Here is a 139,265-nt window from a genome sequence, read left to right on the forward strand (position 1 = left end):
ATCCCTGGGAAATTAATGTTTTCAGCCTGGGAGTTAATTTGTTGTTAGCTTGGGGAGATGATATCATTGCTGCGTGGAGCTAAGGATCTCTTGAGAAAGATTTTGAGTTGAGTCTGATCTGGCCAATGTAATGTCTTTTGCTCTCACATCAGGAATGTTAAAAAATCAATAGTATTTAAAGCAGTGCAGACTTGTCTGAGGACAAGAGGAGAAGCTGAAACAAATGAGTGGAAACAACTTTTTGAAAGACATCCAGCTATAGTCTGCAGTGGTTCTAACAAGAGCCAAACTTATTCTGGAAAGCAAGTATTAGAATCAGAGAATCATATTGGACAGAGAAGGCCCTTCGATGCATCGCATTTGCGCCGGTCAAAAAAAAAACACCTAACCATTCTAATCCCATTTTCCAGCACTTGGCTCATAGTCTGTATATTACGGGATCGCAAGTGCACATCTATAATACTTCTAAATGTTATGAAGATCTCTGCTTCCACCACCCTTTCAGGCAGCGAGTTCCAAACTCCTACCACCCTCCGGGTAAAAAAGCTTTTCCTCACCTCCCTCTAAACCTCCTTTCTCTTATCTTAAATCTATGCCACCTGATCATGGCCTCTCCAGCAAGGGGAGACGTTTGTTCCTGTCTATTCTATTTATGCCCTTAATAATCATGTTCCCCCTCAGTCTCCTCAGCTCCAAGGAAAATAATCTAAATCTATCCAATCGCTCTTCATAACTAACACTCCACCCAGGCATCCTGGTAAATCTCCTATACACCCTTTCCAGTGCTATCTGTGGAAAGAAAGTGGATTACAGAACTGCACACAATACTCTAGCTGTGGCATAACCAACATTTTATACAGCTCCAGCATAACCACCCTGCTCCTAAACACTATGCCTGGGCTAATAAAGGCAAGCATACCAAATGCCTTCCTAACCACTGTATCCACCTGCTCTGCTACCTTAAGGGGTGGTTTACATGCACACCACGATCCCTCTGATACTCGGTGATTCCCAGGGTCCTGCTCTTTATCATGTATTCCCTTGCCTTGTTTGCCCTGTCCAAGTACATCATCTCACACGTAGCTGGATTGAATTCCATTTGCCATTAATCAGCCCATCGACTAGCCCGTCTACATCCTCCGATAATCGAAGGCTATCCCCCTCACTATTTACCACCTCAACAATTTTCTGATCATCCGCAAACTTACAGATCACCCTCCTACATTCAGGTCTTAAATCATTTATATAAAGCACAAATAACAAGGGCGCAAACACTGATCCCTGCGGGACCCCACTGGACACAGGTTTCCAGTCAGAAAAACACCCCTCGACCATCACTTTTTGCTTCCTGCCACTCAGGCAATTTTGGATCTAATTTGCCAAATTTCCCTTGGATGGCAGGTTAGGTGGATTGGCCATGCTAAATTGCCCCTAAATGTCCAAAAGGTCAGATTCGGGTTACTGGGTTTACAGGAATATGGTGGAGGGGTGGGCTTTCCAAGGTCCGGTGCCGACTCGATGGGTCAAATGGCCTCCTTCTGCACTGTAAATTTTATGATTCCATGATTCTTACCTTCGCTATCAGTCTCCATGTGGGACCTTATCAAAAGCCTTGCTGAAGTCCAAATTAATTTCCCTCATCTACACAACTGGTCATCTCTTTGAAAAACTCAATCAAGTTGGTGAGACATGATCTCCCCTTACAAAACCATGCTGATTGTTCTTGATTAATCCTTGCCTCTCCAAATGCAGATTAATTCTGACTCTCATATTACTTCCAATAGTTCCCGAGCTTTGACTGACTGGCTGCAGTTTCCTGGTTTATCCCTTCCTCCCTTCTTGAGTACTGGTACCACAATGGCTATCCTCCAGCACTCTCCTGTGGCCAGAAAGGAATTGAAAATTATTGCCAGTATCCCTGCTATTTCCTCCCCTGTCTCACTCAGCAACCTGGGATACATTTAATAATCTTTATAATTCTTTATTAGTGTCACAGGTAGGCTTAAATTAACACTGCAATGAAGTCTCTGTGAAATTCCCCTAGTCACCACACTACGCCGACTGTTCGGGTACACAGAAGGAGAATTCAGAATGTCCAATTCACCCAACAGCACGTCTTTCGGGACTTGTGGGAGGAACTGCAGCACCCGGAGGAAGCTCACGCAGAGATGGGGAGAATGTGCAGACTCCACAGACAGTGACCCAAGCTGAGAGTTGAACCCGGGTCCCTGGCACTGTAAAGCAACAGTTCTAACACTGTGCTACCATGCTGCCCATCTGGCTCTCGATATTTGTCCACCTATAAGCCTCCCAGACCGTTCAGAACCTCTTCTCTGTCTAACCACTCAGAATCTTCTCTCTATGTTAATCTAATTTTATTACAGTCCTTCGCCCTGATTTCTATACCCACACTGACCCTCTCACAGGTGAACACTGACACAAAGTATTCTTCAGAACACTACCTACATCCTGCAGCTCCAGACACAAATTACCACTATGGCCCTTCCCTATTTTCTTTCTGTATCTCTAATATATTTGTAAAACAACTTAGGATTTTCCTTATTTTACCTGCCAGTATCCTTTTATGTCCCCTTTTTGCTCCCCTAATTTCCTTTTTATGTTATCAATGTTCCTCATCTGTCACCTACAATGCTACAGACTAAGGGCTGGATTGCAAAATCAACCAGAGCATTTACTCCCTACAACACACGATCTGGGGGCAGGAGTAGGGCAATTTAGTCCCCCCCACCCCCGAGTCTAAACACCCTCATGGGCTGATCCCATCCTGGTCTCAACTCCACCATCCTGCCCATTCTCCATAACCCTTCAACCCCATGACCAATTATAAATCTGTCTAACTCCTTAAATTTACTCACTGTCGCTGCATCTGGGGTAGCAATTCCACAAATTCACAACCCTCTGGGAGAAATAGTTTCTTCCTCAAATCTGTTTTTAAATTTTCTTATTGAAGATTATGGCCTTTCATTTTAGAATGCCCCACAAGGGGAAGCATCTGTTCCACGTCTACTTTATCCATACCTTTTAGCATCTTGTATATCTCAATTTGATCTCCCCTCATTCTTCTAACCTCTAGAGTGTATAATTTGATTTGATTTATTCTTGTCACATGTATTAGAATACAGTAGTCCCCCGTTATACCGCGCTCCGCAATACCGCGGTTCGCGATATACCGCGGGGGGGCTGATGGACCCCAACTGTCAGTTGTGTCAATTTCAGCGGCCGGCTCCGGAGAAGGAAGCTGCTCTCACTGAAATAATCAGCCCGCCGCTGAAATTGACACTGCCCGCTGCTCTCTCCCTCCAATCCAACTTTTAAGTTTTAATGTTTCTGATTAGAGGGAGAGAGCAAGCCGGCAGTGTCAATTTCAGCGGCCAGCTGATTGTTTCAGTGAGAGCAGTTTCCCTCTCCGGATCAAAGTGAGCCGTCCGCTGAAATTGACACTGCCGGCTGCTCCTCCCTCAATCAGAAACATTAAAACTTAAAAGTTGGATTGGAGGAGAGAGCAGCGGGCAGTGCAATTTCAGCGGCCGGCTCACGTTGAGTCCAGAGAGGGAAGCTGCTCTCACTGAAACAATCAGCTGGCCGCTGAAATTGACACTGCCGAGGGGGGGGAGAAGGGAGGGGGCGGGTGTTGGGGGGGGGAGAAGGGAGGGGGCGGGTGTGGGGGGGGGGAGAAGAGGGGGGCGGGTGTTGGGGGGGAGAGGAGGGGAGGCTGGGTGTTGGGGGGAGGAGGAGGGGGGGCGGGTGTTGGGGGGGTCGGGTGTTGGGGGGGTGCTGGGGGGGGTCGGGTGTTGGGGGGGAGGGGGGGAGAGGAGGGGGGTCGGGTGTGGGGGGGACCCCCCTGCGGTGTGGGGGGAACCCCCCTGGGGTGTGGGGGGACCCCCCTGCGGGTGTGGGGGAGACCCCCCTGCGGGTTTGGGAGACCCCCCTGCGGGGGCGAGCCGGAGGGTGTTGGGGGTAGAGGGGGCGAGCCGGAGGGTGTGGGGGAGAGGGTCTAGTTGGAGGATGTGGGGGAGAGGGGGCAAGCGGAGGAAAAAAAGAACTTGACACTGCCGGCTGCTCTCTCCCTCCAATCAGAAACATTAAACTTAAAAGTTGGATCTGGAGGGAGAGATAGCAGCGGGCAGTGTCAATTTCAGCGGCCGGCTGATTCAGTGAGAGCAGCTTCTCTCCGGATCAAAGTGAGCCGGCCGCTGAAATTTTAATTGGATCCACGAGGGGGTTTAAATTATTTAAAATCTATGCTAGCGCTTCCCATTGTGAGTCTTCTGGGGTTTCTGACCTCTCCCCCAGGCCCCCCCCCCCCCCCCCCCCCCCCCCCCCCCCCCCCCACACCCCACCCCCCCACCCCCCCCCCCCCCCCCCCCCCCCCCCTGTAGACACTCAATGGGAAGCGCTAGCATAGATTTTTAAATAAATTTAAAACCCCCATCATGGATATCCGCGGCTCGGTTACAACGCGGGTGGGGGTCTTGGACCCCAACACCCGCGTTATAAAGGGGGACTACTGTACAATGAAAGTATTGTTTCTTGCATGCTATACTGACAACGCATACCATACATTAGGGAAGGAAGGAGAGACCTGCGGAATGTAATGTTACAGTCATAGCTATGGTACAGAGAAAAGATCAACTTAATACGAGGTAGGTCCATTCAAAAGTCGGATGGCCAGCGGGGAAGAAGCTGTTCTTGAGTCGGTTAGTACGTGACCTCAAACTTTACATCTCTTTGCTGACGGTAGAAGGTGGAAGAGAGCATGGAAGGATGCGTGGGGTCCTTAATTATGCTGGTTGCCTTTCCGAGGCAGCAGGAATTATAGACAGAGTCAATGGATGGGAGGCTGGTTCGCATGATGGACTGGGCTACATTCACAACCTTTTGTAGTTTCCTATGGTCTTGGGCAGAGCAGGATCCATACCAAGCTGTGATACAACCAGAAAGAATGCTTTCAAAGGTGCACCTGTAAAGGTTGGTGAGAGCTGTAGCTGACATGCCACATTTCCTTAGTCTTCTGAGAAAGTAGAGTAGTTGGTGGGCTTTCTTAACTATAGCGTCGGCATGGGGGGGACCAGGACAGGTTGTTGGTAATTTGGATACCTAAAAACTTGAAGCTCTCGACCCTTTCTGCTTTGTTCCCATTGATGTAGACAGGCGTATGCGCTCCTCTATGCTTCCTAAAGTCGACGACAATCTCCTTCGTTTTGTTGACATTGAGGGAGAGATTATTGTCATCGCACCAGTTCACCAGATTCTCTCTCATTCCTGTACACTGTCTTGTCATTGTTTGAAATCCGACCCACTACGGTGGTGCCATCAGCAAATTTGAAAATCGAGTTGGAGGGGAATTTAGCCACACAGTCAGATGTATAAGGAATATAGTAGCGGGCTGAGGACACAGCCTTGTGGGGCACCGGTGTTGAGGACGATCATGGAGGAGGTGTTGTTGCCTATCCTTACTGATTGTGGTCTGTGGGTTAGAAAGTTCAGGATCCAGTCGCAGAGGGAGGAGCCGAGGCCCAGGCCATGGAGTTTGGAGATGAGTTTCGTAGGAATAATGGTGTTGAAGGCTGAGATGTCTTGGGATTAGATTGTTTATTGTCACGTGTACCAAGGTATAGTGAAAAGTATTTTTCTGCAAGCAGCTCAACAAATCATTAAGTACATAGAACATAGAACATAGAACATTACAGCGCAGTACGGGCCCTTCGGCCCTCGATGTTGCGCCGACCTGTTGAAACTATCTGAAGCCTATCTGACCTACACTATTCCATTTTCATCAATATGTCTATCCGTGACCACTTAAATGCCCTTAAAGTTGGCGAGTCTACTACTGTTGCAGGCAGGGCGGTTTCCACCACCCCTACTACTCTCTGAGTAAAGAAACTGCCCTCTGACATCTGTTCCTATATCTATCACCCCTCAATTTAAAGCTATGTCCCCTCGTGTTGGTCATCACCATCCGAGGAAAAAGACTCTCAATGTTCACCCTATCTAACCGTCTGACTATCTATATGTCTCTATTAAGTCACCCCTCAGCCTTCTCCTCTCTAACGAAAACAACCTCAATTCCGAGCCTTTCCTCGTAAGACCTTCTCTCCATACCAGGCAACATCCTAGTAAATCTCCTCTGAACCCTTTCCAAAGCTTCCACATCCTTCCTATAATGTGGTGACCAGAACTGCACGCAGTACTCCAGGTGCGGTCCGCACCAGAGTTATGTACAGCTGCAGCATGAACCTTGTGGTTCCGAAACTCAATCCCCCTGCTTATAAGGGCTAGCACACCATATGCCTTCTTAACAGCCCTATTAACCTGGGTGGCAACTTTCAAGGATTTATGTACCTGGATGCCGAGATCTCTCTGTTCATCTACACTACCAGAATCTTGCCATTAGCCCAGTACTCTGCAGTCCTGTTACTCCTATTCCAAAGTGAACCACCTCACACTTTTCCGCATTAAACTCCATCTGCCACCTCTGAGCCCAGCTCTGCAGCTTATCTATGTCCCTCTGTATCCTATAACATCCTTCAGCACTATCCACAACTCCACCGACCTTCGTGTCATCTGCAAATTTACTAACCCATCCTTCTACAACCCTCTTCCCAGGTCATTTATAAAAATGACAACAGCAGTGGCCCCAAACAGATCCTTGCGGTACACCACTAGTAACTGAACTCCAGGATGAACATTTGCCATCAACCACCACCCTCTGTCTTCTTTCAGCTAGCCAATACTGATCCAAACCGCTAAATCACCTTCAATTCCATACTCCCTTCACTTCTTCTGCCAATAGACTACCGTGGGAACCTTATCAAACGCCCTTACTGAATCCATATACACCACATCAACAGCTTTACCCTCCTTCCACCTGTTTGGTCACCATCTCAAAAAACTCAATAAGGTTTGTGAGGCATGACCTACCCTTCACAAAACCGTGTTGAGTATCGCTAATCAACTTGTTCTTTTCAAGATGATTATAAACCCTATCTCTTATAACCTTTTCCAACATTTTACCCACAACCGAAGTAAGGCTCACAGGTCTATAATTACCAGGGTTGTCTCTACTCCCCTTCTTGAACAAGGGGACAACATTTGCTATCCTCCAGTCTTCCGGCACTATTCCTGTCGACAAAGACGACATAAAGATCAAGGACAAAGGCTCTGCAATCTCCTCCCTGGCTTCCCAGAGAATCCTAGGATAAATCCCATCTGGCCCAGGGGACTTATCTATTTTGACATTTTCTAAAATTGCTAACACCTCCTCCTTTTGAACCTCAATTCCATCTAGCCTGGTCGACTGAACCTGAGTGTTCTCCTCGACAACATCGTCTTTCTCCAGTGTAAACACTGACGAAAAATATCCATTTAATGCTTCCCCTATCTCCTCTGATTCCACACACAACTTTCCACTACTATCCTTGATTGGCCCTAATCTTACTCTAGTCATTCTTTTGTTCCTGATATACCTATAGAAAGCCTTAGGGTTTTCCTTGATCCTATCCACCAACGACTTTTCGTGTCCTCTCCTCGCTCTTCTTAACTCTCCCTTTAGGTCCTTCCTGGCTAACTTGTAACTCTCAAGTGCCCTAACTGAGCCTTCATGTCTCATCCTAACATAAGCCTTCTTCTTCCTCTTGACAAGTGCTTCAACTTCCTTAGTAAACCACGGTTCCCTGCTCGACAACTTCCTCCCTGCCTGACAGGTACATACTTATCAAGGACACGCAGTAGCTGTTCCTTGAAAAAGCTCCACATTCCGATTGTACCCATCCCCTGCAGTTCCTTCCCCATCCTATACATCCTAAATCTTGCCGAATAGCATCATAATTGCCTTTCCCCCAGCTATTATTCTTGCCTTGCGGTATATACCTGTCCCTGCCCATTGCTAATGTAAACATAACCGAGTTGTGATCACTATCACCAAAGTGCTCACCTACATCTAAATCGAACACCTGGCCGGGTTCATTACCCAGTACCAAATCCAATGTGGCCTCGCCCCTTGTTGGCCTGTCTACATACTGTGTCAGAAAACCCTCCTGCACACACTGCACAAAAACTGACCCATCTATAGTACTCGAACTATAGTATTTCCAGTCAATATTTGGAAAGCTAAAGTCCCCCATAACAACTACCCTGTTACTCTCGCTCCTGTCAAGAATGAAAAGAAAAGGAAATAAAAGTAAATACATAATAGGGCAACAGAAGGTACACTATGTAACTACATATCACCGACATCAGGTGAAGCATACAGGGGTGTAGTGTTAATGAAGACAGACCATAAGAGGGTCATTTAGGAGTCTGGTAACAGCGGGGAAGAAGCTGTATTTGAAGCTATAGCCAATAAGTAAGAGTCTGACATAGGTGTCTTTGTTATCTAGGTGTTCCATTGTTGAGTGCAGGACCAGGGATATGGCTGTGGACCTGTAGGCAAACTGTAGTGGATCAAGGCAATTCGGGAGACTGAGTTGATTCGTGCCATGACTAACCTTTCGAAGCACTTCATGATGATGGATGTCAGAGCCACTGGACGATGGTCATTAAGGCACGCTGCTTGGCTTTTCTTTGGTCCAGGGGTGATGGTCCTCCATCGTGAAGCAGATTGTCGTAAAGAGAGGTTGAAGATGTCTGAGAGTACCCCCGCCAGCTGATCTGCGCAAGACCTGAGTGTTCGTCTAGGTACCCATCCGGGCCAGTGGCCTTCTGTGGGTTAACCTTCGAGAAGGCTGCTCTGACATCTGCAATGGTGATCTCAGACACAGTTCATCCGAGGCTTCCAGGGTGGAGGGCTTGCTCTCACTGAACTCTTGCTCAAAGCGGGCATAGAATGCGTTGAGATCATCAGGTGCATTGAGCCGCCGATTTTACATGCGTCCATCTTGTAGCCCGTTATGTCTTGCAGACCTTACGTTGACAGCAGGGAATCGTGTGGCTAACCTGGGACCGAGCTTGGTCCGGTACTGTCTTTTGGCATCTTTGATAGATTTCCTAAGATCATATCTGGCTTTTTGTATAGGTCAGGGTCGCCTGACTTGAACGCCTAGACCTAGACTTCAGCAAGCAGTGGATATCCTGTTCATCCAGGGTTTCCGGTTGGGAAACAGACGGATTTGCTTCTTTGACACACAGTCTTCTACACACTTACTGATGAAGTCAGTTACTGTAGTGGCGTACTCGTTCAGGCTGGTCGCAGGGTTTTTAAATACTGACCAGTCCAGTGACTCTAGGAGATCATCAGATTCCTCAGACCAACAATGCACGACATTCTTTGAAGGATTCTCCCATTTCACTTTTTGCTTATAAGCAGGAGCACAGCCTTGTGGTCAGGTTTGCTAAAGTGTGGGCGGGCGATAGAGTGATACACATGTTTGATATTTGTGTACCAGTGGTCCAGGATGTTTGGGCCTCTGGTGGAACAGGTGACGCGTTGGTGGTAACTTGGTAGTACGCTCTTGAGCTTGGCCTGATTGAAGTCCCCAGCCAAGATGAACAGTCCTAAACTGCTCGATCTCTCTTCATACAACAAACCCCTCATCTCTGGAATCAATCTAGTGAACCTCCTCTGAACTGCCCCCAATGCCACTACATCTTTCCTCAAATAAGGGGGACCAAAACTGTGCACAATACTCCAGGTGCAGTCCTACCAATGCCTTGTATAGTTGCAACAACACTTTCTTATCTTTATATGCAATTCCTTTTTCTATAAATACCAACATTCCATTTGCTTTCCTTATTATCTGCTGCACTTGCATGTTCGTTTTGTGTGACTCGTGCACAAGGACACCCAGATGAAAAATGAAAATGAAATGAAATGAAAATCGCTTATTGTCACAAGTAGGCTTCAAATGAAGTTACTGTGAAAAGCCCTGAGTCGCCACATTCCGGTGCCTGTTCGGGGAGGCTGGTACGGATTTGAACCGTGCTGCTGGCCTGCCTTGGTCTGCTTTAAAAAGCCAGCGATTTAGCCCAGTGTGGTAAACCAGCCCCTGCAGATCCTTCTGCATCGGAGTTCCCCGAAGTCTCTCCCTATTTACATAATAATTGCTTTTTCATTTTTTAACCATAATGCATGACCTCACACTTATCCACGTTAAACTCCATCTGTCACATTTGGTCCCACTCTCTTAACCTTACTATATCCATTTGTACGGTTTGTATTTCCTCTAAATGAGTATTTTCGTCTGTATTCACACAGGAAAAAGACAAAGTTGTCGAGGAGAATACTGAGATACAGGCTACTAGACTAGAAGGGCTTGAGGTTCATAAGAGGAGGTGTTAGCGATTCTGGAAAGTGTGAAAATAGATAAGTCCCCTGGGCCGGATGGGATTTATCCTAGGATTCTCTGGGAAGCTAGGGAGGAGATTGCTGAGCCTTTGGCTTTGATCTGTAAGTCATCTTTGTCTACATGAATAGTGCCAGAAGACTGGAGGATAGCAAATGTTGTCCCCTTGTTCAAGAAGGGGAGTAGAGATAATTCCGGTAACTATAGGCCAGTGAGCCTTACTTCTGTTGTCGGCAAAGTCTTGGAAAGGTTTATAAGAGATAGAATGTATAATCATCTGGAAAGGAATAATTTGATTAGAGATAGTCAACATGGATTTGTGAAGGGTAGGTCGTGCCTCACAACCTCATTGAGTTCTTTGAGAAGGTGACCAAACAGGTGGATGAGGGTAAAGCAGTTGATGTGGTGTATGTGGATTCAGTAAAGCGTTTGATAAGATTCCCCACGGTAGGCTATTGCAGAAAATAGAGGCATGGGATTCAGGGTGATTTAGCAGTTTGGATCAGAAATTGGCTAGCTGATAGAAGACAAAGGGTGGTGGTTGATGGGAAATGTTTTGACTGGTGTCCAGTTACTAGTGGTGTACCACAAGGATCTGTTTTGGGGCCGCTACTGTTTGTCATTTTTATAAATGACTTGGAGGAGGGCGTAGAAGGATGGGTGAATAAATTTGCAGATGACACTAAGTCGATGGAGTGTGGACAGTGCAGAAGGATGTTACAAGTACAGAGGGACATAGATAAGCTGCAGAGCTGGGCTGACAGGTGGCAAATGGAGTTTAAAACAGAAGTGTGAGGTGATTCATTTGGAAGGAATAACAGGAGACAGAGTTTCTGGGCTAATGGTAAGATTCTTGGTAGTGTAGACGAGCCGAGAGATCTCAGTGTCCATGTCCATAGATCCCTGAAAGTTGCCACCCAAGTTGAGAGGGTTGTTAGGAAGGCGTACGGTGTGTTTGCTTTTATTGGTAGAGGAATGAGTTTCGGAGCCATGAGGTCATGTTGCAGTTGTACAAACGTCTGGTGCGGCCGCATTTGGAGTATTGCGTGCAGTTCTGGTCGCCACATTATAGGAAGGATGTGGAAGCATTGGAAGGGGTACAGGAGGAGATTTACAAGGATGTTGCCTGGTATGGGTGGAAGATCTTATGAGGAAAGGCTGAAGGACTGGAGGCTGTTTTCGTTAGAGAGAAGAAGGTTAAGAGGTGACTTAATTGAGGCATACAAGATGATCAGAGGATTAGATAGGGTGGACATTGAGAGCCTTTTTCCTCATATTGTGATGTCCAGCACGAGGGGACATAGCTTTAAATGAGGGGAGATAGATATAGGACAGATGTCAGAGGTAGGTTCTTTACTCAGAGAGTAGTAAGGGCCTGGATGCCCTGCCTGCAACATTAGTGGACTTGCCAACACTAAACGCATTCAAATGGTCATTGGATAGGCATAATGGACGATAAGGGAATAGTGTAGAGGGACTTTAGAGGGGTTTCACAGGGACGGTGCAACATCGAGGGCCGAAGGCTTGTACTGCGCTGTAATGTTCTATGTTCATTGCAACTTACTGTCCCACTATTTTGCGTCATCTGCAAATTTGGCTATCGAACCTTCCATTCCTTTATCCAAGTCGTTAATATAGACTGTATTTTATCGGCCCAAGGACCGATCTCTATGGCACCCCACTAGTTACATCTTGCCATCCAGAAAAGACCGATTTATCCCAACTCTGTCTCCTGTCCATCAGCCAGTCTTCTATCCAAGCTAATAAGTTACCCCTAATCCCATGTGATCTCACCTTGTGAATTAACCTTCTGTGCGGCACATTATATTATTAGTTTTAAAAAAGTAGTACTGGAGAAATTAATAGGACTGAAGGTTGGTAAATCCCAGTGGATGATCTATATCCCAAAGTGTTGAAAGAGATGGCTGTTGAGATAGTTTGGATGCTTCGGTGATCACCTTTAATATTCTGCAGATTTTGGAATGAAGCTCACAGACTGAAGGGTAAAATGTAACCCTACTATTTAAGAAATGAGAAATTGCAGACCTGTTAGCCTGACATCACTGTAGGGAAGATACCAGAATCTATTACAACTGGACACTGACTGGACAGATTCTGAAAGGGAAATTATGTTTTAACAAACCTGTTTCTTTAAAAGATGTTAATAGGATAAAGGGAAAACCAGCAGATGTGTTGTTTGTGGATTTTCTGAAGGCTTCCTCCCCCCATATCCTTTGATCCCTTTCACCCCCAGTTATATCAAGCTCCTTCTTGAAAACATACAATATTTTGGCCTCAACTACTTGGAGGTAGTGAATTCCACAGGCCGCCCTCCCTCTGGGTAAAGAGATTTCTCCTCATCTCATGCCTAAACGGTTTACCCCGTATCCTCAGACTGTGGAGTTTGCACGTTCTCCCCAAGAGTTGATGTTGTGAATCAAAATCTGACTCTTCTTCAGAACACAAGGAGTTCACTGAGATAGCTTTAGTTTTCATAATCTGTCCCTTCAGGTGAGAAGAAACAATTGTGGGGTGTTCGAGAGGCAATACAAAAAGACATGTGATCGTACACTCACCAAATTCAATGAAAGAGTAAGGACGAGAGACTGTCGGGACCTTCCTCCCATGCTGTTCGTCAAACTCTGCCTGCAGGTCCTCCAGATAAGCAAAAGACAATTTCTTTGGGTACGCTGCCTCGCACAAGACCAGATAGCAAACTCCCTTCTCTATGACATAGCTGCAAAACAGAGACATTCTGCTAAGGGATAGGTTTGTGGAAAGTGAAATTGCAACTCCTATTACAGGAACTCTTTGAACACACCAAAAATATACCCAGGAAATTTGCAACAGAGGAAGCTATTCTGGCCCATTATACGGGCAGTTCTGGCACTTGTGTTAAATGTTATATTTTTAAATATATATATTGTATTGTACATCTGCTGCAGAAATGCTATTAAAAGTCGACGTTCAGGTACATTTATTTTTTTAAAATTCTGGATTAACATACCAGTAGATTTGGTCTGCAACATGTGCAATTAAGATGTCATAAAGTAAGATAATTCATTCTAACCATGTATGTGTTTACCAATATACGGCCCTATGGAATTTTGTTATGATTCCTAGAGATTCCCTGGAGGGTGGATAATTGGAGACATTGTGCTTAGGTTTAGGTAGCAACTTAGGGGATACGAGTTGTATAAAGATGGTGTAATTAATGGGAGGAACCAGGTCTGCAGCAGACAGTTTAGTTTTAGTCTCCAAAAGATAGCAAGATTGGTTTACAGGCAGTGTCTGACACGACATAAACACTCACTGATGTACATCTAACTGGCCCCATCTACCTGGTTCCCACTGGAGCCTCTATACCATCGCCTATAAGACGGATTTATCTCTGCAAGCCGACGTCAGTGCGTGAAGTCAACATCACCGGAAAAGTGAATTATACAGCACCGATTTTCAAACTACTGCCCTCTGTGAAGGAAAAGCTCTTTGATTCACGACTGCGTAACCCATGTGAAACAATAATTCTTTCTCTGTGATCTTTGCCCCCTATGTCTTTCTTTTCTCTGTCTCTCTTTCACGGTATGTGTGCACAGGAACCATTGTTGCAACCCTCCTCTTGCGTTTTGAAAATGTGAAAATAAACTAACCCATTGACTTCCTCCTATCTAGAGTTTTCTGTGGGGTACTTAACGTGTGTCAGGTATGGGAATTTGAAAGGTGAGGCTTTAGCAGCCCTCAGCACAGAGAAACTGGAGACCAGTGTCTTCTCATTGCAATAATAGGTCATCTTATACCTGAGCACTGGAGATTGTGAGGGAAGCCTGCAGGTATAATATAGATCCATACGAGTAGTCCCCTGAAGGATGCCACCAATTGGTAATGCAGAAGAGCAGGGGAGACTCTGACTCTCACACCTACCCCTTAAAAGGGCAGAACACTAATTGTGTCTGAGCCAGAAAAACTCCCTCAGAGCTTCTGGAGTTTTGTCCTTACAGGAACAGTGCCCCCTACCTGTCCCAAAATGTGAACCTTGGGTGACTTGTCTGTGTGGAGTTTGTACTTTCTCCCAGTGTCTGCATGGGTTTCCTCCAGGTGCTCCAGTTTCCTCCCACAGTCTAAAGAAGCACAGATTAGGTGCATAGGGCATGCTAAAATTGCCCCCTTGTGTCCAAATATTCGACGGGGGTTAGATAGGGTGGGGGAGTGGGCCCAGGTCGGGTGCTCTTTCAGAAGGTCGGTGCAGACTCAATGGACCAAATGGGCTCCTTCTGCATTGTAGGGATTCTACGATTCGACTGCTCCGGGACAGGGGCCACTCAGTCTTCAACATTGGAGAAAGACCTAAACCTATCCAGAGTCCTCCCTGAAGGCTAAAACCTTGATCGGTAGAGTGGGAGGAGGATCTGTATTTGAACCCCTCCACAAGATCCACCTACAGTGTGACCTTATTTCAGGCCCTGTCATGGTAGGAATTGTCCCTGCACTACAAGACGCAGGAATCGATTTCCTCCTTGTGAATGATTAGGCTGGCATCAAGGGGCCAGTATCAACCAGCAAAAATCTTCAGATAAGCAGAATGCTGCAGAGGGTCCAGAGGCCCAAAAGAGTGAAATAACACCCTTGAACATTGAGTGAAGCTGCTCAAATGTAGCAAACCGAAACCCAGCCAGTAAAGTTAAAAAACGAAACATACTCACAGAATATCCCCAAGTTAACAAGGACCACAAAGGTCCTCAAGCAGGGAGATATTGTGCGCGTGATATCAGTGTCAGACACTGCCTGTGCATCAGTGATTATAGCATCAGATACTGTCTGTACATCAGTGTCAGACACTGCCTGTGTATCAGTGATTATTGTCAGATACTGTCTGTATATCAGTGTCAGACACTGCCTGTGTATCAGTGATTGCAGCATCAGATACTGTCTGTATATCAGTGTCAGACACTGCCTGTGTATCAGTGATTATATTCAGATACTGTCTGCTTGTGTATCAATGATTACAGTGTTAGATACTCCCTGTGTATCAGGGTCAGATCTCCCTGTGTATCAATGCCAGATACTGCTTGTGTATCAGTAATTACAGTGTTAGATACTCCCTGTGTATCAGTATCAGATACTGCCTGTATATCAATGTCAGATACTGCCTGTATATCAATGTCAGATACTGCCTGTATATCAGTGTCAGATGCTGCCTGTATACCAGTGTCAGATACTGCTTGTGTATCAATGATTACAGTGTTAGATACTCCCTGTGTATCAAGGTCAGATCTCCCTGTGCATCAACGTCAGATGCTACTTGTGAATCAGTAATTACAACTTCAGAAACTGCTTGTATAAGTGTCAGTCACTGCCTGTATATCAGGGAGTATTTATGCAGTGTCAGTCACGGCCTGTACACCAGGGAGTATCAATACAGTGCCAGTCACTGCCTGTACATCAGGGAGTATTCATACATTATCAGACACTGCCCGTATATCAGGGAGAATTTATACAGTGTCAGACACTGCCCATATATCAGGGAGTATTTATACATTATCAGACACTGCCCGTATATCAGGGAGAATTTATACAGTGTCAGACACTGCCCATATATCAGGGAGTATTTATACAGTGTCAGACACTGCCCATATATCAGGGAGTATTTATACAGTGTCAGACACTGGCCATATATCAGGGAGTATTTATACAGTGTGAGACACTGCCCGTACATCGGAGTATTTATACAGTGTCAGACACTGCCCATATATCAGGGAGTACTTATACAGTGTCAGACACTGCCCATATATCAGGGAGTATTTATAGTGTCAGACACTGCCCATATATCAGGGAGTATTTATACAGTGTCAGACACTGCCCATATATCAGGGAGTATTTATACAGTGTGAGACACTGCCCGTACATCAGAGTATTTATACAGTGTCAGACACTGCCCATATATCAGGGAGTATTTATACAGTGTGAGACACTGCCCGTACATCGGAGTATTTATACAGTGTCAGACACTGCCCATATATCAGGGAGTATTTATACAGTGCGAGACACTGCCCGTACATCAGGGAGTATTTATACAGTGTCAGACACTGCCCATATATCAGGGAGTATTTATACAGTGTGAGACACTGCCCGTACATCAGGGAGTATTTATACAGTGTCAGACACTGGCCATATATCAGGGAGTATTTATACAGTGTCAGACACTGCCCATATATCAGGGAGTATTCATACATTGTCAGACACTGCCCGTATATCAGGGAGTATTTATACAGTGTCAGACACTGCCCGTATATCAGGGAGTATTCATACATTGTCAGACACTGCCCGTATATCAGGGAGTATTTATACAGTGTCAGACACTGCCCGTATATCAGGGAGTATTTATACAGTGTCAGACACTGCCCGTATATCAGGGAGTATTTATACAGTGTCAGACACTGCCCATATATCAGGGAGTATTTATACAGTGTCAGACACTGCCCGTATATCAGGGAGTATTTATACAGTGTCAGACACTGCCCATATATCAGGGACACTGGGCTGTATTCTCCCATTTTGAGACTAAGTGCTGACGCCGGCGTGGGAACAGTGGTGTTTTACGTCCAAAAAAACAGAGCAAAACCTCCACCAATCCTCCGTCTGGTGGGGGGGCTAGCAGGCATGCAGCTTAAAGCCCCCGGCTTTTGCTGTGGATACGGCCGGAGAATTACTGAATCCGTGGCCTGCAGCGGCCGCAACATGGCGCCGGCCACGCACGGACTCCACCTGCCAAATAGTGTGCAGCTTTGGTCAGGTTCGCCATCCCCAGACCCCCCCCACCAGTGCCCCCAACCCCTGCCAAAGCCCCCCAGCCCGCAGATCGGCTCCCCCCACAACTGTGGGGGCGCTGGACTCAGTCTGCAGCCACCACGCTGGGTTCCTGAAAATAAATAGCATGTGTGGCCCATGCCATCGGGAACACAGCCCATCGGGGGCGGAGCATCGGGGGAAGTCCTCAGGTGACGTCCTGAGACCATCCATACGGCGTGCGGCGTCGAATACGCCGATTTGGAGGGGGTGGAGCATCGCGAAAGAGGCGCCACCCCCGATTTCAATGCCGTCAGAGATTCTCTGGCCGATCGCCAAACACGATTTCGGTGCCGGAGCCTCACAGCACAAAAGGAAACCATTCAGCTCACTGTATCTGTGTTGTACTCTGAAGAATCAATTCGCTAGGTGCAATCCCTCTCCACTGTACCGTTCCCCTGTGGCAATGAAAATGATTCCTTTTCAGATAATGATCTAATTCCCTGGTGAAATGCTCGATTGAACCGGTCTCAATCCACTCTCAAACAGTGCATTCAGATATGAACCACTCACTGCATGGAAAACGTTTATGTCATGTTGCTTTTGTTTCTTTTGCCAATTACCTTAAATCTCTGATGTCTGGTTCTCAATGCTTGTGATGGGAACAGTTCATTTTCTCCCTATCTGCTCCTGATCCATCATCATTTTGAACACCTCCATAAACCTCCTATCACTCCAAAGAAAAGTCACAAGTTCTCCAATCTATATACCTAACCAAAGTTCCTCATTGCTGGATCCAATCTTATGAATCTTTTCTGCATCCTTCCTTAACGTATGGGCGCACAGAACTGATCGCAATAGTCCAATTGAACCAGCGTTTTATATGCAGGTTTATCATAAGTTCCTCACCTTTCTACTTTATGTCTCTATCACCAAAGTCTCGGATACTGTTTGCATTATTAACCACACTCTCAGCGTGTCCTGCCACCTTCAATGACTTATGTACATATACACCCAGTGACCTCTGCTCCACCACCCCCTTTAAAATTGTACCTTTTATTTTACATTCACTCTGAATTCTTCCTACAAAATGAATCATTTCATACTTCTCTGCACTGAACTTCATCTGACTTTTGTGGTTGTATCTGGCAGATAATTTCAAGTGTGACACCTTCCAAAGGCGAATAGCTAACTGACATGTTGCCAACATTTATTCCGTGCCTGGATTTGAAAAATTTGGAATTATATTGCAGAAAGAGTGAATTTCAGGAGAGGATACACAGCTCACTGAACATCACAAAAGTGTAACACTTACTGGAAGGTCATGGCTCCTGCCTGCAGGGTGCAGCGTGTGGGAGACTGCTCGTTCAGTTTGCGGAACAACTGTTTGGCCTGGCTCTGGTAATGCTGCAGGTCACGTCCAGACTAAAAGAAGCAAAATACGTGTTGAGCGATGACGGACACAGGAGATGTGATTTGAAGATGACTATGTTCATCTCTTCAGATTAGTTGTTTGAAGCACCATACTTCCAACACACTACATTTTTCAATGTGCGAGCGCACAAATAAACTGAGCAAGAGAATTAGCTGGTGTGTGACATCTTCATATTCTTTCCCCTTTCATAGTATGAGATTTTTGGCAATGTCTGGACAGCTATACGAGTGAAGTTACAGGGAGGTGGAGCTCCATCACTGCGGCAAACATTGGTGGAAGGTCACCATTTCATTGAAGAGCATAGGCGGATGAGGTAGAGGAGAAGGAGACAGTGAAGTAGTCGATGGAGATGGGGGAGGAGTGAAGGAAATGGAAAAGATGAGGATGGAGTGAAGTGGAAGGAGGAAAGAGATAAAAGCCAGAATAGGAAAGAAGGGAAAAGGTAATTCAAGGAGAATGAGAGAATGGAGAGAGCTGGAGTTAAGGGCTGGAGAGGGGGACAATCTCAGAATGAAAGGGGAAGGGAAGAATGAAGATAATAAAGGGTGAGGGTAGGGGATGGGGTGAGGATGAAAGTGTAGACTCTATTGGTCAAATACTTCCCTCTGATACACTATTAATTATATATGTTTCTCTGATTCACTATTGATTATATATATTTCTCTGATTCACTATTGATTATATTTATTTCTCTGATTCACTATTGATTATATATGTTTCTCTGATTCACTATTGATTATATATATTTCTCTGATTCACTACTGATTATATATGTTCCTCTGATTCACTATTGATTATATATATTTCTCTGATTCACTACTGATTATATATGTTCCTCTGATTCACTATTGATTATATATATTTCTCTGATTCATTATTGACTCAAAGGCAAAGTAGGCACTTGGATGAGAAATTGGCTTAGTTACAGGAAACTGAGAGTAGTGACCAAAGGTTGATATTCAAATTGGAGGAAGATTTGTAGTAGAGTTCCCCAGTGGTCAGTGTTGGCACCCTTGCTCTTCCTGATATATATTAATGATATAGACTGTGGTAAGCAGGGCATAATTTCAAAAACTGCAAATGGATTGGATTGGATTTGTTTATTGTCACGTGTACCGAGGTACAGTGAAAAGTATTTTTCTGCAAGCAGCTCAATAGATCATTCAGTACATGGGAAGAAAAGGGAATTAAACAAACTTCAAGAAAATACATGAGAATACATAATAGGGCAACACAAGATAGACAATGTAACTACATAAGCATTGCATCGGTTGAAGCATACAGGGTGTAGTGTTAACGAGGTCAGTCAATAAGAGGGTCATTTAGGAGTCTGGTGACAGTGGGGAAGAAGCTTTTGAGTCTGTTCGATGATGATACAAAGATTGGAAGCATTGTCAAATGTGATGAGGATAGTCTTGAACTTCAAAAGGATACAGACATATTGGTGGATTGGGCATTAATTTTAATTAAGTTTAATGCAGGTGATTTATTTTGGAAGGAAGAATGTGAAGAGACATTATAAAATCAAGGGAGAAAGGCTAAAGGAGGTGCAGGAACAAAGGATCTCAGTTACATGTACATAATTCAGCAACGATGGCAGAGCGTATTGAGAGGGCAGTTAATAGAACACATGAAATCCTAGGTTTTATTATTAGAGGCATTGAGGACAAGATGTTGAACAAGACACTAGTTGGGCCTCATCTTGAGATTGCATCCAGTTCTGGGCACCATACTTTAGGAAGAATGTGAAGGCATTGGAGAGACTACAGACGAGATTCACAAATATTATTCCAGCGATAAAGGGATATAACTGAAGACAGATTGGAGAAGTTGGGTCTGTTTTCCTCGGACAAAAGGAGGCCGAGAGGAGATTTGATAGAGGTATTAAAGATCCTGAGGGGTATGGACAGGGTAAATAGTGAGAAACTGTTCCCACTCAAGAGAGGGCACAGATTCAAAATAATGGGCAAAAAGGAGTAGAAGTGATGCAAGGAGAAATGTTTTCACCCAGAGGGGGATTGGAGTCTGTAACAAACATCCTGAAAGGATGGTGGAGATAGGTTAGATTGAGGTATTCAAAAGGGAATTAGATTTCCATCTGAAAAGAGTGTGCAAGGTCACGGGGAGAAGGCAAGGGGAGTGGGACTGGATAGAACGCTCTTGCAAAGAGCTGGGAAAGACTTGATGGGCTGAATGGCCTCCTTCTGCACTGTAAAAAGTCTGATTCTATCATACAAATTTCTCAAATTCACGATTGGATGTACATCTTTCTGATTTTGTATTGATTAGATGTTTTCTCTTTTCACTAATGATTAAATTTGTTTCTGATTCAGAATTGATTGTATATGTTCCTCTCTGAATCACTAATGATTATGTGCGCAATTCTCCAGAAAAATTTCTAAGTTCATTTTCAGGGTGTGTTTTTCAGGGAGCTTCCCGCCGACTCTGCTGGCGAATTCTCCACTGCTATTCAATGATACTTAGTCATATTTTTGGGCCTTGGGGAGTTTTTCCACTGATGTAGCCCACAAGTAGAATTTTTTTCAGCATTGGGAAGCTGAAGGCAGGGATCGGGCAGCCATTTTGAAAGGGTGCCCTGATCTGCAAGTCAGCTTGTGGGTTCCCCATATCCCCCACCCTTGGGAAATGTAGGCACGACCCCACATGGGCATGACCCCACACCCCCAAGTGAGGGCATCCCGCTATGGGATCCCTGGTGGCCCTGACTTCAGCCCCCCCCCCCCCCCCGAAGTCCCCTTACAGCACTTTCTCCCTCCAGGACCCTCACCCGTCACCTCCCAACCTTTCGGAGGCGCTACGTACCTGCCTTGCATGCCTCTACCTTTCAAAACCCCCTCCACCCTCCTTTCATGGGCATAAGTTCATAAGATGTAGGAGCAAACGAGGCCATTCGCCCATCGGATCTGCTCCGCTATTCTATCATGGCTGATATGTTCCCCATCTGTTACCTACAGTGCTGCAGACCGAGAGCTGGATTGCAAAAGAGCCAGAGCATCTCTTCCCTAGACCACATGGCCTTGGAGGGTGAGTAGGCAATTTAGCCTCCCTAGCCTAAGCACCTTCAATGTAATCATGGTTGATCCTATCCTGGCCTCAGCTTTACTGTCCCACCCGTTCTCTGTAACCCTTCAACCCATTACCAATTAGAAAACTGTCTAATTCCTCAAATTTACTCACTGTTGCTGCATCCACCGCACTCTGGGGTAGCGAATTCCACAAATTCACAACCCTTTGGGAGAAGTAGTTTCTCCTCAAATCTGTTTTAAATTTACTACCTCTTATTCGAAGATCATGACCTCCGCTTTAGAATGCCCCACAAGAGGAAGCATTAGATCCACATCTACTTTATCCATACCTTTTAGCATCTTGTACACCTCAATTTGATCACCCCTCATTCTTCTAAACCCAAAAGTATAGGCCCAAACTGTTAAATCTCTCCTCCACAACAAACTCATCTCTGGAATCAATCTAGTGAACCTCCTCTGAACTGCCTCCAATGCTACTGCATCTTTCCTTAAATAAGGGGACCAAAACTGTGCACAATACTCCAGGTGCGGTCTTACCAATGTCTTGTATTGTTGCAACAACACTTCCTTACCTTCATACTCAATTCCTTTTGCTACAGATGGCAACATTCCATTTACATGGCCCCCCCTTGGCCCCTGACCCTTGACACCCTTTCACCCAGGCAGTGCTCCTGCCAGCTTGGCAGTACCACCAGGCACCTTGGCCGTGCCACCCTGCACTGCACTGACTGGCCAGGGGTATCACATTGCCCAGGAGGACCCTTGCCCGGGTGCTGTTCCGCCTAGTCCACATTTCTTGTGGGTCAGCATTGATCAGTGCCGGCTGCAACCTCGCTGAGGAGGCCGGTGAATCGAGGAAGCCGGAGTATCCCAGGTAAGTAGGTCTTAGTAAGTTTCTGATCTACTTTGTGAGCCACTATTTGGACCCGTCCCTTTTAGGCAGAGTTCCGATTCCGCCACCTCGTGGGACTTGGGTGAATCCCGCGAGGAACGGAGGCTGCCAGGAGGCCCCATGGGCGGCCTGTCCGGGATTTTCCGGCTGCATCTCGCTCAAACGCAACACAGATGTTTCTCTCCGATTCACTATTGATTATACGTTTCTCCCTGAATCACTAATGATTATTTATGTTTCTGAATCACTCACGATTATATATGCTTCTCTCTAATCTCTAACGATTATATATGCTTCTCTCTGAATCACTAATGATTATATATGTTTCTCTCTGAATCACTAACGATTATATGTTTAGAACATAGAACATAGAAACAGTACAGCACAGAACAGGCCCTTCGGCCCTCGATGTTGTGCCGAGCAATGATCACCCTACTTAAACCCACGTACCCATATACCCGTAACCCAACAATCCCCCCATTAACCTTACACTACGGGCAATTTAGCATGGCCATCCACCTAACCCGCACATCTTTGGACTGTGGGAGGGAAACCGGAGCACCCGGAGGGAAACCCACGCACACACAGGGAGGACGTGCAGACTCCACACAGACAGTGACCCAGCCGGGAATCGAACCTGGACCCTGGAGCTGTGAAGCATTGATGCTAACCACCATGCTACCGTGAGGCCCCTGTTCAGATTTCTCTCTGAATCTCTAACGATTATATATGCTTCTGTCTGAATCACTGATGACTATGTTCTGAATCACTAATAATTGTACATGTAAAGGCATTTGATACAATGTCACAACAGACTTGTGAGAAAAGTTATAGCTCTGGAAATAAAAGGGACACTAGCAATGGGTACAAAATTGGTTGACTAATGGGATGCAGTGAGTAATAGTCACTGGATATTTTTCGGGCCCAGAGAAAAGTTTGTAGTGGTATTGTATTGGGTCCCTTGCTTTCCTGATGTATTTTAATGGCTCCCCGCAGGTCCCAGTACTTAGAGCTTTTTGCCCTTTTTTCTGAGGAAATGTTCGGGCTTTAAACTAACAATCTGACAGGGTAAGCAGAGTTTTAACTCGGGTGATCATAGAATTTACAGTGCAGGAGGCTATTCGTCCCATCGAGTCTACACCAGCCCCTGTAAGTGCACCCTACCTAAGCCCACACCTCCACCCTATCCCTGTAATTTAGCAACCCCACCTAACGTTTGGACACTAAGGGGCACTTTCATTGACCAATCCACCCAAACCTGTACATCTTTGGGACTGTGGGAGGAAACCGGAGCACCCGGAGGAAACGTGCAGGACTTCGCACAGACAGACAGACGGACAAGCTGGGAATCGAACCCTCGTCCCCTGGCGCTGTGAAGCAACAGTGCTAACCACTGTGCTACCGTGGCCGCCCGCATGTCGAGGCCGACGTTGAAAAAAGGCGGAGGGAAATCTACAGATTGGCAAAGATGGCGGGGGAGGAACGGCCACGCCAATCACCCTGTGGGGAAATGGACAAGCGATTCAAGAGGCATGACCAAGAAATGAGGGGTGTCATTTAAAGCTATGGCGGAGAAGAAGTTGAAAGGCATGGAGGAGGCCTTGCCTCAGCACGAGACTGACTTGCGTTATGTGGAAGTTGAAATGGTGCTTGTCGGCGATAGAAATAAGGGCCTGAAGCAAAACTAGATGATATGGAGAACAGGCCCAGGCCATGACACTTGTACTGATGGGTCTGTTGGAGTCGAGGGCTCAAGGCCAACCGAGTACTTCTCTGTGAAGTTTTCTCAGCTGGTGGGCGGAGATGAGGTGTTTGCTGCGCCCAGCGCTGGCTCGGGCACACCGGCCATGAGGCAGAAGCCAAGACCAAATGAGCCATTGTGCGGTGATTATTCAGTTCCGCAGTTTCCAAGGAAGGAGCGGGCCTGTAGTGGGCCAAGAAATGCCGGAGTATTGATTGGGACAGAACATCGTCAGACTTTTATCAGGACATCGGAACTGATCTAGCAAGGCCAACAGGTGGCCTCTTAATAAGGTGAGACAGTCTGTACAACCAGGAGTGCAGTTTGGGATATGTGTACCCAGCAAAGAGTCACGTTTGACTCAAATGATTTTTACTTCGAAACTCCGGAACAGGCAAGAAATCCTCATCAGAGATCATGGACTGGGCACTGTTTGAGGGTGTGTAGGTGGATGTGTGGTGTTTTACTATTCATGTTCATTTGATTCAAGTTGGGTTGGTGGTAATGGTAGAGATAGTTAGATAGGGGGTATATCCACTGTTCTGTTTTCATGTTTATTCTCTTTTTTGGGCTCAGTAGTTATCGGGACAGTGGGGAATGTTTTTTCCTTCTCATGGGGTAGGCTTCTGATTAATATGGTTGGGGTTATGGATCGTGGGGGAGGGGTGAGCTGGGGCAGGAGCAAAGGCGTTGGTTAAGGAATAGGTGGGACCTGGGAGGGAAAAGAGCTTTGCTTGCACTTGGAAGTAGGCTAATCAACAGAAGTTAAAGTGGGGGATGGAGCTTGTTGGGTTAAGTTAGGCCTGATGGGTCTTGCTGAAGTTGTACAAGACATTAGTAAGGCCACACTTGGAATACTGTGTACAATTCTGGTCACCCTTTTTAAACAAGAAAGAGCGCAGAAAAGAATTACTAGGATGCTACTGACCTTGATGGTTTGAGATACAAGAGGCTGGATAGACTGGGACTTTTTTCCCTGGAGCGTAGGAGGCGTAGAGATGATCTTACAGAGGCTTATAAAATTATGAGGGGCGTAGATAAGGTCAACATTTTTTCCCAAAGGGAAAGAAGTCTAAAACTAGAGGGCATAGGTTGAAGGTGAGAGATACAAAAGGGTCCAGAGGGGCAACTGTTTCACACAAAGGGTGGTGAGTTTCTGGAACGAGCTGCCAGAGACAGTAGTAGAGGCGGGGTACAATTTTGTCTTTTAAAAGCATTTAGAGAGTTATATGGGTAAGATGGGTTTAGAAGGATATGGGCTAATACGGGTAATTGGACTACGGGTAATTGGACAGCTTAGTGGTTAAAACGGGGCATGGACAAATAACGCCGGTGGGCCTGTTTCATGCTGTAAATGTCTATGACTCGATGACTCTTAGGTGGACCTGTGGCCTGGGAATCTATAGTAATGGTAATAGCTGACAAGAGGTTGATGGGGCGGTGGGAGACCCCGGACAAAGGTGGTCACCTGGGACTGTGCAGGGCGTGGGGGGGGGGCAGTTAAAAGAATACAGGTCTTTGCTTATTTAAAGTCTGGGGGCTGACGTGATGTTTCTCCAGGAGACCCACGTGCCCGAACAGGATCAGGTGCGTCTTCGGAGGGCTTGGATGAGCCAAGTTGTCCACTCAGGGTTCGACAGCAGGGCCCCGAGGGATGACGATTCTTATTAACAAAAGGTTCCGGTTTTGTTGTTCAGAGAAGGTAACAGCAGACGCGGGCGGGCGCTATGTTATAGTAACAAAGAACAAAGACAAAGAACAAAGAAAATTACACCACAGGAACAGGCCCTTCGGCCCTCCCAGCCTGCGCCGATCCAGATCCTTTATCTAAATCCGTCTCCTATTTTCCAAGGTCTACTTCCCTCTGTTCCCGCCCGTTCATATACCCGTCTAGGTGCCTCTTAAATGATGCTATCGTGCCCGCCTCTACCACCTCCGCTGGTAAAGCGTTCCAGGCACCCACCACCCTCGGCGTAAAAAACTTTCTACGCACATCTCCCTTAAACTTTCCCCCTCTCACTTTGAAATCGTGGCCCCTTGTAACTGACACCCCCATTCTTGGAAAAAGCTTGTTGCTATCCACCCTGTCCATACCTCTCATAATTTTGTAGATCTCAATCAGGTTCCCCACAACCTCCGTCTTTCCAATGAAAACAATCCTAATCTGCTCAACCTTTCTTCATAGCTAGCCCCCTCCATACCAGGCAACATCCTGGTGAACCTCCTCTGCATCCTCTCCAAAGCATCCACATCCTTCTGGTGATGTGGCGACCAGAACTGCACGCAGTATTCCAAATGTGGCCTAACCAAAGTCCGATACAACTGTAACATGACCTGCCGACTCTTGTACTCAATACCCCATCCGATGAAGGCAAGTATGCTGTATGCCTTCTTGACCACTCTATCGAACTGCGTTGCCACCTTCAGGGTACAATGGACCTGAACTCCCAGATCTCTCTGTACATCAATTTTCCCCAGGACCCTTCCATTGACCATATAGTCCGCTCTTGAATTTGATCTTCCAAAATGCATCACCTCGCATTTGCCTGGATTGAACTCCATCTGCTATTTCTCTGCCCAACTCTCCAAGCTATCTATATTTTGTTGTCTTCTCTGACAGTCCTCCTTGCTATCTGCAACTCCACCAATCTTTGTATCATCTGCAAACTTGCTAATCAGATCACCTATACCTTCCTCCAGGTCATTTATGTAGATCACAAACAACAGTGCCATTTTCCCGTACCAGCCTCCCCGGACACCGGAATGTGGCGACTAGGGGCTTTTCACAATAACTTCATTGAAGCCTACTCGTGACAATAAGCGATTTTTCATTTTTTCATTTCAGTGGTTCCGAGCACGGATCCCTGTGGACCACCACTAGTCACCCTTCTTCATTTGAGACACTCCTTCCACCACTACTCTCTGTCTCCTGTTACCCAGCCAGTTCTTTATCCATCTAGCTAGTACACCCTGAACCCCATACGACTTCACTTTTTCCATCAACCTGCCATGGGAAACCTTATCAAACGCCAAATATCCATGTATATGACATCTACAGCCCTTCCCTCATCAATTAACTTTGTCACTTCCTCAAAGAATTCTATTAGGTTTGTAAGGCATGATCTTCCCTGCACAAAACCATGCTGCTTATCACTGATAAGTCTATTTTCTTCCAGATGTGAATAGACCCTATCCCTCAGTATCTTCTCAAACAGTTTGCCTACCACAGACGTCAAGCTCACAGGTCTATAATTCCCTGGATTTTCCCTGCTACCTTTCTTAAACAAAGGGACAACAATTCTCCAGTCCTCCGGGACCTCACTCATGCTCAAGGATGCTGTAAAGATATCTGTTAAGGCCCCAGCTATTTCGACCCTCGCTTCCCTCAGTAACCTGGGATAGATCCCATCTGGTCCTGGGCACTTGTCCACGTTAATGTCTTTTAGAATATCCAAAATTTCCCCCTTCCATATGACAACTTGACCTAGAGTATTTAAATATCCATCCCCAGCCTCAACATCCGTCTTGTCCCTCTCCTTTGTGAATACCGATGCAAAGTACTCATTAAGAATCTCACCCATTTCCTCTGAGTCCACGCATAAATTCCCTCTTTGTCTTTGAGTGGGGCTATTAAAAGGGAAAGAGGTGGTGTTGGTGAATGTATGTGCCCCAAACTGGGACGATACAATATTCATGAAGCAGTTGTTGGCAACAATACCAGATGGAGACACTCATCAACTTATTATGGGTGGGGATATGATCTGTGTGCTAGATCCGAGGGTGATCTCCTCTAAGCCAAGGTTGCTTGTCCCACGGATTTTAATTGCATTTTTGGAGAAAATAGTGCGGGGGGCGGGGGGGGGGGGGGGGGGGGGGGGGGGGGGGCGGCATCTGGGGGAGAAAAAGTTTTTGTTTTTCTCCTCAGTACATAATGTGTTCTCCAGGATTGACTACTTTGTCGTGAGCCAAGCGCTGTTGGCAAGGGTAAAGAAGTCGGAGTACTTGGTGGTTATTTCTGACCATGCCCCACATTGGGTGGATCTGGAGTTGGGGTTAGGTGGGGCATCGCGAGGGGTGGCGATTAGATGTAGGTCTACTGTAGACCTGGGGTCCTGTGTGAGGATCTCAAGGGCTATCCAGGATTATAACTTGAATAATAATAATGGGGAGGTCTAACCCTCGATACAATGGGAGGTGCTGAACGTTGTAATCGGGGAGATCTTATATCTTTTAAGGCACATGTTTACGTGGAGGCAAGGAGGGAGTGGGAATAAACTGGTGGATGATATCATCGAGGTAGATCGCAGATATGCGAGCAGTCCATCCCCAGAATTACTCGTGGATAGGAACCCACGCCGGCCAACCTTCACAATCCACGCTGTCCGACCTTCGCAACCCACGCCGTCCGACCTTCGCAACCCATGCCGACAGACATTCGCAACCCACGCCGTCCGATGTTCGCAACCTACGCTGTCCGACCTTCGCAACCCACGCCGTCCGATCTTCGCAACCCACGCCGGCGAGCATTTGTCCTCGAACTCACCATGCTTAGTCTCAATTGCCTTTGAAGCTTTGAGGGTTTTAAACTTTAACTTGCCATTATCTCCCTGCATATAACACACATGGGCTTTGCATTCTGATTTGCATTGGCAGAATTAATAAAGCTATTCCTCAAGAAATCATCTTTATACTAATTTCTTCCTGATATAAATTTCTTCTTAATGGGATGTTCACCAGAGACCCTGGAGCTCACACCGCCATTGCTTTGTCTGCTGTAGATTCTCCTGGCAGCTCTCTCCAGTAGATTTAGTTGTGAGATCCTGGCCTGTTTGTGTCTCTGGCCCTCACTTCCTTATTACCAAACGGTCCATTTTAAATTCTTCAGTCCTGTTGTTTGCTTGCTGCTAACAAAATGGAGGAATCTTTCATCAGTAATTTTGCACCCTGAGCACATGACATCAGTCTACAGGGCGTGTGACCTGCTCTCTGCCGCCGCTTCTGACGGGAAGACTCCATCGATCTTTAAAAATCGGCTCCTGGGGCAGCGTGTTGACGTCCGGAGGAGATGTGCCCCGCTAGGCTCTGGGCCTGCGCACTGCTACATCTGACTGAGGGGCATGCATCCGCGGAACGGCCAGCATTCTTGAAATCCGGTAGTGGCCCACATTTTTAAAAGCCGAATACGGTCATTGGGCACTTCTTCCCACGATTGGGAACGCCGCTACCAATTGCTCCACGACCCAGGTCACGATCCTGAATTTGAAAATGACACGCTTAGGGGGTTACCTTTCCGGTTAGCAGTTAATTTTTAGTATCTGAAGATCCAGATAGCAAGGGACTGGGAGAATCTCAGTCTATATACAAATCTGATGGGGAAGGTCAAGGTGGACCTACAAAGATGGGTCGGTCTCCCACTATCCCTGGTGGGCTGAATACAATTGGCTACGATAATACCTTGCCGAGATTTTTATTTTTATTTCAGTGCCTGCCAGTGTTCCTGCCCAAGACGTTTTTAGACAGAGTGATCGACTTGTGACTAGCTTTATATACCAGCGGATGGTGGGGGAGGAGGCATGCTCGGTTGAGGGAGTGAAGGCAAAGTGGGTAGAACTAGTGCCAATTTTGGAGGAGGAAGTTTGGAGTGAGATGTTGAGGAGAATAAATGTGACCTTGTCCTGTGCTAGGCTGAGTCTCATTCTGCTAAAAATAGTGCTTTGAGCACACCTGACGAATGCTAGAATGAGCCGCTGGATAAAGCAGTCGATGTTCAAGGGGGCCGGCATACCATGCGCACATGTTCCGATCGTGCTCAAAATTGGTGGGATTCTGGAGGTCCTTTTTGATGCCATGTCAGCAGTCTTAAACATTGGGTTGGAGCCTTGTCCACTGGTGGTGATTTTTGGGGTTTCGGATGTGCTGGAGCGCCAGGTGGAGGCGGGGGCAGACGTTCTGGCCTTTGCCTTGCATGTGGCAAGGAGATGGATCCTCTTAGGCTGGAGGTGAACTGCACTGCCAAGCGCCTCGCCGTGGCTGGGTGACCCTATAGAGCTTTTGCACCTTGGCAAGGTCATGTTCACCGTGAGAGGGTTGGTGTACGTAATTTAGAGTAGATGGCAGCCATTTATAACATACTTTAAAGATGTGGTCACTGTTAGCTGTTGGGAATAGGGTGGGTGGAAGGGGTTTAGTTTATATCGTTGCCGGTGGGGGGGGGGGGAGTTATTACTATCATTATGTGTTATTGCTTGGTTTTAGTAAACTTTGCATAAAAAGTTAAAATCTCAATAAAAATATTTCCTCCCAAAATATTAATGATCTAGATCACGGTTTTTCAAACTGCGGGTCACGGGCGGGTGGCAGAGCGATTGGCGCGATGTTCCCAATCACGGGAAGCACCCAAAATCCGCAACTGGCTTTTAAATTGAGAATGCCAGCTGCGGCCGGCTGTTAAACTCAAACGATGCAGTATTCCGGCCATAAGCAGCGGCAGAGAGCAGGGCACACGCCTGGCACGTACACTGGTGTCACGCAGCCTGTACTTCAGTGTCTGTGGTACGAAATAGAGGAGTGATTTCTCCACTTTCTAGCTGCCAGCAAGCATGACAACAAGGACAGAAGATCGATTGTTTTAAATGGATAAAAAACTGAAATCGGGAACAAATATATTATTGTTACAAGTAGGCTTCAATTAAGTTACTGTGAAAAGCCCCAAGGTAGTGTAATGGTGATTGTTTGAGATATGACTTTGTTAATCGTGCCAATGCAAATCATGATGCAAAGCTCATGTATGTTATGTGCAGGGACATACTGGCAATTCCAGCCTCGGAATATTGTCTGTGTGGAGTTTGCACTTCCTCCCCGTGACTGCGTGGGTTTCCTCCGGGTGCTCCGCGGAGTTCCCTCCCACAGTCCAAAGATGTGCACGTTAGGTGGACTGGCCACGCTAAATTACCCCTTAGTGTCCAAAAAGGTTAGGTGGGGTTACTGAGTTATGGGGATAGGGTGGAGGCATGGACTTAAGTGGAGTGCTTTTTCCAAACGGCAGTGCGTACTCGATGGGCCGAATGGCCTCCTTCTGCACTGTAAATTCTATGATAAAAGGAAGTTTAAAACCCTCAAAACCTCAAAGGCATTTGAAGATTAAGCATGATGAGTTTGAGAACAAACCTCTTGATGTTTTTTCAAAGGATGCAGCAAGAACTTACATCATCAGCTGAAGTCCTTAGCAGAAATGTAATACTGAATGACAAAGCAAGTGAGGTTGTGAGGACCAAGCAGGCTCACTTGCTGTATTAAAGGTCAGCCCCGGTGTGGGGTGCAAAGGTCGGCCCCCGGCACAGGGCGCAAAGGTTAGCCTCGGCACGGGGTGCAAAGGTCGATTCCTGGTGCAGGCCGCAAAGGTCTGGCCCCGGCACTGGGCGCAAATGTCGATTCCTGACGTGGGGCGCAAAGATCGGCAGTTTGATAAAAGTCAGTCCCGGGAAAAGAAAATTGTAAAAGTTTGATCTGGGGACAATTTCAAAGTTTTTGCAGATGATACAAAACTGTGAACAGACAATGTAGGACTTCAAAAGGACTGCCAAGTTGGTGGAGTGGGCAAATAGGTGGCAGCTGAAGTTCAATGGGGAGAATTGTAAGGTGATGCACTTTGGTAGGAAGAACATGATGAGAAAATTCTTAAAGGGGTGCACGAGCAGAGAGACCTGGGTGTATGTGTATACAGATAATTCAAGGTGGCACGACAGGTGGAGGGAGCAGTTAATAAACCAGATAGTAGTCTAGACTTTATTACTAGGGGCATAGAGTACAAGAGCAAGGAGGTTATGCTGAATTTATACAAGACAGCAGCTAGACTTCAGCTGGAGTATTGAATGCCTACTATAGGAAGGATATGAACGCACTGGAGAGAGTGCAGAAGAGGTTTCCAGGAATGGCTTCAGGGATGAGAAACCTCAGTAATGAAGAAAGGTTATAGAGGTTGGGACTGTTCCTCTTGGAGAGAAGGTTAAGAGGAGACTTGATAGAGATGTTCAAAACTTCGAGGGGGCTGTACAGAGTAGATAGGGAGAAACTGTTCACCCTCATAAAAGGATCGAGGGCACAGATTTAAGGTGATTTACAAAATCAGAAAATATGATATGATTAAAAACATTCACACAACGAGTGGTTGGAGTCTGGAATGCACAGCCTGAGAGTGTGGTGCAGGCAGGTTCAATCAGGGCATTCAAGAGGGCTTTAGGTGATTATTGAAATAGAAATGATGTGCAGGGGTACGGGAAAAAAGCAAGGGAATGGCACTAAGTCATGAAGCTTGATTGGACAGCGTAGTGCAGACATGATGGGCCAAATGGCCTCCTTATATACCGTAACAATTCTGTGATTCGGTGCTGTGATCTCTGATTCACTATCGATTACACACTGGCACTCCGACTCACTACCCGTTATACACTGGTACTCCGATTCACTACCCATCATGCACTGGCACTCCGACTCACTACCCATCATGCACTGGCACTCCGATTCACTACCCATCATGCACTGGCACTCCCATTCACTACCCATCATGCACTGGCTCTCCGACTCACTACCCATTATACACTGGCACTCTGACTCACTACCCATTATACACTGGCACTCCGACTCACTACCCATTATACACTGGCACTCCGATTCACTACCCATTATACACTGGCACTCCGATTCACTACCCATTATACACTGGGACTCCGGTTCACTACCCATTATACACTGTCACTCCGATTCACACCCATTATACACTGTCACTCCGATTCACAACCCATTATACACTGTCACTCCGATTCACACCCATTATACACTGGCACTCCGATTCACTACCCATCATGCACTGGCACTCCGATTCACTACCCATCATGCACTGGCTCTCCGACTCACTACCCATTATACACTGGCACTCCGATTCATTACCCATTATACACTGGCACTCCGATTCACTACCCATTATACACTGTCACTCCGATTCACACCCATTATACACTGGCACTCCGATTCACAACCCATTATACACTGGCACTCCGATTCACAACCCATTACACACTGGCACTCCGATTCACTACCCATTATACACTGGGACTCCGATTCACAACCCATTATACACTGGCATTCCGATTCACTACCCATTATACACTGGGACTCCGATTCACAACCCATTATACACTGGCATTCCGATTCACTACCCATTATACACTGGGACTCCGATTCACTACCCATTATACACTGGCATTCCGACTCACTACCCATTATACACTGGCATTCCGATTCACTACACATTATACACTGGGACTCCGGTTCACTACCCATTATACACTGGCACTCCGATTCACTACCCATTATACACTGGGACTCCGATTCACTACCCATTATACACTGGCACTCCGACTCACTACCCATTATACACTGGCACTCCGACTCACTACCCATTATACACTGGCATTCCGATTCACTACCCATTATACACTGGGACTCCGGTTCACTACCCATTATACACTGGCACTCCGACTCACTACCCATTATACACTGGCACTCCGACTCACTACCCATTATACACTGGCACTCCGACTCACTACCCATTAAACACTGGCACTCGATTCACACCCATTATACACTGGCATTCCGATTCACTACCCGTTATACACTGGCACTCCGATTCACTACCCGTTATGCACTGGCACTCCGATTCACTACCCATTATACACTGGCACTCCGATTCACTACCCATTATACACTGGGACTCCGGTTCACTACCCATTATACACTGTCACTCCGATTCACACCCATTATACACTGATCCTCCGATTCACAACCCATTATACACTGGCACTCCGATTCACTACCCATTATATACACTGGCACTCCGATTCACACCCATTATACACTGTCACTCCGATTCACACCCATTATACACTGATCCTCCGATTCACAACCCATTATACACTGGCACTCCGACTCACTACCCATTATACACTGGGACTCCGACTCACTACCCATTATACACTGGCATTGCGATTCACTACCCGTTATACACTGTCACTCCGATTCACTACCCGTTATACACTGGGACTCCGATTCACCACCCATTATACACTGGAATTCCGATTCACACCCATTATACACTGTCACTCCGATTCACAACCCTTTATACACTGGCACTCCGATTCACTACCCATTATACACTGGGACTCCAACTCACTACCCATTATACACTGGCACTCCGATTCACTACCCATTATACACTGGGACTCCGATTCAATACCCATTATACACTGGGACTCCGATTCACTACCCATTATACACTGGCACTCCGATTCACTACCCATTATACACTGGGACTCGGATTCACTACCCATTATACACTGGAATTCTGATTCACTACCCATTATACACTGGCATTCCGATTCACTACCCATTATACACTGGCATTCGATTCACACCCATTATACACTGGCACTCCGGTTCACTACCCATTATACACTGGCACTCCGGTTCACTACCCATCATGCACTGGCTCTCCGACTCACTACCCATTATACACTGGCTCTCCGACTCACTACCCATCATGCACTGGCACTCCGATTCACTACCCATCATGCACTGGCACTCCGATTCACTACACATCATGCACTGGCTCTCCGACTCACTACCCATTATACACTGGCACTCCGATTCACTACCCATTATACACTGGCACTCCGATTCACTACCCATTATACACTGTCACTCCGATTCACACCCATTATACACTGGCACTCCGATTCACAACCCATTATACACTGGCACTCCGACTCACTACCCATTATACACTGGCATTCCGATTCACTACCCATTATACACTGGGACTCCGGTTCACTACCCATTATACACTGTCACTCCGATTCACTACCCATTATACACTGTCACTCCGTTTAACACCCACTATACACTGTCACTCCGATTCACACCCATTATACACTGGCACTCCGATTCACACCCATTATACACTGGGACTCGGATTCACTACCCATTATACACTGGAATTCTGATTCACTACCCATTATACACTGGCATTCCGATTCACTACCCATTATACACTGGGACTCGGATTCACTACCCATTATACACTGGAATTCTGATTCACTACCCATTATACACTGGCATTTCGATTCACTACCCATTATACACTGGCATTCGATTCACACCCATTATACACTGGCACTCCGGTTCACTACCCATTACACACTGGCACTCCGATTCACTACCCATCATGCACTGGCACTCCGAATCACTACCCATCATGCACTGGCTCTCCGACTCACTACCCATTATACACTGGCACTCCGATTCACTACCCATTATACACTGGCTCTCCGACTCACTACCCATTATACACTGGCACTCCAATTCACTACCCATCATGCACTGGCACTCCGATTCACTACACATCATGCACTGGCTCTCCGACTCACTACCCATTATACACTGGCACTCCGATTCACTACCCATTATACACTGGCACTCCGATTCACTACCCATTATACACTGTCACTCCGATTCACACCCATTATGCACTGGCACTCCGATTCACAACCCATTATACACTGGCACTTCGACTCACTACCCATTATACACTGGCATTCCGATTCACTACCCATTATACACTGGCACTCCGGTTCACTACCCATTATACACTGGCACTCCGGTTCACTACCCATTACACACTGGCACTCCGATTCACTACCCATCATGCACTGGCACTCCGATTCACTACCCATCATGCACTGGCTCGCCGACTCACTACCCATTATACACTGGCACTCTGACTCACTACCCATTATACACTGGCACTCCGACTCACTACCCATTATACACTGGGACTCCGATTCACTACCCATTATACACTGGCTCTCCGACTCACTACCCATTATACACTGGCACTCCGATTCACTACCCATTATACACTGGCTCTCCGACTCACTACCCATTATACACTGGGACTCCGGTTCACTACCCATTATACACTGGCACTCCGATTCATTACCCATTATACACTGGCACTCCGATTCACTACCCATTATACACTGTCACTCCGATTCACACCCATTATACACTGGCACTCCGATTCACAACCCATTATACACTGGCACTCCGATTCACAACCCATTACACACTGGCACTCCGATTCACTACCCATTATACACTGGGACTCCGATTCACAACCCATTATACACTGGCATTCCGATTCACTACCCATTATACACTGGGACTCCGATTCACAACCCATTATACACTGGCATTCCGATTCACTACCCATTATACACTGGGACTCCGATTCACTACCCATTATACACTGGCATTCCGACTCACTACCCATTATACACTGGCATTCCGATTCACTACACATTATACACTGGGACTCCGGTTCACTACCCATTATACACTGGCACTCCGATTCACTACCCATTATACACTGGGACTCCGATTCACTACCCATTATACACTGGCACTCCGACTCACTACCCATTATACACTGGCACTCCGACTCACTACCCATTATACACTGGCATTCCGATTCACTACCCATTATACACTGGGACTCCGGTTCACTACCCATTATACACTGGCACTCCGACTCACTACCCATTATACACTGGCACTCCGACTCACTACCCATTATACACTGGCACTCCGACTCACTACCCATTAAACACTGGCACTCGATTCACACCCATTATACACTGGCATTCCGATTCACTACCCGTTATACACTGGCACTCCGATTCACTACCCGTTATGCACTGGCACTCCGATTCACTACCCATTATACACTGGCACTCCGATTCACTACCCATTATACACTGGGACTCCGGTTCACTACCCATTATACACTGTCACTCCGATTCACACCCATTATACACTGATCCTCCGATTCACAACCCATTATACACTGGCACTCCGATTCACTACCCATTATATACACTGGCACTCCGATTCACACCCATTATACACTGTCACTCCGATTCACACCCATTATACACTGATCCTCCGATTCACAACCCATTATACACTGGCACTCCGACTCACTACCCATTATACACTGGGACTCCGACTCACTACCCATTATACACTGGCATTGCGATTCACTACCCGTTATACACTGTCACTCCGATTCACTACCCGTTATACACTGGGACTCCGATTCACCACCCATTATACACTGGAATTCCGATTCACACCCATTATACACTGTCACTCCGATTCACAACCCTTTATACACTGGCACTCCGATTCACTACCCATTATACACTGGGACTCCAACTCACTACCCATTATACACTGGCACTCCGATTCACTACCCATTATACACTGGGACTCCGATTCAATACCCATTATACACTGGGACTCCGATTCACTACCCATTATACACTGGCACTCCGATTCACTACCCATTATACACTGGGACTCGGATTCACTACCCATTATACACTGGAATTCTGATTCACTACCCATTATACACTGGCATTCCGATTCACTACCCATTATACACTGGCATTCGATTCACACCCATTATACACTGGCACTCCGGTTCACTACCCATTATACACTGGCACTCCGGTTCACTACCCATCATGCACTGGCTCTCCGACTCACTACCCATTATACACTGGCTCTCCGACTCACTACCCATCATGCACTGGCACTCCGATTCACTACCCATCATGCACTGGCACTCCGATTCACTACACATCATGCACTGGCTCTCCGACTCACTACCCATTATACACTGGCACTCCGATTCACTACCCATTATACACTGGCACTCCGATTCACTACCCATTATACACTGTCACTCCGATTCACACCCATTATACACTGGCACTCCGATTCACAACCCATTATACACTGGCACTCCGACTCACTACCCATTATACACTGGCATTCCGATTCACTACCCATTATACACTGGGACTCCGGTTCACTACCCATTATACACTGTCACTCCGATTCACTACCCATTATACACTGTCACTCCGTTTAACACCCACTATACACTGTCACTCCGATTCACACCCATTATACACTGGCACTCCGATTCACACCCATTATACACTGGGACTCGGATTCACTACCCATTATACACTGGAATTCTGATTCACTACCCATTATACACTGGCATTCCGATTCACTACCCATTATACACTGGGACTCGGATTCACTACCCATTATACACTGGAATTCTGATTCACTACCCATTATACACTGGCATTTCGATTCACTACCCATTATACACTGGCATTCGATTCACACCCATTATACACTGGCACTCCGGTTCACTACCCATTACACACTGGCACTCCGATTCACTACCCATCATGCACTGGCACTCCGAATCACCACCCATCATGCACTGGCTCTCCGACTCACTACCCATTATACACTGGCACTCCGATTCACTACCCATTATACACTGGCTCTCCGACTCACTACCCATTATACACTGGCACTCCAATTCACTACCCATCATGCACTGGCACTCCGATTCACTACACATCATGCACTGGCTCTCCGACTCACTACCCATTATACACTGGCACTCCGATTCACTACCCATTATACACTGGCACTCCGATTCACTACCCATTATACACTGTCACTCCGATTCACACCCATTATGCACTGGCACTCCGATTCACAACCCATTATACACTGGCACTTCGACTCACTACCCATTATACACTGGCATTCCGATTCACTACCCATTATACACTGGCACTCCGGTTCACTACCCATTATACACTGGCACTCCGGTTCACTACCCATTACACACTGGCACTCCGATTCACTACCCATCATGCACTGGCACTCCGATTCACTACCCATCATGCACTGGCTCGCCGACTCACTACCCATTATACACTGGCACTCTGACTCACTACCCATTATACACTGGCACTCCGACTCACTACCCATTATACACTGGGACTCCGATTCACTACCCATTATACACTGGCTCTCCGACTCACTACCCATTATACACTGGCACTCCGATTCACTACCCATTATACACTGGCTCTCCGACTCACTACCCATTATACACTGGGACTCCGGTTCACTACCCATTATACACTGTCACTCCGATTCACACCCATTATACACTGATCCTCCGATTCACAACCCATTATACACTGGCACTCCGATTCACTACCCATTATATACACTGGCACTCCGATTCACACCCATTATACACTGTCACTCCGATTCACACCCATTATACACTGATCCTCCGATTCACAACCCATTATACACTGGCACTCCGACTCACTACCCATTATACACTGGGACTCCGACTCACTACCCATTATACACTGGCATTCCGATTCACTACCCATTATACACTGGGACTCCGGTTCACTACCCATTATACACTGGGACTCCGGTTCACTACCCATTATACACTGGCACTCCGACTCACTACCCATTATACACTGGCACTCCGACTCACTATCCATTATACACTGGCACTCGATTCACACCCATTATACACTGGCATTCCAATTCACTACCCGTTATACACTGGCATTCCGATTCACTACCCGTTATACACTGGCACTCCGATTCACTACCCGTTATACACTGGCACTCCGATTCACTACCCATTATACACTGGGACTCCGATTCACTACCCATTATACACTGGGACTCCGATTCACTACCCATTATACACTGGGACTCCGGTTCACTACCCATTATACACTGTCACTCCGATTCACACCCATTATACACTGTCACTCCGATTCACAACCCATTATACACTGGCACTCCGATTCACTACCCATTATACACTGGGACTCCGATTCACTACCCATTATACACTGGGACTCCGATTCACTACCCATTATACACTGGCACTCCGATTCACTACCCATTATACACTGGCACTCCGATTCACTACCCATTATACACTGGGACTCTGATTCACTACCCATTATACACTGGAATTCTGATTCACTACCCATTATACACTGGCATTCCGATTCACTACCCATTATACACTGGCATTCGATTCACACCCATTATACACTGGCACTCCGGTTCACTACCCATTATACACTGGCACTCTGGTTCACTACCCATTACACACTGGCACTCCGATTCACTACCCATCATGCACTGGCACTCCGATTCACTACACATCATGCACTGGCTCTCCGACTCACTACCCATTATACACTGGCATTCCGATTCACTACCCATTATACACTGGCACTCCGATTCACTACCCATTATACACTGTCACTCCGATTCACACCCATTATACACTGGCACTCCGATTCACAACCCATTATACACTGGCACTCCGACTCACTACCCATTATACACTGGCATTCCGATTCACTACCCATTATACACTGGGACTCCGGTTCACTACCCATTATACACTGTCACTCCGATTCACACCCATTATACACTGTCACTCCGATTCACAACCCATTATACACTGTCACTCCGATTCACTACCCATTATACACTGGCACTCCGATTCACTACCCATTATACACTGGCACTCCGATTCACTACCCATTACACACTGGCACTCCGATTCACTACCCATCATGCACTGGCACTCCGATTCACTACCCATCATGCACTGGCTCTCCGACTCACTACCCATTATACACTGGCACTCCGATTCACTACCCATCATGCACTGGCTCTCCGACTCACTACCCATTATACACTGGCACTCCGATTCACTACCCATTATACACTGGCTCTCCGACTCACTACCCATTATACACTGGCACTCCAATTCACTACCCATCATGCACTGGCACTCCGATTCACTACACATCATGCACTGGCTCTCCGACTCACTACCCATTATACACTGGCACTCCGATTCACTACCCATTATATACTGGCACTCCGATTCACTACCCATTATACACTGTCACTCCGATTCACACCCATTATGCACTGGCACTCCGATTCACAACCCATTATACACTGGCACTCCGACTCACTACCCATTATACACTGGCATTCCGATTCACTACCCATTATACACTGGGACTCCGGTTCACTACCCATTATACACTGTCACTCCGATTCACACCCATTATACACTGTCACTCCGATTCACAACCCATTATACACTGTCACTCCGATTCACTACCCATTATACACAGGCACTCCGATTCACTACCCATTATACACTGGGACTCCGATTCACTACCCATTATACACTGGGACTCCGATTCACTACCCATTATACACTGGCACTCCGACTCACTACCCATTATACACTGTCACTCCGAATCACTACCCATTATACACTGGGACTCCGATTCACTACCCATTATACACTGGCACTCCGATTCACTACCCATTATACACTGGCACTCCGATTCACTACCCATTATACACTGGAATTCCAATTCACTACCCATTATACACTGGCATTCCGATTCACTACCCATTATACACTGGCATTCGATTCACACCCATTATACACTGGCACTCCGGTTCACTACCCATTATACACTGGCACTCCGATTCACTACCCATTACACACTGGCACTCCGATTCACTACCCATTACACACTGGCACTCCGATTCACTACCCATTATACACTGGCATTCCGATTCACTACCCGTTATACACTGGCATTCCGATTCACTACCATTATACACTGGCATTCCAATTCATTGCCCATTGTACACTGGCACTCAAAGAACAAAGAAAATTACAGCACAGGAACAGGCCCTTCGGCCCTCCCAGCCTGCGCCGACCCACATCCTTTATCTAAACCTGTTGCCTATTTTCCAAGGTCTACTTCTCTCTGTTCCCCGCCCGTTCATATGTCTGTCCAGATGCATCTTAAATTATGTTATCGTGCCCACCTCTACCACCTCCGCTGGCAAAGCATTCCAGGCACCCGTAAAAAACCCTCTGCGTAAAAAACTTTCCACACACATCTCCCTTAAACTTTCCTCCTCTCACCTTGAAATCGCGACCCCTTGTAATTGACACCCCCACTCTTGGAAAAGCTTGTTGCTATCCACCCTGTCCATATCTCTCATAATTTTGTAGACCTCAATCAGGTCTCCCCTCAACCTTTGTCTTTCCAATGAAAACAATCCTAATCTACTCAACCTTTCTTCATAGCTAGTACCCTCCATACCAGGCAACATCCTGGTGAACCTCCTCTGCACCCTCTCTAAAGCATCCACATCCTTCTGGTAATGTGGCAACCAGAACTGCACGCAGTATTCCAAATGTGGCCTAACCAAAGTCCGATACAACTGTAACATGACCTGCCGACTCTTGTACTCAATACCCCATCTGATGAAGGCAAGCATGCTGTATGCCTTCTTGACCACTCTATCGACCTGCGTTGCCACCTTCAGAGTACAATGGACCTGAACTCCCAGATCTCTCTGTACATCAATTTTCCCCAAGACTCTTCCATTGACCATATAGTCTGCTCTTGAGTTAGATCTTCCAAAATGCATTACCTCGCATTTGCCTGGATTGAACTCCATCTGCCATTTCTCTGCCCAACTCTCCAATCTATCTATATTTTGCTGTATTCTCTGACAGTCCGCCTCGCTATCTGCAACTCCACCAATCTTAGTATCATCTGCAAGCTTGCTCATCAGACCACTTATACCTTCGTCCAGATCATTTATGTATATCACAAACAGTGGTCCGAGCACGGATCCCTGTGGAAAACCACTAGTCACCCTTTCTCCATTTTGAGACACTCCCTTCCACCACTACTCTCTGTCTCCTGTTGCCCAGCCAGTTCTTTATCCATCTAGCTAGTACACCCTGAACCCCAGACGACTTCACTTTTTCCATCAACCTGCCATGGGAAACTTTATCAAATGCTTGACTGAAGTCCATGTATATGACATCTACAGCCCTTCCCTCAGCAATTAACTTTGTCACTTTCTCAAAGAATTCTATTAGGTTTGTAAGACATGACCTTCCCTGCACAAAACCATGCTGCCTATCACTGATAAGTCTATTTTCTTCCAAATGTGAATAGATCCTATCCCTCAGTATCTTCTTCAACAGTTTGCCTACCACTGACGTCAAGCTCACAGTTCTATAATTCCCTGGATTATCCCTGCTACCCTTCTTAAACAAAGGGACAACGTTAGCAATTCTCCAGTCCTCCGGGACCTCACCCGTGCTTAAGGATGCTGCAAAGATATCTGTTAAGGCCCCAGCTATTTTGTCCCTCGATTCCCTCAGTAACCTGGAATACATCCCATCCAGTCCTGGGGACTTGTCCACCTTAATGCCTTTTAGAATACCCAAAACCTCCCCCTTCCTTATGCCGACATGACCTAGAGTATTTAAACATCCATCCCTAGCCTCAACATCCATCATGTCCCTCTCCTTGGTGAATACCGATGCAAAGTATTCATTAAGAAGCTCACTCATTTCCTCTGACTCCACACATCCCGGCAGGGGACTCGGCAGTCGGAGGGAGGGAGGTGACATACAGAAAGGTAACGGTCTCTCGAAAATAAGGAGTCACCGGACAGTGCTGGACGATGGACAGGTCAACTCCTAATGAAAAGAAACAGGGTAAGACCGGGTTATTGGATACTTTGGACACAGAGAGAAGTTCTCGTGATGACCTCCCTACTGGACAAGGAGATAATGAGGAAGGGCAGCTCCAGCCTTAGTCTCTGTGGCTCTATGCAAGCGGCAAGTTTAAGAATGGTATAGTGGGATTGGAGAATCAATGGCTGACCTGCTGTATCAATGCAGTGCTCCAGAGCTTCTACCTGACACCTGAGTTTACATCCATATTACAGAGGTTGGATCTGAAGAAAGTGGTGGTTGACCCAACAAACATCCCGTCTGCGATGCATCGACTGTTTGAGCAGATGCAGGCCTCAGGATGTCATGTGAAGAGGGCAGACATGTTTCTACGCTGCCTCGCTCAAAATGGTGTGAGAGTTAGAACATAGAACATTACAGCGCAATACGGGCCCTTCGGCCCTCGATGTTGCGCCGACCCTTGAAACCATCTGAAGCCTATCTGACCTACACTATTCCATTTTCATCCATATGTCTATCCAGTGACCACTTAAATACCCTTAAAGTTGGCGAGTCTACTACTGTTGCAGGCAGGGCGTTCCACACCCCTACTACTCTCTGAGTAAAGAAACTGCCTCTGACATCTGTCCTATATCTATCACCCCTCAATTTAAAGCTATGTCCCCTCGTGTTGGTCATCACCATCCGAGGAAAAAGACTCTCACTGTCCACCCTATCTAACCCTCTGACTATCTTATATGTCTCTATTACGCCACCTCTCAGCCTTCTCCTCTCTAACAAAAACAACCTCAAGTCCCTGAGCCTTTCCTCGTAAGACCTTCCCTCCATACCAGGCAACATCCTAGTAAATCTCCTCTAAACCCTTTCCAAAGCTTCCACATCCTTCCTATAATGTGGTGACCAGAACTGCACGCAGTACTCCAGGTGCGGCTGCACCAGAGTTTTGTACAGCTGCAGCATGACCTCGTGGCTCCGAAACTCAATCCCCCTACTGATAAAGGCTAGCACACCATATGCCTTCTTAACAGCCCTATTAACCTGGGTGGCAACTTTCAGGGATTTATGTACCTGGATGCCGAGATCTTTCTGTTCATCTACACTACCAAGAATCTTGCCATTAGCCCAGTACTCTGCATTCCTGTTACTCCTTCCAAAGTGAACCACCTCACACTTTTCCGCATTAAACTCCATCTGCCACCTCTCAGCCCATCTCTGCAGCTTATCTATGTCCCTCTGTAACCTATAACATCCTTCAGCACTATCCACAACTCCACCGACCTTCGTGTCATCTGCAAATTTACTAACCCATCCTTCTACACCCTCTTCCAGGTCATTTATAAAAATGACAAACAGCAGCGGCCCCAAAACAGATCCTTGTGGTGCACCACTAGTAACTGGACACCAATCAGAACATTTCCCATCAACCACCACCCTTTGTCTTCTATCAGCTAGCCAATTTCTGATCCAAACTGCTAAATCACCCTGAATCCCATGCCTCTGTATTTTCTGCAATAACCTACCGTGGGGAACCTTAACAAACGCCTTACTGAAATCCATATACACCACATCAACCGCTTTACCCTCATCCACCTGTTTGGTCACCTTCTCAAAAAACTCAATAAGGTTTGTGAGGCATGACCTACCCTTCACAAAACCGTGTTGAGTATCGCTAATCAACTTGTTCTTTTCAAGATGATTATAAACCCTATCTCTTATAACCTTTTCCAACATTTTACCCACAACCGAAGTAAGGCTCACAGGTCTATAATTACCAGGGTTGTCTCTACTCCCCTTCTTGAACAAGGGGACAACATTTGCTATCCTCCAGTCTTCCGGCACTATTCCTGTCGACAAAGACGACATAAAGATCAAGGACAAAGTCTCTGCAATCTCCTCCCTGGCTTCCCAGAGAATTCTAGGATAAATCCCATCTGGCCCAGGGGACTTATCTATTTTTACACTTTCCAAAATTGCTAACACCTCCTCCTTGTGAACCTCAATCCCATCTAGCCTGGTCGACTGTACCTGAGTATTCTCCTCGACAACATTGTCTTTCTCCAGTGTAAACACTGACGAAAAATATCCATTTAACGCTTCCCCAATCTCCTCTGATTCCACACACAACTTTCCATTACTATCCTTGATTGGCCCTAATCTTACTCTATTCATTCTTTTGTTCCTGATATACCTATAGAAAGCCTTAGGGTTTTCCTTGATCCTATCCACCAACGACTTTTCGTGTCCTCTCCTCGCTCTTCTTAACTCTCCCTTTAGGTCCTTCCTGGCTAACTTGTAACTCTCAAGTGCCCTAACTGAGCCTTCATGTCTCATCCTAACATAAGCCTTCTTCTTCCTCTTGACAAGTGCTTCAACTTCCTTAGTAAACCACGGTTCCCTTGCTCGGCAACTTCCTCCCTGTCTGACAGGTACATACTTATCAAGGACACGCAGTTTCCTTCCCCATCCTATACATCCTAAATCTTGCCGAATAGCATCATAATTGCCTTTCCCCCAGCTATAATTCTTGCCTTGCGGTATATACCTATCCCTGCCCATCGCTAAAGTAAACATAACGAGTTAACAGACAGTATGCTGCAGAGGAACTATTTCTCCTTATTTTAAACTTCTTAATGGATCAGTTACAAGCTCCAGAAAGGGCGAAGGAGTTGAGGAGTCTCTATGAGATCAAATTGAAGCAGTTTGTGAAGTGTGACTGTGGTAATGTGACTGTGAGAGACAGCAATTTCCTGAGCCTGCCTTTGCCACTGAAAAAGTCCATGTTTAATGGATATTTCCAGCTGGAAGAGATCCTGAGGCGGTTTTTCAAGCCCCAGGAACTGACCAGGGGTGACCAGAATCTGTGCCCTGGTTGTGAAAGGAGAAGGTCCGCAAAGCAGGGTTTCAACATTGTCACACTCCCTGAGATTCTCAATCTGCAACTGAATCGATTTCGTGGTGGACCCTCAACGAGCTGTTTCACCGAGAAAATCCACAGCACGGTGACATTTCCTGAAATCCTGAACCTCAACTGTCTTCCAATCACAGAAAAGATGCAGGAATGTGGAATTGGCCAGGAATGTTGGCACTATCAGCTTTACGCAGTCCTGGCCCATTATGGGTCCGCATTCTTTGGGCATTACACTGTGTATGTGAAGTCTTTCAAAGACTCTAAGTGGTACCACATGGATGATTCCAGGGCAGGGGTGGGCAAACTTTTTCATGCAAGGGCCACATTCAGAAATTCACAATTTTAAAGGGCCGCATAGTATATTAAGTAAAATAATTACTTCACCCGGTTATGATTCTGGGCGCCTCATATAGAACATAGAACAGTACAGCACAGAACAGGCCCTTCGGCCCTCGACGTTGTGCCGAGCAATGATCACCCTATTCAAGTCAACGTATCCACCCTATACCAGTAAGTAACCCAACAGCCCCCCCCATTAACCTTAAAAAAAAATTTTTTTTTTTTTTTTAAATTTAAAAATATTTTTTTATTTTTTTTTAATGACTTGGTGGGCCGCATAAAGACCTTTGGCGGGCCGCATGCGGCCCGCGGGCCGTAGTTTGCCCACCCCTGTTCCAGGGTGTGGCAGGTGGATTGGAACTGTGTCAAGAGTACTTTTGGCCGCTGGGACATGAGATGGGGTGAGACTGCATACGTGCTGTTGTACAAGAGAGTGAAGGAGGAGGAGACTAAAGCCCCGTCTGTTCGTGGGCAATAAAAGGCTGCGCCTTGCTCAAGCTGACCGATTGTGAAGAACACAATCAAGAGCAAAATCTGACATTTCTGTCGTCTGCTGTCAACAACGAGATACGTTTAATATAGACACAGGAGCTTCTTCAACAGATTGTCATCTGGGGGAGGGGGGGGGGGGGGTCACATGGTGGGTTGCATTTTCGCGAGCTCCGGCTCCATTTGTATTTTACATTCTATAATGACTATTTTTTGGGGATATATGTTTTGCACTTTATCCCTGGATACTCCTGGGTGGAGTTTGGCAGTGAAGAGCCCAGTTGAATCCTGGTTTGACTGGGGCAGTTAGCGGTGGCTGGGGTGCGGTGCAGCTGGCAGAAGCGGCTTTGTTGGTGAGCGGGGCCTACGCCTCAGCGGTGTTGCCGATATCGGGATGATGGCAGTCATTGTGGATGACGCACTGGCCGATGATCTTGGCTCCATGTCGCTGGCTTCTGCTGCCCACTTTGAGGAGCTGCGAGGTTTCCTGGATAGAATAGGGGAAGCACAGGAGAGAATCCTTCTGTTCGACAGAGCACTTTGCCTGGCGGGGGTTCTTGGTTGCCAGGGCAACTGTGTGGTGGGGGTGAAGGCGCTTTGTCTGTTGGAATTTTTGAGATCCTGAGGAGTGTTTGACGATCCTTTCATGACTTTGGCCTTTCGAGGCTACACAGACGGTGTTATTATCCTGCAGTTCCTCAATAATCCGAGATAAATCTTTTTTGGACACTAAGAGGCAATTTAGCATGACCAATCCACCTAACCCGCACATCTTTGGACTGTGGGAGGAAACCCGAGCACCCGGAGGAAACCCACTCATACACGGGGAGAACGTGCAGACTCCACACAGACAGTGACCCAGCCGGGAATCGAACCTGGAACCCTGGAGCTGTGAAGCAACTGTGCTAACCACTATGCTCCCCTGCTGCCCATATAACGGGTTCTCGCGGATTTTCTTTGAATATTTATTTTTAAGGGTGTGCACAGAATGTTGGTTTTTTTGAAGAGGGGTACAGGTGGCTCTGGTATCGAGGGGAGAAGTTGAGGGGATGTGTACTGGTACGAGCCCAAACATGGAGCAAAATATTTATCCTGAATTCTGGTGGTCATTGTGAGCATTCATTGTGTGAGAAGGTAATCATAGAATCCCTACAGTGCAGAACGAAGCCATTCAACCCTCGAAAGATTATTCCAGCCAAGTCTATTTCCTTGCCCTATCCCAATAACCCCTTAACCTAACGTACATATCCCTGGAAAGAAAGGGGCAATTGATCATGGCCGATCCACCTAACCTGTACATCTTTGGACAAGGTGTGAAACATTTTACCATGTTTTCATGGACTCCTCCTCCTTTCCCTTATTCTCTGGTGATGGGTATAGAGGCACCAGAATATGCCTAATTATTGTCTAAAGTCAATTATATTGCTGTTTTCCGGTCTCTCTCTGTATTCAAGTATATGGAGCCTTGTTTTATACTGAACTGTATCACTGCCTTGGTTTTGTTGCATTACTCATTAAAATGTAAAACTTCAATGAAAAAAAACTAATAGAATTCTTTGAGGAAGTGACAAAGTTAATTGATGAGGGAAGGGCTGTAGATGTCAAATACATGGACTTCAGTAAGGCGTTTGATAAAGTTTCCCATGGCAGGTTGATAGAAAAAGTGAAGTCGTATGGGGTTCAGGGTGTACTAGCCAGATGGATAAAGAACTGGCTGGGCATCAGGAGACAGAGAGTAGTGGTGGAAGGGAGTGTCTCAAAATGGAGACGGGTGACTAGTGGTGTTCCACAGGGATCCGTGCTCGGACCACTGATGTTTGTGATATACATAAATGATCTGGAGGAAGGTGTAGGTGGTCTGATTAGCAAGTTTGCAGATGACACTAAGATTGGTGGAGTAGCAGATAGTGAAGGGGACTGTCAGAGAATACAGCAAAATATAGATAGGTTGGAGAGTTGGGCAGAGAAATGGCAGATGGAGTTCAATCCAGGCAAATGCGAGGTGATGCATTTTGGAAGATTCAATTCAAGAGCGGACTACACAGTCAAAGGAAGAGTCCTGGGGAAAATTGATGTACAGAGAGTTCAGGTCCATTGTACCCTGAAGGTGGCAATGCAGGTCGATAGACAGGTCAAGAGGCATGCTGTCTTCATCGGACGGGGTATTGAGTACAAGAGTTGGCAGGTCACGTTACAGTTGTATAGGACTTTGGTTGGGCCACATTTGGAATACTGCGTGCAGTTCTGGTCGCCACATTACCAGAAGGATGTGGCTGCTTTAGAGAGGATGCAGAGGAGGTTCACCAGGATGTTGCCTGGTACGGAGGGTGCTAGCTATGAAGAAAGGTTGAATAGATTAGGGTTGTTTCCGTTGGAAAGACGGAGGTTGTGGGGAACCTGATTGAGGTATACAAAATTATGAGAGATACGGACAGGGTGGATAGCAACAAGCTTTTTCCAAGAGTGGGGGTGTCAATTACAAGGGGTCACGATTTCAAGGTGAGAGGGGGAAAGTTTAAGGGAGATGTGCGTGGGAAGTTTTTTTACGCAGAGGGTGGTGAGTGCCTGGAATGCTTTGCTAGCGGAGGTGGTTGAGGCGGGCACGATAGCATCATTTAAGATGCATCTAGACAGATATATGAACGGGCAAGGAACAGAGGGAAGTAGATCCTTGGAAAATAGGCGACAGGTTTAGATAAAGGATCTGGATTGGCGCAGGCTGGGATGGCCGAAGGGCCTGTTCCTGTGCTGTAATTTTCTTTGTTCTTTGTGCACTGGCACTCCGATTCACTGTCGATTGCACTGGCACTCCGATTCACTGTCGATTGCACTGGCACTCCGATTCACTGTCGATTGCACTGGCACTCCGATTCACTGTCGATTGCACTGGCACTCCGATTCACTGTCGATTGCACTGGCACTCCGATTCACTGTCGATTGCACTGGCACTCCGATTCACTGTCGATTGCACTGGCACTCCGATTCACTGTCGATTGCACTGGCACTCCGATTCACTGTCGATTGCACTGGCACTCCGATTCACTGTCGATTGCACTGGCACTCCGATTCACTGTCGATTGCACTGGCACTCCGATTCACTGTCGATTGCACTGGCACTCCGATTCACTGTCGATTGCACTGGCACTCAGATTCACTGTCGATTGCACTGGCACTCCGATTCACTGTCGATTGCACTGGCACTCCGATGCACTGTCGATTGCACTGGCACTCCGATGCACTGTCGATTGCACTGGCGCTCCGATGCACTATCGATTATACACTGGCACTCCGATTCACTGTCGATTACACTGGCTAGTCAGTTCACTGTCGATTACACTGGCACTCTGATTCACTGTCCATTATACACAAAAAACAAAGAATACAGGACAGGAACAGGCCCTTCGGCCCTCCAAGCCTGTGCCGACCAAAGTAAAACCGTAAGCGCTTATGGAGTCTGTAATCCTTCCATTCCCACCCTATTCATATATTATCTAGATTCCCGTTAATGCCGCTATTGCACCTGCTCCCACAACCTACCCAGGATGTGCCTTCCATATATTAACCGTGCACTATGTAAAGAAATCTGCCTCGCATATCTATTCTAAACTTTTCACCATGCACCTTAAATCTATATCCGCTAGTACTTCACTCTCCTACCCGAGGAAAGAGCATCTGACTAGCCACTCTGTCCATGCCACTCATCATTTTGTATCAGGTCACTTCTCAGCCTCCGTCGTTCCAGTGAGAACAGACCGAGTTTATCTAACCTCTCCTCATAGCTAATGCCCTCCATACCGGGCAACATTCTAGTAAACCGCTTCTGTCCCCTCTCCAAAGCATCCATATCCTTCTGGTAGTGTGGCGACCAGAATGGTACACAATATTACAAATGAGGCCTAAGGTCCTGTACAGCTGCAACATGACTTGCTAATTTTTATATTCAATGCCCTGACCGATGAAGGCCAGCATGCCGTATGCCTTTGTGACCACCTTATCCACCTGCATTACCGCTTTCGGTGATCGGTGGACATGCACGCCCAGATCTCTCTGCCTGTCAGTACTCACAACAGTTCTACCATTTATTATGTAATTCGTACATGCATTGGACCTTCCAAAGTGCATTAACTCACATTTGTCCAGATTAAACTCCTTCTGCCATTTCTCCATCCAGGACTCCAACCAGTTTATATCCTGCTATATCCTCTGACAGTCCTCTTCACAATCCGCACCTCCACCAATTTTTGTGTCATCTACAAATTTACTAGACCAGCTACATTTTCTTCCAAATCATTTATATGCACCATGAACAACTAAGGCCCCAAAACTGATCCCTGTGGAACACCGCTAGTCACAGTCTTACATTCAGAAAAGCACCCTTCCACTGCTACCCTCTGTCTTCTGTGCCCAAGCCAGTTCTGTATCCAACTTGCTAGCTCTCCTCTGATCCCATGTGACTTCATCTTTTGTACCAGTCTACTATGAGGAACCTTGTCAAAGGCTTTACTGAAGTCCATGTATACATCTACTGCCTTTCCCTCATCTATTACTTTTGTCACTTCCTTGAAAAACTCGATCAAATTAGTGAGACACAACCTGCCCTTCACAAAACCATGCTGTCCATCACTAATAAATCCATTTGTTTCCATAATGTGAGTAAATCTTATCTCCAAGAATCGTTTCTAATAATTTTCCTACCACTGACGGAAGTTTTATAATTTCCTGGATTATCCCTGCTGCCCTTAAACAATGGAACAACATTGGCTACTCTCTATTCCTCTGGACCTTCACCTGTAGCCAATGACGATATAAGGATTATTGTCAAGGGCCCAGCAATTTCCTCCCTTGCCTCCCTCAGTATTCTGGGGTAGATCCCATCAGACCTTTTAAGATGCCTAACACCTCCTCTTTATTACTATCAACATGACTCAGAATATCTACACACTCTACTCATACTCCTCATCCACCAAGTCCTTTCTTTAGTGAATACTGAGGCAAAGTATTCATTTAGTATCTCTCCCATTTCCTCTGGTTCCTCCAATATCCTTGAATAGACCAACCCTTTCTCTGGTTACCCTCTTGCTCATTACATTTGTATAAAACGCCTTAGGATTTTCCTTAATCCTGTTTGCCAATGACATTTCATGACCCCTTTTAGCCTTCCTAACTCCTACCTTAAGTTCCTTCCTACTTGCTTTATATTCAAGGGCTTCATCTATCCTAAGTCTTTTAGAGCTTATGAATGCTTCCTTTTTATTTTGACATGGTTCATAATATCCCTCGTTATCCAGGGTTCCTTATACTTGTCACCTTATCTTTCGTCCACACAGGTACATGCCGGTCCTGAATTCTAATCAACTGATATTTGAAAGTCTCCTACATGCTGAAAGTTGATTTTCCCTCAAGCAGTCTCGCCCAGTCAACACACTCCAGAACCTGCCTAATGCTGTTGTAATTAGCCATCCCCCAGTCTAACACTGGCTCTCCGAGTTCACTATCGATTATATCTATAACCCAGACTGACGATTATTAATATCTCTTGGTATAAATGAGATTTTTGTGACTAATTCAGGATTTCTCACCTGTTCATCCTCCTGCATCGACGCGGCCAACGGGAGGCCATCAGCCACCCGGGCAATCATCGTTAGGAGAACCATCCTCACCGACCTGGGAACGCGCACAGGCCTCTCTCTCCCGGGACCACGCACAGGCCTCTCTCTCCCCCGGGACCGCGTACAGACCCCTCTCCGCCCGGGACCGCGCACAGGCCTCTCTCTCCCCGGGACCGTGCACAGATCTCTCTCTCTCTCCCCGGGACCACACACAGACCCCTCTCACCCCGGGATCGCGCACAGACCCCTCTCACCCCGGGACCGCACACAGACCCCTCTCACCCCGGGACCGCGCACAGACCCCTCTCTCCCCGGGACCGCGCACAGGCCTCTCTCTCCCCGGGACCGCGCACAGACCTCTCTCACCCCGGGACCGCGCACAGACCTCTCTCTCCCCGGGACCGCGCACAGACCTCTCTCTCCCCGGGACCGCGCACAGGCCTCTCTCTCCCCGGGACCGCGCACAGACCTCTCTCTCCCCGGGACCGCGCACAGGCCTCTCTCACCCCGGGACCGCGCACAGGCCTCTCTCTCCCCGGGACCGCGCACAGACCTCTCTCTCCCCGGGACCGCGCACAGGCCTCTCTCACCCCGGGACCGCGCACAGGCCTCTCTCACCCCGGGACCGCGCACAGGCCTCTCTCACCCCGGGACCACGCACAAGCCTCTCTCCCTCGGGACCGCGCACAAGCCTCTCTCCCTCGGGACCGCGCACAAGCCCCTCTCTCTCTCCCCGGGACCGCGCACAAGCCCCTCTCTCTCTCCCCGGGACCGCGCACAAGCCCCTCTCTCTCTCCCCGGGACCGCGCACAGGCCTCTCTCCCTCGGGACCGCGCACAGGCCTCTCTCCCTCGGGACCGCGCACAGTCCTCTCTCTCTCGGGACCGCGCACAGACCTCTCTCTCCCCGGGACCGCGCACAGGCCTCTCTCTCCCCGGGACCGCGCACAGGCCTCTCTCTCCCCGGGACCGCGCACAGGCCTCTCTCTCCCCGGGACCGCGCACAGGCCTCTCTCCCTCGGGACCGCGCACAGGCCTCTCTCTCCCCGGGACCGCGCACAAACCTCTCTCGCCCCGGGATCGCGCACAGGCCTCTCTCTCCCCGGGACCGCGCACAGGCCTCTCTCTCTCCCCGGGATCGCGCACAGGCCTCTCTCTTTCTCCCCGGGATCGCGCACAGGCCTCTCTCTTTCTCCCCGGGGTCGCGCACAGGCCTCTCTCTCTCCCCGGGACCGCGCACAAGCCTCTCTCTCCCCGGGATCGCGCACAGGCCTCTCTCTCCCCGGGATCGCGCACAGGCCTCTCTCCGCCCCCTCCCTTTCCTACTTCCTCTCCCCGGTCCGTCACTCCTGGCCCCGGTGTTTCTGTGAATGATGTCCGGGTTCCAGTTTCCGGGCGGGGACAGTTTCACCAGGAGCGCCACTCGCTGTCTCTCAATGTCGGACTCAACAGCACCGACTGCCGCTCACTGGGAGCAATGTCCACACTGAGGAGACCAGTCAGCCCATCAAGGGCAGACTGTCCCCCTCCCCCAAAATCACCAACTACCCCCTTATAATCACCAACACCAGGGCAGCACGGTGGCGCAGTGGGTTAGCACTGCTGTCTAATGGTGCCGAGGTACCAGGTTTGATCCCCGCTCTGGGTCACTGTCCATGTGGAGTTTGCACATTCTCCCTTGTTTTAAAAAAATATTTTTATTCTCCTTTTTCACATTTTCTCCCAAATTTACACCCACAGACAATAAAAAATAAGCAGTAATGAATATAATATCAATCCCCATATCTACAACAATCCCATCCTCCCATCGACCCCCAAACAACTGTTGCCATATTAACGTAAATAACAAAAAGGAATCCAGAATCAGCTTTCATCACCATTAATACACACAATCCGCGTCCCCCCCCGCTAATGTTCGATGTTATCCAATTCTCAAAAGTGCATAATGAATAACATCCATGAATTGTAGAACCCCTCCATCCTTCCCCTCAGTTCAAACTTAACCTTTTCAAGACTCAAGAATTCCAACAGATCCACCCGCCATGCCAGAGCACAGGGTGGAGGAGTTGCTCTCCATCCCATCAGGATCGGCCTTCGGGCGATCAATGAGGCTAAGGCTACAACATCTGCCTCCGCACCCGCTGCCCGTGTTTGCGTGGGGTTGCCCAAAAATGTGCCCAAAAATGTGCAGGGTAGGTGGATTGGCCACGCTAAATTGCCCCATAATTGGAAAAAAATTAATTGGGTACTCTAAATTTAAAAAATAAATAACTAAATAATCACCAACACCTCTTTACAATCACCAAATCCCCCTTATAATCACCAACACCTCATGGGTAACACGGTAGCACAGTGGTTAGCACAATTGCTTCACAGCTCTAGTGTCCCATGTTCGATTCCCTGCTTGGGTCACTGTTTGTGCGAAGTCTGCACGTTCTCCCCGTGTCTGCATGGGTTCCTCTGGGGGCTCTGGTTTCCTCCCACAGTCCAATGATGTGCAGGTTAAGTGGATTGGCCATGCTAAATTGCCCTTCCTTTCCAAAAGGGTTGGGTGGGGTTACGGGAATGGGGTGGAGGATGGGCCTGGGTCGGTGCTCTTTCCAAGGGCCAGTGCAGACTCGATGGGCCGAATGGCCTCTTTCTGCACTGTAAAGTCTATGATTATAATCACCAATCCCCCTTACAATCCCCAATTCACATTTATAATCCAGTACCCCCTTATAATCACAAACACCTCTTATAATTACCAAATACCTACCCCCTTATAATCACCATCAACCCCGTATAATCACCAAATCCCCCTTATAATCACTAACTACCCCATTATCACCAACTACTCCTTATGATCATCAACTACCTTCCCAATAATCACCAATAATACCAATAATCCCCTTATAGTCACCAACTAACCCCCTTATAATCACCAAATCCCCTTTATAATCACCAATATCCCTCTTATAATCACCAATATCCCTCTTATAATCACCAATATCCCTCTTATAATCACCAATATCCCTCTTATAATCACCAATATCCCTCTTATAATCACCAATATCCCTCTTATAATCACCAATATCCCTCTTATAATCACCAATATCCCTCTTATAATCACCAACTATCCCCCTTATAATCACCAAATCCCCTTTATAATCACCAATATCCCTCTTATAATCACCAACTATCCCCCTTATAATCACCAAATCCCCTTTATAATCACCAATATCCCTCTTATAATCACCAATATCCCTCTTATAATCACCAACTATCCCCCTTATAATCACCAAATCCCCTTTATAATCACCAATATCCCTCTTATAATCACCAATATCCCTCTTATAATCACCAATAGCCCTCTTATAATCACCAACTATCCCCCTTATAATCACCAAATCCCCTTTATAATCACCAATATCCCTCTTATAATCACCAACACCCGCTTATAATCACTGAAGGGAACCACCTATTTCTCACTGGTAAAAGGATCATTGCTTTAGCCATTTTGATGTAAATAAATGCCCAGTTTGAAATCCATTTTAAAATGGATCTCAGCATAAGACTTCAAGCATACCTGGGCAGCATGGTAGCACAAGTGGCTAGCACTGTGGCTTCACAGCTGCCAGGGTCCCAGGTTCGATTCCCTACTGGGTCACTGTCTGTGCGGAGTCTGCATGTTCTCCCCATGTCTGCGTGGGTTTCCTCCGGGTGCTCCAGTTTCCTCCCACAGTCCAAAGACGTGCAGGTTAGGTGGATTGGCCATGCTAAATTACTCTTAGTGTCCAAAAAGGTTAGGAGGGGTTATTGGGTTACGGGGATAGGATGGAAGCGAGGGCTTAAGTGGGTTGGTGCAGACTCGATGGGCCGAATGGCCTCCTTCTGCACTGTATGTTCTACATTCTATAACCTTAGATTACAAAAACACACAGTTTGCAGTAACAAAAGCACATAATTTGAAACATCCACAGGCTAGCTAGAAACAAATGCAACATTTCTACTGAAAAGTTAAGTTGACATTATAAACTGTCCATTGTTCTAATGAACAGAATTAGTTTCATTAAAAGTATTAAACAGTATCACAATCTGATCAAGGTCAAAATAAGCACCATGACTACATGAATCCACCATTGTTCAAAATATGAGTAGTATAGCAGTCAGCAAAAAAACAGTAGAAACGAGAGCTGATTAAAAGTATAAATCACATTCAAATACACGACAAACATCTAAAAATGCAACATATCCACAGCTATGTTGCATATTGATGATTGACAACTAACCATCCAACCAAATGCATTTGAGACTCATCCAAGCCAATCCACACATTACAGGGGTAGGGACAGATGGAGTCAGACTGATAACATTTTCCTTAAACATAGAGGTCCGGGCAGCCATTTTCCATCCAGGATCACTCTATACCTTTTACTTAACTACTCGCTATCCTTATTTTGTATTTTCATATTTCCACTCTAACTCTTAAAGTTTGTGCAAGCTGTTTTGCTTTGAGCAAGAAACCATTACTGTATTTTGAAAGTTATATTTGTTTTTAAACCACTAAGTTGATTATATCTCTTACAGTCTTTTGCTGGCAGGGGCTTTACTGAGAACATTTGATTTGTAACCACAAGAAGATCCCAAACTCTCAATTATAATCAGTAGAAACAATAAAAGATTTCATTTCGCACCCGAGACATGTAGCTTAAATTTCTACTGAATTAAAACAGGTGCCGGCCTTTCCGCTTCTGCCGTCATGGGGGATACAGGATAGAGAAGTCTCCAGTACCTGGGTGGGAGAGGGGAAAATATCAGATATTTACCAGGAGCTTTCGGAGACGGAGGAAACCCCGGTGGAGGAGCTTAAGGGCAAGTGGGAGGACGAGCTAGGAGGAGAGATAGAGGTGGGGCTATGGGCGGATGCCCTAAGCAGGGTTAATATCTCCTAATCATGCGCCAGGCTTAGCCTGATACAATTTAAGGTAGTCCACCGGGCACACATGACAGCGACTAGGGTGAGTAAGTTCTTCGGGGTTGAGAATAGGTGTGCAAGGTGCGCGGGAAGTCCAGCAAATCATGGCCACATGTTTTGGGCATGCCTGAAGCTTAGAGGGTTTTGCGATGTCCACGGTGCTAAAAACACGGGTGGTGCCGAGTCCGGAGGTAGCGATCTTTGGTGTGCCGGAAGATCCGGGAGTTCAGGGGGTGAAAGGGGCCGACGTCATGGCCTTTGCCTCCCTGGTAGCCCGGAGACAGATCTTGTAAATGTGGAGGGACTCTAAGCCCCCGAGTGTAGAGACCTTCTCGATTAAAATGTCAGCAGATGCAGTATACCAAGAAGGGGGGGGGGGGGATTGTTGTTGTATGGTTGAGGTGTGTGAAGATTGGGCTGGGGAGGAAATGTTTATTTTGCGATGTGATGTCATTGTTTGTCACCGTTGTAAAAATTTTCGAATACGTCAATAAAATATACATTTTTTTTAAATTTCTACTGAGTTCAAAGTGTATACGAGACTACACTTAAACCACATGGTATATATCAAAAATCACCTTCTACGTTCTTAAAATCACCAGAGGAGGTGTGGAGAAGTCCCTTTGTAGGGTGAATGCTACGTCATCCTGCGCGAGGTTGAGCTTGATACAGCTAAAGTTGATGTTTAGGACGCACCTCACCAGGATGATTCGATTTTTTGAGGGGTTCGAGTATAATTGTTAGCGGTGATCGAGATAGCCTGCTTACCAACATCTTGTGGTCCTGACCCAAATTGGTGAGTATTTAGGGGTCCTTTTCAGCACCATATTGGTAATCCTGAATGTTGACTAAGAGCCCTGTCCCAGAGTTGCTGTATTTAGGGTCCTGCATCAACCGGAGTTGAGGACGGGGGGGGGGGGGGGGGGGGGGTAGGAGTATATAGCTGAGCTGGAAGCAGGGAATGCCAACCAGTGCAGAAGCATGGCTGGGTGATTTAACGGAATTCTTGTGTCTCGAGAAGGTCAAATTCATGGTGAGGGATTCAATCAATGGGTTGGATTGTAGACAGCAGCCATTTATCTTGCATTTTCAAGATCTGGAGCAGGATTCTCCCTCGGCTGACGCCGTAATTGCAACACGCGATTGGACAGAGAATCAGTTTTGATGCCGAAATCGTGGCAGGCGCTGAGTTCACGCCAAATCACAATGTTTCCAGTGCCTCGTTAGGACAGTCCTTAAATCCCACCACTTTGACCAAGATGTTTTGGTGATACCCTCCTAATACCTCCGATTGTCCCCCAACGTAACACCTTTTGTAAACACTTTGAAGCAGTTTGAGAAAGATAGTGTTATGGGCCAGGGTTCAGAGAGAACTCCAAAGTGTATCATGGAGTTCACCCGACCCACAACTTTTAATAGATTGTGGTCATGGGGAAACACAAGGTCCAAATACTCTGCAGGTGTGATGCACCAGAAATCTACAGTACTTTTAAATTAAAACAATGTTTATTTATGAAACCAGTTGACACTTTATAAACCCACAGTAAACATCTCAACAACTATCAACACCAATCCATCCCACAGATACAATATTCTATAAGTAACCCTTAATCTTTCCTTATTAACATCCATAAGACAAAAGGCCCTTTTTAACACAGAGATCAGGTTTAAATTAACTTCTGAGAGCAGTCGGCACTTTGAACTCACCCAATTGATCTGGAGACAGTCTTTAGTTTGCAGAGAGATCCTGATACAGCTCCTTGATTTGCCTGCAGCTATCCAGCTCTCAAAAACAAAACTAAACACACCCTGTAGCAAACAGCCTAAAACAAAAGTAAAGCAGACAGACAGCCCAGCTCCACCCACACTTTGACAAACACCCATTTCTTAAAGGTACATCCACTAGATATTTTTATAAACACCTATTTCTTAAAGGTACTCTCACATGACACCTCCCTCCCTCAAAAAAAAAACCAATAACTTTAAGATGGTTTCATTTTCCACCTTTTCACTTTCATTTAAGAAATATGGACAATGAACATACATTCTTTTTAACAAAACAAAACACACAAACATTTAATAATAACATAGTCCAATTTTGGTCTTCTTCCTCCAACTGGAATCCTCCTCGATTGACAGTCTCTTTGAACAAGAAGGTCTTTGCACGATCCATCCATTACTCTATGCCTCGGCATTTCTCTTTAAAATCCGATACTTTGTTCAATCTGATCACAGAGTCCCAACACAGGAGCATTGATTATCACAACTTTTAGGCCATCAAATACCTGTTGACACTCCGCTATCCACTAAAATTAGCTACGTTTCTTTAGCAAGTCCATCAGTGCAGCAACCAAGCTACAAAAATTTGACACAAATGTTCACTCTAATCCACTCATGCATTATTTCCCTTCGTCTCGAGGGTATTGGAAACTCCCCAATAACTTTTGTTTTCAAATCCCGTGTGACATTCAACCCTTTCCAATTGTATGGCCAAGGAAAGTGACTTGGGCTTTTCCAAATTCACTTTTGGCTAGATTTATCACCAGACCCGCCTCCTGAAGTCGATCGAATAACTCCATCAGATGTTTTAAATGTTCTTTCCATGCCTGGCTGAAAATTACCAGATCGTCAATGTGCACCGCATAATCGGGTAATCCTGAAACAACTTTATTATTTAACAGTTGAAATGTGGCTGGGGCGTTTTTCATGCCAAATGGCATAAGTTTGAATTGGTATATACCATCTGGAGTCACGAAAGCTGAAATCTCCTTTGCACTGTCGGATAAAGGTACCTGCCAGTAACCTTTAAGTAAATCCAGTTTGGAAATAAAAGCGGATTGTCCCACTTTCTCAATACAATCCTCCAAACGTGGAATAGGATGAGTCCGTTCTTGTAACTGCATTAACCTTTCTATAGTCCACACACAGCCGTTGGGTACCGTCTGGTTTTGGTACCATCACTATGGGTGAGCTCCATTGGCTGCAACCCACTTCAATTATGCCATTTTTAAGCATACTTTCAATCTCTTTGTTAACCTGTGCCAATTTTAAAGGGTTAAGTCTGTATGGATGTTGTTTGATTGCAACAGTATTTCCCACATCTACATCATGTATAGTCATTTTAGAGGTTCCCAACTTATCTCCACAAACTTGCCCATGTGATATCAATAAGTCTTTCAGGTCAGTCCGTTTTTCCTCTGGAAGGTAACTCAACAATTTATCCCAATTTTTAAGAACAGCCTCGTTTCGTAATTTAATTTGAGGTATGTCAAATTCAAAGTCATCGGGATTTGCGTCTGGCGGGGGCCGGGGTGCTGGTTTTGCTTTCGGGGTTGCGTCTGGCAAGGTCCCGGGCACTGTTGCGATTTTGGGATTGGCGTTCTGCGAGGACGGGCCTACCTTGCGGCGTGTTTGGGTCTTCATGTGGGGACTTCGCTGTTCTGGGGGTCTTGGGTCGCAGGCAGGGGCTTCCTGGGTCAGGTTGGGCCAGGTCCCATGTTCTGCTCCAGCGTTGGTGGTCAGGTCACGCACTCCGAGTGGGGTCTTGGAGTAGGCCTGGTCATGCCTCCACGTGGATTCTTCCTAACATAGGGCAGCACGGTAGCATGGTGGTTAGCATAAATGCTTCACAGTTCCAGGGTCCCAGGTTCAGTTCCCGGCTGGGTCACTGTCTGTGCGGAGTCTACACGTCCTCCCCGTGTGTGCGTGGGTTTCCTCCGGGTACTCCGGTTTCCTCCCACAGTCCAAAGATGTGCGGGTTAGGTGGATTGGCCATGTTAAATTGCCTGTAGTGTCCTAAAAGTAAGGTTAAGGGAGGGTTGTTGGGTTACGGGTATAGGGTGGATACGTGGGTTTGAGTAGGGTGATCATTGCTCGGCACAACATCGAGGGCCGAAGGGCCTGTTCTGTGCTGTACTGTTCTATGTTCTATCCTTTGATAAATCAGGTCGCTGGACCAGCCTCTCCGGGTCGGGTCGCTGGGTGGGCCTCTCTGAGTCGGGTCGGGTCTCGTGGTTGGAGGCTGGTTCGGGTGCTCCGGCGGCTGGATCAGGCGGTCTCGGGGCTGGCGTTGGCTTCTAGGCCGGGTTGGGTGTTCCGAGGGCCGGTTGGGTCCAAATCGAGGTTGGGGCCGCACGTCCGGTTTGGGCCTCTTCAACTTCTGGGTCCGGTCGTTCCAGGAGTCATGTTAGGTCGGATCAGGTACCAAAACTGACTTGAATGCAACAATTGCGTGTCGATGACAGAAAAGTCAACACAGTTATGAAGTCAGATTCATATACTATTCCTCGTTTAGAACACAGTGTTGAAAAGGTGGGACAAGCAAATTTTATTATCAAACTGGATTTACTTCAAGGATACTGGTCAGTACCTTTGTCAGACAGGGCGAAGGAGGTTTTGGCCTTTGTGACACCAAATGGTCTGTACCAATTTAAAAAGTTCAATTATTTGGAATGAAGAATGCAACATTCCAAAAATGAACCAAGAACGTAATTTCTGGACAATACAATTGTTCAGTGTACTTTGATGATTTGGTGGTGTTCATTCAAACGTTGAAGGAGCATTAATTTGATCGACTACAGGAGCCTGGACTTCTTGTAAATTTGGCTAAAAGCGAATTTACTGAAGCTCAAGTTCAAATGGCCCCACAGAATGTCAAAATAAAAGCTACTGAGGAGTTTTCAATGCCATCACTGAGCAGAAAAGCAATGAGATTTATCGGCATGAGTATTTCTACTGGAAATTTGTGCCAAATTGGAGCAGTGTGGTTGCTTCATTGACTGAACTTCTGAAAAATACAGAAAATTGCAGTTTACATCAGAATGTCAGGATTGCCATTTGACAATCTGAAAACCATGTTAACCACCCCACCAGTGTTGGCAACACCCAATTACACCAAGCAATTTGAGTTGCCAATTGATGCAAGTAATGTGGGGTTGGTGCTATACTTTTGCAGGAAGATGACGGGCCTGTTGGTTATTTTTCTCAGAAACAAAATATTAATGAAAATAAATATTCGACCATCGAGAAGGAGACATTGAGTTTGGTATTGGCATCACAACATTTTGATATTAATGTTGCTAACAATTCAACGGATAAAATTGTACATACAAACCATAATCCATTGAAGCTTTTGGAGAAGTTTAAGGATCTGTTTGGATGGAGTGTATTGCAACAACCATTTACCTTAAAATTTATACATGTAGCAGGAAGAGAAAATGTAATTGCTAACACTTTATCAGACTTTGAGTGGCAAGAAGACTGGAATGTTCGAAGGTGGAAGACTGAAATGGACTATACATGTTAAGATGTGCATGTAAAAGATATGTATCTTATAGATTATTAGTAGTATTTTGTAATAAATATTGTGTAAGTTGAAAGGCTTTGGAAAATGAAGCCATCTTTTCATACTACTGAGAATTCCTAAACTTCAGTCCGGATGCAATTATCAGTCGAACACCAGGTGACTTCAATGATTCTTTTATTCACCGTGGGGCTGCATAAGTGTAACTCTGAGTTACAGCAAGTGAAGGCGATTTTCTTTCAGTTACAGTTAATTATATACTTGTACAAAACCCCTCAAACCCCTCCTTCATATTTCTTTGTCTCGATAGTCACACAGTTAGTTCATTAGCTACATTATTTATTTGTCTCGATAGTCACAGTTAGTTCATTAGCTACATAGCATAGCAATTTTTATCATTAGAAGGAGTAACCCGTTTCCCAGCTGCGTCTTGTTCCAGTCACAGCCAGGATCGCGATAAGGCCGAACACAGAAGCAATTCATCTCACAAGGCACATACACATATTACACAAACCTTGACATTCCATTTCCCATCAAGCTCTGATTCTATCTCGAGCCAACCCCTCACTGCTTGTTCATTTTTTTTTAAGTGGGAGGTAATAAATGTAGTAATTTAAGATATATTGTATTTTATATATTTGCTGCAGTAAGTATCAAAAGTCTGGGTTAGTGTGTGCATGGCTGCTGCAGTAATGTTTTTTAAAATCCTGGTTTGAAAGGCAGCCAGGCTTTTTGGCTGCAAGAAGTGCAATTAAAGCATTGTAAAAGTTGAGCTAATGGAGTGTTCTTTATAGAAAGAGGATTCCCTGGGGAGCAGGTAATTAGAGGCATTGTGCTTATTTTGGGAAGATGATTTCGTTAATGGGAGGAGCCAGGGGCTGAAGCAGTCAGGAGTTGAGGTTGCAGTTTAAAGACTTACTGCTGCTCTCCCAGCAGTTTAGCTGAAATAGTTTTTTGCCTGTGAACAGAACAGAGGTTTCTGAGATGGTTCAGTTGGGTCGCTTGGGTCAGGGGCTGTTTAGCACACTGGGCTAAATCGCTGGTTTTGGAAGCAGACTAAGGCAGGTCAGCAGCACGGTTCGATTCCCGTAACAGCCTCCCCGAACAGGCGCCGGAATGTGGCGACTAGGGGCTTTTCACAGTAACTTCATTGAAGCCTACTCGTGACAATAAGCGATTTTCATTTCATTTTCATTTCATTGAGAGTTACAAGTTAGCTAGGAAGGCTCTAAAGAGAGAGCTAAGAAGAGCCAAGCGAGGACATGAGAAGTCTTTGGCAGGTAGGATCAAGGATAACCCTAAAGCTTTCTACAGGTATGTCAGGAATAAAAGAAAGACTAAGGTAAGAGTAGGGCCAGTCAAGGACAGTAGTGGGAAGTTGTGCATAGAGTCTGAGGAGATAGGAGGTGCTAAATGAGTATTTTTCATCAGTATTCACACAGGAAAGAAGACAAAGTTGTCGAGGAGAATACTGAGATACAGGCTACTAGACTAGAAGGGCTTGAGGTTCATAAGGAGGAGGTGTTAGCGATTCTGGAAAGTGCAAAAATAGATAAGTCCCCTGGGCCCGATGGGATTTATCCCAGGATTCTCTGGGAAGCTAGGGAGGAGATTGTGGAGCCTTTGGCTTTGAAGGAGAGTAGAGACAACCCCGGTAACTATAGACCAGTGAGCCTTACTTCTGTTGTGGGAAAAGTCTTGGAAAGGTTTATAAGAGATAGGATGTATAATCATCTGGAAAGGAATAATTTGATTAGAGATAGTCAACATGGTTTTGTGAAGGGTAGGTCATAGAACATAGAACATAGAACGATACAGCGCAGTACAGGCCCTTCGGCCCTCGATGTTGCACCGACATGGAAAAAATCTAAAGGCCATCTAACCTACACTATGCCCTTATCATCCATATGCTTATCCAATAAATTTTTAAATGCCCTCAATGTTGGCATGTTCACTACTGTTGCAGGTAGGGCATTCCACGGCCTCACCACTCTTTGCGTAAAAAACCCACCTCTGACCTCTGTCCTATATCTATTACCCCTCAATTTAAGGCTATGTCCCCTCGTGCTAGCCACCTCCATCCGCGGGAGAAGGCTCTCGCTGTCCACCCTATCTAACCCTCTGATCATTTTGTATGCCTCTATTAAGTCACCTCTTAACCTTCTTCTCTCTAACGAAAACAACCTCAAGTCCATCAGCCTTTCCTCATAAGATTTTCCCTCCATACCAGGCAACATCCTGGTAAATCTCCTCTGCACCCGTTCCAAAGCTTCCACGTCCTTCCTATAATGAGGCGACCAGAACTGTACGCAATACTCCAAATGCGGCCGTACTAGAGTTTTGTACAACTGCAACATGACCTCATGGCTCCGGAACTCAATCCCTCTACCAATAAAGGCCAACACACCATAGGCCTTCTTCACAACCCTATCAACCTGGGTGGCAACTTTCAGGGATCTATGTACATGGACACCGAGATCCCTCTGCTCATCCACACTACCAAGAATTTTACCATTAGCCAAATATTCCGCATTTCTGTTATTCTTTCCAAAGTGAATCACCTCACACTTCTCCACATTAAACTCCATTTGCCACCTCTCAGCCCAGCTCTGCAGCTTATCTATGTCCCTCTGTAACCTGCAACATCCTTCCGCACTGTCTACAACTCCACCGACTTTAGTGTCGTCTGCAAATTTACTCACCCATCCTTCTGCGCCCTCCTCTAGGTCATTTATAAAAATGACAAACAGCAACGGCCCCAGAACAGATCCTTGTGGTACGCCACTCGTAACTGAACTCCATTCTGAACATTTCCCATCAACTACCACTCTCTGTCTTCTTTCAACTAGCCAATTTCTGATCCACATCTCTAAATCACCCTCAATCCCCAGCCTCCGTATTTTCTGCAATAGACGACCGTGGGGAACCTTATCAAACGCTTTACTGAAATCCATATACACCACATCAACTGCTCTACCCTCGTCTACCTGTTCAGTCACCTTCTCAAAGAACTCGATAAGGTTTGTGAGGCATGACCTACCCTTCACAAAACCATGCTGACTGTCCCTAATCATATTATTCCTATCTAGATGATTATAAATCGTATCTTTTATAATCCTCTCCAAGACTTTACCCACCACAGACGTTAGGCTCACCGGCCTATAGTTACCGGGGTTATCTCTACTCCCCTTCTTGAACAAAGGGACCACATTTGCTATCCTCCAGTCCTCTGGCACTATTCCTGTAGCCAATGATGACCTAAAAATCAAAGCCAAAGGCTCAGCAATCTCTTCCCTGGCTTCCCAGAGAATCCTAGGATAAATCCCATCCGGCCCCGGGGACTTATCTATTTTCACCTTGTCCAGAATTGCCAACACTTCTTCCCTACGCACCTCAATGCCATCTATTCTAATAGCCTGGGTCTCAGCATTCTCCTCCACAATATTATCTTTTTCTTGAGTGAATACTGACGAAAAGTATTCATTTAGTATCTCGCTTATCTCCTCAGCCTCCACACACAACTTCCCACCACTGTCCTTGACTGGCCCTACTCTTACCCTAGTCATTCTTTTATTCCTGACATACCTATAGAAAGCTTTTGGGTTTTCCTTGATCCTACCTGCCAAAGACTTCTCATGTCCCCTCCTTGCTCGTCTCAGCTCTCTCTTTAGATCCTTCCTCGCTTCCTTGTAAATATCAAGCGCCCCAACTGAAACTTCACGCCTCATCTTCACATAGGCCTCCTTCTTCCTCTTAACAAGAGATTCCACTTCTTTGGTAAACCACGGTTCCCTCGCTCGACCCCTTCCTCCCTGCCTGACTGGTACGTACTTATCAAGAACATGCAATAGCTGTTCCTTGAACAAGCTCCACATATCCAGTGTGCCCAACCCTTGCAGCCTACTTCTCCAACCAACACATCCTAAGTCATGTCTAATGGCATCATAATTGCCCTTCCCCCAGCTATAACTCTTGCCCTGCGGGGTATACTTATCCCTTTCCATCACTAACGTAAAGGTCACCGAATTGTGGTCACTGTTTCCAAAGTGCTCACCTACCTCCAGATCTAACACCTGGCCTGGTTCATTACCCAAAACCAAATCCAATGTGGCCTCGCCTCTTGTTGGCCTGTCAACATATTGTGTCAGGAAACCCTCCTGCACACATTGTACAAAGAATGACCCATCTAATGTACTCGAACTATATCTTTTCCAGTCAATATTTGGAAAGTTAAAGTTAAAGTCTCCCATAACAACTACCCTGTTACTTTCGCTCTTTTCCAGAATCTGGTCTTGCCTCACAAACCTCATTAAGTTCTTCGAGAAGTAACCAAACAGGTGGATGAGGGTAAAGCAATTGATGTGGTGTATATGGATTTCAGTAAAGCGTTTGATAAGGTTCCCCATGGTAGTCTATTGCAGAAAATACAGAGGCATGGGATTCAGGGTGATTTAGCAGTTTGGATCAGAAATTGGCTAGCTGATAGAAGACAAAGAGTGGTGGTTGATGGGAATTGCTCTGACTGGTGTCCAGTTACTAGTGGTGTGCCACAAGGATCTGTTTTGGGGCCGTTGCTGTTTGTCATTTTTATAAATGACCTGGAGGAGGGCGTAGAAGGATGGGTGAGTAAATTTGCAGATGACACTAAAGTTGGTGGAGTGGTGGACAGTGCAGAAGGATGTTACAAGTTACAGAGGGACATAGATAAGCTGCAGAGCATGGCTGACAGGTGGCAAATGGAGTTTAATGCAGAAAAGTGTGAGGTGATTCATTTTGGAAGGAATAACAGAAAGGCAGAGTACTGGGCTAATGGTAAAATTCTTGGTAGTGTGGACGAGCCGAGAGATCTCGGTGTCCATGTCCATAGATCCCTGAAAATTGCCACCCAGGTTGAGAGGGTTGTTAAGAAGGCGTACGGTGTGTTAGCTTTTATTGGTAGAGGAATTGAGTTTCGGAGCCATGAGGTCATGTTGCAGTTGTACAAAACTCTGGTGCGGCCGCATTTGGAGTATTGTGTGCAGTTCTGGTCGCCACATTATCGGAAGGATGTGGAAGCATTGGAAAGGGTACAGAGGAGACTTACAAGAATGTTGCCTGGTATGGAGGGAAGATCACATGAGGAAAGGCTGAAGGACTTGAGGCTGTTTTCGTTAGAGAGAAGAAGGTTAAGAGGGGACTTAATTGAGGCATACAAGATGATCAGAGGATTAGATAGGGTGGACAGTGAGAGCCTGTCTCGGATGGTGATGTCCAGCACGAGGGGACATAGCTTTAAATTGAGGGGAGATAGATATAGGACAGATGTCAGAGGTAGGTTCTTTACTCAGAGAGTAGTAGGGGCGTGGAATGCCCTGCCTGCAACAGTAGTGGACTCACCAACACTAAACACATTCAAATGGTCATTGGATAGGCATATGGACGATAAGGGAATAGTGTAGAGGGACTTTAGAAGGGTTTCACAGGACGGTGCAAAATCGTGGGCCGAAGGGCCCACTGCGCTGCAGTGGCGTGCAGAGGTCTGGTGATGCCCGGGGCAAATCTTGATTGTATGCCCCTAGGACTCAAGTATAAGGCCTAATATACTGAGAAATATTATGAGAAAGGAAAACATTTTGAATATATAAACACAGATGAAACATGAAATAAACGCTTTATTCGATTTTAATATAAATCAATCAAATTTATTAAGTTCTTTTCCCCAAATGATACCTCCTGTCACAAAACACCTGAACTACTTCACTTTTTACATCAGCTGTGAGAAATTCTTTTTCAATGCTTATTAAAGCCAGGTTGGTCAGTCACTCCTGTGACATAGAAGACCTCAGATATGTTTTTATTAATTACAGTTTTGAAAATGACCTTTCACAGCTTGCGACTGAAAATGCGATTGTAAGCAGTAATCTGTATGAAACACACAGCGTCGGAAAGACATCCCTCCCATACTGCAGTAAAGACTCCAGAGCATCTTTAGGATCAGGGGGAACTCTATTCCCTCCAGCTCGAAGGAGCATCACAAAATCAATAATTTTGTCATATAACTGAATTGCAACCACATCATTGTCATAATAATTTGCAAAGTCTGAACATTCCTTTTTTAATTTCTCTCTTTCTTGTTCATCTTCAATCACTCCTGAATTCAAGTTCAGAAGAAAAGAAAATCGGTCACTGAGTCTTTGAAGACGGACACTGCGGTCTTCAATTTCAGTTTTTAATCTGTTCACAATCTCTACCATTACTCTATTCATTTCTTCTTGTGCCGTCAGTCCACTATCTCTTGCTGACTCTCCAGGCATTATTCTTCTTCTCCTTGTTCGTGCAATTGGTATTCCCCAATTTTGACAATATTCATTGGCTAAATCTATTGCATTGTGGATAATTTCGTCATTCTTCAAATTCAAGATATGAATAAGTCCTCTCAGATCACAAGAAGCTTCATGGAACCCCATTTTCGGATCCTGCAAACGTTTTGAGACTTTATCCACTGATGATAAAACTGAGTACCAAAAATTTAATAAAGCTATAAACGGGAACTGTTGAATAGAGTTCAGTAGCGATCCTGCATCAGATTTAGTTTCCCTTGAAAATTCTCCTTCCAGCAGGTGTTGAAGGCTTGCAATAACGTTGTCACACTCTTCGTGGATTACTTGCACAGCATCATGGCTGGAACTTCATCTTGTGTCACACTGTCTTTTCACAGTCCGAGTGACAAATGATTTTAACACTTCCCAACGAGAAGTAGATGAAGAAAAAAAAGTAGAGTTTTTCTAGAATGCCAAAAAATGTAACAACAACAGGTTGCACCTCACTTACATGGACACAGGACAAATTGAGGCTGTGGTTCTCGCAGTTCACAAACACAGCTTTTGGGTTAACTTCAAGAATTTTTTGTTGAACACCTGCTCTCACTCCAGCCATAACTGCTGCGTTATCATATGCTTGACCACGACAGTCATTCATGGAAATTTTGTCTTCTTCCAATTTTTCCTGAATTTTATTTACCAGGCTGACTGCATCTTTCTTGTTGACTTGAAAAAAATCCCAGAAATGTCTCCTTTATTTCTACTTTTCTGTTTTCATCAATATGAACGTAACGCAGAATTTCAGAAACCTGATCTTCATGGGCAATATCTGGAGTTGAATCCAGCATTATGCTAAAATATTTTGCGTCCTTAATTTCGGAAATTATATTTTTCTTGACAGTTTCACCAAGAAGATTGATTATTTCGTTTTGAATTCTGTTGGACAAGTAGGTGACACTTTTTGGTTTCTCTTTCCCTCTCTGCAAGTGTTTTGCTAAGATGTCATCATATTTGGCCAAAAGTCTGATTGTTGCTAGAAAGTTTCCTGTATTTTCACTGACTGTCTCCCCTGGCTCTGATAACCCAGATATTCCTTCTCCTCGATGTCCACGATAGGCCAGATTCTGTTTTGCCAGAAAGGATATAACCTCGACAATCCGTTCAGTTATAGCTTTCCATCTTTTCTTTTCAGCAGACATTTGCTGTTGAAGTTCAGCATCTATCGTAGTTGAATGATGGAGTCGAACTACAAGGTTCAGGTATTCCCTCATGTGAGCTCTATGAGAAGGGCTTTTCTCATGGTCAGGTATTGTTGGATTTAATTTTCTCCAAGTGGAGAAACCGTCTTCCTTTCCAAAGTTTGACACAGACAACAAATGCTCCTTTGAAAACAAAAAGCAAACAAAACAGTAGCATGCTTTCCGATATGGAGAGTATAACAACCATTTTCTCTCCACAATTTATCCGTTTGTGGAAACTTTATCAAACCACTGTTTGGAAAATGATCTCCCATCCTTCTCAGCAAATGGACCACTTTTATTCTGATATCTTTCAGGGCCATGTTGTAATATTGTCATCTTCAAATGATCTGGAATCGGTTTCTTCAAACAGCCAAAATCGCTTCTTTGCAAAAATATGCAAATATCTTCTTTATTTTCTTCACATGGATCATCATCCTGACAACGAGACTGAGGAGAGAGAGTATTATGTTCTGACCGAGCTGAATCCGTATCAGAAAAATCCTTCTCTGCACCCACATCATCTTTTACTTCTCCAGGTTCTCCTACTTCTTCTTTACTTCTTTTTATACATGCATCTAATGCCCCTCTTTGATGGGACTCTTCTTCGACTCTGGCCCTCTTTTTTTTCCTGTTCTGTGCTCCACTCGGTTGTACACGAAATACTCGTAACATTTCATTTTCTATCTCAAAAACCGTAAGATGCATGAGAAAATGGGAAGAAAATGGTAAACAATCGGTCAGTTGCAGATGGATAAACCATATTTCATTTCTTTGTTCCTTCGTATGAAATTATTTCACACTGATTCTCCACTGATAATTTTGTGCAATTTATATCATAGACTTGCAAATTAGTGGTATCTGTATTCGAATATTAGCATGTTAAGGAATAAATGTCTCCTATTCCGAGATTAAATGCCATAGCAGTCCTCTGATCATCCAGGCTTCACTCTTACTACATCCCACGTAAATATTTCATTAAATATCGCCAACAAACCTATAAAAACCGTAGTTGCACCTGTTCTAGAGCTATTCACTGACCTGAGTAGGTAAAAGAACTAATCTAGATGCACAAAAAGCTGAAGAAAAGACGAGTTATGACTCGAGGAAACGCAGGAACGAACAGCCACGTCTGCTTGTTGCTTTTGATGGTTGCACCACGTACATCATGCGCATGCGTGTGGGGGGGATGGGGAGAAGGACCATTTTCTCTAGACAGAAAGGGTACACCATGTTAAAGGAATAAAGGGCTAACAACTGCCTCTGCAGTGTGGTGAGCCTCCAAAAATTGATTTATCACCGCTGAAATTTTAAAATGACTATCTTATTTCCTTCTCTGGGGCAGCACGGTGGCCTAGTGGTTAGCACAACCGCCTCACGGAACTGAGGTCCCAGGTTCGATCCCGGCTCTGAGTCAATGTCCGTGTGGAGTTTGCACATTCTCCCCGTGTCTGCGTTGGTTTCGCCCCCACAACCCAAAAAATGTGCAGAGTAGGTGGATTGGCCACGCTAAATTGCCCCTTAATTGAAAAAAATAATTGGGTAATCTAAATTTAAAAAAAAAATTTTTAAAATTTTTTTTATTTTTTTTCCTTCTCTGATTGGATGCCCCCATCCAATGGATGCCCGGGGCCAATGCACCGTCGGCCCCCCACTCTGCATGCCACTGCTGCGCTGTAATGTTCTATGTTCTATCGCTTTCTCAAAGTGGATTTTCCATGACATCTCTTTGCAGCAAGTATTCCTGGTGTGCTAACTGTATTTAAAAGTGGAGTTTGCCCATTCTACCCATGTCTGCATGGGTCTCACCACCACAACCCAAAAAGATGTGCAGGGTAGGTGAATTGACCATGCTAAATTGCCCCTTAATTGGAAAAAAAAACTGAATATTCTAAATTTTAAAAAAGTGGACTGTGACCTGAGATGGGTTTGTTCTGATAAAGTTGGAAGTTAGGATTGTTTCATTGTGTCAATAAGCATTGTTTAACTGGTGATTGAAAGCTTTATGATGGTAAAGTTAATAATACTGTGTTAGCAATAAAGTTTGTTTGAATATACCATATCCCTATTTCTGCATGAAATCACACCTGAAGTGGGATATCCTTGCCTCACAGTCTTACGAATTAAAATAAAACATTGGGGTTGATGTCCAGTATCTCAGCAACTGTTGGGGTCTGGTCCGGGATCATAATACAACATTCATCACAAATGTCGGAACAGAGTAAAACACGAAAACTGTGTTGGCAACAAATACAGCCTTTTATCTCACCTCATCAGCACAGAAGCAGACCATTTAGCCCATCTGCTTTCTATCTATGCTTATGCTCCATATGGGCTTTCTCCCCACCTATTTTATGACAGTAGCAATGGAAGGGTGCTTTTCTGATTGGGGGGCTTCAAAAGGTGGTATTCCGCGGGGATCAGTGCTGGGACCTTTGCTGTTCATAGTGTATGTAGATGATTTGGAGGAAAATGTGGCTGGTCTGATTAGTAAGTTTGTGGACAATAAAGGTTGGTGGAGTTGCGGATGGCGATGAGGACTGTCAGAAGATACAGCAGGATTTAGATTGTTTGGAGACTTGGGCAGCGAGATGGCAGATGGAGTTTAATCCGGACAAATGTGAGGTAATGCATTTTGGAAGGTCTAATACAGGTAGGGAATGTACCGTGAATGGTAGAATCCTCAAGAGTATTGACAGTCAGAGAGATCTTAGTGTACAGGTCCACAGGTCACTGAAAGGGGCAACACAGGTGGAGAATGTAGTCAAGAAGGCATGCTTGCCTTCATTGGACGGGGGTATTGAGTATAGAAATTGGCAAGTCATGTTGCAGCTGTATAGAACCTTAGTTAGGCCACACTTGGAGTATAGTGTTAAATTTTGGTCGCCACACTACCAGAAGGATGTGGAGGCTTTAGAGAGGGTGCAAAAGAGATTTACCAGGATGTTGCCTGGTATAGAGGGCATTAGCTATGAGGAGAGGTTGAATAAACTTGGTTTGTTCTCACGGAACGAAGGAGGTGGAGGGGCAACCTCATAGAGGTCTACAAGGGCCTTTTCCTGTGCTGTACTTTTCTTTGTTCTTTGTTCACCCAATCAGCCGTTTCTTCTATTCCTTTCTCCCTCATCTACTTATCTAACTTCTCATCAAATAAATCAAAACTATATGCCTCAGCCATTCCCTGTGAGACCAAGTTACACGTTCTAATCATTCTCTTGGGAAAGAAGTTTTTCTTGCATTCCTCATTGGATTGATTATTGGCTAATTTATATTTCTGGACTATAGTTTTGGACTAACCCAGATAAGTAGAAACATCTTCTCTTCATTTACCCCCAAATTCGACATTTTCTAATTCATCTTATTGAAGATTTCGATGATGTCCCTCCTCAGCCTTCTCTTTTTTAGGGAATGGAGTGTTCGCCCGTTCAGTCTTTCCTGATAGTTACTGAAGTAAATGGCAAAGGGGGGATTCCGAAGAGTTCATAAGAATGACGTTTATTCAGCATAAGAGCAGTATTTATGCAGGACCCGGTTACGCATCTCAGGGTCCTCACTCCCTCCTGTCAGCTGCTGCTGACCTGTTATACCAGTGCCGGTTAACTCACGGCCCAATCAGCACTTGAGAACAATGAGTCCCATGCAAGGTTATAACACCCCTCCCCCCTCAAAGTCTGAAAATTTGGTCAAAAACAACAATGGACAAACAAAAAAAAAAGAGATGAAAAAACCAGTACAAAAAAACCACAACGGCCACACGACAACAACAAAAAAACGTTTCGGGCCCAACAAGGTGCCACAAAAATGGGGGAACAGGACAGACTGGCATACATCCCGCCAAACATTACGTCCACCCCAACACCCTAACTATCCACACAAAAGCCAAAGCAGATAACAGGCGAGCCAGGAGACGGTGCGCACCAAAGCGTCAGACCCATCGACCCAAGACCTTACCGACACCGCATAACTTTCAGCCACAAGGGGGTTTGGGGAGGAAATCATCAGAAAACGCACAACACTACACAACTCAGGTAGAGGCTGCAGAAGAGGATTTTGTGAGAAGTCAACTCAGTCACCTCGACTGTACTGTGGGTAGCCGAAACAGGAGGAAGTTCATCCAGGAGAGGAGACAGAAGAGGACTCTGGGAGAAGTCAACTGTCAATCAATTGAAGCCTGGCTAGGGTCTCAATAGGGGTGATTACGTAGGAATTTTAAACTGGGGTGCGAGTCATCCCAGCTGAGGTGCAGCTGTATATAAGCAAGCGCTCGACTGTCAGCTGCAGTGACACTTCAGCCAGAGTGAGGGCATTGAGAATTTGAGCTGAGTGGGAATTTGGTGCTGAGGGGAAAGAGGTGCTCATCATGGGGAAGAGTGGAGAGGCGGGCCTACGAGGGAGACTTGAGGGCAAGTGAGAGGTAGAAAGAAATCAAACCATGGTGTCACAGCCAGCTGTTAAGTGATTGGCTGGTGACTGGTAAGCAGTTTTTCTTTTTTCTCGTGGCCTTGTAGTTATTGTTGTAAGTTAACTTAAGGGTTAGTCAGTCATTTTCAAAGTCGGGTTCGCGGCCTGCGGGTGGGTCGCGGGGCCATCCATTGCGGCGTTCCCGATTGCAGGAATTAATGAGCAACAGCCGCAGCAGCCAGCTTTTTAAAATGCCGGCTGCGACCGGCTTTAAAAGTGACAGCCGAGAACGGCTTTCAGAATGTTGCGCATGTGTGCCCTTTCATCAGTGCGAATGCCCAGAGCCCAGCGAGAAACACCATCGCCTCCTGAAGTCAGCATGCTGACCCAGGAGAAGATTTTTCTTCAAATTCAATGCAGTTCTCCTGCCTGAAGCGACGGAAGAGAGCATTTCACGTGGTCTGGGCGCAATTGCGATTCTTCCATTTTGTCAGCAGCAAACAAGCAACAGGACTGAAAAATTAAATATTGCAATAAGAAAGAGAGGACCAGAGACACAAACAGGCCAGGATCTCACAACTAAACCTGCTGTAGAGAGTGGCACAGGAGAATCCACGGCAGGACAGAGCAGTGCTGATGTGAGCTCCATGGCCTCTGATGAATAACCCATACAGAAATGTAACATTGAATGACAAAGCAAGTGAGATCATGAGGACCACGCAGGCTCACCCGTTGCATTAAAGGTAAGCAGAAATGGTGGGTTACTAAGTTCGGGCAGCGTGGATTGCAAATGTTGGCTGGCGTGGGTTGCGAATGTCGGCCAGTGTGGGTTGTGAATGTCGGCCGGCGTGGGTCCTGAAGGTTGGCCAGTTGGTAAAAATGGGCCCCGGAACAAACATTTGAAAAACACTTGGTTAAGTCATGGCAGGAGATCCCGGACCAGTGTCATGCTCCTCTTGTGCGATGTGGGAATTTAGGGACCCTTCAGGCGTCCCTGGCTCCTTCACGTGCAAGATATGTGTCCAACTATAGCTCCTGTTAAACCGCTTGATGGCTCTGGAACTGAGAATGGATTCAATTTGGAGCACCCACGATGCTGAGGAGGTTATGGATTGCATGTTTAGTGAATTGGTCACACCACAGTTAAAACTTACTGAGGGAGATAGGAAATGGGTGACCACCAGACAGAGGAAGAGTAGGAAGTCAGTGCAGGGGTAGTAATCACATGATTGCTATCAGTGCCATGTGCTAGTCAGAGTAGGAATGTCAGGATAGATATATAATGAATACTTGAGAGATGGTGCAAGATGGCGGGATTCAAATTCCTGGGACATTGGAACCGGTTCTGGGGGAGGTGGGACCAATACAAACCGGACGGTCTGCACCTGGGCCGGGTTGGAACCAATTGTTTGCGAGTGATGTTGGGGAGGGTTTAAACTAATGTAGCAGGGGGATGGGAACTGATCAGGAAGTCGGAGGGAAGTAAAATGGGGACAGAAACAAAAGACAGTAAGGGGAAAAGTGAAAGGCAAAAAGAAACCAAAGTCAAAAATCAAAAAGGGCCACAGTACAGAGACTGTGGAAAACTCAAGTAAATTGGTCCAGTAAGACTAAGAGAAATAAAACACAGGGAGCGAGTGCAAAACATGACCGGACAGATGGTCTGACAAAACAGGGCTGAGAGCAAGGGAAGTTTAGATTAAACTGCATTTATTTCAATGCAAGAGGCCTGACGGGCAAGGCAGATGAACTCAGGGCATGGAAGGGTACAAGGGACTGGGATATTATAGCTGTTACTGAAACATGGCTTCGGGAGGGGCAGGACTGGCAGCTCAATGTTCCAGGGTACAGATGCTATAGGAAAGATAGAACAGGAGGTAAGAGACGAGGGGATAGTTGCGTTTTTGATTAGGTAGAATATCGCAGTAGTACTAAGAGGGGATATAGCCGAGGGTTCGCCTACTGAGTCTATAAGTAGGACTTGAAAATAAGAAGGGAGAGATCACTTTGACAGAATTGTACTACAGGCCCCCAAATAGTCAACGGGAAATTGAGGAGCAAATATGTAGGAGATTACAGATAGCTGCAAGAAAAATAGGGTGGTAGTAGTTGGGGGGCGAAATTCTCCGCTCCCGCGATAAATCGGGAAGGTCGTCATGAACTCGGCCGAGTTTCACGATGGCCTCGGAGGCCGCCCCTATTCACCCCCGCCCCCCCCCCCCCCCCCCCAGGGGGCTAGGCGTTCCGTAAATCTCGGCCGCCGGGCCTTGACGCTTGCGTCAAGGCGGCGCGCCAAGAATGACGCGACGGCGGCGCCTATGTGACGCCAGCCGCGCATGCGCTGGTTGGCCGGCTCCAACCCGCGCATGCACGGCTGACGTCACGACGGCTGACGGCTCCAACCCACGAATGCGCAGTTGCCGTCCTCCCCTCCGCTGCCCCGCAAGACGTGGCGGCTTGATCTTGCGGGGCGGCGGAGAGGAAAGAGTGCGTCGCTTTGAGACGCCGGCCCGACGATTGGTGGGCATCGATCGCAGACCAGTCCCCTCCCGAGCACAGCCGTGGTGCTCACTCCCCTCTTCGCCCCCCACAAGCTTCAAACCAGCATTTGCCGCCCATGTTCACGACGGCAGCAACCCGGTGTGGTTGCCGCCGTCGTGAACCGATCAGGAATGGCAGGCCGCTCGGCCCATTCGAGCCGGAGAATCGCCGGTCGAGCAGCGATTCTTCCGAGCGGGGGGCGCCAGAGGGGTGTGTCGTGAGTCGCCCGGCCCTCCCGCGATACTCCCACCCGGCGTGGGGAGTGGAGAATTCCGCCCGGGGACCCCAACATTGACTGGGACAGTCATAGCATTAGGAAGAGGAAGTTGTTGAGTGTATTCAGAAGGAATTTCTCATTCAGTATGTGGATGGCCCGACTAGAGTGGGTACAAAACCTGACCTCTTCTTGGGAAATAAGGAAGGGCAGGTGACAGAAGTGTCGGTAAGGGATCACTTTGGGACCAGTGACCATAATTCTATTAGTTTTAAGATAGCTATGGAGAATGATAGGTCTGACCCAAAAATTAAAATTCTAAATTGGGACAAGGTCAATTTTGATGGTGTTGGGTGAGTCTGTTGGCAGGCAAAGGGATGGCTGGTAAGTGGGAGGCTTTCAAAAATGTGTTAACCAAGGTTCAGGGTAAGAAGATTCCTTTTATAGAATCATAGAATTTACAGTGGAGAAGGAGGTCATTTGGCCCATCGAGTGAAGGCCAAGGCTGGTAGAAGTAAGGAACCTTGGATGATTCGGGATATTGAGGCCCTGGTCAAAAAGAAGGAGGTAATAAGACTTGAACAAGCAGCTGGGATCAAGTGGATCCCTTAAAGCGTATAGAGGTTGTCGGAGTACAGTTGAGAGAAATCAGGAGGGCAAAAAGGGAACATGAGATTACTTTGGCAGATAAGGCAAAGGAGAATCCCAAGAGCTTTAACAAATACATTAAGGGCAAAAGAGTAACTAGGGAGAGAGTAGAGCCTCGTAAGGACTTACAAGGTCATCTATGTACAGATCCACAAGAGATGGGTGAGATCCTAAACATTTTTTCTCATCGGTCTTTACTGTTGAGAAAGGCATGGATGTTCGGGAACTTGGGGAAATAAATAGTGATATCTTGAGGAATGTACATATTACAGAGAAGAAGCTGCTGGAATTCTTAAAGCGCACCAAGGAAGATAAATTTCCGGGACCTGATTAAATGTATCCCAGGACGTTGTGGGAGGCTAGAGAAGAAATTGCGGGTCCTCTAGCAGAGATATTTGAATCATCGACAACCACAGATGAGGTGCCTGAAGATTGGAGGGTAGCAAATGCTGTGCCTTTGTTTTAGAAGGGTCACAGGGAAAAGCCTGGGAACCCTAATGTCTGAGGTGAGTAAGTTGTCAGAAGGTATTCTGAGACAGGATCTACAGGCATTTAGAGAGGCAAAGACTGATTAGGGACAGTCAGCATGGCTTTGAGAGTGGAAAATCATGTCTCACAAATTTGATTGAGTTTTTTGAAGGGGTAACCAAGAAGGTAGATGAGGGTAGTACAGTCGACATTGTCTACATGGACTTTAGCAAGGCCTTTCACCAGGTACCGCATGGTAGGTTGTTGCATAAGGTTAAATCTCACGGGATAAGGGTGAGGTAGTCAATTGGATACAAAATTGGCTTGATGTCAGAAAACAAAGGGTGGTTTTAGAAGGTTGTTTTTCAAACTGGAGGCCTGTGACCAGTGGTGTGCCTCTAAGATCGGTACTGGCTCCACTGTTACTTGTTATTTATATTAATGATTTGGATGAGAATTTGGGAGATATGGTTAGTAAGACACCGAGATTGGTGGCATTGTGGACAGTGAAGAAGGTTATCTAGTATTGCAACGGGATCTTGATCAATTAGGCCAGTGGGCAGATGGAGTTTAATTTAGTTAAATGTGAGGTGATGCTTTTGGTAGATCGAATCAGGGCAGGACCTACTCAGCTAATGGTAGACTGTTGGGTGTTGAGGAATGGGTTAAGAAACATTCCAATTCGATGTCTCATTGATCCAATAATTAGCACTGATATGTAAAGAGGCCACAGGTGGCCTTGGGGGCATGTGATGTGATGATAGAGTTTGGTGCTGAGTATGTTCAAGGAAAAATAAAGGTGTTTGGGAAAAGGAGCAGAACTCTTGACTCTTTACACAACAGCCGCCAGAGGATAACATTGAGAGCTGTGCAAATATGAAGGGTTGAAAGATACTTTTCCAGGAAAAATAATAATAATAATTTTTTTCAACCAAGAAGTGAGTGAGAAGGAAAAAGAAAATATGGCTGAACCTTGGATAAAGATGGCCGGATATGACTGTCCACCATTATTTTTTGCAAGGGGATCGTACGACCAATGGAGAAGTGCAGTTGTTATGTGGACTAAGGTAACTAACTGCCTTGGGAAAGAGGAAACAAGGTATGGCATTGGCTTTTTCTCTACCTTATGAGAGTAAAATCCGAAGCAAAGTGTTTTCTGAACTGGATTTGGAAGAGTTAGACTCAGAGGAAGGTCTGGAGACTCTATTACGCTTTATGGATAAGAATTATCAAAAGGATGCCTTGTTAAGTGGGTATTAAGCCTGGTCAGAATTCGATAGATTCCGGAAAACAGAAGATATCTCTATTGAAAACTATATGATGGAATTCAGCAGACTATACAAAAGGCTGCACAAACACCGCCTGGAATTTCCACAGTCTGTAATGGCTTTTAAGTTACTAGACTGTGCTAGAGTGTCCAATATGGATAGGCTCCTGGTTTTTACAGGAGTTAAGTTTGTGGACAATGATACCTTATTCGATCAGATGATAAAGGCCTTAAAGAAGTTCCTGGGGAATCATTCAGTTCCTATGGCTCTCATGACACAAATGGGTCAGTTAGCAATACAGCAGACTATGGAAGATGCACTACTGACAGGATGGCGAGATCGTACGGCTACAAACAGGTTATGACAATATGGAAGGAGATCGGGACCTGGAAATTATGAGGACAGAAACTCATTTAAAACTTACAATAGAAGGAGGGACATGGAGAATTGAAATAGGAAAACGGTGTGACTCTCAATACCATTATGCTTTCACTGTCCAACACGTTATAATAGAGTGTTTGAAGCGACACATGACATGGAAGAGTCGGAAGAGGAAAAAGGTAGTGACCAGAAAGAAGGCATTGTCCTATTAACAAGCAGTTTTACTCTGGTAATGAGGGTGTTGGTTGCAGAATCCTTCAATTGTGCTGTATTGGCCAGTGGCTGCACATCTACTGTGTGTGGAATTGACTGGTTAAAATGTTACCTGGACTCTTTGAATGCTGAAAATCGTAACAAGGTTAAGGAATTTGAAAGTTCCACAAGTTTCAGGTTTGAGGATGATAACAATCTGAAGTTGCTGAAAAGAGTGGTGATCTCTTGCAATATTGCTGGAGTGAATCATTTCATTGCACGGATGTTGTATCAAGTGAGAACCTTTGCTTCTGAGCAGACCGTTGATGAAGAAAGCACACATGGAACTGGATATGGAACAGGATAAGGCAACAGTTTTTGGAAAACTGGTGGACTTACAATTTACACAGTCGGAACACTATTGTATTCCATTACTGACAAATAATATTTCAGGATTTAAGGGCCGATTCACCTACGGAACGAAAGGTTATTTTAAAGATCTTCTTGGCTCTATTAGCCACAAAGGCATGGAGTGCAAATCTATAGATATAAAAGCTGCCTTTTTGCAGGAGCAGAAGCTTCAGAGAGACAATTTTCTCCGTCCTCCTGAAGAGGCAGCTAACACAGATGGGGTACTCTGAAAGTTGGAAAAATGTGTACATGGATTAAATGATGTGTCCAGGGTCTGGTATTTTTCGGTAAGGTCAGTTTTGTTAAAGTTAGGCTGTTGAGGGCAGCACGGTGGCCTAGTGGTTAGCACAACCGCCTCACGGCGCTGAGGTCCCAGGTTCGATCCCGGCTCTGGGTCACTGTCCGTGTGGAGTTTGCACATTCTCCCCGTGTCTGCGTGGGTTTCGCCCCCACAACCCAAAAAAATGTGCAGAGTAGGTGGATTGGCCACGCTAAATTGCCCCTTAATTGGAAAAAATTATTGGGTACTCTAAATTTATAAAAAAAAAAAAAAAAAGTTAGGCTGTTGCCAGTTGAAAGCAGATCCGGAAATGTTTTACTGGCACCATAAGGGAAATCTTTCTGGCATCTTTATGATCCATGTCGATGATTTTTTGTGGGGTGGGACGAGTGATTTCGAAGCTATTGTAAACTCTGGGTTGAGGAAAGAATTCAGGGTTGGAAGTCAGGCTTCCGGTGCATTTAAATATATTGGACTGGAAATCAGACAGACTAAGTTAGGGGCAACTTTACGTCAACAATCTTATTTGAAGAGCATCAGCCCAATAGCAGTCAGTCATAGTCGGGTTTCACAAAAAGACGCAGTGGCTTCAAATATGGAAAAAGAAGAACTGTGAAGTTTAATTGGGCAACTGAATTGGTTAGGTAGACAGACTAGACCGGACGTTAGTTTTGATGTCTTAGAGTTGAGTACAAAAATGAATGATCCGAAGGTGGAAGACATAATGAGGGCAAATAAAGCGTTGGTCAAACTAAAAATGCAGGAGTGTGTTTTGAGGTTCTCGGTTTTAGGTGATCTTAGGCACTATGATACTCATAGTTTATAGTGGATAAAAGCAAATTACTGCGGATGCTGGAGGCTTTGACAAAGAGTCATTGGACTCTAAACGTTAGCTCTTTTCTCTCCCTACAGATGCTGCCTGTCGTGCTGAGATTTCAAGCGCAGGAGGTTTTATAATTTTGGGGAACAATGGTAAATGTTGCCCTCTTGTGTGGGAAACAAAAAAAATAAGGAGAGTGGTCAAAAGCAGTTTGGCTGCTGAGACTTTAAGCCTTGTAGAGGCGGTGGATATGGCCTTTTATATATCTCAGATATTGACAGACATTTTGGGATTAGGGGATTTGGGTGACATACCCATTGAGTGTCACATTGACAATAAATCCCTGTGCATTCTACAAAAAGTGTCAATGAAAAAAGGCTAAGGATAGACATCACAGGTTTGAAGCAGATGTGGACAGAGGGGAGATAGCAAAAATTAAATGGGTTGACAGTAGCGATCAATTATCTGACTGTTTAATGAAAAGAGGGGCTAGTTCACAGAAACCTTTGGATATTGTTAATGAAGGGCGCCTGTTTCTGGGACTGTTTGTTTTGTTTTGTCTTTCCTTCCAAAAGTGAAAAAAGGGGGAGGGGGGAAGTTGCTTACATAGAACATAGAACATAGAACAGTACAGCACAGAACAGGCCCTTCGGCCCTCAATGTTGTGCCGAGCCATGATCACCCCACTTAAACCCACGTAACCCCGTAACCCAACAATCCCCCCATTAACCTTACACTACGGGCAATTTAGCATGGCCAATCCACCTAACCCGCACATCTTTGGACTGTGGGAGGAAACCGGAGCACCCGGAGGAAACCCACGCACACACGGGGAGGACGTGCAGACTCCACACAGACAATGACCCAGCCGGGAATCGAACCTGGGACCCTGGAGCTGTGAAGCATTGATGCTAACCACCATGCTACCGTGAGGCTTGTTTCTGAGTTTCTTGTAATTTTTGTTTTCACCAAAAAAAAATTTCTCCGAGGAAGGGGAGACTGTTGAGGAACAGGTTAAGAAACATTCCAATTAGATGTCTCATGATCCAATAATTGTCACTGATATGTAAAGAGGCTAGAGGTGGCCTTGGGGGCATGTGACATGATGCTAGAATTTGGTGCTGAGTGTGTTCAAGGAAAAATAAAGGTGTTTGGGAAAAGGAGCAGAGCTCTTGACTCTTTACTCAACAGCAGCCAGAGGCTAGCATTGTGGAGAGTTATAGAACAGAGATACCTAAAAGTTCAGGTTCATAGCTCCTTGAAAGTGGAATCACAGGTGGACAGGGTGGTGAAGAAGGCATTCGGTATGCTTAGTTTCATTGGTCAGAATATTGAATACAGCAGTTGGGACGTTTTGTTGAAGTTGCACAAGACGTTAATAAGGCCGCACTTGGAATACTGTGTACTGTTCTGGCCACCCTATTATGGAAAGGACATTATGTGGAGATGCCAGCGTTGGACTGGGGTGAGCACAGTAATAAGTCTTACAACATCAGGTTAAAATCCAACAGGTTTGTTTCAAACACTAGCTTTCGGAGCACTGCTCCTTCCTCAAGTGAATGAAGAGGTATGTACCAGAAACATATGTACAGACAAATTCAAAGATGCAAGACAATGCTTAGAATGCGAGCATTTGCAGGTAATTAAGTATTTACAGATCCAGAGATGGGGGTAATCCCAGGTTAAAGAGGTGTGAATTGTCTCAAACTTGTCCTGGCTTGTTTCTGGAACATACCTCTTCATTCACCTGACGAAGGAGCAGTGCTCCGAAAGTTAGTGTTTGAAAGAAACCTGTTGGACTTTAACCTGGTGTTGTAAGACTTCTTACTGGAAAGGACATTGTTAAACTAGAAAGAGTGCAGAAAAGATTGACTAGGATGCTTTGAGTCATACTTGATGGTTTGAGTTATAAGGAGAGGCTGGATAGATTGGGACATTTTCCCTGGAGCATAGGAGGCATAGATCTTATAAAGGTCTATAAAATAATGAGGGACACAGATAAAGGTAGATAGTCAACATCTTTTCCCAAAGGAAGAGGAGTCTGAAAAGGTGAGAGGGGAGAGATACAAAGGGTCCAGAGGGGCAATTATTTCACAGAGAGTGATGAGCATCTGGAACGAGCTGCCAAAATAAGTAATAATAGATGTGGGTACAATTTTGTCTTTTAAAAAGCATTTAGACAGTTATATGGGAAAGCTGGGTCTAGAAGGATATGGGCCAAATGTGGGCAACTGGGACTAGCTTAGTGGTAAAAACTGGACGGCATGGACAAGTTGGGTCAAAGGACCTGTTTCCATGCTGTAAACCTCAAATGACTCTATGATTACACCCATATACCCTAAAAACTGTTAGCACTGCATTAACATACAAAAAAGGGGATTAACCACGCCCAGGGAGCTGTTGCCCCAGAAGTTATAGTCGGTTCAATTAGGCACATCACATTAAAAAAACACAAGGTCCAAGCAACACTAAGTGGCACAAAACATGTGGCAATATCAGTACCCATGTAAAACACCGCTGTGGTGCATCTTGTAGTCCCAACCTTCATGGAACAGACTTTCAAATACAACAACGCGCTCACAAACCCTAACAACAGTCCAAAAGGGCAGCATCCAACTCCAGTATGAACTCTCCAGCCAACCATTCTGCCACAGCAAGCCAGCATTGTGAAAAGACAGCAAATGGAAAATGGACGAAAACATTGCATGATCATCACCAGACACCACCCTGATGACATTGCATCTGGTACTGCCGGTTACATCAGACCCCAGAACTTTCCCAGCACATAAATAATCTTTTATTGTCACAAGTAGGCTTACATTAACACAGCAATTAAGTTACTTTGAAAAGCCCCTTTGCGCTCCACAAGCCGGCATTAATCCTCGGCCCAGCAGTCACCTGCCATTTCAATACAGATTCTGAAAGGGTCTCACAGCAACAAAACGTCCGTACCTCAATCCTCACTCTGTGAAAAAAAAATTCAGGGAAGATGGTCAACAACTCCAATTCACCTTCATCATTAATGAAGTAAACGGCCAAAGGGGAGCCCAAAGAATTCATAAGAAAGACATAACAGAATTATTCACACAAAACCTCAGGATCCTCACTCCTTCCTGTCAGCTGCTACTGACTTGTTTCACTAATGCTGCTTAACTCACAGCATCAGGGAACAATCATCCCCAGCTGGATGAGTCCCATACAGGGTTGCAATATCTCCATTCTCAATATCATCCTGATCAATGTGTTTTTGCACCTTCTCCAGTTCCTTTCTGTCTGTTTTCAATATGTTTATCTAAACTGTGCACAGCTCTCCAAGTGTGGTCTAAACAAGCTTCCAGACAAGTTCCACATAATTTTTCTGCTTTACAATTCGATTCCTTCAAAAAATGGACCCAGTGCCATTGTCTGATCTTTTTTATAAAATGTCCTCACTGTTACATTTAATGATCGATCAATCCGTAGTTCTGTCCATGCACAACTTGTACATATGACTTTTGGTCCTCCCTAATCTAATTGAAATAACTTGTCCACATGAAGACATAAAGAGAAACTGAAGTGCAGACATCAGCTGTTGGAATCCAGTGGGGAGAAATGGTGTCAATGCTGCAAATCCGAGATTCATGAAATACTGGAAATGTTCAGGTCAGGAAACATCTGTGGAGATAGAAGCAACCTGCCTGCAGCCCTTACCTTCCCCGTCTACACTACCCTCCCCATCAAGTACAACACTTTAATGTGTGGTTCAGTCAGTGGGACTGAAACTAGCTGTGGCACTTTTCCTCTTCCAACTCCCGAACACGAAGCGCCTACCGTCGCTGCTCGCGGCAGAACTACAACTCCCATCAGGCACCGCTGCCCGATCGCCCGTTTATTCTCTCCTGCCGCTCTTCATTGCGCATGCGCTAAGACCACATACAGCATGGGAAATGTCGTTCCGACCTGCGAAGCGTCTGTCTGCAGAGCGGCTGCGCAAAACGGTGCGGAGCACGCAGGCAGTGAAGCCCCGCCCCTCCACTCGGACTGGCTGCAGGGAGTGATTGGCTGCGAGACGTCAATCAGAGAGCCCACCCACACTGCCCATTGTCTCCAAGAAGAACTTCACTGTGACTCGGAGTGAGGCCCAGTTTGGTTCTGTTTCCTTGTGTCTGTCTCTCCAGCTCTGAAGTGAGAAGGTCAACAACGTTTTATTAGTTCATTCTGCTACTTGGCAGTTTTTAAATGTCATTTTTATTGATGACAATTTCAAAAAATCTTATTGCCTTGGTATTGATCTTTGCTCAGCAGGTTGTTCAGTTTTCCTTCATATCTTAATTTTCCAAATGTTCAGGGTGGCACAGTGGTTAGCACTGCTGCCTCACAGTGCCGGGGACCCGGGTTCAATTCCGGCCTTGGGGTCTGTGTTGAGTTTGCACATTATTCCCATGGCTGTGTGGGTTTCCTTCCACAGTTTCTGCATCCGCAGTAATTTGCTTATATCCAGTGTTTAACTCACTGCCACTTCTCTTCCAGGAATGCCTATCTTGAAGAAGTACTGCTCTTCTCTCTGACAGCATCCACAGTCCAAAGATGTGCAGGTTAGATGGATTGGCTACGCTAAATTGCTCCTTAGTGACCAGGGGATGTGTAGATTAGGTTACACAAGGGATAGGGCGGGATGTGGCCATGGGTGCACATTTCCTCATTCAAACAGTCGGTGCAGGCTCAATGGGCCGAATGGCCTTCTGCACTGTACAGATTGTATGAAAGCAGATCCCAAGCAGCTGGGTCTGGCTGGAGGGGAATGAGAAATTCAAAGTAAATCTGATTGCTTTTTGGGGAGACAATGAAAGGGCAGCATGGTAGCATTGTGAATAGCACAATTGCTTCACAGCTCCAGGATCAATTCCGGCTTGGGTCACTGTCTGTGCGGAGTCTGCACATCCTCCCCGTGTGTGCGTGGGTTTCCTCCGGGTGCTCCGGTTTCCTCCCACGATCCAAAGACGTGCAGGTTAGGTGGATTGGCCATGCTAAAATTGCCCTTAGTGTCCAAAATTGCCCTTAGTGTTGGGTGGGGTTGCTGGGTTCTGGGGATAAGGTGGTGGTGTTGACCTTGGACAGGGTGCTATTTCTTTTTTTTTTTTTATAAATGTTTTTATTCAGTTTTCGTATTTTATATTGAACAAATTACAAATTGTTAGGAGAGAGAAAAAAAACAAACAAAAACAAACACGCAAAAATTAACATACATATTTACAGGTAAGCATCTTCGTAGTAGTAACTGCGCCCCCCCCCCCCCCTCAACATGTTTATTTAGCTTGGTTTTGGGCCTTAGCTAGCCATCGAACCCCCGTAACGAACCTGTAGCCCCCCCCCCCCCTCCCGCTACCTTCCCCCGACTATTCTTCCTCTTGTACATTGGGGTGCTATTTCTAAGAGCCGGGTCAGACTCGATGGGCCGAATGGCCTCCTTCTGCACTGTAAATTCTATGATAATTCTATCTATGTCTATGAAAGAGGTTATTTGTACCCCACTAGAAATGGGAGGTGTTTGGAAATGTCACTGTTGGTTCAGATATTCTCACTTGCACACGGTATTGATGTTTGTGGTGCTTGTGAGGTTCAATTCTTTTAGATTTTGCTGTCTGGATGTTGCACAAAGCCAGGTTTAAAGAACTGATTGCTTAATATGAACGAGCAAGTTGTGTGGAATTGTCTGACGAAGCCATGATTAGAAAGTGTAGCACAATAAAACATGGGCTTTCAGTGGGTTTTATAAATATGTCATGGGAGAGTACCTTGAAGAAATGGGTGTTTATAAATGGGTGTGCATATAGATATCTGTAGTGAGAGTACCTTTAAGAAATGGTTGTTTACCATTGTAAATTACCATTTACAAATGGTGGGGCAGCACGGTAGCATGGTGGTTAGCATAAATGCTTCACAGCTCCAGGGTCCCAGGTTCGATTCCCCGCTGGGTCACTGTCTGTGCGGAGTCTGCATGTCCTCCCCATGTGTGCGTGGGTTTGCTCCGGTTTCCTCCCACAGTCCAAAGATGTGCGGGTTAGGTGGATTGGCCATGCTAAATTGCCCGTAGTGTCCTAAAAAGTAAGGCTAAGGGAAGGGGGGGTTGTTGGTTTACGGGTGTAGGGTGGATACGTGGGTTTGAGTAGGGAGATCATTGCTCGGCACAACATCGAGGGCCAAAGGGCCTGTTCTGTGCTGTACTGTTCTTCTATATACTGCAGTGATGTCAGAGAGTGGGTGGAGCTGGGCTGTCTGTCAGCTTTTTATTTTTGTTTTAGGCTTTTGCTGCAGGATGGGTTTAGTTTTATTTTAGTTTTGGAGAAGCTGCAATCACAGCAGGAAGTGTGTGAATCTCTGCAAGCTTATGCATGTTCATTTGCTGATTTCAACGTGGTAACTGTTCTCAGTAGTGAGGTTAAGCCTGATGTCTCTCTGTTTTGAAGGTTTTTTAAGTCTTATGGATGTTAAAAGGAGAGTTTAATCATTACTTAGTGTTGTATTCTTTTGGGGGTTGTATTTGAATTAATGGTTGCTAAGATGTTCATTATGTTTTAAAAAGGTTAACTTGAGTTCATAGAATAAACAGTGTTTTGCCTTTAAAAAATACTTTTCCATTTCTGCTGTAGCACACCTGTAGAGTGGGCCATGTGCTCCCCATACCACAATCTATTAAAATTTGTGGGTCAGGTGAACTCCATGATACACTTTGGGCTTCTCTAAACCCTGGCCCATAACAAATTGGGGGCTCGAGGGGGTTAAAAGTATATCTATTGGATTGGCTCAGTGAACTTAAAGATAGTGAGGGGTGAGCATATTGTGGTTGTTTATCAGATGTGGTGTTCTAGTTTAAGTAGGGAGTGTGTTGTGGACAATGGCTCTTTCAGAGGCTCTGAAGTTTTTGGGGGTGGAGACGGTCACACGCAGTACCTTACGGACAGAGACTAAAAGCAGACTTTTAGATTTGGCAAAAACATTGCAGTTAACATTACCTGATAAAATGAGAAAAGATGAGGTAATTATGGTTGTGGCTAAGCATTTAAAGTTGCCTGAGATACAGTTTGACTCATTGGAAATGGCAAAAATTCAGTTACAAATTAAACAAATGGAACATGAGAAAGAATTAAAGCAGCTTGAATACAAAAGAGAGGAAAAAGAAAGAGAGAGAGCAGAAAAAGAAAAGGAGATCGGAGAAAGGAGAAAAGAAAGAATAGCCCCAGCAGAAGAAAGAGAAAGGGAGATACAGATCAGGGAAAAAGATAAAGAGAGAGAGTTTGAACTTCAGAAAATAATCATGAAACATGACAGTCAGTTAAAATTGGCAGACGTAAAGGGAAACGTACAGTTGGATGATAGGGATAAGGATAGTGAGAAAGAGCATCAATGTCGAAGGCTTGGTGGGGATCTATTTAAATATGTCCATGCATTGCCAAGGATTGACGAGAAGGAGGTAGAAGCCTTTTTAATTTCATTTGAGAAGGTAGCTAAACAAATGAAATGGCCACAGGACATGTGGGTATTACTGATTCAAACAAAGCTTGGTAGGGCTAGTGAAATGTTTACATCACGACTGGAGGACGTATCTGGGACATATGAGCAGGTGAAAAAATCCATCTTGGGTACATATGAAGCCTACAGACAAAGGTTTAAAAATTTAAAGAAAGAATTTGGTCGAACATGCAAGGAGTTTGAAAAGACCAAACAGAGTAATTTTGATAGGTGGATAAGTGCTTTGAAAATAGACCAAACATATGAAGCTCTCAGAGAAATTATACTTTTGGAGGAGTTTAAAAATTCAATTCCTGATGTAGTGAGAACTCATGTGGAAGAACAGAGGGTTAAAACTGCGAGATTAGCAGCAGAAATGGCAGATGATTATGAATTAGTTCATAAATCAAAGCTTGGTTTCCGACATCAGTTTCAGCCTGTGAGGGATAGAAACTGGGGACATGAGAAATACTCAAGATAAAGATGATCTGATGGGAAATAATAAGGAGAGTGTACCTCAGATTAAAAAAGAAATCCAGGAGGATGGAAAAGAAATGAAAAGTTTCAAATGTTTTCACTGTAATAAACTAGGCCATGTAAAGTTACAGTGTTGGTGGTTGAAGAAAAGCACTGGGAAGGCTGATGTGGTAAAACAGGATAAGACAGTGGGGTTTGTAAAAGTGGTAAAGGGAAGCCCAAGTGAAGCGAAGGAGGTGCAAAAGATTGTACAGCCTGATCAAGAGGTGATTGATAAGGTGCCAGATCTCTGTAAAGAGTTTACTTTTGTGGGTAAAGTTTACTCATGTGTATCAGGAGGAGCAGGTAAAGAAGTCACAATTTTAAGGGATACGGGAGCTAGTCAATCTTTAATAGTAAGAGATGGGGAGTTATGTGATTTGGGAATAATGTTGCCAGAAAAGGTGGTAATATGTGGAATTCAGGGTGAGAGGAGTAGTGTTCCATTGTATAAGGTAAGGTTGGAAAGTCCAGTGAAGAGTGGTGAAGTGGCAGTAGGAGTAATAGAGAAACTATCTTGTCCAGGAATACAGTTTATCTTGGGTAATGATATAGGTGGATCCCAGGTGGGAGTGATGCCTCCTGTGGTTGATAGGCCAGTGGAAAATCAGACAACTGAAGTGTTGAAGGACGAATATCCTGGGATTTTTCCGGCTTGTGTAGTAACAAGGTCGCAAAGTCACAGGTTAAGACAAGAGGAGAACGCAAAGAGTGAAGGTGAAGTTGAAGTGCAATGATCAGAAATGATTTTTGATCAGAAGGTTAAAAAAGAACAAGAACAGGTGGAGGATGAGGCGGATATTTTTAGTTCAGGAAAATTGGCGGAGTTATAACAGAAAGATGTAGAAATAAATCGGATGTATCAGAAAGCATATACGGAAGAGGAATCTGAGTGTATACCAGAGTGTTATTACTGTAAAAGTGATGTCTTGATGAGAAAATGGAGACCTTTACATATGCAGGCGGATGAAAAGTGGGCAGACGTTCATCAGGTACTATTGCTGGTAGGGTATAGAAAGGAGGTTTTGCAGTTGCACATGAGGTATCAGTGGGAAGTCATTTGGGATTCGAGCTAAAATCCAGAAACATTTTTATTGGCCCAGACTACATAAAGATGGAGTTAAATTTTGTCAATCATGTCACACATGTCAAGTGAAAGGGAAACCTCGAGCAGTAATAAAACCAGCCCCCTTAATACCCATTCCAGCATTTGAGGAACCTTTTACGAGGGTCCCAATTGATTGCGTAGGACCGCTACCTAAAACAATAAGTGGGAATCAATATCTTTTGACTGTAATGGATGTGCCTACTAGATTTCCAGAGGCCATTCAGTACGTAATATTACAGCTAAAATGATTGTGAAGGAGTTACTTAAATTCGTTACGAGATATGGACTACCCACAGAAATACAATCGGATCACAGATCAAATTTTACCTCTTGATTATTCAAAGAAGTTAGGGATCGCTTAGGAATAAAACAATTTAAATCAACTGCGTACCATCCAGAATCGCAGGGAGCGTCAGAAAGGTGGCATCAGACATTAAACACAATGTTGAGGGATTATTGTCACGATTATCCAGAGGATTGGGATAAAGGAATCCCATTCGTACTGTTTGCAATTAGGGATGCTCCGAATGAGTCAACCAAATTCAGTCCTTTTGAACTAATTTTTGGTCATGAGGTAAGAGGACCACTTAAATCGAATTAAGGAAAAATTGGTGAGTGATAAATCGGAAATTACATTATTGGATTATGTGTCACATTTTAGGGAACGATTAAATAGAGCAGGTCAATTGGCTAGACAACATTGAAAGTTACACAAAATGTGATGAAACGGGTCGCGGACAAGAAATCCAAAGTTTGTAGTTTTGCCAGTGGAGATAAAGTTTTAGTATTGTTACCAGTGGTAGGTGAGCCTTTAAAAGCTAGGTTTTGTGGATCTTATCAGATTGAAAGGAAATTAACTGAGGTGAATTATGTGGTAAAACCACCAGATAAAAGGAAGACTCACCGAGTATGTCATGCAAATAGGCTTAAAAGGTACTTTGAAAGGGAAGAAGAGAAAATGGACGCGGTTTTAATGATTCTAACTCAAAGTGACGAATAAAATCCAGATGACTGTGAATTTGGCATACCCTAAATTAAATTGGAAAATGAGGATGTTCTTAAAAATTGGGATAAATTGTTGAGTTACCTTCAAGAGGAAAAACGGACTGACCTGAAAGAGTTATTGATATCACGTGGGCAAGTTTGTAGAGATAAATTGGGAAGTACTAAAATGGCTGTACATGATGTAGATGTGGGAAATGCTGTTCCAATCAAACAACATCCATATAGACTTAACCCTTTAAAATTGGCACAGGTTGTCAAAGGGATTGAGAATATGCTTTAAAATGGCAGAATTGAAGTGGGTAGCAGCCAATGGAGCTCACCCATAGTGATGGTACCTAAACAAGACGGTACCCAGTGGTTGTGTGTGGACTATAGAAAGGTTAGTGCAGTTACAAGAACGGACTCTTATCCTACCCACGTCTGGAAGATTACATTGAGAAAGTGGGACAATCAGCTTTTATTTCCAAACTGGATTTACTTAAATATTATTGGCAGGTACCTTTATCTGAAAGGGGGAAGGAGATTTCAGCTTTAGTGACTCCAGATGGTATATAGCAATTCAAAGTTACGCCATTTGGAATGAAAAACACCCCAGCCACATTTCAACGGTTAACTAACAAAGTCGTTTCAGGATTACCCAATTGTCCGGTATACATCGACGATCTGGAAATTTTGAGCCAGACATGGAAAGAACATTTAAAACATCTGATGGAGTTATTCGATCGACTTCAGGAGGTGGGTTTGGTGGTAAACCTAGCCAAAAGTGAATTTGGAAAAGCCCAAGTCACTTTCCTTGAGGAGTTTTTGATACCCTCGTGACAAAAGGAAATAATGCGAATTCTTGGCATGAGTTTTGGCATAGATTTGATCGAACATTTGTGCAAACTTTTTGTAGCGTGGTGGCTCCACTGATGGACTTGTTGAAGAAACGTTGAAAATTTTAGTGGACAGCGGACTTTCAACAGGCATTTAACTGCCTGAAAGCTGTGATAACCAATGCTTCTGTGTTGGAGACTTGCAAGGGACTCTGTGATCAAATTGAACTTAAGTATCTGACTTTAAAGAGAATAGCCGAGGCGTAGAGCAATGGACGGATCGTGCAAGGACCTTCTTGTTCAAAGAGACTGTTAATCAAGAAGGATTTCAGTTGGAGGAAAAAGGAAAAAAATTGACTATATTATTATACCTGTTTGCGTGTGTTTTTTGAAACGAAACAGTATATTTACTGTGTACATTTCTTAAAGGATAGTGAAAAGGTGAAAAATTAAATCATCTTGAAGTTGATGGGGTTTTTTTTTCCTTGGGGGAGGTGTCATGTGAGAGTACCTTTAAGAAATGTGTGTTTATAAATGGGTGTGTAAATAAATATTTGTAGTGAGAGAACCTTTAAGAAATGGGTGTTTACTACTGCAGTGATGTCAGAGAGTGGGTGGAGCTGAGCTGTCTGTCAGCTTTTTACTTTCGTTTTAGGATGTTTGCTGCAGGGTGTGTTTTAGTTTCGTTTTCAGTGTCGGAGCTGAAGCCAGACCAAGCAGGGGTACTGATGTTCTCTCTGCCATCAAAAGACTCTCTTGATCATTTGGTGAATTCAGAATTATAAATGTTTTCAGTAGTGACTTTAACCTGATGTGCTTCTGTTAAAGGTTTTGTTTTTAAGTCGTATGGATGTTAAAAAGAAAGCTTAAAGGATGACTTAGTGTTGTAGTCTTTGGGGTTGTATTTGAATTAATGGTTGCTAAGATGTTCACTGTATGTTTTAAAAAGGTTAACTTGAGGTCATAGAATAGACATTGTTTTGCTTTAAAAAATACTTTTCCATTTCTACTGTACCACACCTGTAGAGTGGGTTGTGTGCTCCCCATACCACAATCTATTAAAAGTTGTGAGTCAGGTGAACTCCATGATACACTTTGGGTTTCTCGAAACCCTGGCCCATAACAAATAGAAAGGCCAAGTATGTTTTCTGAAGCTATTTGAAACAGTCTAATCCCACTGTGACTATCATTTACAATTCTGAGTCCTTAAAGGTGTGAGGGGGAGGGTTAAAGGGGTTGGGGGTGGTGGAGAAGCACCAAGGCCCAAGATATCTCTTCATGACTCTGGGTTTACCTACACCACACGGTTTGCAGTGATTCAAGTAGATGACTCACCTCAAGGGTAATTAGGGATGAGCAAGAAATGTTGACCAAGCCAGAGACACCTACATCCTATGAAAATGTAAATAAAGAAGTCTGAGGAATCGGCCCTTTCAGCAAAGGAGGGAGGGAATTTGAGGAAGTCATGTTTTCTTTTCCTGTTTTACAGAAAGATTGCATCGTACAACACCAGAGAATGCAGCAAGGATGGACACTACCGATAGATCCTGACCATCAAACAAGGAGCAACTGTGGGAAGACATCCAGTCCATTTATAGCTTTACTTAACACAGAGAAGGTTGGGCAGTCAAACCGTCATTTGGAAATCAGTCAGGTCAGGGGAGCTTTGACATATCGTTAGATCTGAAACTGGTCAGTAGTGTGGAACCTTCCAGCAGAATCAACCTTTCCAAAGATCCGTCAGTGTGAGTCTGGGAAGAAGTGTGAGTGTGGTCCAAGTGTGGTGAGAGCTTTAATCATTCATCGAGCCTCGTGAATTACTGACTTATCCCTCAGGTGAAAGTCTGTTCAAGTGTGAGGTGTGTGAGGAAGGCTCCACAGGTTGATAAGATCTCTGAACACACAAGGTACTTCTGTTATACAACTGTTAACACAACAACAGCTTCATGGAACAGAAACCATTCAAATGTGAGGTTTGTAACCGAGCCTTCACACACCCATCGACGTTCATGAATCACCAACGCATTCACACTGGGGAGAAACCGTTCATATGTGAGGTGTGTAACAAAGACTTTGCACAATTATCAGGCCTGGTGAAACACCGGCTCATTCACACAGGGGAAAAACCATTCACGTGTGAGGTGTGTGACAAATCATTCTCGCAGTCATCAACTCTCCTCCTGCACCAACATATTCACACAGGCGAGAAACCATTCACGTGCGAGGTGTGCATCAAATCATTTTCACGATCATCTCATCTCCGTGTACACCAGCGCATTCACAGAGGGGACAAACCATTCATATGTGAGGTGTGCGATAAAAGATTCTCTGACTCATCAAATCTCCGCAGACACCAACTCATTCACACAGGGGAGAAACCATTTACATGCGAGGTATGTGACAAATCATTCTCGTTGTCATCCGATCTCGGCAGACACCAACTCATTCACACGGGGGAGAAACCGTTCACCTGTGAGGTGTGTAACAAATCATTCTCCCGATCATGGAACCTCCAGGTCCATCAGAGGATCCATACAGGGGAATAACCCTTCATGGTTTGTGATGAAGCTTTTGTGACTTTGTCCCTCCTGTGACACCGGAGGATCTTCAGGTGCAATGTTTATGACAAGGTTTACAGCCACTCCTCGGTCCTCCTAAAGTACCAGTGGATCCTAACTGGTGAGAAACCATTCTGGTGTGAGGTGTGACGAGACTTTCACATTGTCAGTGTGTCTTCCGGTCCATCAACAGACACATACAGGGAGAAACCCTATTGGTGTGAGTTCCGTAATAAAACCTTCACACAGTTGTTGAACCTCCGAGAACATCACTGAACACACTAGGGAGCTACCTATCCAAGTTTTATCCATCTATCAAGTTCACTGCAGAGGATGTTCACAGAACAAGAAGCAGCTTTCATTCACATCAAACAACTAGAGACAACAACTGAGCCAATGCTGAGATTGAAATATATAACATCCCGAGGGAGTATTGACCGGCAGGATGTGAATAAGATGTCTCCTCTTGTGGGAGAATCTAGAACTAGGTGCCACTGTTTAATAATAAGGGGTCATCCATTTAAGACAGAGATGAGGAGGAACCTTTCTGTCTGAGGGTAGTGAATCTTGGGACCTTTCTTCCTCAAAAGATAGTTGAAGCAGAGTCCTTGATTATTTTTGAAGCAGGGGTAGATAGATTCTTGATAAACAAGGAAATGAATGGGCAGGAATGTAGAGTTGAGGTTACAATCAGATCAACCATAATCTTATTGAATGGTGGTGCAGGCTCGAGGGGTTGAGTGGCCTCCGAATTCGTAAGTTCATATGAATGTTCAGATACTGAGTTTTAATTTAGCTGTGCATGGCATAACTCTGGAACCAAAATTACCCTTTCAAATTGTCTGATTTCCACACTGATAGAACCATCAATGATTCAGATACCTTAACAGCAAATGGTATCGGAGTTAATTGATTCGAAGCAAATTTTAGAAACTATCAATAGGCAGAATATAGGGAAAAAGTACTCATCAATCAAACTCTACCAACTCCACACTTCAAATGGGTGATCAATCAAAAAGAGATGGACAACAACTTCAGATCCTTATGCTGGCAGAGAATAGGTCACTGTCTCCGAGAAACACCACAGCTTCCTAGGATATCAACTAACAGGGAATCTGTCACTGCCTCCGAGAAACACCACGCCTTCCTGAGATAGCAACTGACCGGGAATTGGTCACTGTTTCCGAGAAACATCATACCTTCCTGGGATATTGACTGACAGAGAATCCGTCACTACCTCCGAGAAACAGCACACCTTCCTAGGATTTCTCCTGACATGGAATCAGTCACTGCCTCCTAGATGCATCACACCTTCTGGGATATCGACTGAGGGAATCTGTCACTGCCTCCTAGATGCACCACACCTTCCTGGGATATCGACTGACAGGGAATGAGTCACTGCCTCTGAGAAACACCACACCTTCGTGGGATTTCTACAGGCAGGGAATCTGTCACTGCCATCTAAATGCATCACACCTTCTGGGATTTCTATTGGCAGGGAATCTGTCACTCATTTAGTCCCTGGTCGAAACACATTTAATACTCATCTGTCCCTGAACTTTGTTGAAAACAGCCTTTGCGTGATAGGTGGATGCTGAAACCCCCCCCCCTCCGAACATCTAAACCGGTTGTCCTTCACTTGATGGACACAAATTCTTTTGCTGCAGCCACTTGTTTATATTCAAAAGATGTCAGCTCATCATAGCCAAGTTGGTAATGGCTAATTGGTCCATAATTTATCAGTATTGCGAGAAGAGTTAACTCAATTGGTATTAACTAATTACACACACTGTCTTAAAATTAGAACAATGCTTTCCTTTAAGTTATGCGTCTTGATGTCTTTACAGGAGTCCCATTCATTAAGACAGACTCCGCAATCAAGGGCAGTGTGTGCTCCTGATAGGGAGGGAGGCCAATGCTTATGGCATTTCTCTCACAGCTGTATAGCAGTTTAATTCTCTCATTCCCCAAACCCTGTTCACCATCTACAAGGCACATGTCAGGAGTGTGATGGAATACTCTCCAGCTGCTTGGATGAGTGCAGCTCCAACAATACCCAAGAAGCTCAACAGCATCCAGGACAAAGCAGCCCACTTGATTGGCACCCCTTCCACAAATATTCAATTCCTCCACCACCAACGCACAGTAGAGCCATGCGTACCATCTTCAAGATGCACTGCAGGAACTCAACAAGGCTCCTTAGGCAGCACCTTCCAAACCAACGACCACTACCATCTAGAAGGACAAGTGCAGTAGATACCTAGGAACACCACCACCTGGAAGTTCTCCTCTAAGCCTACTCTATCCTGACTTGAAATATAATGCCATTCCCTCACTGCTACTGGGTCAAAATCCTGGAATCCTGAAGGCTCGAGGGGCCAAATGGCCTAGTCCTGTTCCTATAAAAGTTGATCCCATTGGCTGGAACACTTGGCACAGACACTCTGCTGGGACCCATTCAAAGTATTCAGCCAACCAACAGTGCAGGTTGTGCTTGTTACAATCATGTAAGGAGGAGGCAGCAGAATGGTGTCAGCAGAAAGCAGAGAAACTCCCCGTGGTGTGTGATTATTAAAGTAGCAAACACTCAAGATTAGGGGCAGAATATTTCCTTTTTAATTTTTTCCAATTAAGGGGTAATTTAGCATGGCCTGCATCTACCTTGCACATCTTTGGGTTGTGAGAGTGAGACCCACGCAGACACAGGGAGAATGTGCAAACTCCACAGACAATGACCCGGGATGGGATTGAAATTAAATTAAATGAAAATCGCTTATTGTCACAAGTAGGCTTCAAATGAAATTACTGTGAAAAGGCCCTAGTCACTACATTCTGGCGCCTGTTTGGGGAGGCTGGTACGGGAATTGAACCGTGCTGCTGGCCTGCCTTGGTCTGCTTTCAAAGCCAGCTCTTTAGCCCTGTGCTAAACCAGCCCCTATAACCCGGGTCCTCAGCAGCATGAGGTAGAACATTTTCAACATTAGAATTCTGGCCCTGACTCAGAGAAACTCCGCTGAAAATGATGAAAGGACTGCTCTTCTTTCTGGTTATTTTGGTGCTGAATCCAACTTGATCCAACCGGAGCAAAACCAGATGATAGCTCCGATCGTACAGGTCTGTAAAAATCTCTGATCTCTCAGCAGCCATTGCTTAGATGGTTTAACTTTTAAACTATTTTATTCTTTTTCAATGTCATGGTTTGATGTGGAGTTAGTGATAGGTTAAAAGAAAGATTGGAGAATTTAAGATAAACCAGTTCCACAGGTAAATCCCCTGGTGGTTTAGTCACTATCTGAGTGGGTCAAGGGGTGTGTGCTGATCCAAACAGATCAACAATGAAAACATAAATTACTGGTTTGGCCCGAGTTGTTGGATTTCAGACACAACATTGACCCAGATGGGACACTCTGTACTTGGCCTCAGTACCCAGGTATTACAGGGGGAATTCACAGTCACGATCACTGCTACCTGCTGCAGAATGTGAGTGTGCACTGTGTGTGAGGGCAGGATCAGGTGCTCCTCGAGTCCCTTTCCCCCACACTCACTGTCCAGTCTTCCAGGGAAAGAATGGAGAATTCGGAGCGATACTGGAGGTGTCTGTGGAACCAGTTCATTACACGAGGGGAGGGAAATGAGAGTAAAATGGTTTCAAACATGTTTATTTTAATGGATTAATATTGCAACTTTCTTAGAGATGGAGATGTGGCAAGGGGTGAAATGATTCATTGTCAGTAACTGGGGGTCAGTTGGGAATTGAGTGAACAAGTTGTGGGTTGATATCTCCTCCAGTACATAGAGCCGACGACTGTGGGAGTGCGATACCGTTGTGAAGCCCAGCACTGCGGGAGTGCTGCACTGTTGTGAGTTGATGTCTCACTCCAGCACACAGAGCCCAGCACTGCGGGAATGCTGCATGGTTGTGGAGCCCAGCACTGCGGGAATGCTGCACTGTTATGGAGCCCACCACTATGGGAGTGCTGCATAGAACATAGAACAGTACAGCACAGAACAGGCCCTTTGGCCCTCGATGTTGTGCCGAGCTTTGTCCGAAACCAAAATCAAGTTATCCCACTCCCTGTCATTCTGGTGTGCTCCATGTGCCTATCCAATAACTGCTTGAAAGTTCCTAAAGTGTCCGACTCCACTATCATAGCAGGCAGTCCATTCCACACCCTAACCACTCTCTGAGTAAAGAACCTACCTCGGACATCCCTCCTATATCTCGCACCCTGAACCTTATAGTTATGCCCCCTTGTAACAGCTACATCCACCCAAGGAAATAGTCTCTGAACGTCGACTCTATCTATCCCCCTCATCATCTTATAAACCTCTATTAAGTCGCCTCTCATCCTCCTCCGCTCCAAAGAGAAAAGCCCTAGCTCCCTCAATCTTTCCTCATAAGACCTACCCTCCAAATCAGGCAGCATCCTGGTAAATCTCCTTTGCACCCTTTCCAATGCTTTCACATCCTTCCTATAGTGAAGTGACCAGAACTGCACACAATATTCCAAGTGTGGTCCCACCAGGGTCATGTACAGTTGCAGCATAACCCCGCGGCTCTTAAACTCAAGCCCCCTGTTAATAAACGCTAACACACTATAGGCCTTCTTCACGGCTCTATCTACTTGAGTGGCAACCTTCAGAGATCTGTGGATATGAACCCCAAGATTTCTCCGTTCCTCCACATTCCTCAGAACCCTGCCGTTGACCCTGTAATCCGCATTCAAATTTTTCCGACCAAAATGAATCACCTCGCACTTATCAGGGTTAAACTCCATCTGCCATTTTTCGGCCCAGCTCTGCATCCTATCAATGTCTCTTTGCAGCCTACAACAACCTCATCCACAACTCCACCAATCTTGGTGTCATCAGCAAGTTTACTGACCCACCCTTCAGCCCCCTCCTCCAAGTCATTGATAAAAATCACAAATAGCAGAGGACCCAGGACTGATCCCTGTGGTATACCGCTGGTAACTGGTCTCCAGTCTGAAAATTTTCCATCCACCACCAGCCTCTGTCTTCTATGTGATAGCCAGTTACTTATCCAATTGGCCAAATTTCCCTCTGTCCCACACCTCCTTACTTTCTTCATGAGCCGACCATGGGGAACCTTGTCGAACACCTTACTAAAATCCATGTATACGACATCAGCTGCTACCTTCATCTACACACTTTGAGTTACCTCCTCAAAGAATTCAATCAAATTTGTGAGGCAAGACTTACCCTTCACAAATCCGTGTTGACTATCCCCGATTAAGCTGCTCCTTTCCAAATGGTCATAAATCCTATCCTTCAGGACCTTTTCCATTAACTTACCGACCACCGAAGTAAGACTAACTGGCCTATAATTACCAGGATCATTCCTATTCCCTTTCTTGAACAGAGGAACAACATTCGCCACTCTCCAGTCCTCTGGCACTATCCCCGTGGACATTGAGGACCCAAAGATCAAAGCCAAAGGCTCTGCAATCTCATCCCTTGTCTAGGAAATCCTAGGATATATCCCATCTAGCCCAGGGGACTTGTCGACCTTCAGGTTTTTCAAAATTGCTAATACATCCTCCCTCAGAACATCTACCTCCTCCAGCCTACCTGCCTGTATCACACTCTCATCCTCAAAAACATGGCCCCTCTCCTTGGTGAACACTGAAGAAAAGTATTCATTCAACACCTCTCCTATCTCTTCTGACTCCATGCACAAGTTCCCACCACTGTCCTTGACCGGCCCTAACCTCACCCTGGTCATTCTTTTATTTCTCACATAAGAGTAAAAAGCCTTGGGGTTTTCCTTGATCCGACCCACCAAGGACTTCTCATGCCCCCTCCTAGCTCTCCTTTTTTGAGCTCATTCCTTGCTACCTTGTAACCCTCAAGCGACCCAACTGAACCTTGTTTTCTCATCCTTACATACACTTCCTTTTTCCTCTTGACAAGACATTCAACCTCTTTTGTGAACCGTGGTTCCCTCACACGGCCATTTCCTCCCTGCCTGACAGGGACATACCTATCAAGGACATGCAGTATTTGTTCCTTGAACAAGCTCCACTTTTCATTTGTGCCTTCCCATGACAGCTTCTGCTCCCACCTTATGCTCCCTAATTCTTGCCTAATGGTATCATAATTATCCCTCCCCCAATTATAAACCTTGCCCTGCTGTATGGCCCTATCCCTCTCCATTGCTATAGTGAAAGACACCAAATTGTGGTCACTGTCTCCAAAGTGCTCTCCCACAAACAAATCTAACACTTGGCCCGGTTCATTACCCAGTACCAAATCCAATGTGGCCGCCCCTCTTGTCTTTCTATCCAAATATTGTGTCAGGAAACCCTCCTGCACACACTGTACAAAAACTGCCCCATCTGAACTGTTCGACCTACAGAGGTTCCAATCAATATTTGGAAAGTTAAAGTCACCCATAACAACTACCCTGAGACCTCCACACCTATCCATAATCTGTTTTACAATTTCTTCCTCCACATCTCTATTACTATTTGGGGGTCTATAGAAAACTCCTAACAATGTGACTGCTCCTTTCCTATTTCTAACTTCAGCCCATATTACCTCAGTAGGCAGAACCCCCTTGAACTGCCTTTCTGCAGCCGTTAAACTATCCTTAATTAATAATGCCCTCCACCTCTTTTACCACCTTCCCTACTCTTACTGAAACATCTATACCCCGGAACTTCCAACAACCATTCCTGTCCCTGTTCTAACCTTGGGCGAGATTGTCCACAAATGCGGAGAGTCGTAAAGGCTGCCGTGAAACTCGCCGTGTTTCACGGTAGCCTTCACGCCCGTTCCCGGTACCCGATTGTCCCCCCCCATCGGGGCTAGGAGCGGAACCCCGGGAATCACGGCATCGCGGCCTTATCGACCGTCGTGAAGGCCGCGCGCCTAGATGATGCGCGGTTGGCGTCTGTATGATGTCAGCCACGCATGCGCGAGTTGAAGCCGGCTCCAACTCACGCATGCGTGGGTGACGTCATCACGCCATTGATGGAACCCGCGCATGCGCGGTTCCACATTTCTCCACCTCTGCCCGACAAGATGTGGCGGCTTGATCTTGTCGGGCGGCGGAGGGGAAATAGTGCCTCCCTTTTGGACGCGGGCCCGATGATCGGTGGGCACCAATCGCGGGCCTGTCCCCTCCCGAGCACAACGGTGGTGCTCCCGCCCCAAACAAACAGGTGTGTTTGCTGCCGTGAAAAAACGGGCGTAAAGGCCCGGCCGCTCGGCCCATCGGCCGCGGAGAATCGCCGCTCGCCGTTAAAAAACGGCGAGCGGCAATTTGTGACGTGGGTCGGGTGAAGGGGGGGGGAGAATAGCGGGAGGGCGCAAAAAATGTCGGGAGGCCCTCCCGCTATTCTCCCAACCGGCGTGGGCAGCGGAGAATCACGCCCCATGTCTCCATAATGGCCACAACATCGTAGTCCCAAGTATCAATCCATGCTCCAAGTTCACCTACCTTATTCCGGATGCTCCTTGCATTGAAGTAGACACACTTCAATCCACCTTCCTGTCTACCGGTACACTCCTGCGACCTTGATACCCTCCTCAGTACCTCACTACTCTCAACACTGGCTTCTGGACTACCGCTCGTTTTCCCACCTGCTGACAAATTAGTTTAAACCCCCCCGAAGAGCCGTAGCAAATTTCCCTCCCAGGATATTGGTGCCCCTCTGGTTCAGGGTCAAACCGTCCTGCCTGTACAGGTCCCACCTTCCCCAGAATGTGCTCCAATTAGCCACGTAACTGAAACCCTCCCTCCTACACCATCCCTGCAGCCACGTGTTTATCTGCACTCTCTTCCTGTTCCTCACCTCGCTAATACCTGGCACTGGCAACAAACCAGAGATGACAACATGGTTTGTCCTGGTTCTCAGCTTCCACCCTAGCTCCCTAAATTCCTGTTTTTAATCCCCACCCCTTCTCTTACCTATGTCGTTGGTATCGATGTGTACCACGACTTGTTACTGTTCCCCCTTAAGGATTCTGAAAACACGGTCCGAGATGTCACGGACCCTGGCACCCGGGAGGCAACATACCCTCCGTGAGTCTCTTTTGTTGCCACAGAACCGTCTACCTGTCCCTCTAACTATCGCGTCCCCAATAACTATTGCTCTCCTGCTCTCCCTCATTCCCTTCTGAGCCACAGGGACGGACTCAGTGCTGAAGATCCGTTCACCGTGGCTTACCACTGGTAGGTCATCCACCTCAACAGTATACAAAGCGGTATACTTGTTACTGAGGAGAACAACCACAGAGGATCCCTGCACTGACTGCTTCCTCCCAGCCCCTCTCGCAATCACCCATCTGTCTTGATTTCCAATTTTAGGAGGAGTAACCACATCCCTGAAGCTACTATCTATGACCACCTCTGCCTCCCGAATGATCCGAAGTTCATCCAGCTCCAGCTCCAGTTCCCCAACACGGTTTCTGAAGAGCTGGAGTTGGCTGCACTTCCTACAGGTGAAATCAGCAGGGACACTGACGGCGTCCCTCACCTCAAACATTCTGCAGGAGGAACATTGCACTGCCTTCCCTGCCATCCCCTCTAGATAACTTGCATGTTGTGGGTTGAGGCCCCACTCCAGTACTTAGAGCCCAGTGTAGTGTTGGCCTGAGCAGTGTGTATCAGCAAGCACGAGACAGCTCCGAGCCTGGACCCTTTGCTGTATATTTGTACATAGTCCTTTACACTTTACACTTAACTGTCACAGTGACAGAATCAGCTTCATGTTTTCTCATTTGTTTCTTTCCCTCAGTGTATAAATATCTCACTTCATTCTGAATTTCAGGTTCCAATCTCCGTATCTATTTGTCTGAGCCTATGTGGAAGAACTTTGAATTTGTCTGTAAAAGCCCCAACATGATTGTAACACATCTTCCTGCCTCGACTCAAGCAAACCAAACTGTTTTTTGATGTAGTGAAAGTTCCAGTGAGGGATTGCCAGCAGCCTAAGCTCTTCACTGAATGAAACCTTCGTTCCTGCAAACAGACTGTTTGATTGCCCCACTCTCTTAACCCTGTATTACTGATATCTGAATAATGGGTTGTAATCAGAAATAAAACTTACTGCATTCATCTCTGCTTTATATTCCTGTCTTGTTTCTCTTTAAGATCAGAGTGTCTGTAAACAACGTGCTTGGGGTGGGACAGATGTAGGAATTCCAGGAAATGGGAAGGGGAGATCAGTGCAGGGAAACTCTGAAATTTCAGAATAACCCATTCAGAAATGGACTGAGATAAGACAGATTAGGGCAGCACGGTAGCATGGTGGTTAGCGTAAATGCTTCACAGCTCCAGGGTCCCAGGTTCGGTTCCCGGTTGGGTCACTGTCTGTGCGGAGTCTGCACGTCCTCCCCGTGTGTGCGTGGGTTTCCTCTGGGTGCTCCGGTTTCCTCCCACAGTCCAAAGATGTGCGGGTTAGGTGGATTGGCCATGCTAAATTGCCCGTAGTGTCCTAAAAAGTAAGGTTAAGGGGGGGTTGTTTGGGTTACGGGTATAGGGTGGATACGTGGGTTTGAGTAGGGTGATCATTGCTCGGCACAACATCGAGGGCCGAAGGGCCTGTTCTGTGCTGTACTGTTCTATGTTCTATGTTCTAAGCCCCTCAGTATCAGCACTCTGACCATTCACAGTTCAAGATATCTCGCAAATAGAAGGAGCTGAGGGTCTGGAAGTAGTGTAAGGTTATGAGATGGGAAAGGGGATCAGGGGTGGAAGAGGGGAGTCATGTGGTGGGGTAAGGGGATCGGGGTGGGGAAAGGGATCGGGGAAAGGAATTGGAGATCAGGTGGTTGGGCGAGGGAATTGTGGGTGGAGAAGGGGATCAGGGGTGGGGGAAGAGGGCCAGGGGATTGGGGTAGGGAAGGGGGTTGGGTGGAGGAGGGGATCGGGGGAAAGAGATCAGGATGCAGAGAAGGGGGTCAGGCTGTGGAAGGGATCAGGGAGTGTGGTCAGGGGACCGGTGTGGGAGAAGGGAATAGTCAGTTGGGAAGGGGATCAGGGGTGGGGGAAGGGAATTAGTGAAGAAAGGGATCGGGGTGTGTGGGAAGGGGGTTGGATGAGGGAAGGGGATTGGGGATTTGGTGAAAGACTGGGGGTAAGGAAGGGGGTCGGGTGGAGGAGGAGTTAGAGAGTCACGGAGTGGGATCGGAGTTGGGGAGGGAAGGGGATCGGAGGAGATAAGGGTGCGGAAGTTGGTCAGGGGGTGGGGAATCAGGAGGTGGGTGATCAGGAGGTGTGGTAAGGGGACCAGAGGGTGGGGGAAGGAAGCGGGGTGGGGGGAGGGGATCAAGGATGGAGGAAGCAGATTAGTTGGTGGAGAAGCAGATCAGGGTGTGGGGGAAGGGGATCAGGTTTGGGGAAGTGGATTAGTCGGTGGGGAAGGGGGTCGGGGTAGTGGAAAGGGGTCGGGGGTGGGGAAGAGATTAGGGATGGGGAAGGGGATCAAGGAGTGGGGGAGGAGAAGTGAATACTTGTCTCAAATCTACCCTTCTGGACAATTCTATTCCATTTCAAGTTGGTGATTAAAATCCAACCATGATCTCACTAGGAAGCCATGTCAGTTGGATAAGTATTAAACTGTGTGGGGAAGGAGAAATTTAATCTAATTGCCTCTCCATTTCCTTTTCTCCCGGTCTCTGACTGTCTCTGTTTCACCAACTTCAGGAACTCGGACACAAAGACAGCACTGATATCTGCAGATTTTGATTTATTGTCACGTGTAACAAGGTACAGTGAAAAATATTGTTCTGTGCACAGTCCAGGCAGATTCTTCCATACATGAACAATGTAGGACATACGACAAATATACAATGTAAATACACAGAGATAAACATCTGGTGAAGCACATGGAGTATAGTGCTACAACAATAGAGAAGATGCGTAGAGGGATCAGTTCAGTCCAGAAGAACTAGGAGCAGGAGGAGGCCATCTGGCCCCTCGAGCCACCTCCGCCATTCAATGAGATCATGGCTGATCTTTTGTGGACTCAGCTCCACTTTCCGGCCCGAACACCATAACCCTTAATCCCTTTATTCTTCAAAAAACTATCTATCTCTATCTTAAAAACATTTAATGGAGGAGCCTCTACTGCTTCACTGGGGAAGGAATTCCATAGATTCACAACCCTTTGGGTGAAGAAGTTCCTCCTAAACTCAATCCTAAATCTACTTCCCCTTATTTTGAGGCCATGCCCCCTAGTTCTGCTTTCACCCGCCAGTGGAAACAACCTGTCCGCATCTAGAACATAGAACATAGAACATAGAACGATACAGCGCAGTACAGGCCCTTCGGCCCTCGATGTTGCACCGACATGGAAAAAATCTAAAGGCCATCTAACCTACACTATGCCCTTATCATCCATATGCTTATCCAATAAATTTTTAAATGCCCTCAATGTTGGCGAGTTCACTACTGTTGCAGGTAGGGCATTCCACGGACTCACCACTCTTTGCGTAAAAAACCCACCTCTGACCTCTGTCCTATATCTATTACCCCTCAATTTAAGGCTATGTCCCCTCGTGCTAGCCACCTCCATCCGCGGGAGAAGGCTCTCGCTGTCCACCCTATCTAACCCTCTGATCATTTTGTATGCCTCTATTAAGTCACCTCTTAACCTTCTTCTCTCTAACGAAAACAACCTCAAGTCCATCAGCCTTTCCTCATAAGATTTTCCCTCCATACCAGGCAACATCCTGGTAAATCTTCTCTGCACCCGTTCCAAAGCTTCCACGTCCTTCCTATAATGAGACGACCAGAACTGTACGCAATACTCCAAATGCGGCCGTACTAGAGTTTTGTACAACTGCAACATGACCTCATGGCTCCGGAACTCAATCCCTCTACCAATAAAGGCCAACACACCATAGGCCTTCTTCACAACCCTATCAACCTGGGTGGCAACTTTCAGGGATCTATGTACATGGACACCGAGATCCCTCTGCTCATCCACACTACCAAGAATTTTACCATTAGCCAAATATTCCGCATTTCTGTTATTCTTTCCAAAGTGAATCACCTCACACTTCTCCACATTAAACTCCATTTGCCACCTCTCAGCCCAGCTCTGCAGCTTATCTATGTCCCTCTGTAACCTGCAACATCCTTCCGCACTGTCTACAACTCCACCGACTTTAGTGTCGTCTGCAAATTTACTCACCCATCCTTCTGCGCCCTCCTCTAGGTCATTTATAAAAATGACAAACAGCAACGGCCCCAGAACAGATCCTTGTGGTACGCCACTCGTAACTGAACTCCATTCTGAACATTTCCCATCAACTACCACTCTCTGTCTTCTTTCAACTAGCCAATTTCTGATCCACATCTCTAAATCACCCTCAATCCCCAGCCTCCGTATTTTCTGCAATAGACGATAATCTATCCTATCTATTCTCTTCATAATTTTATATGTTTCTATAAGATCCCCCCTCATCCTCATCCTAATCCTCAACTCTGGGATTAACCTCGTGAATCTCCTCTGCACACCCTCCAGCGCCAGTACGTCCTTTCTCAGATAAGGAGACCAAAACTGAACACAATACTCGAGGTGTGGCCTCACTAACACCTTATACAATTGCAGCATAACCTCCCTAGTCTTAAACTCCATCCCTCTAGCAATGAAGGACAAAATTCCATTTGACTTCTTAATCACTTGTTGCATCTGTAAACCAACTTTTTGCGACTCATGCACTAGCACACCCAGGTCTCTGCACAGCAGCATGTTTTAATATTTTATCATTTAAATAATAATCCCTTTTGTTGTTATTCCTACCAAAATGGATAACCTCACATTTGTCAACATTGTGTTCCATCTGCCAGACCCTAGTCCATTCACTTAGCCGATCCAAATCTCTCTGCAGACTTCCGGTATTCTCTGCACTTTTTGCTTTACCACTCATCTTAGTGTTGTCTGCAAACTTGGACACATTGCCCTTGGTCCCCAACTCCAAATCATCTATGTAAATTTTGAACAATTGTGGGCCCAACACTGATCCCCGAGGGTCACCACTAGCTACTGATTGCCAACCAGAGAAACACCCATTAACCCCCACTCTTTGCTTTCTATTAATTAACCAATCCTCTATCCATGCTACTACTTTATCCTTAATGCCATGCATCTTTATCTTATGCAGCAACCTTTCGTGTGGCACCTTGTCAAAGGCTTTCTGGAAATCCAGATATACCACATCTACTGGCTCCCCGTTATCTACCGCACTGGTAACGTCCTCAAATAATTCCACTAAATTAGTTAGGCACGACCTGCCCTTTATGAACCCATGGCTGTGTCTGCCCAATGGGACAATTTCCATCCAGATGCCTCGCAATTTCTTCCTTGATGATAGATTCCAGCATCTTCCCTACTACCGAAGTTAAGCTCACTGGCCTCTAATTACCCACTTTCTGCCTACCTCCTTTTTTAAACAGTGGTGTCACGTTTGCCAATTTCCAATCCGCCAGGACCACCCCAGAGTCTAGTGGATTTTGGTAAATTATCACTCGTGCATTTGCAATTTCCCTAGCCATCTCTTTTAGCACTCTAGGATGTATTCCATCAGGGCCAGGAGACCTGTCTACCTTTAGCTTGCCCATCACAACTTCCTTTGTGATAACAATCATCTCAAGGTCCTCACCTGTCATAGCCTCATTTCTATCAGTCACTGGCATGTTATTTGTGACTTTCACTGTTCATTTCATTTTAAGTGTCTTTTACCATTTCTTTCTTTTACATTTAATTTCCCCCCCCCCCAATTTTATCCACCTTCCTGCACCTTTCTCCTCTTTGCTTCCCCCCCCCCCCCCCCCCCCCCCCCCACACCTACAGTTCATCCTCTGATGTTAGTTTCCCTGCTGTTTGGCCTTTCACATCTTTTGTCCTCTCTGGGGACTGCCATTAGCACTCTTTCCCCTTGGTTTATGTGGCCATTAGCACCCAATTTTCCTGGGTTTCTGTGGCTATGACTCATCTTTCATTCTCACTCCACAGTATAAATATTTCCCACTTTCTCTGTCTGTTAGCTTTGACAAAGAGTCATCAGACTCGAAACATTAGCTATTTTCTCTCCCTGCAGATGCTGCCAGACTTGCTGAGATTTTCCAGCATTTTCCCTTTAATTTCAGATTCCAGCATCCGCTTTTATTATTTTAGATCATGAATCAATCCTGTCTCATTACACAGGACCAGATCTAGGACCACTTGTTCCCTCGTAGGTTCCATTACAAACTGTTCTAGGAAACTATCGTGGATACATTCTATAAACTCCTCCTCAAGGCTGCCGTGACCGACCTGGTTAAACCAACCGACATGTAGATTAAAATCCCCCATGATAACTGCTGTACCATTTCTACATGCATCAGTTATTTCTTTGTTTATTGCCTGCCCCACCGTAATGTTACTATTTGGTGGCCTATAGACTACTAAGGGGGCCATTCAGGAGTTTGTTACCAGTGGGGAAGAAACTGTTTTTGAATCTGTTTGTGCATGTTCTCAGACTTTTGAATCTTCTGTCTGATGGAAGAGGTTGGAAGAGAGAATAACCCGTGTGAGAGGGGTCTTTGATTATTCTGCCCGCTTTCCCAAGGCAGTGGGAGATGTAGACAGAGTCAATGGATGGAAGGCGGGTTCACGTGATGGACTGGGCTGTGTTCAGAACTCTGTAGTCCCTTACGGTCTTGGGCCATTCAGCCAGATAGGATTCTTTCTCTGGTGCATCTGTAAAAATTGGTAAGAGTCAATGTGGACATGCCGAATTTCCATAGTTTCCTGAGAAGTATAGGTGATGTTGTGCTTTCTTGGTCGTAGCGTCAACATGGGTGGACCAGCGCAGATTGTTGGTGATGTTTACAGTCAGGAATTTAAAGCTGTCAACCATCTCTACTAGGGCACCATGGTAGCCCAATGGTTAGCACTATTGCTTCACAGCGCCAGGGTCCCGGGTTCGATTCCCGCTTGAGTTACTATCTGTGCGGAGTCTGCTTGTTCTCCCAGTGTCTGCGCAGGTTTCCTCTGGATGCTCCAGTTTCCTCCCGCAAGTCCCAAAAGATGTGCTTGTTCAGTAAATGTCCAATTCTCCCTCTGAATTCTCCCTCTGAAATGAAATGAAAATTGCTTATTGTCACAAGTAGGCTTCAAATGAAGTTACTGTAAAAAGCCCCTAGTCGCCACATTCCGGCGCCTGTTCAGGGAGGCTCTGTGTACCCGAACAGGGTAACGTGGTGACTAGGGGCTTTTCACAGTAATTCATTGTAGTGTTAATGTAAGCCTACTTGTGACAATAATAAAGATTATTATTATGCAGACAGGGGCATGTACGACACTTCGCTTCCTGAAGTCGATGACCAGCTCTGTAGTTTTGCTGACATGGAGGGAGAGATTGTTGTCGTTACACCATGCCACTAGGTTCTCTATCTCCCTCCTGTACTCTGGCTCATTGTTGTTTGAGATCCGACGCACAAGGGTCGTGTCATCAGCAAACTTATAGATGGAGTTGGTGCTGGATTTCACCACCCAGTTGTGTGTATATAACAAATATGGTAGTGGGCTAAGTATGGGGGGTGGAATGGGGGGTATAGGGGATTGGAGAGTATGGGGGTAGGATGGGGAGTATAGGGCATTGGAGAGTATGGGGGGTGGGATGGGGAGTATAGGGGATTAGAGAGTATGGGGGGTAGGATGGTGAGTATAGGGCATTGGAGACTATGGGGGGTAGGATAGTGAGTATAGGGCATTGGAGAGTATGGGGGGTAGGATGGTGAGTATAGGGGATTAGAGAGTATAGGGGGTGGGATGGGGAGTATAGGGGATTAGAGAGTATGGGGGCTGGGATGGGGAGTATAGGGCATTGGAGAGTATGGGGGGTGGAATGGGGAGTATAGGGGATTGGAGAGTATGGGGGTGGGATGGGGAGTATAGGGGATTGGACAGTATGGGGGGTGGGATGGGGGGTATAGGGGATTGGAGAGTATGGGGGGTGGGATGGGGAGTATAGGGCATTGGAGAGTATGGGGGGTGGAATGGGGAGTATAGGGGATTGGAGAGTATGGGGGGTGGGATGGGGAGTATAGGGGATTGGAGAGTATGGGAGGTGGGATGGGGAGTATAGGGGATTAGAGAGTATGGGGGGTAGGATGGGGAGTATAGGGCATTGGAGAGTATGGGGGGTGGAATGGTGAGTATACGGGATTGGAGAGTATGGGGGTTAGGGTGGGGAGTATAGTGGATTGGAGACTATGGGGTTTGGGATGTTGAGTATAGGGGATTGGAGAGTATGGGAGGCGGGATGGGGAGTATAGGTGATTGGAGAGTATGGGGGGTAGGATGGGGTGTATAGTGGATTGGAGAGTATGGGGATGGGATGGGGAGTACAGGGGATTGCCGAGTATGGGGGGTGGGATGGGGAGTATAGGGGATTGGAGAGTATGGGAGGTGGGATGGGGAGAATTGGGGGTTGGAGAGTATGGTGGATGTGATGGGGAGAAAAGGGGTTTGGAGAGTATGGGGTGTGGGATGGGGAGTATACGGATTAGAGAGTATGGGGGGTGGGATGGGGACTATAGGGGATTGGACTTTATGGGGGGTGGGATGGTGAGTATAGGTGATTGGATAGTATAGGGGGTGGGATGGGGAGTATAGGGGATTGGAGAGTATGGGGGGTGGGATGGAGAGTATGGGGGATTGGATAGTATGGGGGGTGGGATGGGGAGTATAGGGGATTGGAGAGTATGGGGGGGTGGGATGGGGAGTATAGTGGATTGGAGAGTATGGGGGTAGGATGGGGAGAATAGGGGATTGGAGAGTATGGGGGTGGGATGGGGAGTATAGGGGATTGGAGAGTATGGGGGGTGGGATGGGGAGTATAGGGGATTGGACAGTATGGGGGTGGGATGGGGAGTATAGGGGATTGGACAGTATGGGGGTGGGATGGGGAGTATAGGGGATTGGAGAATATGGGTGTTGGATGGGGAGTATAGGGGATTGGACAGTATGGGGGTGGGATGGGGAGGATCAGTTGATTGGAGAGTATGGGTGGTAGGATGGGGAATATAGGGGATTGGAGAGTATGGGGGGTAGGATGGGGAGTATAGGGGATTGGAGATTATGGGAGGTGGGATGGGGAGTATAGGGGATTGGTGAGTATGGGGGGTAGAATCGGGACTATAGAGGATTGGAGAGTATGTGGGGTGGGATGGGGAGTATCGGGGATTGGAGAGTATGGGTGTTGGATGGGGAGTATAGGGGATTGGACAGTATGGGGATTGGGATGGGGAGTATAGGGGATTGGACAGTATGTGGGGTGGGATGGGGAGTATAGGGGTTTGGAGAATATGGGTGTTGGATGGGGAGTATAGGGGATTGGACAGTATGGGGTGGGATGGGGAGGATCAGTTGATTGGAGATTATGGGTGGTAGGATGGGGAATATAGGGGATTGGAGAGTATGGGGGGTAGGATGGGGAGTAAAGGGGATTGGTGAGTATGGGGGGCAGGATCGGGACTATAGAGGATTGGAGAGTATGGGGGGTGGGATGGTGAGTATAGGGGATTGGAGCGTATGGGGGGTAGGATGGGGAGTATAGGGAATTGGAGAGTATGGGGCGTGGGATGGGGAGTATAGGGGATTCGAGATTATGGGGGGTGGGATGGTGAGAATAGGGGATTGGCGAGTATGGGTGTTGGATGGGGGGTATATGGTATTGGACAGTATGGGGGGTGGGATGGGGAGTATAGGGGATTGAGATTATGGGGGGTGGGATGGGGAGTATTGGGGATTGGAGAGTATGGGAGGTGGGATGGGGAGTATAGGGGATTGGAGAGTATGGGGGGTGGGATGGGGAGTATAGGGGATTGGAGTGTATGGGGGGGTGGGATGGTGAGTATTCGGGATTTGAGAGTATGGGGGGTGGGATGGGGAGTATAGGGATTGGAGAGTATGGGGGGTGGGATGCTGAGTACAGGGGGCTGGAGAGTATAGGGGGTGGGATGGGGAGTATAGGAGATTGGAGAGTATGGGGGTGGTATAGGGAGTATAGGGGATTGGAGAGTATGGGGGGTTGGATGGTGAGTATAGGGGATTGGAGCGTATGGGGGGGGTGGGATGGGGAGTATTGGGGATTGGAGAGTATGGGGGGTGGGATGGGGAGTATAGGGGACTGGAGAGTATGGGGGGTAGGATTGGGTGTATAGGGGATTGGAGAGTATGGGTGGTGGGATGGGAAGACTAAGGGATTGGAAAGTATGGGGGGTGGGATGGGGTGTATCGGGGATTGGAGAGTATGGGGGTAGGATGAGGTGTTTTGGGGATTGGAAAGTATGGGGGGTGGGATGGTGAGTATAGGGGATTGGTGAGTATGGGGGGTGGGATGGGGAGTCTAGGGAATTGGAGATTATGGGGTCTGGGATGGGGAGTATAGGGGATTGGAGAGAATGGGGGGTGGGATGGGGAGTATAGGGGATTGGAGAGTATGGGGGGTGCGATGGGGAGTATGGGTATTGGAGAGTATGGGGGGTGGGATGGGGAATATAGGGGATTGGAGAGTATGGGGGTGGAATGGGGAGTATAGGGAATTGGAGAGTATGGGGGTGGGATTGGGAATATAGGGGATTGGAGAGTATGGGGGTGGGATGGGGAGTATATGGAATTGGAGAGTATGGGGGGTGGGCTGGAGAGTATAGGGGATTGGAGATTATGGGGGGTGGGATGGGGAGTATAGGGGATTGGAGATTATGGGGTCTGGGATGGGGAGTATAGGGGATTGGATAGTATGGGGGGTGGGCTGGGGAGTATAGGGTATTGGAAAGTATGGGGGTGGGATGGGGAGTATAGGGGATTGGAGATTATGGGGTCTGGGATGGGGAGTATAGGCGATTGGAGAGTATGGGGGGTGGGATGGTGAGTATAGGGGATTGGAGAGTATGGAGCTGGGATGGGGAGTATAGGGGATTGGAGGGTATGGGAGTAGGATGGGGAGTATAGGGAATTGGAGAGTATGGGGGTGGGATGGGGAATATAGGGGATTGGAGAGTATGGGGGTGGGATGGGGAGTATAGGGAATTGGAGAGTATGGGGGGTGGGCTGGAGAGTATAGGGGATTGGAGATTATGGTGGGTGGGATGGGGAGTATTGGGGATTGGAGATTATGGGGTCTGGGATGGGGAGTATAGGGGATTGGAGAGTATGGGGGTGGGCTGGGGAGTATAGGGGATTGGAAAGTATGGGGGGTGGGATGGGGAGTATAGGGGATTGGAGATTATGGGGTCTGTGATGGGGAGTATAGGGAATTGGAGAGTATGGGGGTGGGATGGGGAGTATAGTGGATTGGAGAGTATGGGGGGTGGGATGGTGAGTATAGGGGATTGGAGAGTATGGAGGTGGGATGGGGAGTATAGGGGATTGGAGAGTAAGGGGGGTGGGATGGGTAGTATAGGGGATTGGAGAGTATGGGGGGTGGGATGGTGAGTATAGGGGATTGCAGGGTATGGGGGTAGGATGGGGAGAATAGGGGATTCGAGAGTAAGGGGGTGGGATGGGTAGTATAGGGGATTTGAGATTATGGGGTCTGTGATGGGGAGTATAGGGGATTGGAGAGTATGGGGGGTGGGATGGGGAGTATCGGGGATTGGAGAGTATGGGGGGTGGGATGGGGAGTATAGGGGATTGGAGAGTATGGGGGTGGGTTGTGGAGTATAGGGGATTGGAGAGTATGGGGGGTGGGATGGGGAGTATAGGGGATTGGAGAGTATGGGGGGTGGGATGGTGAGTATAGGGGATTGGAGAGTATGGAGCTGGGATGGGGAGTATAGGGGATTGGAGGGTATGGGAGTAGGATGGGGAGTAAAGGGGATTGAAGAGTATGGGAGGTGGGATGGGGAGTATAGGGGATTGGAGAGTATGGGGGGTGGTATGGGGAGTAAAGGGGATTGAAGAGTATGGGAGGTGGGATGGGGAGTATAGGGGATTGGACAGTATGGGGGGTAGGATTGGGTGTATAGGGGATTGGAGAGTATGGGGGTGGGATGGTGAGTATACGGGATTGGAGAGTATGGGGGGTGCGATGGGGAGTATAAGGGATTGGAAAGTATGGGGGTGGGATGGGGTGTATAGAGGATTGGAGAGTATGGGGGGTGGGATGGTGAGTATAGGGGATTGGAGAGTATGGGGGTGGGATGGGTAGTATCGGTGATTGGAGAGTATGGGGGGTAGGATGGGGTGTTTTGTGGATTGGAGAGTTTGGGGATGGGATGGGGATTATAGGTGATGGCAGAGTATGGGGGGTGGGATGGGGAGTATAAGGGATTGGAGAGTATGGGAGGTGGGATGGGGAGAATTGGGGGTTGGAGAGTATGGGGGTAGAATGGGGTGTTTCGGGGATTGGAGAGTATGGGGGTGGGATGGGGAGTATAGGGGATTGTGGAGTATGGGGGGGTGGGATGGGGAATATAGGGGATTGGAGAGTATGGGGGGTAGGATGGGGAGTATAGGGGATTGTGGAGTATGGGGGGTGGGATGGGGAATATAGGGGATTGGTGAGTATGGGGGGTAGGATGGGGAGTATAGGGGTTTGGAGAGTATGGGGGGTGGGATGGTGAGTATAGGGGATTGGAGAGTATGGATGGTGGGATGGGGAGTATGGGGTTGAGCCGTATGGGGGCTTATGTAGTTTGGGGTAGATGGGGGGTATTGGGGAGGAGGGGGTGCTGGGCCGCACCACTGGACAATGGGTGGGTCGGGGTATGGAATTGTGCTGAGCGGGGGCGATGCCCGGCAGTTGCTCGTGGTGGGGGGTCAGGTGCCAGGAGCGGTAGGAGGGGCCTATGCTCCTGGTATTTACAAGAGATCCATCCTATTAAATGAAAAACGATTAAAAGGGTTTTGGTGTTTTAATATCATTTTTTTCTCTTTCCTCTCTCGTCTTGTGTAATTTGATTTTGATTTACTGCTTTATGTATGATATCACAGAGGTAAGAACTTTTAAGATGCGATGGGGTGTTTTAGTTTCTGCATGCATAATTTCACTTAAGCTGCTGGCAGTTCAAATTTCTCCTCCAAATCCTTCAAACAGGGGAAGCTCTCATCTATAAATAGATCTCCCATCCTCTCAATCTCTGCTCTCTTCTATCTCCGAAACCCCCCATCAGTCTTCCCGGCACGAACTGATGGTTGTTGTAAATCGGGTCCCAGACTCGCTCCCTCCACTCTCATATGCTTCCTCCACTGCTCCCAGACTCTCAGAGCCACCACTACCACCGGGCTTGTGGAGTACCGGTTTAACGCCATAGCCAATGGCTCTATGGCCAGAGAAAACAACAGCGGGGAGAGGGGACACCCTTGCCTTTGTGATGTACGAATTAAGTAATGGCATGATGGGGAAAGTGGTCAACTACTTGGTACAATGTAAGAAAAGCTGACCTAGCCATTCCAATATGCCAGACCCCTGTAAGACCTGATAAGACTGACTCCACATAACTTAAAGAATGAATAAAATCAGAGAAGGTCAAGCTATTCCAAAATGCCTGACCTCTGTAAATTCTGATAAGGTTAAATCCTCATGACCCAAGGCTGTATGAGTAAGACAAGATAAGGTCAGGAATGAAGGAGTCACCGACCTTTTAATGTTATATCAAAGGACAATATAATGGTATGAGTGATGAGACAGAGTCCTAGGAGGTCAGCAGATTGTGCCATGGCTTAGGACATTGCTTATGTTTCTACCTCTGATCGAATTCCTGACGAAGCCGTCGTCACGCAATCCTGATAATGTTAATGTATAAATACTGAACTGATTTTCTGTGTAAGCGCGGACATGAGGAGGAATTAGCAGTGGGTAACAACTTCTCTCTGAACTCAAGCTGCAGCTAATACTGCATGCAGTCTATTCGTGAATAAAGAATAAAGTTCTGTCCGTCGGGTTGCTAAACTAACAAGTTTTTAAAAAAGTTTTCAGTAGTTGGGAAGTTAGTTCAGTGGGAATGGAGGCTAGGGCAGTTGAATGTTCCTCCTGCAGAATGTGGGAGGAAAGGGTCACCTCGAGTATCCCTGCTGACTACATCTGCGGGAAGTGCACCCAACTCCAGCTCCACGAGAACCGCGTTAGGGACCTGGAGCTGGATGAACTTCGGATCATTCGGGAGGCGGAGGGGGTTATTGAGAGGAGTTATAGGGAGATAGTCACACTTCAGGTAAAATAAGAAGGTAGATGGGTTACCGTCAGGGGAGGGAGAGGGAACCGGCAGGCAGTGCAGGGATCCCCTGTGGTCGTTTCCCTCTATAACAAGTATACCATTTTGGATACTGTTGCGGGGGACGACTTACCAGGGGTAAGCAATGGGGCACAGGTCTCTGGCACAGAGTCTGTCCCTGTTGCTCAGAAGGGAAGGGAGAAGAGGAACAGAGCACTTGTCATTGGGGACTCCATAGTTAGAGCAACAGATAGGAGGTTCTGTGGGAACGAAAGAGACTCACGGTTGGTGTGTTGCGTGCCAGGTTCCAGGGTTCATAATGTCTCTGATCGTGTTTTTAGGATCCTTAAGGGGGAGGTGGAGCAGCCCCAAGTCGTGGTCCACATAGGTACCAACGACATAGGTAGGAAGAGAGATGGGGATTTGAGACAGAAATTCAGGGAGCTAGGGTGGAAGCTGAGAGCTAGAACAAACAGAGTTGTTATCTCTGGGTTGTTACCCGTGCCACGTGCTAGCGAAGTGAGAAATAAGGAGAGAGAGGAGTTGAACACGTGGCTACAGGGATGGTGCAGGAGGGAGGGTTTTGGTTTCCTGGATAATTGGGGCTCATTCTGGGGTAGGTGGGACAAACAGGATGGTCTTCACCTGAACCAGAGGGGTACCAATATCCTGGGGGGGGGAGATTTGCTAGTGCTCTTCGGGGGGTTTAAACGAATTCAGCAGGGGGATGGGAACCTAAATTGTAGTCCCAGTGTACAGGATGTTGAGAGTAGTGAGGTCAGGGATAGGGTTAAAAGTTCGAAAGAGGGCACCGGCAAGCAAGACGCTGGTTTGAAGTGTGTCTACTTCAACGCCAGGAGCATCCGGAATAAGGTGGGTGAGCTTGCAGCATGGATTGGTACCTGGGATCTCGATGTTGTGGCGATTTCGGAGACATGGGTAGAGCAGGGACAGGAATGGTTGTTGCAGGTTCCAGGATTTAGATGTTTCTGTAAGAACAGAGAAGATGGTAAAAGAGGTGGAGGTGTGGCATTGTTAATCAAGGAAAGTATTACGGCGGTAGAAAGGACGTTTGAGGACTCGTCTACTGAGGTAGTATGGGCCGAGGTTAGGAACAGGAGAGGAGAGGTCACCCTGTTGGGAGTTGTCTATAGACCTCCGAATAGTTCCAGAGATGTAGAGGAAAGGATTGCAAAGATGATTCTCGACAGGAGCGAGAGTAACAGGGTAGTTGTTATGGGGGACTTTAACTTTCCAAATATTGACTATAGTTCGAGTACTATAGATGGGTCAGTTTTTGTGCAGTGTGTGCAGGAGGGTTTTCTGACACAGTATGTAGACAGGCCAACAAGGGGCGAGGCCACATTGGATTTGGTACTGGGTAATGAACCCGGCCAGGTGTTAGATTTAGATGTAGGTGAGCACTTTGGTGATAGTGATCACAACTCGGTTATGTTTACTTTAGCAATGGGCAGGGATAGGTATATACCGCAAGGCAAGAATTATAGCTGGGGGAAAGGTAATTATGATGCTATTCGGCAAGATTTAGGATGTATAGGATGGGGAAGGAAACTGCAGGGGATGGGTACAATCGAAATGTGGAGCTTTTTCAAGGAACAGCTACTGCGTGTCCTTGATAAGTATGTACCTGTCAGGCAGGGAGGAAGTTGTCGAGCAAGGGAACCGTGGTTTACTAAGGAAATTGAAGCACTTGTCAAGAGGAAGAAGAAGGCTTATGTTAGGATGAGACATGAAGGCTCAGTTCGGACACTTGAGGGTTACAAGTTAGCCAGGAAGGACCTAAAGGGAGAGTTAAGAAGAGCGAGGAGAGGACACGAAAAGTCGTTGGTGGATAGGATCAAGGAAAACCCTAAGGCTTTCTATAGGTAAAGCAGGAACAAAAGAATGACTAGAGTAAGATTAGGGCCAATCAAGGATAGTAGTGGAAAGTTGTGTGTGGTATCAGAGGAGATAGGGGAAGCGTTAAATGGATATTTTTCGTCAGTGTTTACACTGGAGAAAGACAATGTTGTCGAGGAGAATACTCAGGTTCAGTCGACCAGCCTAGATGGAATTGAGGTTCACAAGGAGGAGGTGTTAGCAATTTTGGAAAGTGTAAAAATAGATAAGTCCCCTGGGCCAGATGGGATTTATCCTACGATTCTCTGGGAAGCTAGGGAGGAGATTGCAGAGCCTTTGTCCTTGATCTTTATGTCATCTTTGTCGACAGGAATAGTGCCGGAAGACTGGATAATAGCAAATGTTGTCCCCTTGTTCAAGAAGGGGAGTAGAGACAACCCTGGTAATTATAGACCTGTGAGCCTTACTTCGGTTGTGGGTAAAATGTTGGAAAAGGTTATAAGAGATAGGGTTTATAATCATCTTGAAAAGAACAAGTTGATTAGCGATAGTCAATACGGTTTTGTGAAGGGTAGGTCATGCCTCACAAACCTTATTGAGTTTTTTGAGAAGGTGGGCCAAACAGGTGGATGAGGGTAAAGTGGTTGATGTGGTGTATATGAATTTCAGTAAGGCGTTTGATAAGGTTCCACACGGTAGGCTATTGCAGAAAATAAGGAAGTATGGGATTGAAGGTGATTTAGAGGTTTGGATCAGTAATTGGCTAGTTGAAAGAAGACAGAGGGTGGTGGTTGATGGCAAATGTTCATCCTGGAGTTCAGTTACTAGTGGTGTACCGCAAGGATCTGGTTTGGGGCCACTGCTGTTTGTCATTTTTATAAATAACCTGGAAGAGGGTGTAGAAGGATGGGTTAGTAAATTTGCAGATGACACGAAGGTCGGTGGAGTTGTGGATAGTGCTGAAGGATGTTATAGGATACAGAGGGACATAGATAAGCTGCAGAGCTGGGCTGAGAGGTGGCAGATGGAGTTTAATGCGGAAAAGTGTGAGGTGGTTCACTTTGGAAGGAGTAACAGGAATGCAGAGTACTGGGCTAATGGCAAGATTCTTGGTAGTGTAGATGAACAGAGAGATCTCGGCATCCAGGTACATAAATCCCTGAAAGTTGCCACCCAGGTTAATAGGGCTGTTAAGAAGGCATATGGTGTGCTAGTCTTTATCAGTAGGGGGATTGAGTTTCGGAGCCACAAGGTCATGCTGCAGCTGTACATAACTCTGGTGCAGCCGCTCCTGGAGTACTGCGTGCAGTTCTGGTCACCACATTATAGGAAGGATGTGGAAGCTTTGGAAAGTGTTCAGAGGAGATTTACTAGGATGTTGCCTGGTATGGAGGGAAGGTCTTACGAGGAAAGGCTCAGGGACTTGAGGTTGTTTTCGTTAGAGAGGAGAAGGCTGAGAGGTGACTTAATAGAGACATATAAGATAGTCAGAGGGTTAGATAGGGTGGACAGTGAGAGTCTCTTTCCTCGGATGGTGATGACCAACACGAGGGGACATAACTTTAAATTGAGGGGTAGTAGATATAGGACAGATGTCAGAGGCAGTTTCTTTACTCAGATGAGTAGTAGGGGTGTGGAACGTCCTGCCTGCAACAGTAGTAGACTCGCTAACTTTAAGGGCATTTAAGTGGTCACTGGATAGACACATGGATGAAAATGGAATAGTGTAGGTCAGATAGGCTTCAGATGGTTTCACAGATCGGCGCAACATTGAGGGCCGAAGGGCCCGTACTGCGCTGTAATGTTCTATGTTTTGTGTTCTCTAAAGACTAATTATTTTGTCGGAACTAAACTTGTTGAGTCTTTCTACCATAGTCAAGAGACAGGAAAAATATTGACTTCTACACCTTGTCCCTCGGTGCAGTTTAAAATAGCCCAACATCAGCCGATTCATACGCACACTCGCTACTGGTGCCTGATACAGCAACCGCACCCAATCAATGAAGCCCTGACCAAACCCGAACCTTCCTAACGCCTCCCACAAGTAATTCCATTCCACCCGGTCAAAGGCCTTTGCCGCATCCATCGCAATCATCACCTCCATCTCCCCTACTCCCCCCCCCCCCCCCCCCCCCCCCGAGGCATCATGAAAACGTTTAAGAGCCATCTAACATTGGCCGTGAGTTGCAGATGCAGTCCTCTATCCTTGGGGCCAGTACCTTAGCCAGCAATTTGGCATCAACATTTAATAGGGAGATTGGACTGTATGACCTACATTGCTCAGGGTCCTTCTCCTGCTTCAGGATCAATGATATCGAGGCCTGTGACATTGTTGGGAGAAGAACACCCTGCTCCCTTCCCTCATTAAATGCCCTCACCATCAGTGGGCCCAGCATCCCAGAGAACTTGTATCATTCCACCAGGTAGCCGTCCGACCCCGGGGCCTTGCCCGACTGCATGCCCTCGAGCTCCTCCATTATTTCCTCAATTTCAATTGGGGCACCCAGCCCCAGTTCTTCCTCCACCCTTGGGAACCTCAGCTAGCCCAAGAACTGCCTCACCCCTTCCACCCCAGCCAGGGGTTCCAACTCATATAACTTGCTTTAAAAGTCCTTAAACACCTCATTCACCCCCACTGGGTCCAGGACCACATCCCCACCTCTGTCCTTTACTCTCCATAATCTCCTTGGCCGCCTCCCTTTTCCTCAGCTGGTGTGCTAGCATTCTACTGGCCTTTTCCCCATACTCATATACCTATCCCCTTGCCTTCCTCAGTTGATCCACTGCCTTCCCTGTAGATAACAGCCCAAATTCCGCCTGTAACCTCCACCGCTCCTTCAGCTTCTGGGGCTCCAAATATCTCCTATCATCCCAGTTTGGTGCGTATGCATTCATGAGTACCACCCGCATCCTCTCAAGCTTCCCACTCACCATAATGAACCTGCCCTCCGCGTCTGCCACGATTCTCCCTGCCTCAAATACCACCTGTTTGTTAATCAGGATCGCGACCTCCCTGGTCTTCGAGTCCAGCCCTGAATGAAATATCTGGCCGACCCACCCCTTCCTCAATCTGGTCTGGTCTATAAACCTAACATTCCCTCATTAAATGTAACATTGCCACTTCTGCCTTCAATCTCCTCAGATGCGCAAACACGCGAGTCCTCTTAACTGGCCCATTTGGCCCTCTGACGTTCCAAGTAATCAGCCTAGTCAGGGGGTTTCCGCTTCCCCCCCAGGCCAATTAGCATCACCCTTCTTAGGCCAGCCGCCAGCTCGCGTGCCTCACCTCCTCGGGCCAGCCCTCGGCATCCACCGTCCTCGACCCCACCTTTGTGAAAAAAATGAAAATCGCTTATTGTCACAATTAGGCTTCAAATGAAGTTGCTGTGAAAAGCGCCTGTTCGGGGAGGCTGGTATGGGAATTGAACCGTGCTGCTGGCCTGCCTTGGTCTGCTTTAAAAGCCAGCAAATTTAGCCCAGTGTGCTAAACCAGCCCGTAGCAACAGTTCCGCCCCTGTCAGCAGAGCAGCTCCCCCCAACCCTCCCTCCCCCGTAGTAACTGCACCAGAAACCCAACCCCCCCCCCCCCCCCGTATCAAACTTATCACCTGCTCACCCCCCACTGCACTTCTGTGAGCTAGCTAACCTGGTAGCTCCCACCCATGGCACCAGATATCCATCTCCCCATTGTTCTCCCTCCTCCCCCCTGCTTGGACCTACATATGCAAAGCATCGCAGTCCCCAGTAAACAAATAGTTAAAAAAATCCCTCCATCTAACTTCCAATGGAACAGAATAAACTTTACATTTCTGAGTAGCTGCTCAAACATCTTATCACAAAGGTTTCACAGGTCGGCGCAACATCGAGGGCCGAAGGGCCCGTACTGCGCTGTAGTGTTCTATGTTCTAAAGGAAACCAAAGAAAAAAGGAAGGGCAAAAGCAACCAAGGAAAAAAAAAGGGAACAAGAAACAGAGAGCACTGCACATTCAAAACAACACAGAAGTGATTTTGACCAAATCGCCACCACAATGCCCTCCCCCAAGGTTCAGTGACCTTAATCCCCTGCTAGTCTTTTGTCCTTGATAAAGTTCATAACTTCATCCTGTGATTCAAAATAAAGTTCCTGGCCCTCAAACGTGACCCAAAGACGCGCTGGACACAGCATCCCGTACTTCACCCCCTTTTTGAAGAGGGCCGATTTTTGCCCTATTAAATCTGGCTCGCCTTTCGGCCAGTTCAGCGCCCAGGTCCTAGTAGATGCACAACTCACAGTTCTCTCACATGCAGCTCTGTACCCGCTTGTCCCACCGCAAAATCTGTTCCTTGTCCAGGAACCGGTGCATTCGCACCACCATCGCCCTCGGTGGTTCGTTCCCTCACGGCTTCCTTACAAGAGCTCTATGCACTCTGTCCACTTCCAAAGGCCGTGTAAATGCCCCATCTCCCACCAACTTTCCCAGCATACCTGCCACATATGCCCTCGCGTCCAAACCTCAGACGATCCTCAGGTTCTGTCTCCTGGACCTATTCTCCAAGTCCTCCAACTTCTCCTGCAACCCTTTCTGGTGGTCCTTCATCAGCCCCACCTCGGCCTACAAAGCGGTTAAGTGGTCCTCTTGCTCAGGCACCTTTTCCTCCACCTTCTGAATAACTCGTCCGTCGGTTTCTAGATCCTGTTCCACCCGATCAATCGATGCCTTAATCAGGTCCAGCATTAGCTTGGCGGAGCTCTCCTCCAAGGACTTTACCAGCTGTACCGTCAACCACTGTGCCACCACCCCAGGATCCTGCACCTCCGCCATGTTTTCCTGTGCTGCCGGCTCTTGCCGCATCTTCTTTGCTTGACTATGTCTCCTTACACGGCCACTTCTAGGCCACTGCTCCATTCACTGGTGGGGGGGATTTTGCCTCACTAGTTCACTCTCCACTGATTTATCCAGTAAAACTCCGAAAAAAATGGGGGAAAAGGTCCAAAAGTTTTGTCACAAGCAGGAGCTACCAAATGTGCGACCTCCTACTTCATGGCCACCACCGGAAGTCGTATTTTTCCCTTCTTAATCAATCCCTTGGTCTGCTATTTCAGAGTTTTAAATTGTTCCCAATCCTCAGGTCTCTTGCTCTTTCTTGCTAATTTGTATGAACATAAGAACATAAGAACTAGGAGCAGGAGTAGGCCATCTGGCCCCTCGAGCCTGCTCCGCCATTCAATTAGATCATGGCTGATCTTTTGTGGACTCAGCTCCACTTTCCGGCCCGAACATCATAACCCTTAATCCCTTTATTCTTCAAAAAACTATCTATCTTTACCTTAAAAACATGTAATGAAGGAGCCTCAACTGCTTCACAAGGCAAGGAATTCCATAGATTCACAACCCTTTGGGTGAAGAAGTTCCTCCTAAACTCAGTCCTAAATCTACTTCCCCTTATTTTGAGGCTATGTCCCCTAGTTCTGCTGTCACCCGCCAGTGGAAACAACCTGCCCGCATCTATCCTATCTATTCCCTACATAATTTTAAATGTTTCTATAAGATCCTCCCTCATCCTTCTAAATTCCAACGAGTACAGTCCCAGTCTACTCAACCTCTCCTCATAATCCAACCCCTTCAGCTCTGGGATTAACCTAGTGAATCTCCTCTGCACACCCTCCAGCGCCAGTACGTCCTTTCTCAAGTAAGGAGACCAAAACTGAACACAATACTCCAGGTGTGGCCGCACTAACACCTTATACAATTGCAACATAACCTCCCTAGTCTTAAACTCCATCCCTCTAGCAATGAAGGACAAAATTCCATTTGCCTTCTTAATCACCTGTTGCACTTGTAAACCAACCTTCATGACTCATGCACTAGCACACCCAAGTCTCTCTGAACAGCGGCATGCTTTAATATTTTATCGTTTAAATAATAATCCCGTTTGCTGTTATTCCTACCAAAATGGATAACCTCACATTTGTCAACATTGTATTCCATCTGCCAGACCCAAGCCCATTCACTTAACCTATCCAAATCCCTCTGCAGACTTCCAGTATCCTCTGCACTTTTCGCTTTACCACTCATCTTAGTGTCATCTGCAAACTTGGACACATTGCCCTTGGTCCCCAACTCCAAATCATCTATGTAAATTGTGAACAATTGTGGGCCCAACACGGATCCCTGAGGGACACCACTAGCTACTGATTGCCAACCAGAGAAACACCCATTAATCCCAACTCTTTGCTTTCTATTAATTAACCAATCCTCTATCCATGCTACTACTTTACCCTTAATGCCATGCATCTTTATCTTATGCAGCAACCTTTTGTGTGGCACCTTGTCAAAGGCTTTCTGGAAATCCAGATATACCACATCCATCGGCTCCCCGTTATCTACTGCACTGGTAATGTCCTCAAAAAATTCCACTAAATTAGTTAGGCATGACCTGCCCTTTACGAACCCATGCTGCGTCTGCCCAATGGGACAATTTCTATCCAGATGCCTCGCATTTTCTTCCTTGATGATAGATTCCAGCATCTTCCCTACTACCGAAGTTAAGCTCACTGGCCTATAATTTCCTGCTTTCTGCCTACCTCCTTTTTTAAACAGTGGCGTCACGTTTGCTAATTTCCAATCCACCGGGACCACCCCAGAGTCTAGTGAATTTCGGTAAATTATCACTAGTGCATCTGCAATTTCCCTAGCCATCTATTTTAGCATTTGTTTTTGCATCAAACTTTTCTGAATCTTGTATCATTGATAAGCATGTCAATAGATTTCTGAAAGTACTGGCAGCGGCATCATCAAAACGTCCAAATATAGTTGTTGCTGCATTGTATTTTCCTGACCATCTGGTCTCACCAATTAGCTTTAATCATTTCATTTTTTCTTGTCCTAGATGTTTTCCAACAACTTCTATCCATACAGCCATTCTCTTGCATGATGCTTTCACAAAAGTTGCTATATTCTGGAGCAAATTGAAAAAAGAAACTGCAGGCACACAACATTTTGTTGTTTCAGCTATCACCAAATTCAAGACATGGGCATAGCACCATATATGAACATGTTGATCAGCCACGTCAGCAATTTTACTTTGTAAACCATTATCCTGGCCATGGTAGCTTGCAGCACCATCTGTGCTATCAGATAAACATTTTTGGGGGTCAATTTTAAGATGCTGTAATGTTTCAATCAATAGATCAAAAAGTCCCTTTCCTGTACCATCATTACTTGGCACAACTGAAAGTAATCGCTCACAGATAATACCTTTAAGCACATACCGAATAATAATGCTGAACTGATCGATGGATGAATTATCTTGTGTTGAATCAACCCGAATTGAATAATATTTTGCTTGAGAAACTTCATGACTAATTCTTTCTTGTATCATATTCTTCATAATTTTGATTAACATGTTTATAGTTGTTTTACTCAGGTATGTAACAAGTCCACCACAGCCTTTACTTTGAGCCTTTCCTTGTTGCTCTAATCGTTTGATTCTTTGTTTAGACTTGTTTTGCACTGCAGAAACGTGAGCTGCCATAATGGGGTCATATTTTGCCATCAACTACACTGTAGCTAAAAAATTGCCATGATTCAGAGCCTCATTATCTAGAGTGTAGGCCGATTCATTTCTGTGACCTCGAAAAGGAAGTGCTTGCTTGCCTAACATCTTTATGATGTCTATAATCCTCATGGTAGCCATGATGTGGAGATGCCGGTGTTGGACTGGGGTGAGCACAGTAAGAAGTCTTACGACACCAGGTTAAAGTCCAACAGGTTTGTTTCAAACACGAGCTTTCGGAGCGCAGCTCCTTCCTCACCTGAGGAAGGAGCTGCGCTCCGAAAGCTCGTGTTTGAAACAAACCTGTTGGACTTTAACCTGGTGTCGTAAGACTTCTTACTATAATCCTCATGACAATACTTCTCTGCTTCAATACTTCTTCTTTCCTTTTAATTAGTGATGCTGCAAAAAATTAATCTAAGGTGCCATCATTAACCACACTGATATATTGCTGAGCATTTCTGACATGTAAAGTCAAGCTATGGCTAATACGCCTGTAGTCACTAAAGCCACGTACAAAGGGTGATGGATTACAAGTGTTGGGAAACTCAAAGGCTAAGCAGTATGAACAATATAAGCATCTATTTTCTTTGAAATATGTTAGCCATTTTCTTGGGACTGAGTCATTCATAATTTTCCTCTCATACAAACGAGCATCAAATGGCAGATCATCAAGTGGCTGAAGTGGATGTTCAGCAAAAAACTGTTTTAGCTTTGCTCGTGATGGATATTGGAAGATTCCAGTAATTGATCTTTCATTTTCTTGCGTAGGTTCATTTACAGGATGTGCTTCAGAAACCAAGTCATTTATGCTTGAAGGAATATCTGCGTGGGTTTCCTCCGGGTGCTCCGGTTTCCTCCCACAGTCCAAAGATGTGCGGGTTAGGTGGATTGGCCATGCTAAATTGCCCGTAGTGTCCTAAAAAGTAAGGTTAAGGGGGGGGGGGGTTGTTGGGTTACGGGTATAGGGTGGATTTGAGTAGGGTGATCATTGCTCAGCACAACATCGAGGGCCGAAGGGCCTGTTCTGTGCTGTACTGTTCTATGTTCTATGATTCACTGTCACTAGTTGAAGCTATGTGTTCAGATGTTGCAACTACAGGCAGTACAGATACCGGAACAAGGAAGCCAGAAGAAATATTGGGCCTGGGTTGATTAGTAATGGATGAACTTGTATTTGTCTCTACATTCAAAGTAGCTCTTCTCTGTTCTTGTAACTTGCATGTCATTGCATTATCACCATGAGCATTGTTTCTTGCTTCTTGATTATTTGTTGCAGAACTGGATATTGATGTGGATTGTGCTTGTGGTATTATAAACTCTGTAATAGGCCTGCTTGGCTGATTCCCTCCTTTCTGCTTCTTTTTGCTCTTTGCGTTTTAGTGACCCAGATTTATGCTTTTTCTTTTCCATGCTGGTAGGGGTAATATTCCTGAAATAAAAACGTAATTAAAGATAGCCCACATTGGGAAAAATGAATATTGATGATTGCAAGAATAACTTGAAGGAACGCCAGATAAACCCCTACTTGATAAAAAATATAAAATAACTTACTTACACTTCAATAGGCTATGTTCATTAGTCAATACTACTGTGGCCTATGCAGCTTCAGAAGAGGAGACAATCCACTGTCCAGTGTTCACACCAGCAAGCAACTGAGACAACTGTTGAAACTTAGAAGTTTGGTCCGACTATAGTAAGACATTAAGAATGGTCCCACGATCAAAGTTAACATGTCCAGTTTGATACCAGTGTAGTGTTACAAGTCGCAACCCTTTGAGTTTACCGATCATGGCTTATCACTTCAATATCTTTGACCTCACGATTCACGGTCAAAGGTACCACTTCTCCTTTTCGGTGACCTCACGACCCTATGTACTGCTTGATATCCTTTCAAGTTGCCAACCATCTCAAATCACGAACTGTAACTTTATCTTTAAATTCACAAACTCTTGCTGAAAACGTGCATTTCCAACCCGGGTGAACCAGCCGCCCCCCCCCCCCCCCCCCCCCCCCACTCCTTTTCATATCCGTTTAACACTGCTTCGTTCCTTCAGACACTGAGTGATTATTTGTTTGTTTCTTTATTGCATTTTTATTTGGTATTGCTCTTTTTAAAAACAATTATATTTTATTAAGTTGGAATACAAATCTCAGGAAAGAAGTTGGAGATTTATTTATCTAATTAATTATAATTTTTAAGGGCCCTTCAGAGGTTCACAGGCCCCTTCTTGGCTCTCCGGGCCCCGGACCAATGTACCGGCTGAACCAAGACTACTGCTTGATATCCTTTGAAGTTGCCGACCATCTCAAATCACAAATTGTAACTTTATCTTTAAATTCACACACTCTTGCTGAAAACATAGAATTTCCTTAATTATGCCCGACCCGGGCCCCCCTATTCCAAATCCTTCCACTACCTCCCCTGCTTCGTTCCTTTTCTGCACTGCTTTTTTTGTGTCCTGTTCTCTTTTTTTCTTATTCCTTTTTATTACTAAAACAGTTGTCTGTGTTTGTTTCTTCATTGCATTTTTATTTGATATAGGGGGCCCACTTCATCAGGGGCCCACTTGCCATCGGGCAAGCTGACACCCTGGCCAGTCCGCCACTGCCCGGCGGGTTCGCAAAAACGAACAACCTGCAGGGAGAACACGCAGGCAGCGATGAAGGCAGGAGGGACTGAAGAAGAAAAGGAATGAAAGTGGAGGACGGACCGAAAACAAGGACTGTAATGTGGACTATGATTTTGCACAGGACTATGCTGCCTAGTTTTCGGTTTCACCTTCACTTTCAGTCTGAAGATGGAAACAGGGAGATGGGAGCGAGAATAGGGAAAGCAGGTAAGGGGGCGAGGTACGGGATGGAGACAGGTAGGCAGAACGGGCCCAGGACTAGATCAGCACAGGGAGGGTAGCCACCATACTAGCGAGGAGGGCTAGCACGGGAAGAGTCAATAAGGGAGGCCGTGGCGCACATCTCAGGGGAGAGGGAGTCCAAAGAGGGGTGGGGGGATGTGGCAGAAGGAGGGGAGAACACAACGGGGGGACCGGAGGTGATAACGGGGGCGACGTGCAGAACAAAAAGGGAACAAAACAACAGGAAAGACTAGACAGCGATACAAGCACAGGCCTCGGCAGGCACAGACCAGGGCGAGGAACCTGCTGGCGCCGCAAGCAGCCACTCAAGAGGGCCCCTGGGCAAAGGGAGACCCGGGAGTGCAGGGGCGCATCCATGTGGCGTACACATAGTTGCCGGCCATGTTGGGTGCCCCTTGGACAAAGGGAAACCTCGGAGCGCAGGGGCCCAACCTCATGTGAGAGCGACGACTGCGACATTTTGGATGGCCCCCTAACAAAGGGAAACCCCGGAGCGCAGGAGCGCGTCCACCAAGTGGTGGCAGAGGACCAAATGGGCTTTGTCAAGGGCAGGCAATTCACTGCGAACATCAGGCAGCTGCTGAATGCAATAATGACTCCCCCCGGGTAAAGAACACCAGAGGTGATAGTCTTCCTGGGTCAGAAAAGGCCGTCGACAGAGTCGCATGGAAGTACCTCCTCAAGTTCCTGGGACGGTTTGAGCTAGGAGGGGGTTCACTGCCTGGGTGAGACTCCTATATACTGCTCCCAAGGCGAGCGTTTGAACTAACACCGGCAGCTCTGAATACATCCAGCTACAAAGAGGCACAAGGCAAGGATGCCTGTTGTCCCCACTCTTGTTCGCGCTAGTGATCGAACCACAGGCGATAGCCCTGTGGAAAGTGAAATGCTGGAAGGGCATCTAAAGAGAGAGAGAACACAAAGTTTCACTCTGCGCATGACCTGCTCCTTGCTGTCTCGAAACCACAGGAAGGACTGAAAGTAATCATGCGGATCCTGAAAGAGTTTGGAACCTTCTCGGGTTACAAACCTTTTTTAATAAATTTACAGTACCCAATTCATTTTTTTTCAATTAAGAGGCAATTTAACGTGACCAATCCACCTACCCTGCACATCTTTGGGTTGTGGGAGCGAAATCCACGCAAACACCGGGAGAATGTGCAAACTCCACACGGACATTGACCCAGAGCCGGGATCGAACCTGGGACCTGGGCGCCGTGAGGCAGCAGTGCTGCACTCGGGTTACAAACTTAATTTGGGCAAAAGTGAGGCCTTCCCAGTGAACCCAAATGGGGGAGGGACAGAGCTGGAGGGGCTCCCGTTCAAAACAGCCCAGAACAGATTCCGATACCTGGGAATCCAGATAGCCAGAGACTAGACACAGATTCACAAGTGAAACCTGACCAGCCTGGTGGAGGAAGTGAAAAAGGGCCGACAGAGGTGAGGTGCACTCCCAGTCTTCCCTGGTGGGGAGAGTGCAGACAATCAAGATGAACCTGCTGCCAAGGTTCCTCTTCCTGTTTCGATCCATACCGATCTTCATCCCAAAGGCCTCCTTCCAAAGCGTAGACAGCTTAATCATGGCAGAGTGGGGATAAAGGGGTCTTTTTCAGGATGACAGCCGGTGACTAGTGGTGTGCCTCAGGGGTCTGTGCTGGAACCACAACTTTTCACAATATACATTAATGATCTGGAAGAAGGAACTGAAGGCACTGTTGCTAAGTTTGCAGATGAGACACAGATCTGTAGAGGGACAGGTAGTATTGAGGAAGCAAGTGGGCTGCAGAAGGATTTGGACAGGCTCGGAGAGTGGGCAATGAAGTGGCAAATAGAACGTAGAACATAGAATGATACAGCGCAGTACAGGCCCTTCGGCCCACGATGTTGCACCGACATGGGAAGTCAAAAACTAAAGGTCATCTAACCTACACTATGCCATTATCATATGCTTATGCAATAAACTTTTAAATGCCCTCAATGTTGGCGAGTTCACTACTGTTGCAGGTAGGGCATTCCACGGCCTCACCACTCTTTGCGTAAAAAACCTACCTCTGACGTCTGTCCTATTTCTATTACCCCTCAATTTAAGGCTATGTCCCCTCGTGCTAGGCACCTCCATCCGCGGGAGAAGGCTCTCACTGTCCACCCTATCTAACCCTCTGATCATTTTGTATGCCTCTATTAAGTCACCTCTTAACCTTCTTCTCTCTAACGAAAACAACCTCAAGTCCATCAGCCTTTCCTCATAAGATTTTCCAACCATACCAGGCAACATCCTGGTAAATCTCCTCTGCACCCGTTCCAAAGCTTCCACGTCCTTCCTATAATGAGGCGACCAGAACTGTACGCAATACTCCAAATGCGGCCGTACCAGAGTTTTGTACAGCTGCAACATGACCTCATGGCTCCGGAACTCAATCCCTCTACCAATAAAGGCCAACAACCATAGGCCTTCTTCACAACCCTATCAACCTGGGTGGCAACTTTCAGGGATCTATGTACATGGACACCGAGATCCCTCTGCTCATCCACACTGCTAAGAATTTTACCATTAGCCAAATATTCCGCATTCCTGTTATTCTTTCCAAAGTGAATCACCTCACACTTCTCTACATTAAACTCCATTTGCCACCTCTCAGCCCAGCTCTGCAGCTTATCTATGTCCCTCTATAACCTGCGACATCCTTCCACACTGTCTACAACTCCACCGACTTTAGTGTCGTCTGCAAATTTACTCACCCAACCTTTTATAAAAATGACAAACAGCAACGGCCCCAGAACAGATCCTGGTGGTACGCCACTCGTAACTGAACTCCATTCTGAACATTTGCCATCAACCACCACACTCTGTCTTCTTTCAACTAGCCAATTTCTGATCCACATCTCTAAATCACCCTCAATCCCCAGCCTCCGTATTTTCTGCAATAGACGACCGTGGGGAACCTTATCAAATGCTTTACTGAAATCCATATACACCACATCAACTGCTCTACCCTCGTCTACCTGTTTAGTCACCTTCTCAAAGAACTCGATAAGGTTTGTGAGGCATGACCTACCCGTCACAAAACCATGCTGACTATCCCTAATTATATTATTCCTATCTAGATGATTATAAATCGTATCTCTTATAATCCTCTCCAAGACCTTACCCACCACAGACGTGAGGCTCACCGGCTGAGTGAATACTGACGAAAAGTATTCATTTAGTATCTCGCTTATCTCCTCAGCCTCCACACACAACTTCCCACCACTGTCCTTGACTGGCCCTACTCTTACCCCAGTCATTCTTTTATTCATGACATACCTATAGAAAGCTTTTGGGTTTTCCTTGATCCTACCTGCCAAAGACTTCTCATGTCCCCTCCTTGCTCGTCTTAGCTCTCTCTTTAGATCCTTCCTCGTTTCCTTGTAACTATCAAGCGCCCCAACTGAAACTTCACGCCTCATCTTCACATAGGCCTCCTTCTTCCTCTTAACAAGAGATTCCACTTCTTTGGTAAACCACGGTTCCCTCGCTCGACCCTTTCCTCCCTGCCTGACTGGTACGTACTTATCAAGAACATGCAATAGCTGTTCCTTGAACAAGCTCCACATATCCAGTGTGTCCAATCCTTGCAGCCTACTTCTCCAACCTACACATCCTAAGTCATGTCTAATGGCATCATAATTGCCCTTCCCCCAGCTATAACTCTTGCCCTGCGGGGTATACTTATCCCTTTCCATCACTAACGTAAAGGTCACCGAATTGTGGTCACTGTTTCCAAAGTGCTCACCTACCTCCAGATCTAACACTTGGCCTGGTTCATTACCCAAAACCAAATCCAATGTGGCCTCGCCTCTTGTTGGCCTGTCAACATATTGTGTCAAGAAACCCTCCTGCACACATTGTACAAAGAACGACCCATCTAATGTACTCGAACTATATCTTTTCCTGTCAATATTTGGAAAGTTAAAGTCTCCCATAACAACTACCCTGTTACTTTCGCTCTTTTCCAGAATCATCTTCGCCATCCTTTCCTCTACATCCCTAGAACTATTAGGTGGCCTATAGAAAACTCCCAACAGAGTGACCTCTCCTTTCCTGTTTCTAACCTCAGCCCATACTACCTCAGAAGAAGAGTCCCCATCTAGCATCCTTTCCGCCACCGTAATACTGTCCTTGACTAGCAGCGCCACACCTCCCCCTCTTTTGCCCCCTTCTCTGAGCTTACTAAAACACCTAAACCCCGGAACCTGCAACAACCATTCCTGCCCCTGCTCTATCCATGACTCTGAAATGGCCAGAACAGCGAAGTCCCAGGTACCAACCCATGCTGCCAGTTCCCCTACCTTATTTCGTATACTCCTGGCATTGAAGTAGACACACTTCAAACCACCTACCTGAACACTGGCATCCTCCTGCGAAGTCACATCTGTGCTTCTGACCTCTATACTCTCAATCTCCCGTACCCCAAAACTACAATCCAGGTTCCCATGCCCCTGCTGAATTAGTTTAAACCCCCCCAAAGAGCACTAACAAATCTCCCCCCCCAGGATATTGGTGCCCCTCAGGTTCAGATGTCGACCATCCTGTCTATAGAGGTCCCACCTTCCCCAGAAAGAGCCCCAGTTATCCAGAAATCTGAATCCCTCCCGCCTGCACCATCCCTGTAGCCACGTGTTTAATTGCTCTCTCTCCCTATTCCTCATCTCACTATCACGTGGCACGGGCAACAACCCAAAGATAACAACTGTTTGTTCTCGCTCTGAGCTTCCATCCTAGCTCCCTAAAGGCCTGCCTGACATCCTTGTCCCCTTTCCTACCTATGTCATTAGTGCCAATGTGGACTACGACTTGGGGCTGCTCCCCCTCCCCCTTAAGGACCCGGAAAACACGATCCGAGACATCACGTACCCTTGCACCTGGGAGGCAATATACCAAACGTGAGTCTCTCTCGCCCCACAAAATCTCCTATCTGTGCCCCTGACTATTGAGTCCCCAATTACTAATGTTCTACTCCTTTCCCCCCTTCCCTTCTGAGCAACAGGGACAGACTCCGTGCCAGAGGCCCGTACCCCATGGCTTACCCCTGGTAAGTCTCCCCCCCCCCCCCCCCCCCCCACAAGTATCCAAAACGGTATACTTGTTACTCAGGGGAACGACCGCAGGGGGTCCCTGCACTGACTGCTTCTTCCCAGTCCCTCTTACAGTTACCCATCTATCTCCAGTCTTTGGTGTAACTACTTCTCTGAAGCTCCTATCTATGACCCCCTCTGCCTCCCAAATGATCCGAAGTTCATCCAGCTCAAGCTCCAGGTCCCTAACACGGTTTTTGAGGAGCTGGAGTTGGGTGCACTTCCCACAGATGAAATCAGCAGGGACACTGACGGCGTCCCTCACCTCAAACATTCTGCAGGAGGAGCATTGTACTGCCTTCCCTGACATCACCTCTAGATTTTTAAAAAAACAAGAAAAAGAAAGGAAGAGCTTACCTGATATTCCCTCAAACCCTGCTCCCGCTGAAAGGTAAGCAAATTTAAAGGCACTCACTCACCTTCACGACAGGCCCCTGCTCCCGCTTCCCAACAACCGTGGGTTTTTTTTTTGGTTAGAGGAGGAGGTAGGGTGGGAAACACTGACAAAGTGTTTCGGGTTTAACTGTCACACAATTTGGAAAAGTGTGAGGTTATGCACTTTGGAAGGAGCAATTCAGGCATAGACTATTGTCTAAATGGGGAAATACTTAGGAAATCAGAAGCACAAAGGGACTAGGGAGTCCCTGTTCACGATTCTCTTAAGGTTAACGTGCAGGTTCAGTCGGCAGTTAAGAAGGCAAATGCAATGTTAGCATTCATGTCAAGAAGGCTAGAATACAAGACCAGGGCTGTACTTCTGAGGCTATATAAGGCTCTGGTCTGACCCCACTTGGAGTATTGTGAGCAGTTTTGGGCCCCCTATCTAAGGAAGGGTGTGCTGGCCTTGGAAAGGGTCCAGAGGAGGTTTACATGAATGATCCCTGGAACAAAGAACTTGTCGTACGAGGAACGGTTGAGGACTCTTGGTCTGTACCTCATTGGAGTTTAGAAGGATGAGGGGGGGACCTTATTGAAACTTACAGGATACTGCAAGGCCTGGATAGAGTGGACGTGGAGGGGATGTTCCCACTTGTAGGAAAAACTAGAACCAGAGGACACCATCTCAGAGAAAGGGACGATCCTTTAAAACAGAGATGAGGAATTTCTTCAGCCAGAGGGTGGTGAATCTGTGGAACTCTTTGTCGCAGAAGGCTGTGGACGCCAATTCACTGAGTGTCTTTAAGGCAGAGATAGGTTCTTGTTTAATAAGACGATCAGGGGTTATGTGGAGAGGCAGGAGAATGGTGATGAGAAAAATATCAGCCATGATTGAATGGCGGAGCAGACTTGATGGGCCTCGTGGCCTAATTCTGCTTCTATGTCTTATGGTTTGTGTGTGTGGGCAGGGGCTTACGAATCCGGGAGTTCCCAAACCAAATGAAAGGTGGCCTGGCATTACCAAACCTGCAGCACTACCACTGGGCAGCAACAGTGAAAAGAGTGAGGGGATGGGTACACAAACCCAATTCAGATTGGGTGCGGAGGGCGGAGACCTCGTGCAAGGGGATGACAATCCGGGCCTTGGCTACATAGCACTCCCATCCCCCTCATCAAAATACACATCAAGCCCAGTGGTAGCGGCTACACTGAAAACTGCGTTTACCATAGCAGTGAGAGAGACAGGCTTCCAACACTTGAAGAAATGCAACTCGATTTTATTGAACTCTTAACTATCATTCATACTTTAACTGTGGGTTGACACTATGCTGAGTTGACTGGAGACCTGAGGCTAACCTGACCTATCTTACTACTACATGGTGTGTGTTCTAGTTGCTGCTCATGACCTCTGACTGTCTCAGAGGCTGGATCCCGAGAGAGCGGGAAAACTGGTGCCCTCTGGCTTTATGGTGGTCGTGTCCTGTCTGGTGATTGGCTGCTGTGTTCTGTGTGTTCATTGGTCATCCTGTGTGTCAATCACTGCCTGTCTGTGCGCCCCCTGTGTGTATATTATGACAGTGGGCCCAATTAAGACAGCACTCCGGGCCCAATTAAGACTTGGACTAGCATAACCCCCATATCTGCGGCAACCACAGATTACCCCCAGCCATGCTGGACACCACCTTTAAGAAGGCGGGGGGGAGAAAGAGAGGGACCGCACACCTAGCCAGATGGCGGCAGATTGTATATAGGAAAACTCAAGGGAAGGAAAAGACAAATCTTTCTGTATTCTACAGTAAATGAACACAACCAGTAATGTATATAATTGTTAATAATTCTTGAAAATACCAATAAGAATATTTTTTTTAAAAGAGACTATATATAGTTTCTTGATTAATAAGGGGATCAGTGGAGAAGGCAGGAGAATGGGGATGAGAAACATATCAGCCATGATTGAATAGTGGGGCAGACTCAATCAGCTGAATGGCCCAATTCTTTTTTTTTAATATTTGAGAATTTTCCAATTTTAACAATTTAAGTTAGACTTAGGAAACACAATATTTACACAATAAGACGTTTCTTATGTACAATTTACATGCACCGCCTTCATCGGCCCTTCCCCTATTGTGACTCGTGCTCCATCTTGGCCTCTTCTTCCGCCATGGGTGTTGTATTCTTTTTCATGGAATCAACAGTGCAGAAAGAGGCCATTCGGCCCATTGAGTCTGCACTGGCTCTTGGAAAGAGCACCCTACTTACCCCCACACCTCCACCCTCTCCCCGTAACCACATCTAACCTAAGGGCAATCTATCATGGCCAATCCACCTAACCTGCACATCTTTGGACTGTGGGAGGAAACCGGAGCACCCGCAGGAAACTCACGTGCACACAGGGAGAACATAAAAACTCCGCAGTGACCCAAGTGGGAATCGAACCTGGGACCCTAGTGCTGTGAAGCCATGGTGCTAACCACTATGCTACCGTGCTGCCCTAAACTTCATTTTTTGATTGTGGCTGGTTTTGCCTGCGCCCCCTCCACCTCGCCCCTTTCTTCCCTGGGTTCCTTCCTTGCCACCCCTCGCCCCTTGTTCCTATCTGTTCTGTGTGATTCTGTTTGCCTTCATTAGCTCACCGACCCCCCCCCTCCCCCCTCCTGTGGTTTGCCTTTCTTTCCAGTTAGGTTTAGTTGTCCCACCCCCCCACCTCCCCCGGTCTATCTCTCCTTCTCATGCCTTGGCTACTTGGTTGTGGGTACGTCCTGGTCTCCTTTCGTTGGAAGTTTTTGAGTTGCAGGTACCTCGTTCCCCCTGGCTAGCTGGAATTTCTCTGTCAGTTCATCCAGTGTTGCGATCCTGCTGTCCGTGTACAGGTTTGAGTTGCAGGTACCTTAGCTCAATTTCATTTCATGGTTGGCCGGGCCTCCCTGGCACCATTCACATTCATCCTCCACCTCCGGGAAGTTCGAGTTCTGAGGAGATGGAGTTGGCCCTACTTAGTGATTCGCTCCAGAGTCCCCACCCAACGTCCATCCCAAGTTCATCTTCCCATTTCTGCCTTGTTCCGTCTAATGGTGTTCTTGCCCTTTCTAAAAGTCATCTGTAAATGTCCCCACAGTTCCTTCTCCATACTGCCGCCCAGTAGTTCCTCCAGCAATGTGTCTCTCGGAGCCCTGGGGTACCTTGTCATCTCTTTGCAGAGAAAGGTTTTGATCGGTAAATGTCGGAGCTCCTATCCGTTTGGTAGCTCAAGTCTTCCCATCTAGGGTTGCAAG

General features: G+C 46.3%; 1 protein-coding gene and 1 long non-coding RNA gene across 2 annotated transcripts; one reads left to right on the forward strand and one right to left on the reverse strand.

The window, feature by feature from the left end:
• Positions 1–1,766: 1,766 nt before the first annotated feature.
• Positions 1,767–54,550, reverse strand: LOC119964248 (vesicle-trafficking protein SEC22b-like). The gene is made up of 4 exons (XM_038793528.1): positions 53,109–54,550; positions 18,400–18,509; positions 12,878–13,038; positions 1,767–1,879 (listed from the first exon to the last, which is right to left on the reverse strand). Exons 1-4 carry the CDS (start codon positions 53,181–53,183, stop codon positions 1,767–1,769), a joined length of 459 nt encoding a protein of 152 aa, XP_038649456.1. The 5' UTR covers positions 53,184–54,550.
• Positions 54,551–98,878: 44,328 nt separating this feature from the next.
• On the forward strand, positions 98,879–105,132 carry LOC119965005. The gene is made up of 2 exons (XR_005460416.1): positions 98,879–99,161; positions 104,846–105,132. It is a non-coding gene; the product is annotated as an uncharacterized LOC119965005 (long non-coding RNA).
• The last annotated feature ends 34,133 nt before the right edge of the window (positions 105,133–139,265 follow it).

This window comes from Scyliorhinus canicula, chromosome 4 (assembly GCF_902713615.1).
Source record: "Scyliorhinus canicula chromosome 4, sScyCan1.1, whole genome shotgun sequence".
NCBI classification, from domain to species: domain Eukaryota; kingdom Metazoa; phylum Chordata; class Chondrichthyes; order Carcharhiniformes; family Scyliorhinidae; genus Scyliorhinus; species Scyliorhinus canicula.

What these genes read in the sequence shown, in the direction of transcription:
- LOC119964248 (XM_038793528.1), bottom strand. Translation starts at nt 53,183, where the DNA reads ATGGTTCTCCTAACGATGATTGCCCGGGTGGCTGATGGCCTCCCGTTG. An exon ending in GCAGGAGCCATGACCTTCCA is followed by an intron (nt 13,039 to 18,399) that starts GTAAGTGTTACA and finishes TCTGTTTTGCAG; the next exon opens with CTATGTCATAGAGAAGGGAG. An exon ending in TTACTCTTTCATTGAATTTG is followed by an intron (nt 1,880 to 12,877) that starts GTGAGTGTACGA and finishes TTCTGGCCACAG; the next exon opens with GAGAGTGCTGGAGGATAGCC.